Below are 144,179 nucleotides of genomic sequence, written 5' to 3'. Positions count from 1 at the left end.
TGGGCAAAGCTACGGTAGGAAAACTCATCCTAAACCCCTTAAATGATTTCAACCAAATTTGGTACGCAGTTACAATATGGAAAGAAATACGGTGGAGGTAAGAACCACCAGCCTCTTGAAGGGGTGAGCGTTATAGCGGGAAGAGAGAGATGGAGGAGGAAATGTACATTAAAAAAGAAGAGGAGGGGATGGACAGAGAGAGAGGGTGGAGGAGGTGGACAGGGAAGTGAGGTAGAGAACATGGACTAAGAGAAGATAGAAGCAAGTACCTGGGCAACGCCGCGTATTCAGTTAGTTATGTAATAAATGTGTGACACTTAATGTGAAACCCAGTTGTAATTTTACGATCAATATAACATACTTGTACTCCCTACCTTTGTTGTATTAACTTTTTACTGACGTGGTAGATAAACGTAAATAAATTAAAAGCATTAAGTAAAATAAAAACAACAGTCGCACTTCAAACACGGTGCTCAAAAACGTGAAGTTAGGACTCTAGCCACTCTGTCAGTGCTGCGGTAGAACTGATCTCCCGCTAAAGGTCATCTCAAATACGTCGAAAACTTTGATCGTAGTTAATGCAGAGTAATGTTTATAAAATATGCTTTGGGTTATTTTTGGCATACAGTACAACAGAGCGAAATGCACACAATTTCATTTTAGGAAACGAGTTCGAAATAAATAAGAGGTATTTTAATAACATCACATCACTTTAACGCGAGTTTATTGCAGTGAAAGATAAACAAATGAAATCATACTAATTCGTGTGAATGCTGTATTTTTACTTACTTAAATTATTGGCATCGTTTCAATGCATTTTTGCTTCTCCCTTTTCTTAGTACATGTCCAGCAGCAATTTCTCGCCCAGTATGACTTTGATGTTTTCAGAAATGGTAATATCACAGTATTTACATTTCTTTAGCCGCAGTTTTGACTATATTAAGAAGAATACATCATCAGATTGAATAGGTCGACATTTAGAACAGGACTGCCTCCCTCGCTCTCTTACGTTCGCAAACACACTATCATTTTGATTAGAAAAGGTGTGATTGAGTTAGCGATTAGTAGTACATTCCTCGAACCGTAGAGGTATTGTCTTATTCTAAACTCAAATTAATTATCTCCTTATTATACAGATAAAACCGCTGACTTATTTGATTTATTACTAGTTTAATTCATTGGCATGATGATAAACCTTTAAGCGTTGCCATCACGACTGTGAGTATTTGATCATATTCTCGTCTGAAAAGCAAAATTGTCAATTACTGAAGCAATTCGCTGCTCTCGGCGGTTTATCTATACATTAAGTAAGCTCTGCACACTTGTAGCCGATGCGTGTGTTCACAAAGTAATTATACATTATAGCAACACGGTTAATAGGTCTTTTCATCTATAATTTTGCGACAAATAAGTTCGCAATTTCGAAAGTGTGCACAGAATATTTGCTTAATTCAGCATTATTTGAATTACCTATTATTGGTGTTATCAACAGACATCAATAGTTTGAAATATCTCCGGAAGCTACCGTCATGCAATCAGTTATCCAAACCTGTTACATTTTAAGACATCTTTTATCACAGCTGAAATTGTAGTCGTTTTATCGTGTTTAAATGACAAATCGGTCTTCCTAAAAGTACGACATGGAGCGCGATATGTCCATATGAACACAGGAAATCCTTTTCTCTCGTAAAAAATTATTGTCGCTGTTGTGACGTAGTCGCCAACTGGTACGTGTCACTGTAACAGCTGTTCGGCGTTATTTAAACAGATTTACTGGCTGTCGGCGTCCACAATGCACGCGACTGCAAACATAAATCATTGACACTCCGCTGAAGTTGAAGTCAATTTGAAGAGCAGTATTTATTAAAGTTACACTTTCCGAGATGAATGATTTTCTCTTTCAAAAGGTGGGAAACCGAAAGAGGTCGTGCAGTGTAAGACAGTGGACCTGTATTCTGGAAGGCGGCAGTTCAAACTACAGTTTCTCTATCTACATATAACATTTCCGAGATTTCCCTGAATCTCTTAACGAAAATTCACAATATCTTTGCAGTGGACACGGGCGTTTTCCTTTCACAATCTTTCTTCAGTCAGAGTTCGCACCCCATTTCTATTAAACTCGTCGTCGATAGGACGTTAAACTCTAGTTTTCCCTCCCCGTAAATCGGGCATGGTGGTATATTGCTAAAGGGTATAAGTGCAAAGCGAAACGTCGCAGGATCGAATCCCAGTTGGGCTACGAGATAGTAAGTTTACGCTGAACCTAGCCTTCGCCTTCGCCTAATAATGTGGAGATTTGCCAGGTTCTGATTCATGTTAGACTGTATGCCCCCTATCCCTGAAAGGGCTACAGTGTTAAGTTAGGGGCAAGCAATTTGGCGAACTGGCGTCCAATTGATAAACTGGCACCAGAACACTCTGCCTTACGGATTCACTCTCAGTTTTTCAATAAAGAAGCCACGGCTCCTCAGTTTTATATAAATCACCTTGCCAGATCCTTTGTGAGTCGCAGTGTTGTTCCGGACCCACAAAGCACAAGAGACTTGATCTGAAATAAAAAGTGGCGCAATGGTTAGGGGAAAGATTACACAGAAGCTACGGAGTGATATTCTGAGTATCTTGAGAATAGGAACCAAATGTGTTACGCTCACGCCTAGCGGGGTAGTGTAGTTCTTCTTTCCGCCAGTACTCTTTGAGCTGCTGCGCAGCTAGTGTGCGTCGGGAAGTGGTCGCGGCTGTGAATGACGATGAGAATTTGGAGATGGTGTCGATGGGTTATATTCGAGGTCTGTGAAGTCGGTTCGTACGGTAAGTTCAGCATACCGGACAGACGAGCAATAAAATCGTGAGTGCTTCTGTAAACTTTTTACTTTTGACCATAAGCATGCCCAAGGTGGAGGAAGAGGACGCACTTGCACCTTCGTGTAATCTGGTGTAGAGCTCTTATTTATTACTGGATTTTTATTCATCACAGAATTTTCTTGCATTGCTAGAGATGATTGCCTGTCACTGTAAAGAACCGCAGACGTAGCATTGTCGAGTAACATGAAACCGTCTATCTTAGTAAACAGTGCTTTTGCCGTCTGGGTTTTCATGGAAAATTATGCCGTTTTCTTGTCATGGCGGCGGTCTCGGAGTTGTTTCAAATCTTGGCGGATATGAATCTTCGCAGGACATTATCGAAATGTAGTACCCGATCTTTTCTCTCTCGTTTCCTCGAATGGAGCAAAAACCTCGGTCATGGATGTGTGTGATGTCCTTAGGTTAATTAGGTTTAAGTAGTTCCAAGTCTAAGGGACTGATGACCTCAGATGTTAAGTTCCACAGTGGTTAGAGCCATTTGAACCATCTTACAATCCTCTGTCGCAGGTTCGAATCCTGCCTCGGGCATGGATGTTTGTGATGTCCTTAGGTTAGTTAGGTTTAAGTAGTTCTAAGTTCTAGGGGACTAATGACCTCAGCAGTTGAGTCCCATAGTGCTCAGAGCCATTTGAACCATTTTTTACAATCCTCTCGCCTACTCCTCGACTTAACAAGGGAAAGACACGAGGTATGGATCATGGATTTACAACAAACTTTTCTACGCTTGCAGTAATTAATTAGGACAACATAATGTGCAAGTAGAAAGGCGTACTACTTAGGCGGTTTCGAGGACATTGCAAGAGAAGTTTTACGCTCCAATTATGTATTTTTTTCTCTACTTTATATTTATTTCAACACTAATCGTATTATTTCATACGTATTACATCTGAAAGGTAATGTGACGAAAATAAACGCATAAAGTTTTGCTAGAAATGTAAGCCTATCTTGTTTTCGGATATCCTCTATACCTGAAACCGGGTAAGGTACCGAGGACTACTTTGCATCTGGACGCTTCGATCAGCAGCCACAGGTTTCAAAGACGGGGACCACGCTTGGAAATCCTAAGTCAAACATCGATAAATGAAAATGTAAGTAACAGTAGGGAACTCTCGACTCTTTATTTTTGTAATCGTTAACCATATCTAGGTCAAACGACTGAGGAATAATGACACTTAATGGGTATGCTTCGTTACCGTTACGTAAGAAGCTCCTTTCGTTAGCAGTGATCGGTACACTGTCACTAGCAGACCATCTTTTGAGATTTGCCTTCTCGGGCGGTTACTGTATCACCGTTATACCACGTAATTTCTTAAATTTGTCGCTAAAATTTGATTAATTACGGATGGCTTGCCTGAAGTGCCCATAATCACACACTTCTGGCGAGGCCTATACCGACGTATTCATATTAAAGGTGAGAAGACTGATGTAAATGCCTTTCCGATCGTCGAGTCCCCTTATATAACTTTCACCTCGCTGATTTCGTAACCTCCGTTGAGATATAAATAGTGTGTCAATTAATGCGGCACTGTCAGGCGCGCCATTTGTAATCAAAGTGTTGCAGTGAATGTGACGGTGGGCTAAATTTGAATGTCCCGTCTCCATCGAGGTCATAAGAGACGAATCGCCAATTAGACACTTCCACTCCCTCTTCCCCCCCCCCCCCCCTCTACTCCTCCCCTCACAACCAGCAGCATCCATGTATGAGATAGCTTCAAATGACTGATTACTTCACAAATGAGATAAATTGTTAAATATTTGCGTTAAGCATGTAAAAGCTATTATGATTGAAGACGTAAACTCTAATTATGTTGGCTTTTTGGTTTCGGATTAGTTAATCGTAGACTTAAACCAAAATTAGTAAACCAAAGAGTCAGGGTAATTTACGCTCCGTTTTCAAGAAATCTAGCTTTTCACACATACGAATGTTTATGACATCATATTTTCTGAACTTTGTACCATACTGTGATATAATTTTGCGGGTACATTCGGTAACATACATGTAGATACTATCTGCAAAATGTGTTGTTTAGACTTAGATAAAAATAAGTAATAAATTAAAAGGTCATTCCTGACGCTGAAATTTACTTTGCGTTAACAGGGAAAATGTAGTAACCAACAAACTTCCATCATTTTACAGGGGTGCTAGCGTTACAAAGCATCGAAGTTTTCAAATTACGTTTTAAGTCTGTTGCAAGTCCGTAAGTCCAATGATTCCCAAACATTGGATGAAAGTAATCTGGGTAATTCGCACGCCACTAGTTACGTTAACTCAAATCGCATACTCCACTCAGTCAAAAGAGTTCTCGGACTCAATTAGTAAAGAATAGAGAGAAGATAAGATAACGATTTTAGTCCTTCAGGTGTTGTACACTGCTGGCCACCGTAAATGCAACACCAAGAAAGACAAGAGGTAGCACAACAAAATTTATTTTGTAGATAACATGTTGACCAAGTATCAAATGATTACGTTTACAGACGTCTGTGACATGTGGTTCCTGCCAGAATCAGTAGCCAGAGTAGCAGCCATTGTTGGAGATCACCGCTGCCACATGTCTCGGCATTGACTCAAAGAGACGTTGGATGTGTTCCTGGGGTACAGCAGCCCAAGCAGCTTCCACACGTTGCCAAAGATCATCTGGTGTGGCAGCTGGGGATGCAATCTGGGTCACTCGTTGAGCAACCATGGACCACATGTTTTCTATCGGCGAAAGATCCGGAGAGCGAGCCGGCCAGGGAAGCACTTCAATCTGGTTATTGACGAAGAACCTTTGGACAATGCGTGCCACGTGTGGTCGCACATTATCCTGTTGAAATATGTCTGTGGCCGAGCCCTGAAGGTAAGGAAGGACAACTGGCTCCAGCACCTCGGATATGTAGCGCCGGCTATTTAAAGTACCGGCAATGCGTACTAGAGACGTGCGAGAGTAATATCCAATACCGCCCCATACCATAATACGCGGTGCAAGACCAGTGTGGCGGTGCATAATGCAGCTGTCCAGCATCCTCTCTCCACGGTGTCTCCACACTCGAATCCGACCATCGTGGTGCTGCAGACAGAAGCGTGCCTCGTCAGTAAAGACAACGTCATTCCATTCTGCCGTCCACATCCGTCTGTCATCACACCATTGGCGACGGAGACGTCTGTGGTTCTGCGTCAATGGTAGACGAAGCAATGGACGTCTTGCGGACAGACCACTCTGCTGTAAACGGCGTCGAATGGCACGCGCAGACACTGGATGATGCGTTACAGACGCAATGTGCTGTGCTATGGTTCGGGATGTCACTGAGCGATCCGTCACTGCCATGCGCACAATTTGCCTATCAGCACGTGCAGTGGTGCACCGACGTGAATGCGATCGACCACGACGGTCCGTTGTACCCTCCTGCATCCAACGGTCACATATCCGCATTACAGCTGTTTGGTTTCGTCCAACACGACTAGCGATGTCTCTGTATGATAATCCACAATCTCGGTAAGCCACTATCCTTCCTCTGTCGAACTCGGATACTTGATCAAACGATGTTCGCTGTTGTCTACGAGTCATAACTGATCGTCTTGTGAAACAACCACAAGGTAAACACACGTGCCGAACGTACACTCGTCGAAATCGCCAAGCCTTAAATGGCGCTATGAGGTGGCGCCACAGGCGCGCGTGATGTGCGTCTGCGCTGAAATTCTAATCAGTTGCATATCTGATCGCTGCAAACCCATGGTGTAAATTTCACTTGATTCGGATGCTTCCTTCAGGGTGTTGCATTTACGGTGGCCAGCAGTGTACGTCGTCCCCCGCCCTCCACTTAAGCACAACGTAAAGAACGTTCATGCTACCATGTGAATCTCTCACGAGAATCTTTCTTCGAGATGTTGTTCAGGTCGTGGGTCACATTGGGTGAATGATATATCGTCAAAGGCGTTGACCCTTCATTCGAATTTCTTCACTGTTTCATTTTGTGGTAGGTTCGTACTGATAACACTAAGTCTCGACACCTGTGATGATGTCTTCCAGAAAAAAAAATTGTCCAGATACTGCATTTCAATTAAGTCGCGGCAGGTGTCCGTACGATGCTGTTTGTGTTCGGGAGTCATTGCGTGCAGGAAACATTTTGCACTCAATTTTCTCTCGTTCAGACTTAGTACGTCTTGCACACTTGGTTTGCAGATGTTGCTCCATTGAAATGTGTGACATAACGCTACAGCCACGGTAGCCAACGCTCAGAAATAAAAATCAGTCCGGGAAATTTTTGGACTGAGAGTGTACACCGTTACAAATTTTACTGCTTGTCTTATTGTGTTAAACTAACACCTTTCGATGAGTAGATTATGTCAGTATTTTAAATTTTTCAGTTCCTTCAATAATTATACAAAATGCTCCTGAAAATCAATTTTTTTTTTTTTGCCCCTGGAAACCATTTGATAGCAAGCTGCAAGAGGGATTTTATCACCGTTTTAGACGTTAAATAATATAGATCATAAAGAACGCAACCAATCAATAGGCCCAGATGAATTCGATTATAGAGTTCAGACCTGTCAGAGGATTATCAAGTGCAGTTCTGCAACACCAAACTTCTTTTAATTTATTCATTATTTTTCGTCACTTGTTAAATGATTTCACGTAGACTGTGAAGTACGCTAATACCAGCGAAATAAGTCTGATTAGAGATGAGCTATGTTGACAGTCCTTCGATGCTGCTTTCGTTGAATTATCAATACCTAAACATCGATCGCGATAAATGATCCCATAAAACCGACTTTTTTAAACATGGTTGTTAAATGATAAATTCGTAGACTGGCGTAAAAATTAACACAAATAACTCCCCTAAAGAGGACCGCAGCTAGTCGGTCAACACGTCGGAAGTTTTATAGTTTGGTAATGACACAGCCCAATACGAAAAATTATTTTATTCAAAATGACACTGGCCGTGGTAGCGCACGAACTTGTAATATATAATTATATCTGATACATTTATTAATAAATACTTTACGTATCCCACAATTTTTTGTCTTCAGACCGTTAAAAGAACAGTTTCACAAATTTTCCCTTTCTGTCTATTGCATTGTTGACAGAGAGCATACTCTGCTTTTGAGAACTTAGCTGATATCATAGGTCTTATTTGTGCAAGTTTCCAATTTATTATTTCTTGTGCTATTTTCTTATCTTTACTCCATACATTAAATCTGGTTTTGCTGTTTTCTCGTACTACATCAACGTGTTGCCCACACTATTTGACACCACGTGAACATGAAATGAAATAACAGTGAACGGGATTGAAATTCTAATGAAATCAAGACCATTAGCTGCTTACAGGCCTTGATAAATATCAACGGGGACTCGAACCTCGGATTTCCTGCTTACGTGGCAGATGCTCTATCCCACTTTTTAAAATGTTTTTTATTATACAATTTGTTCGGAATTCTTCGTTGCGTTTGGTCTGGGCGGACGTCACATTACACCATGACACCCGTTCAAGTTGATCGTTGATTCCATTACTCAGTTTTATTTTTTTAAATAACAGGAGGCAGCGCTTGTCTGACCGAACAAGCTGAGCTACCGTGCCACCTCGCACTAAAGCCACCGAGGGCACAGATGATATTGCGACTGCAGGGACTTCCCTCTGGCACGTTCTCCGTGAGACCCACATTTCCAACTTACTGTCCACACTACATTTGTAGTGCCCCTGCCCACTATACTCACTGCTCGCGGCAGTCAATCTACCGATTCCGGTAAAAGTTTGAGCAATTTGAGTGCATCCTCAATGAAGAAGATCATTGGCCGGTAAGCCTTATCTATTTGAAGATGGTATCTGTTCTTTCGGACATGTCCCTGCAGTCGCACTATCCCCTGTGTCATCGACGGGTCAGTGCTAGTTCCTCTTCGAGCGCCGAGCGGGAAGGTGGTTGTTTATCTTACTAGCCGCAGCGTCGCTTGTGTGAAATGTTCCTCGTTAGTGTTGTCCTGTCTGCCGAGTGAATTGTAGCGCCTCCGCTACTCCTTACTGTCTGTCTGTGTTCGTCTCCTTGCAGAGGCGTCGGCTGCTCCGCTATGGCTGCCATGGTTTCCATATGCATTCCAAGAAAAGGTACTGTGAGCTTCACTGACGATGAAACAATGTAACATATGCAGCCAAGGTCTATAGAAATCCACGATTGGTTTGTCGATACAATTCATGTGACCTCTGATCAGGTGCACACCGCTTTTTTGACGCAGACGAGTACTTGTTTTACGCGAAATTTATGGATCCCCTTCACGCTTTAAGATTATTATCGCGACATGGTTCTCAAGGCTCGTTCAAGCATAGCGATAATTCCGTTAGTATGGTGTCACTCGCAGATGCTGCAACTGACTATACCAATGTTCGAGGCCCGCCGGAGTGGCCGTGCGGTTAAAGGCGCTGCAGTCTGGAAACGCAAGACCGCTACGGTCGCAGGTTCGAATCCTGCCTCGGGCATGGTTGTTTGTGATGTCCTTAGGTTAGTTAGGTTTAACTCGTTCTAAGTTCTAGGGGACTAATGACCTCAGCAGTTAAGTCGCATAGTGCTCAGAGCCATTTGAACCAATGTTCGAGTGTTCAACCTCCGGCGGGACGTTGATGACAACTTTTTATAGGACATATTGACTCCTTATAATAACGTGCAAAACATCCGTCGTGAACGTCGGTCTACTCAACACAGATTACAGTGTTACAGTGGAATTTGTTCCGTGGAAACGCATGTCAATCGCGATATTCCATCACATTTACTAGTGTGTGGTTATCACGTTCGTGTCATGTATACTTGTCAAGAGGGAGCCTGCTTCGTATGTAACGAAAGTGGACACATTCGGTGTAATTGCCCACGGAGGGTTTCTGTATTAAAACCACCGTTAATACAGCGTATCAAATTGACGGTCGCTGATCTTATTCCTTCTACTCCCGATGTCTTTCCTACTTCTGCTTTAGATCACAATGAACAAAAAGTCAAATCTGATAATCGTGGCCGGCCGCTGTGGCCGAGCGTTTCTAGGCGCTTCAATCCGGAACCGCGCTGCTGCTACGTTCGCAGGTTCGAATCCTTCCTAGGGCGTGGATGTTTGTGATGTCTAGGGGACTGATGACTTCAGATGTTTAGTCCCATAGTGCTTAGAGCCATTTGAACCATTTTTGATAATCGTGTAACTGAATTTCCGCCTTTACCTCCGCGACGGGTTCAGAATCCTATTGCCCCCCCAGGATAGAACCCGTAACAGTGACAAACAAGCGACGTCACATTCAAGGTGGTGAGGGTGTGCATTTGGCTGTACCTTCTGCCCCAACCTCCTCCGCATCGTATCCTCTGCTCCTCTCGATTCTACTATACCTCCAATCCGTGGTACTGTGAGTGGCGAAGAAGTTATCTCCAGCATCCCTCCTGCTCACGAAGTGGCTCCACCGGAGCTGCCTGTGTGTGGAGGGGGAGCGGAGTCCCCCTCTTCGTCTTTGTGTCCTCCGTTACAGTCTGAGACAACGCAATGTTCTCCTGCTCCTTCGTCTTCAGACGCCGACGGTTTCCCGAATTTGCCGCCTACACCTACTTCTGAGGAGAATAAAATTAGCGACCAAGTATCACCTGTTGTATTGGTAGTTCCACAGAATGCTTCTGCCGTATCGACTGGACCTGCAGTACATGACCCTTGTTCTGAGGGACTGGAGGCTTTACCTTAGCTATGACCCCTCCCACACCTCCGTCTACAGTGACCGCCATGCCACGTAGCCGACAGAAGCAGAGTATTCAACCTGAAAGTGCGGTGACACGTAAGAAATGTAACAAAAAAGATTGTGATAATGGGGATTCTGGTTCCCCGATGTGTGATTCATCTATGGACTCCGCAATGGACCTTGACGCTAATCTCTCTACCAAATTCTGCTCAATACGTTCCGTACATCCCTGTATAGCTGTGATCAATGACCGAAGCCTACCATTCCTTTCCTTAAATGTTAATCGTGTGGAATCAGAATTGCGGTTGGCTTCGCTGCGTCAGTTCATTTATGATTCATGTGCGGACATAGACTTGTTGTAGGAGGATTTATTTAGTAATTTCTCCTTATTTGGTTTTCGTATGATCTTTAATGTAGCACCCGAATGTTCTACGGGGACAGCCTTATTTATTCGAGAAGGTATTCCTAATGCTGAGGTGGAAATGTAGGATTCTGGGAGGGGTATAGGTTGTCAACTTCTTAATCTTACCTTGGTTCTTTTATATGCCCCTTCTGGCACTGGTCGCGCAGTGGATCGTTCGCGTTTTTATAGAGAGGATATTGTTTATCTGTTGCGTAACGGTCCTCCGGGTATTCTGCTGGGTGGTGATTTTAACTGTGTATTGCGTTCTGTGGGTCAATCTCCAAATTTTAATTTCTGTCGCGAATTAAATGAATTGGTCTGTTCCTTAGTACTAAAAGACGTCTGGATATGTAAATACCTGACGTTAGTTAAATTTACCCACTTTACTGCGACTTCTAGTAGCAGGTTAGATATATTTTACTTATCAGACTGCCTGAGCGACAGTATTCGTAACGTTAAAGTCATCCCAGCTTCCTTTACGGATCACTGTGCTGTGGCCACAACTGTCAATCTTGAACGGCAAGTTGTTTCGCCCACCGTGGATGATAAACGTCGCTCACCTAGCTGACCCATCTCTCGTATGAATATTACTATTCCATCCTGCGTGAACTTTATGCTGTTTCGGATCACGCCCCTCTGCGAATTGCGGATGTTAGGCGTGTAAAGGCAAAATTGTTAACCTTGAAGAGAATACAAAAGGAAGGTTTGAAAATCCGATAGAAGCAGCGTTCATTTGCTTCGGCATCAGAACCGTCGCCGACGCGCTTGTATTCATTCTCTCACAACAAATGATGGCCGTATCATAATGGCGCAGTCTGACATAGTGCGTATCTTACACCAGTACTATGTAGAGATCTACGATATCGATGAGTACAATGAAACGTTTTACGACCCCCTTGTCATCATCTCATACGACAATTACACCTGAAAATAATGCAGTGCACTTACCTGACTTTCAGCCTGAGGAAATTTCTAAAATCATTTTGGGATCGCATTCTCAGAAGTTCCCGTGTCAAAATGGAATTCCGAAGAAAATTTACTTGCGCTTTTGGCCGTTGTTGGGTGTTACCTTTACCTCCCTTTTGAATGAAGTGCGCCGGCCGAAGTGGCCGTGCGGTTAAAGGCGCTGCAGTCTGGAACCGCAAGACCGCTACGGTCGCAGGTTCGAATCCTGCCTCGGGCATGGATGTTTGTGATGTCCTTAGGTTAGTTAGGTTTAACTAGTTCTAAGTTCTAGGGGACTAATGACCTCAGCAGTTGAGTCCCATAGTGCTCAGAGCCATTTGAATGAAGTGTTATAGGATACAGTAGTGCCGACTTCTTTCAAAGTAGGAAAAATTGTTTTAATTCTGAAACGTACTAGACTGGCTGCCACTGATAACTTTCATCCACTTACATTGTTAAACTTTGATTATAAAACTGTGACGATATCAGTTAACAGTAGGATGCCGGCCTGATGGAGATGATTGTTGCAAAACATCAAAGCTGCGTAACTGATCGTACCATTCTTACACATATACTCGAGTGTCGTGACGTCGTTTCGGTTGCTGCTGTAACATCCGCCCTTTGTGCCTTTGCTTTTCTAGACTTCGATAAAGCGTTTGATTGTGTTAATCACTAGCTTCTGCTTCGGATTCTAGAGGCAGCTGGTTTCACTGCTGACACACGGCGAGTGGGTATTTCGGCTTCGGTGGTTGTTAATGGCCAAGTGGCGCCTCCACTAAATATCGGTATGGAAGTGCCGCAGGGAAGACCGCTGTCAATGACTTTGTCTCTGGAGCCCCTGCTTATGATGCTAGCATCCCAGCTGACAGGTTGGACGCTTTCCGGCGAGACTGTAGCTGTCGTGCGTACGCGGATGACGTGACGGTTCTATTTCGCAATCCTACTGAGATACCTCGACTGAATGCTGCAATCGATGATTTTTGTCGGAGTTCAGGTGCAAAACTTAATGAAGGTAAACGCAAGCTTCTTTCCTTGCGAGGTTTTGATGACGCGCTTGTTCTATGGGCTACTGCGATGGATCGGCAGACCTCTCTCGGTATCATCATTGGTCGTTGTTCATTGAAAATGACGGCGCTCAACTGGGTCTGTTATGGAAAAAAAATGAGGGAGCGATACTAGAGCATGAATAGCGTTCTCTTACTCTGCTCCAGAAAGTCCGAATACTAGATTTCCTTGCGAGGTTTTGATGACGCGCTTGTTCTATGGGCTACTGCGATGGATCGGCAGACCTCTCTCGGTATCATCATTGGTCGTTGTTCATTGAAAATGACGGCGCTCAACTGGGTCTGTTACGGAAAAAAAATGAGGGAGCGATACTAGAGCATGAATAGCGTTCTCTTACTCTGCTCCAGAAAGTCCGAATACTAGATACATATGTCTTATGCAAAGCTTATTACGTGGCCCAAGTTTATCCGCTTCCCTCGATGATGGTGAAGAAACTACAACAATTGTCTGGTCCTTTCTGATGAAAAAGACATATTTTGCTTACGGTAGGAGGTGATCACGAAGTCTCACTCCATTGGGGGGCTGGGCCTGACTGATATACGAAGGAAGTTGCAGATGCTACATGTCCGTCGTACTGTTTGACGATGACTCAAGAAACTCACACATTCACGTCTCATTTATTACGCTACGTCCGTCCCGCTAGTCTTGAACCCTTATTGATGTTGGTCGCATAAATTGTAAGTAAAACACATTCTTGACTTGTGTCTTGCGGTGAGCTGTTTAGGGGCTGACATCTTATGGAGGCCTGTCCTCACCATGAAATTCCTAGAGACTTATGTGGTAGCAGTCCCTTGCCCGAACCTCATGAAAGAGAATCACTGCAAACAACCTGGATGACAGTTTGGTTCAATATCAGTCTTCAGATTTCGTCGATGCGCGTAGCGTCCTCGTGGTATAAGGTAGTAAATAACTTGAGTCAAATGAACGAGCCGCTTTTCCGTATTGGGCATAGTGACACAGATTTATGTGGTCGTTCTACGTCTGCCGATACGATACGACATCACTTTACTTGTGGAGGTCATGAGGCAAACTGGTCTTGGATCAGGACACAACTGGCCTTCCTTACTCCATCTTCTGAGACTGCATGCACTATGGACATCATACTGCGCCCAGATTCATCTTTCTTTCCACGGTCGGAAACCCCATACAGTTATGTGGTTGCTTGGATACTTCGTTCATAATGTTGTAGAAGGCGAGGGGGAAGGTCACATCAACTTAATGCAGTACATGATCAAGGCGTATTAGACATGTCTGCGAATACCTCGATATCGATACCTCTTCTCCAACATGTTGAATCTTGTTTCCCGTCAACAAGGCGATGGTTAACATAATTTTTCTGACGATAAGTGTTTTTCTTTGTCATGTATGTTCACATCTGGTTTCCTTCGGCTTGTCCTCTCCTGTTAGTTTTATTTTGTGTTTTGACTCATCATCGCTCCAGTTCTATTGTAAAATGTGTATAGATGAAGTATATATACACATGAGCGTATACAATCCTCGCAATCAACTTGGGATCTTTCTTAGTTTGCCGTTTCGAATGTAAGCTCATTTCGTTTTCCTTCTGCTTTTAGATTCTATTACAAGCTACAAAAAATGGTTCAAATGGCTCTGAGCACTATGGGACTTAACACCTGTGGTCATCAGTCCCCTAGAACTTAGAACTACTTAAACCGAACTAACCTAAGGACATCACACACATCCATGCCCGAGGCAGGATTCGAACCTGCGACCGTAGCAGTCGCGCGGTTCCGGACTGCGCGCCTAGAACCGCAAGACCACCGCGGCCGGCTACAAGCTACGGAAATATATAAAAATCACATAATAAAAAAATTTAATAACTTAAAAAGTTACTAAAAACCATATAAAAATAATTGTTGATACATATCAGGTGGGCTTGGTGGTGGTTTGCCAGCTGCTTTCTCTTTTTTTTTCTCCTTTCTCCTATTACTTATTATTCTGTTATCATAATTAATTTTTCTACCATTTGCAGCTTATATTACATGATGACTTGACTGTGTTCTACTGAAGAGTCACGAGAGTACCAAGTCATTCTGATAACAAAGAAAAGTGTGATAGAGCGTCTGCCTTGTAAGCAGGAGGTCCTGTGTTCGAGTCCCGGTCGGGGCACACATTTTAAACTGTCCCCGTTTATATTTATCAACGCCTGTAAGCTGGTAATGGTCTGTATTTCATTGTAATCTCATTTTTAGAGAGCTGCAATATCACCAGTAGTATCTATTCTTTCAGACATGTCCGAAAAACAGATACCATATTCATATAGGTAAGGCATACCGGCCAATGATGTTCTTCAGTGCGGATGCACTCACATTGCTCAAACTCTCAGGGTAATCGGTAGATTGATGGTTGGGAGTAATGACTATAGTGGGCAGGGGACACTTTGAAGCTATAGTCCGGTACTTAAAAAAATCTAGTGGACATGTTCATCACATAAAGCTAGTACACTTTGAAGCAATAGTCCGGTACTTAAAAAATGTAGTGGACATGTTCATTATATAAAGCTAGTACACTTTGAAGCAACAGTCCGGTACTTAAAGTCTAGTGGACATGTTCAACACATAACCGGAATTAAACAACTGAACTCTCAAACCTATCGGAACTTATGGCGGTCATAAGTATCACTATGAGATGTGATCCCCACGGATACAAACACACTTTCGTATTCTGTGTAGCATAGAAGCAACGGCTCCGGAAGTCATCTTCTGAAATTTCGTTCCATTCCCGAAACGTGGCCAGCGTCTGATAACAAATATTGTTGGATGAAGACTGTTACTGGAATATGCAACTTTCCATCGCATCTCGGATATGCTCTATGGGTGACAAAACAGGGAGCTCGACGGAGCAATCCTGCACCCGCACATTCTCCAAGGCGTTTGTTGTAAGACTCTTAGTTCTAGTTAGTACTGCAAGGGTATATGGCGGTGCGGTGTAGCTGCGCGGTCAGGGTGCCTTGTCACGGTTCGCACGGCTCCCAACATCAGAGGTTCGAGTCCTCCGTCGGGCATGTGTGTGTGTGTGTGTGTGTGTGTGTGTGTGTGTGTGTGTGTGTTGTCCTTAGCGTAAGTTAGTTTAAGTCAGATTAAATAGCGTGTAAGCCCAGGGACCGATGACCTCAGCAGTTTTGTCCCATACTAACTTACCACAGCAGCAACAACAACAACAACAAGAAATATGTATCTTTCAACATGCCAGCGATGAAATACTCTCCCCCCGGGCATGGATGTGTGTGATGTCCTTAAGTTAGTTAGGTTTAAGTAGTTCTAAGTCTAGGGGACTGATGATCTCAGATGTTAAGTCCCATAGTGCTTAGAGCCATTTAAACCATTTTTTGAACCTCGCTCGCAGACATACGTTCAATCAGTTGCTGCAACGTTTCTTGGGAATGGCAACCCATTCTTCACGGAGTGCTGCGCTGAGGAGAGATATAGATGTGAGGCCTTGTACGAAGTCGGCGTTCCAAAACATCCTAAAGATGTTCTATAGGATTTAGGTCAAGGCTCTGTGCTGGCCAGTCCATTACAAGGATGTTACTGTCGTGTAACCACTCCGCCACAGTCCATGCATTATGAACAGGAGCTCGATCGTGTTGAAAGACACAATCGCCATTTCCGAATTGCTCTTCAACAGCGGGAAGCATGAAGGTGCTTCAAACATCAATGTTGGCCTGTGCTGTGATAATGCCACGCAAAACAACATGGGGTGCAAGCCCTCTCCGTGAAAAATACGAGACCAAGCACCACCGTCTCCGAATTTTACTGTTGGCACTACACAAGCTCGTAGATGACGTTCACCGAGCATTCGCCATACCCACACCCTGCCATTGGATCGCCACGTTGTGTACTGTGATTCATCACTCCACACAACGGTTTTCCACTGTTCCAATGTTTACGCTCCTTACATCAAGCGAGGCGTCGTCTGGCAATTACCTGCGTGATGTGTGGCTTATGAGCAACCTCTCCACCATGAAATCCAAGTTTTCTCCCCTCCCGCCTGTCATAGTGCTTGCAGTGGATCCTGATGCAGTTTGAACTTCCTGTGTGATGGTCCGGATAGAAGTCTGCCTATTACACATTACGACCCTCTTCAACTGTGGGCGGTCTCTGTCAGTCAACAGACGAGGTCGGCCTGTACGCTTTTGTGCTGTATGTGTCCCTTCACGTTTCCACTTCACTATCTCATGGAAAACACTGGACCTTGGGATTTTTATGAGTGTGAAAATCTGGCGTACAGACGTATGGCGCAAGTGACACCACATTACCTGACTACGATGGAAGTCCGTGAGTTCCGTGGAGCGCCCCATTCTGCTCTCTCATGATGTTTAATGAATACTGATGTCGCTGATATGGAGTACCTGGCAGTAGGTGGCAGCACAATGCACCTAATATGAAAACACGCATGTTTTTGGAGGTGTCCGGTTACTCTTCATCACATAGTGTATGTAGGGCCTTCCAACCACCTTGGGATTATGACGACCTAACGCACCAACTGGACAGCATTTGGCACTATATCCCTCAGCAGGACATCCAATAACTCTGTCAATTAAACTTCCTGTCACATTAAAACTGTGCCGGACCGAGACTCGAACTCGGGACAAAAGTTCGAGTCTCGGTCCGGCACACAGTTGTAATCTGCCAGGAAGTTTCATATCAGCGCACACTCCGCTGCAGAGTGAAAATCTCATTCTGGGAACTCTATCAACCACTGCCAAGCTGAGTAACTGCTTGCATAATTTCAGGAGTTGGATCAACGCGTTATTGAGTTGCTCAGTTTGTCAAGCTCTTGCTCCTGAATAAATCATCCGGTTATTCCGAAATTGTAATCAATTCTTTTCTGTACATGTACATAACATATACCGATTTCCGTCCCATTCGGATAATTTCTCTGTTACGTGTCTGTTTTCTTTTTTTTTCTCTTAGAGTGTTTTGCACATTAGATTGGTAAGTTCGGTGAAGCGTTTACTGTGTAATCCATCCCGTTTTCGTCATTGTACATCAGAAAAACTGCCTGTTCGTATTGTTGTTGTTTTTACTGCCTGCGTTGTGTGTGAATGAGAACATGGCGAAAACAGAGACTGGATATGTGTGACGGGATGTTGTTCTTTCAGATGTTTAATTCTACTCGATATAGAGCCACACTAACGTCATGTTTCCTTCTGTTTGTTTCAGGTGAGTATGCGTGCTCGCGGGGGGAAGCGACGCTGCCTCACAGGCGGTGAGTAAGCCCCTCCTACGATCTGCGAGCCTGCTGCCAGTAGCAGGCGGAGGATTTTGTCAGGAGCGGCGGCGCCATAAGGCGGTCGGAATGGCGCTATTTAGATGAATCTCGCCCATATTTCTCCGCGCAGCATTCTTTTCCCCGAGCGTTCTTACAGATTTCTCTGCCGATTCGAAGTACGAATGGGGGACAATTTATAGAGTTGCGCAGATGGCGTTTGATCGTTTGGCGTAACGCGCGGAGGTCCATAGGGATCGGTCGGCGTTGATCGTAAATGTGTGCAACTCAGTCAGCGTCGAGATACATAAGGAAAGGGTCTGCTTGTCACCTACAGACTCATTTCAGCCCACGTCTGTATAGCGTTATGGCACCCTGCTTTTCACGTACTGCAAATATATTTCGTCAGCACAAAGAGAGTGAGCGTCTTTGTATTACAATCAGATTGTCTCCTGTTTCAGGGATTATTGCAACCAGTAAGAAATGTGAAATGTTTTCTTTTATTTAATGTAGTATACGAGCACATCAGATTAAAACTCCGAGGCAAAAAGAGAGTCCATAAAGAAATCAGAATGGTTTGTGAGGGCTATGGACAGATAATTACCTTCACCGAGTTTCGAGGAGATGAGAACAATCTGACAGAGTTGTAAGGAAGAATCGGAATAGACAATTTCTGCGTTTCTTGCTTCACTAGTAATTTATTTATGTGCCATAAATTTCTGGTGATTAGTCCATTGTCGATGACTGTGAATGTATTATTTTGTACAGTTTGCAATACCAGTTAGCTCTTATTACTCTAAATTGTTTGTTTTTATGTTTGTATCATTATGCACAAAACGTCTTTGTCAGTAATGATAAGCAGTCGATTTACAGCAGAAACCCTGGATACATAAACGTAAGAATTTGTGAAATACACCACAAAAGTGCGGTTTTCTATGTAGTCATTCTCTGTTAAGCGTGAACTGTGAAACCTATACAGCATAAGGTTATTTGTGTTAATCACCTCAGGGTGATGCACATTTGAGGTCTTTATATCTTTAACTATTTCCTGAATGAATGTTTGTAGGCGTTGACGGAACGTGACTGCACTTGATATTCTTTGTACACTACCAAACCAACTTTTGTAGAGAGTTCAAAGTAGTCTTTATTATTTATAATCTGGAGTCCCTCCTAAGAGTCTTGAGGCGCAGTTTTACTGGTGTTTTTGCAGGTCTTTGCAATTTAATTTTTGCGATCCGTAGCTGCTGTCGGCGCAAACAAATTATTGCTCCTGAAGTCTTTCATGAGATTCTCAATGACGTCTGAAAGCGTCGGTCTGTTTCCCAACAAAAACAAAATTATTTTTTGCGGAACTCTACGTGCTCTTTCAATAGAGCGGTTTCAGATTAATCTAATGCGATATTTTTATGGGCGCATATTAACAGGATCAGTAAAATACGAAGAGTAATAAAGACTCTGAAACATCCCCTTAGAAAAATTAGGAATGACAATGCTGGTAAACCTCTTACGTTATTTGATTTTCAAACAGCTGAACAAAACTGAACGTACTAAGACATTTCTCTCTTTACTTATTCTGATCAACACTAAACTGACAAACAATATTTTTAGCGCAACGCTATCTGACTCTCAATAATCCCTACAGAAGAATGGCTCTGACTAACAATAACCTATCATGAATCATTTACCTCACAAAAATCTTCGTTACTCGAACTACTGCAATGCAGCGAGCGCCAATACTGCCAGCTAAATAAAAGATTCTAACTGCTGAAGGCACTAACTACTGATAGGCATGATTAGCAAATGAAAGATTTTGATGCAAAACAATCAATGTATTTACCTTAATAGTGTTCAAAAGTCATATATATATATATATATCAGTTCACGACATTAAGTCTTACAAATTTCCTTTTTCTGACGGAAACACGTCCAGATCGTCCTCTCTCAAAGCTCTGCCATCTCTCTTCCCGCATCCACCACTGCTGGCTCACCTACAACTGCGCAACGCTACACGCTGTTCACATCCAATTGCCCAACACTACAATAGCAAATATTCCAACAACGCAAACCAGCCATAGACTGCACAAAGCACAGCCAGTGATTTTCATACAGAGCGCTACGTGGCGTCACCAACATAAAAACCTAAACAGCCTACTTACAACTCCAATAGCGACTGAGTAGCGCTGTTGCATGACTGCAGCAGTCAGCACTGATAGTGGCGCTGTCGCCACTGGAGTATTCGTCATTCGTCGTTTGTTGCTGGCCATGTTAACACATGTAAATATGCATACATCGCACTGGACTAATTTGGGCCGCTGTATCGAATGGGCAAGTAAAATACCGCTTTAAAAATAATTTTGTTTGTAAAGGGAAACAAACGGGCGCTTTTCGTCGACACTGGACACCGCATGAAAGATGTGGTGAGCAGTATTTGTGTGAGCTGAATCAGGCTACAGACTTCGAAAACAAAATTTCAAATACCTGATAAAACACAAGAGAAAATGATTCTCATGAATGTGTGGAGGGGTTACCTGTATGTATACGGGGTGTCCCATTTATCTTGACCACCCTAAATTGTTTGTTCAGATGCAAATTACAAAATGTTTCAAGCAAATGTACTTTAGCCGTCAGAGGGACATCAATCAGCATGATTGTCTTCGTTGTAGCTTTGTTTTTTTTTTACAAAGATATGAACAGCGGTATGACTCTTTTAAATGGCACCTCGTATTTTTTATTCGGTAATTCATTTCCTCTCCTAAAGATCTATTAAAAATGTATCATAGAGTATCGTTCACAAAAACACAACGTTATTAATTGCGTAACACAACATTGACGTTGACGCTCCCAGCGCTTAGTGCAGGTATTCAGGGTAATGGAACACATCCACGTGCTGACGTTGACAGAGGACAAATGTAAACATAAATAGAATGCACACCGTCATTCCGCCAATCATCGTCAGTTGAAGAGTTGTGTGAGCAGAATGTACACCAACGAAGAGAAGGTAGAAATACTACTAATCCATGGGGAATGTAAGTTAGCAGAACAGTAACTGCAATACTGTTTTCTTATGCACGGGTACATTTAGTACAGTAGTTCAGTCCTTTTAAATATTGTTGTGTAGTTTAGGCATACAGTAAAGGCTGTCCTTCCTACAAACTGCATCGACATAACGTTTCTGTTATTGTGGTTGTTGAAGGTAGGCGAAATGCTACCCAGGCAGTGGAACTGTACAGAGCTATATCCTGACAAGAGCCCACCTTTCCGACGGATGTTTTCTAATCTTGTTGCGACGCTTCAGGAAATGGGAAGTTTCAACCCACGATAACGCAATCGTCGTAGCATTAGCACAGACGAAGCTGCCTAAGTTACTGTTCTCGCTTCCGTTGCTATGAATCCACATGTGAGCACACGACAACTTGAACACAAGATTGGCATTCCTCAAACCAGTGTACATCGTATTCTTAGACGTCACCGGTTCGATCCTTACCATGTACACCTACATCAAGAATTGCATGGGAATGATTTCCACAGTTCTGTCAGTGGGCACAGCAGCAAATCTTCGCCAACCCGAACTTCTTCTCCAATGCTCTATCTGCCGATGAATGTTTCTTCTCAAACAAAGAACAGGTAAATACAAGGAACATGCATTATTGGTCCAGTGACAACCCACGACGGCTTAGACAGGTGGACCATCAGAGCCAATGGAGAGCTAATGTCTGGTGTGGGATGCTTGGTACTATAATTGACCCTTATTTCATCAATGGCAGTCTAAGCAGCACAGCGCATGTCAACTTTCTCAGACGAATTCTTCCTCCTCTTCTGGATGAAGCGCAGCTAAGAACCAGAATGCTTATGTGGTACCAACACGATGGATGTCCAGCACATAATGCCTTGCGTGCACGTCGTGTTCTGTACCAGTTGTATCCTGACAGATGGATTAGTCGAGGAGGAACAGATACTTGACCTGCTAGGTCTCCTGTTTAAATCTTCTGGACTTTTTCCTTGGGGATGCATTAAAGACGTTGCTTATTGCGATATTCCAACAATTCCAGATGACATGCAGAAACGTATCGTACTTGCTTGTAATTCTCTTCAGCGGGCAACACTGGAAGCAGTAAATAATTCTTTCACTCAACGATTGCAGCAGTGTATCTGTGTTCAGGGTCACCACTTTGAGCACCTTTGAATGTTCTACTCCTGGGCAATGGTACAGGAGAGTCAAAGTCAATTTTGTGTTACGTTTTTTTCCTTGGTTTTTTTCTTGGTCCTGACAACTCCTACAAGTGGACGAGTATGTGATCCCGGGCTCAGAGTCAGTGTTGTCTTATGTAATAAATAACGTTGTGTTTCAGTGAATGGTACAGTGTGACACATTTTTGAATAGATCTTTAGGAGAGAAAATGAATTACCGAATAAAAACTGCAGGATGCCTTTTAAAAACGTCATACCACTGTTTATATCTTTGTAAAAAATCAAAGCTACAACGAAGGCAATCATGCTGATTGATGTCCCCCTGACGGCTAAAGAACATTTGCTTGAAACATTTTGTAATTTTCATCTGGAAAAAGAGTTACTTAGGGTGGTCAAGGTAAATGGGACACCCTGTACATATGGTGAATCATAACAGCAGCGTCGAGCTTTCAGAGGTTGTTCAGGGACACCTTCTGATCATTTTGGTATTAGGGACCCACAGACTCCGCCAGCTGGTTACAGCATTACTGCATTTCGTTTGGTTTCTTGCCACAGTTAGCTTTGTACTCGTCTTACAGAGAAAGCGGTGCACAACAGTGCAAATGTCAAAGATCTGTGCTCTGTCTTCTTTGGCAACAAACTTGTCCCATTCACTCACGGCTGTTCAAAACAGTAATGCCCATTACCTCGGTCTATGCGCTCAAGTTTGCTTGCATTCAGCGCTGCTCGGTTATGTATGGGTTTTGTTTTTGCGGCAGTTTTAGGTACACATTAACAGTGAAACAGTAGAGGGGATAGATTTATTGATGAAGACTAGGTCTTCTGTATTGGTTACTGAATGCTATGGAAGAGCGGGGCGACGACTCTATACGGAACTGTCCTTGCAGAGACAGCAACTACATCACAATGATTTGCAGAAACGAAGGCGATTTGTGTAATAAAACTATTAAATCGTAATTACGTTGTTACTCTGTAACAAGTCGCCGCAGACCTTGAACCACTTGTAACAAAATGCACAGAATGTATCTCTGAACGACCTCTGAAAGTTTGTCGGCATATATATATATATATATATATATATATATATATATATATATATATATATATATATATATATATATATTTCTAGTATGTGCATACGTGTCTGTCTGTGTTTTAAAATGAACAGAGAACATTATGAATGAGCTGGTAGAGTGCAAAGAAGTTGCTGAGAACAAATATTACATTTCTCTTATACAAAGGGTCAGTAGTTTGTGCTGGTCCAAAATCGTTCCAACGTAGTGTTACTAAGATAAGAAAAGCATCAGTGTATAACAGCAACAGTTCCCTTCAGGTATTCATACCACATTCTCGTATTTTTCAGTTAGTGAAGTATTGCCTTCGCCATGAATTAACACAGGGCCGATGGAAATCATTCAGGAAGTTTCAGTTCCTAGGGTAGTACATGCCTGGTCTGGAATCCCCCTCCAACGTATTTTGTCTTGGGTGTCCACTTGGTCCAAGTTCATTATGGTCTGCCCTACAACATCCCATCCTGCTCTAATCAGTCAGAGAATCTAACTGAAAGAAGAAACAAAAGTGAATATCATGAGGTCAGGCGATGAGCATCTGACAAAGAAAATGGCTAAAACTCATTTATGTTTCCGTCGCTGACCAGAATTAGATGTGACAATAAGATGGATCAATTCCAGACTCTAGAACGGACCAATTTGCTCAGCTATGGCTCAGAGTAGGGCCGATAAACAAATAAGCGAAATAACAAACTAGAGTAGATAGCATCTGTGCTGTTATTGCACTACAACAAAAGTTTGTTTATCGTTGGTGCAGCTGTCGATCTGAATTTATCTATATTTAGCGACTTCCTTAATACAGGCAGATTATCCTTTATCAAACTCGAATCAACGTCTTTGATAATAGTAGCACGTAAAAAATTCGATATAAGAGATTAGATATAGGCAGTTCAGAAAGTGTGTCCATAATTACATGCTTTAGATTCTACCGAAAACAATACAATTTATTCTCAAATGGATAAAACGCGCAAACTTCTCGTCTTTCACCGTCACATCCCCAGAGACTGTTAGCTTCCCAGTATAATACCAGGTGGAGAGGGCGGGGTGGGGGGGGGGGTGGGGGGTGGTGGGGGGGGGAGGGGACACCAATGGAAAACAACCATTTGGGTTGATCACCGTACATTCGAATTTGAAAGTCGCAACTCCCGATAAGCTGACTATAAAATCGCTCACAATTACGCTTCCAACAGATACGCCTAACGCATCTCGGAATTGTCGACAGTACTACGCGGCCATATGGTTGGGTGGCTCATAGCTTAGGTGTCAGATTGTGAGCCCAATGGTGTGGGATGTACCTGGTCAAACGTCGCAAACAGTGTGTCAGTCTTGCCTAGCATACCTGCTGCAATCTGTTCGCGCAGAAATTCGTCCATTGGGTTTAGTGGCTGAGGCGGCTGCAGTTTGTAATAATGGAAGCTTTTATTAAAATCTTTGTGCATCGTTGATCATGGCGCATCCAGATTTCTGGCCGCGGTACTCACTGATTTTGTCAGACTCCTTGCTAACGTCTAACGAGTTGGCGCCTGACACAGACGGGCGACCGCCTCCTGTTTCTGGAGAACACTGTCCGTTTCTACGATTGACATGCCAAGCCCAAATATGAAGCTGGAACGATGGTTGTCTTGCATATTGTGCTCCGTTGTACATGGACATTGGACTTTCACTTGTGACGTCTTCATTGTTCGTCAGGTATGCGGCATCTGAAAAATAAACAAACCTTTGTGACATACCTTGTCGCATGATGAAAACCACTCGTTATTATCAAGTATACAGGGTTTTTCAAAAACAGATGACATAATTTCAGGTAGGTATTCCCCGTATTTAGACAGTAAAAACATAACAACGCGTGTCCGTAAATGCTTGCTTTCCGGGTTACGGCCTTCAAAACAGTAACAACCAGAGAAACATTTTTCTTCCCAGAACTGTCCAAAATCTCCATTTTCTGCTTGAACATCGATGTCTCATGGCCCTGTGAACACTACCCTGTGTTCCAAAAGTATTGCGTTACTCTTCAAATTTGCCACAATTAAGTTCCTTAAGGATCCCATCTCAGGCATTGGAGACGAATACACCAATGATTTTAAAAGACCTTACAAGTGCAGACAGGTAGCGTCCAAATCAGGTGAGCGTGGAGGTCACGTTATTGGACCACATCCACCTATCCATCGATCGGGAACATTCGATCCATCTACCCACGAGGCGTACACAGTACGCAGGAGTGCTATCATCCAGTAAGTGAGCTTCTTGACGAATGACCAGCGGAGCGGTTTCAAAAACATAAGTTTCGGTGTGAACAACTGGCACGAAAATCTGCTTACAAGTACAAGAGGTCCAACCAGCCGATCATCAATGATAGTCCCTCATATGTTGAAGGAGAACGGCACTTGTTGATGAGACGGAAGACTGCATGTGGTTTTTTTTTTTTTTTTTTTTTTTTTTTTTTTTTTTTTTTTTTTTTTTTTTAGCCTCACTACGGATGTTTGCAATGTCATCTCGTGTGAAATGGTCTTCAGCTGATCAACAAGTAATGCAACACATTTTTTCTGAAAGCAGGTTGATTTTATTCAGGATTCCAGTACACCACATTATTCCCGCTCCCCTCTTTCGGCTACAAAATCCTCCTTTTTCAACATAATCTCCATTCAGTGCGACGGCGTTACGCCGCCTTAGTGGAAGAGCTGTTATACCCGCATGGTACCACTTTACTGGTCGACATCGGAGCCGAGTCTAGATGCATCGATAGCCTCCCCATCACCCGGTACTGCTTTCCGCGGAGTGCATCCTTCATTGAGCCAAACACATGGAAGTCTGAAGGTGCCAGATCAGGCCTCTAGGATGAATGAGGAAGGCAGTCCAGTGAAGTTTTGTGAGCTGCTCTCGGGTGCAGACTGGCGTGAGGCCAAGCTTTGTACTGTAGAAGGAGATGTTCGTTTCATTTTTGTGCCGACGAACATGCTGAAGTCATTTCTTCAATTTCCCGAGAGTAGCACAGCTGTGTGCCGGCAGACATGCAGGAGATCGAACAGGTATCCGCGAACTTGTTGCGAAGATGATAAACGTCTCGCCCAACGACTCATCGTGCTTTTGCTCACTGCCAGGTATCAGTAGATATTCTGCAAGATCCTATGAATATCGGCGATGCTCTCGTTTTTCGCCAAGATAAATTTAATGAAAGCACTTTGTTTGGAATGCACCTCCATTGGTACGTCATTTCGAAGGTTACGTAAAACATAGCCACCTACCGGAACTTCATTGAACTATGAGGACTGAAGCGGGAATATTTCACAAGTTACAGATTTTTTCAACTAAAATTGTCTGAGAGATGTGTGGCGTTACTTACTGAATGCCCCTCATACTGAGGCAGGAAAGTAAGGATTGTAGCACACTGTTGAAAGAACTACACGTTGCGGATACAACTGTTGCTCTCGCAACAGTCTCTAGACAGTCGTATAAGGAACACTGAATAGCAATGCCAACCTTCGTGTACTGACCGAAGGAATCGTGTGCTCTGATTGCACAATCTCCTTCTCTGCACTGGAGTTGCAGTTAGACGTTGTCTCCTCTGGAAACTAGGAATTGTGTACTTCCCATTAGCGCACAGGCAGTGATGTGCTACAATCTGGACATTCACGCTGTGTGTACTCCTCTCGGTACAAACTATGAGCGATAGCAGCTTTGTCGTCCGCCTTACCGCACATGAGATGCACTGCAAGCAGCACAGTTTTCTGTACCATAGGTCTGTATTAACAGTCTGTGCAAATTGATAGCCTGTACGCTTACACTTAGCTCAAAGCTTTGTCTGTATTATCCGTCCATTTTCTCTGACGTGCTCATCAACCCGTGTGCTATGAGTCTCGTCGATTGCCGTACGCTGTCATCCACCGCCGTTTCCTTCATTACGAGCACGAACAACTCAACGTCGCACATTACTGATGTCGATGCAATCACCACCGCACACAGTTTTCATGCATGTGAATTGGAGGCACGTTTTCTGCGGTTAGAAACTCGATTACAGTACGCTCTTCCTCCTGCACTGTCGCCACTTTACACCCTACGCTTCGGAGCCGTTTAGCAGCAGAGAGTTACAACTTGCATAAATGAAGCGAGAAAGTTTTCCGAGTAATGTGCTTGGCATGTAGCACTTCCGCCTAAATTGAGAACAGAATGAAAAAATCGGACGCATTACTTCTCAGCACGCCCTAATATTTCTGTCACTGCAACTACCTGTAGGAATAAGAACTTTCTAGTGAATAAAATTATTTTGCAGGTGATACCTTGGAACCGAAGCATTTCCGGATACATGCTATAATCAATTCTTTATATTGAAACTTCCCGGCAGATTAAACTCGAGACCTTCGCCTTTCGAGAACAAATACTCTGCCACTCAGCTACCCTAGCACGATTCACGACCTTGCCACGTAAGTTTACTCACCAGTGCCGTATTTCCTACCTTAAAATCTTCACTGAAACTCTCCTCCGAAACGTGCAAGACTAACACTCGTGGAGAAAGGAATATTGCTGAGAAATGGCTTACAAGGAGACGGCACGACCGTGGGGTCGGGGATTTGTCCGTAATTTTGTGTGGTGAAAGAGGACCCCTAACACCTCACGCGGTTAAAGTATTAGGACGCACTACTTGGAATTGGAAAATCCCAAGAAAAATCGATCCAAAGTTTCCTAAGTGCCTTATAAGTGTAAAATGTTAGTCCACTGCTGAGCCGCCGTCTGGCCCACATGGTTAGCGCTCGGACCGTTGCGCCAAAGGTCTCGGGTTCGATTCCTCCTCCAGCACTTTTTTTTTCTTCTTCTGTTGCTTGCAAAATTGCAGCGCATTGTGACAGGAGAATCGTGAAATTAATTCCCGAGAAGATTGTACAAAAATTCATTCTATAATTCACCATCAATTTTCGTCACCAGTATTCCGAGACATTATTCAAAATGGTTCAAATGGCTCTGAGCACTATGGGACTCAACTGCTGAGGTCATTAGTCCCCTACAACTTAGAACTAGTTAAACCTAACTAACCTAAGGACATCACAAACATCCATGCCCGAGGCAGGATTCGAACCTGCGACCGTAGCGGTCTTGCGGTTCCAGACTGCAGCGCCTTTAACCGCACGGCCACTTCGGCCGGCGAGACATCATTCAATATGCCTCGTTCGCCTCAAAATTGTCAGAAACTCGAAATATTTTCGTAAATGTTAATGGGCCATGTTTTTGTACAGATTTATTGCAAACGCCCTGTGATTGTAAGAAATCCGCTTTTATATGTTGCGCAAGATGTCGCAAAAATGATTGCTTTGTTTGTTTTTACGATAATTACCACTGCGGTTTTTGTTTATAATTATTATATGTATAAAAATTGAATGTTTTCCAATCGAATTTGTTATTCTGATTAAAAAGGTAATGTTTCTCCTCGTATACTTTACGATGAAAAATGGAAAACCCTCCGTCATGAATTGTGTTGTTGGACAAAAAGAAAATAATTTTTATTCAATAATGAAATTAATTTGTTAAAGATAATGTAGGTTTGGGAAACTTTCTAAATAATTGGTGGAATCACCAAAGAAAATGACGAGGTGGCGCAGTGGCTAGCACACTGGACTCGCATTCGGGAGGACGACAGTTCAATCCCGCGTCCGGCCATCCTGATTTAGGTTTTCCGTGATTTCCCTAAATCGCTCCAGGCAAATGCCGTGATGGTTCCTTTGAAAGGGCACGGCCAATTTCCTTGCCCGTCCTTCCTTAATCCGATGAGACCGATGGCCTCACTGGTCTCCTTCCCCAAACAACCCAACCCAACCCAACCAAAGAAAATGAAAGAGAAGAAAAAAAGTGCCAGAGGAGGAATCGAACACGAGACCTCTGGCGTAAGAATCCGAGCCCTAAACATCTAGGCCAGACGGCGGCTCGGCAGTGTACTAACGTTTTCTACTCATAATGCACCTAAAAAACTTTGGATCCATTTTCCCCGGATTTTTCCGGGTAGTGCGTCCCAATATTTTAACCACATGATGTGTTAGGGGTCCTCTTTCACGACACAAAATTGCGGACAAATCCCCAACCCCACGGTCGTGCCGTCTCCTTGTTATCCACAGCCTCGGGGAATGTGTCCAGAATGAAAATTTCACTCTGTAGCTGAATGTGCACTGATACGGTGTTAGTGTTAAGAGTCTCTATCCAGCACACAGCTTTAATCTGTCAGGAAGTTTCATATCATCACACACTCTGTTTCAGAGTGAAAATATCATTCTAAATTATTTTATTGTCTACACATGAGGAATACCTGTCTGAAATCATGTTCTCAGTTTTAGGAACATGTAGTCTTTAAGTTGTTAAGGACTAAAGATGTGACGATATTTCGTGGACACCACGCGTGTATGTTTTTAGATGTGTCTGCGAGTCAGCTGTGACAACCGTCCGGCCCCCGCGCACCTTCCGGCTGACGGATTCCTCCCCGTGGCTGTCAGGAAAGCCGACGCGCCAGACACGGTGCTGCCAGGGGCGTCCGACTCGGAATACAGAAGAGAGTCGGGCGAATAAGAAAAAGAGGGCCCGCCGACGGGGATTTGCATCGCGATGCGGCGGTTCCGATTCCCCGCCGGCGCAGAATTTCTGCCCCCGGGGGCGAAAGCAGGCGGCGAAGGCGGAGGCTGCGGCGAAGGAACTGGAGACACAGAAACACGTCGCGGGGGGCGCGGCGGGGGCGGGGGCGGGGGAACGGGGTCAAATTGTGTCTTTGTTGCGGTGTCACCTCGGTGTTCAGTATAAATTTCCCTCTAAATCGAGAATTTCTGCGTATTTTAATATGCGGCGTCCCCGGCGGAGCGGCGAGACGGGAAATGAGGGGTGCGTTGCCGCTGCCGTTGCCGCCGCTGCTCCGCCGCTGTCGTCTTATTAAATTCTGCCCCGGCCCAGCGCCGCCCGCGGCCGGTGTCTCGTTACTAAGCCCGCCACCCAGCCGTGTATAATCCCCCCCTGGCACTGGAGCACGCGTGGCTCGTATGTGGAGGCGCCAGGCAGCAAAGTAGATACGGTGCCGCTTCTGAGGGTCCAACACACTCACCCGTACAAGTCTAACACTGCTATAAAAATTAAATACTCGAATACAGTGCCATCAATAAGTCGGCGCTATCTCCAGCAGTGGAGTGGCAAATACTTTAGACTGGTGTGGCTGCCGCAGTGGTCGAGCCAGTAACTCGGGATAAGCGAGGTTGTAGCCCCTTACGATCTTCCACACTGCGATTTTCCTGGTTTTCAGTAGACCACTAAAACACACACACACATATATATATATATACAGAATGTTTGAAAAATGACCGGTATATTTGAAACGGCAATAAAAACTAAACGAGCAGCGATAGACTTACACCGTTTGTTGCAATATGCTTGGGACAACAGTACATTTTCAGGCAGACAAACTTTCGAAATTACACTAGTTACAATTTTCAAGAACAGATGGCGCTGCAAGTGATGTGAAAGATATAGAAGACAACGCAGTCTGTGGGTGCGCCATTCTGTACGTCGTCTTTCTGCTGTAAGCGTGTGCTGTTCACAACGTGCAAGTGTGCTGTAGACAACATGGTTTATTCCTTAGAACAGAGGATTTTTCTGGTGTTGGAATTCCACCGCCTAGAACACAGTGTTGTTGCAACAAGACGAAGTTTTCAACGGAGGTTTAATGTAACCAAAGGACCGAAAAGCGATACAATAAAGGATCTGTTTGAAAAATTTCAACGGACAAGGAACGTGACGGATGAACGTGCTGGAAAGGTAGGGCGACCGCGTATGGCAACCACAGAGGGCAACGCGCAGCTAGTGCAGCAGGTGATCCAACAGCGGCCTCGGGTTTCCGTTTGCCGTGTTGCAGCTGCGGTCCAAATAACGCCAACGTCCACGTATCGTCTCATGCGCCAGAGTTTACACCTCTATCCATACAAAATTCAAACGCGGCAACCCCTCAGCGCCGCTACCATTGCTGCACGAGAGACATTCGCTAACGATATAGTGCACAGGATTGATGACGGCGATATGCATGTGGGCAGCATTTGGTTTACTGACGAAGCTTATTTTTACCTGGACAGCTTTGTCAATAAACAGAACTGGCGTATATGGGGAACCGAAAAGCCCCATGTTGCAGTCCCATCGTCCCTGCATCCTCAAAAAGTACTGGTCTGGGCCGCCATTTCTTCCAAAGGAATCATTGGCCCATTTTTCAGATCCGAAACGATTACTGCATCACGCTATCTGGACATTCTTCGTGAATTTGTGGCGGTACAAACTGCCTTAGACGACACTGCGAACACCTCGTGGTTTATTCAAGATGGTGCCCGGCCACATCGCATGGCCGACGTCTTTAATTTCCTGAATGAATATTTCGATGATCGTGTGATTGCTTTGGGCTATCCGAAACATACAGGAGGCGGCGTGGATTGGCCTCCCTATTCGCCAGACATGAACCCCTGTGACTTCTTTCTGTGGGGACACTTGAAAGACCAGGTGTACCGCCAGAATCCAGAAACAATTGAACAGCTGAAGCAGTACATCTCATCTGCATGTGAAGCCATTCCGCCAGACACGTTGTCAAAGGTTTCGGGTAATTTCATTCAGAGACTACGCCATATTATTGCTACGCATGGTGGATATGTGGAAAATATCGTACTATAGAGTTTCCCAGACCGCAGCGCCATCTGTTGTTGAAAATTGTAACTACTGTAATTTCGAAAGTTTGTCTGCCTGAAAATGTACTGTTGTCCCAAGCATATTGCAACTAACGCTGTATTTCTATCGCTGCTCGTTTAGTTTTTATTGCCGTTTCAAACATACCGGTCATTTTTGAAACACCCTATATATATATATATATATATATATATATATATATATATATATATATATATATAGAGAGAGAGAGAGAGAGAGAGAGAGAGAGAGAGAGAGAGAGAGAGAGAGAGAGAGCCGTGGCGCTCGTTACTGGCGCGCCTGTCTCTTGGATGTCCAATATCGATCCTTCGATGTTTCTTATCTTTCCTTGCCTTGTCGTTGTCCGCATTCGCGGGGCGAGTGGCAGTTGACGTTTTCTCGGGCTACCTGCTGAGACGTCGCGAGGTACGAGGTGGAAGCAACCACGTGTGTGTGGAGAGTTGGTTGTACGAACTCTGCCGGTTCAGCATGGAGGATATGTGTTGGCTGCCTGCCTGTCTGTTCTCCTGAGTTTGCTCGCCGTGCCTTGCGACCTCCTGGCTTGGGTTGCTGCCTGGTGTATCCTACACGAGCCATACCGGATGTCCAGCAGAAGCCAGCAGCCTTGTGTTTCTTTAAAGAAAAGGAGCAAATGTGTAAGACCTTTTGTAACCAATTTTGGTGGCCTCTTAAGTGTGGCCTTCGCGTTTACACTGCCTTTGGGGAGTGCTAATTCTTTTAAATTTGAATAGTTGAGGTTCCCTGTCCTTTATAATCTTTTGGGGGTTTTATTTGAATTTTCTCTTTGCGGTTCTTTCCTTGTGCTTGGTTAAATGTTTACTTGTATAGCGGGAAGTGTCTCTTGGTTAAAACTCGGAAAAAGTGTTTGATGTTACTGCCGCTTCTGGTATTTGTCTTTTCAATTAAGTGTTGTCATCCCTTCGAGCGACCTGGTGTCACTCCTCGTTAATTAATGCTGGTTTATGTGTACTTAATTTTGAATTGGCCATTTGAATTAATATTTTGGAGCGCAGTATAGCACTAAGGCAACCACCTTGTGCCCTGGTCTAGTACCTTAATTTTCAGTGACACGAGTTAGCTCCACTACCGGTTTTACTGATGTGCTCCCTTCAAAATTTTGTCTTGTGTAAGTTTGCCCCATGTGTGTCTGGGAACACAGAGATGAGCTTTAGTGTGACTTTAGTGCTAGTCAGTTAATGGAATCTTCATTTTGGCTTGGCTTCCACTGAAGAGTTTGAGTGGAACGTAGTGTGTTTGATTTGTTATTCATTTAATTACTGTAAGTTTGTTTATTTAATGGGGAGCAAGACATTTAAAGACTGTTGGTATTAACTCCCCGAGTTGCGGGATGTTGCTAATCCGTTCCAAATGGCCTACTACTTATTCAATGGCAAGGCTGTAAATTAATTGGTTACTGTGAGTACAAATTCACGCTATTTATATGTTACCGAAATTGTTGAAGTGTCTGTGTCGTGATTCAATCACTAGCTACGTGTTTGAGCTAAGTTGATATAAACCTTACATTGCCTCCTTCAAATTTGTTGCCAGCAGAAACCCTTAAGACAACTAAGTTTTGTCACTGCTTAGGTTAACCTTTACTGGGAGCAATATTTCATGTAGTTAAATTTTGTCTTAAAATGTGTATTTCTCTGATGTAATAAACGAATGATAAAAGAAAAAAGCATAGGGGCCTGGTCCTTCCCATTGTGTCCGGTTTATATATATAGGGCGTGTCAAAGTCCTTGTATTACAAGTCTAGGGACATAATGTGGAACATCCTTTGTTGGCGCCAACATGTTTCATACACTTCCCAGCGATTCTGCAACATGTGTATGACTTGTGTGCTATAATCTAGACATCTGCTCCACGTGAGCTGGCTGAGCAACATTAAATTTCCTGATTCGCTTCTAAAATATCTTTCTCCACCTAGAGACACTCATTCTTAAGATTTTCTTGTTGGAAATCACTCACCAGTTTACTCTTGAAGGTACCAGTGTGCAGCACATCTGGTTAAGACATCCTGCTAGTTCGCTGAAACCTCATCATACTTCAGCCAGCGAATGCTATAAATAGACGCCTATCACTGCTGGGAAGTCTCAGCAAACATTTTAAGCAGTGTGTCTGAGTTTATGTGTGTATAGCTGGGAACTGCTCCAAAATACCCCAATCAGTTACAAGCAAATTTGCCACAGAACAGTTGGCTTCACAAGTATCAGCACTGTGAGGCTTCTAACTTCCAGCTCCAGTAGGAGTGGAGAAATGGGCAAAAAAGGTGTGGCTTCCAACTCCTAGTATATAGGCTGCCCTCCTCAACTGGCATGTTGTGTGAGAACAGTATCAGCCTGCCAAATCAACCTTCTTTGCAGCGCAGACTACATGTGAGGGGTAAGAAATGATTTCTGGGCCCTGACATATAGGCTGCCCCACATGACAGTCGAGTGGTGTTGGAGTTTTATTGGTCTGCTTCATTGACTAGCTTTGCATTGCAGCCTGTATTTCAGGGGCAAATTGATTTTCAACTCTATTTCAGGTGCTAAAGATCCTGATGGATATGATTGAGGACAGTTTGAGATGGATGGAGGAGGGAATGGACAAAGTGAGAGGAGAAGGAAATAGGTAGAGGGGAAGAGAGGCTATAGGTGAAGGTGTAGAGGAGTAATGGACAGATGGAGAAGGGAGAGGGGCGACATAGATGGAATGAGAGACAAGGATATGGGTGTGGTCAGAGGGGGAGAGATGTTCAAAGAGAGGGGGGTAGGACAAAATAAACAGATAGAGATGTTGGGTGGGTTGGACAGACGGAGGGCAGAATACTGTTGTAAGAGTATATATCATCAGCCATTATTTTCGAATATTTAGGCTAGTAGTTTCAAGACCTCAGTAGCATCTTCTTCAGGTCCCAATACACTCAGCATCCAGAGTATTCCAGTCGTATATGTGCATAATACAGGAACCATTGTAGTAACTGTATTCTATAGGTGTCTTTCGAATAGTGTGTGCTCTCCACACATACAACACAACTGGACAACATGATATGAAATGAAAGTAGTAGCTACAGTTTTGAGGAAAATGGTCTCATTTAGAGCTTATAGTTTTAAAATAGTACTAGCTCATTAATAATTCATCCATCATGTGTTAAGTTACACATACAAATGAAACATTCATTGTCATGTAAAAATCACTAAATGTATTTCAGACTTCTTTATGGAATATATTAATCAGGTTGAAAACTAAAATCTCCATTAGGAAACTATTAACTTGAGGAACAGAATATTTTAAAGCAACATAAGCATTCACACATGATATATGAAGTCCTAGTACATGGTACATACATACAATATCCAAATTCATATATCTCATATGTGGTACTATGATGCTGTAAGATAAGCAGTGCATAAATTTTCCTGTGCACAAAGCCTTAGTGCACTATCAATAATTTAGACACTTAGCTCTCTCTCTCTCTCTCTCTCTCTCTCTCTCTCTCTCTCTCTCTCTCTCATAAAGATAATTTTGGTAAATGGGACATTTGTGTTGAGCTACACTCAGCCCTGGCAGGGTCAGCTTCGTATTTTCGAAAAGGAACCCAACTGCATGTTTGTAAATTGCTTATATTATGAAACAGTAATTTGATATACATGTAGCAATAACTTTATAGATATGTAATAGACACAAATATGGAAGTCTGTAAATCGAAATTTATCCAAACATTAGGTTTTCAACATAAAGTGTTTTTAGATTATTATATCTGAGAGAGGACTTCTCATGCCTCTTGTGACACTATTTTATATTATTGCAGATTTTTCGGGTTTTATTCACAATTTGTGTTTTTACATTTTGACACACATTAATAATATGTGTTGTATCAAACTTCTGTAAATGGATTTTTAATCCATTAGTCTCATTACATACTTTGACTTGATTTTGTCGCTATGTAGCCCCATAGGTGTCGCCTCCTGTCTTTTATGACTTTAATTGCTTTTAAATTCGGTTCTTCACATTTTATGCATTTACATATAATCACTATGTAATTTGCATATTCCAGATATATGTATTTTAATATTAATTTAATGTTTACCGTTCGCAATAAAATTGAGCTACTCGTGTAACTTCTTGAAAGTATACTCCAATAGAGGGTACTAAAAGCCCTCGGTGACGCATATTGCCGCTGTCTGCATTGATTGTAAGCAAGTGCTTCAGTTTTATTTCTGACGTGTAAATGCTAACGCCAATCGCCACATGTTTATTCTCTGACATGGTTTTGCCTGTATGACTCTCGTGGTAATGGTATGTTATCACTATGTTCCCATTCACATGGATTCGTATAGCTACCTGATATACATTTTTTTACATGGCCTTCGGTCTTTCTCTTTTGGTATTTTAGTACAAATGATGACTATATTATAGTTGACATATAGATCTACAATAAATTAACGATTCAGCAGCTGATTGCTGTCCTTTACATTTGAAACCTGCTCCATGTTCACGATTGCCTGCGAGAGGTGACCCAAGTTACTGTAGCAGAAACACCCCCAAAAACATGACAGAACCACCAGAGTCCTGAACTAAAGTCCCCACGCAATGCAGAATAAAAGCGTCACTCGACCGTCACTGGCTTCCATTCCCCGAGCCATTTGAAAACGAGCCAAATAGCATGGAAACTAGTTGAAATCGTTCTGTGTTCACTGACAGCAGCTGTATCTGTCAGTTTGAAACATAGTGTCATTGTCAAGGCCTGCTACACTTCTGTGGTGTCTGTCGGTTAGGAACTTTTTCGGAGAGGTACACTGTTCCTTCCAGACATGTCGGGTTGTCCCCACTGATATCCTGACCTGTCTAGCGTTTTCGTTCAACGTATAGTCAAGGGTACGTTCGAACGAGGTAACTCCTCTCTACCATTGTGTTGCGTCCCCAGAGAGACCTATCTTACTGCAATGATTCGATACGACCAATTGGCATATTCCAATCACTGAACTGCCCCACTTAGCTCAGAGGTGGAGAGTCACATGCCTACCTGGTTGTATTCCTGGTCCTCCACCATTTTCAACGCTCCAAAGTGACTTGCGTTCTGCTTTAGAATGGTGGCTGATATTTCGTCTGGCGAGATTCTCTTAATGGACTCTGTTGTTAGCTGCTCGCACTCAGGTTCGTTTACTCCTACCAGAAATTCACTGACTACCGCTACATCTTAGATGTAGTCAAGTGTAGGATGTCATTAGCCATTTATTAATCTCTGCACTGACCATCTGTAATCGATGTTCATAATCCTCCCTCTTTAACAGCCACCAGTAAAAATCAATTAATATATTAATCACCGTGTGTAACAAAAACGTATGAGTATACTTCCAGGAAAGATTCCTCATACTTAGAGGAATTAAATGTGTTTCATGGACATGCGGTCTGAAATGCTAGACGGCCGCTGTGTCCGAGCAGTTCTAGGCGCTTCAGTCCGGAACGGCGCGACTGCTACGGTCGCAGGTTCGAATCCTGTCTCGGGCGTGGATGTGTGTGATATCTTTGGGTTAGGTAGGTTTAAGTAGTTCTATGTTCTAGGGGCTGATGACCTCAGATGTTTAGTCCCATAGTGCTCAGAGCCCTTTGAACCATTTGTGAAAGCAGTTCACATTTTTCAACTTGGGCAATGGTCATATGAAGTACTGAAAAATGAATTCTTGTTTCCCCTGGAAGCCGTTAGATAGCAGCCTGCAAGTGATACGGGTGATTTTGGTAGTTAGGTAACATAGATTCTCCGTGTAATACCACGCTGGTAGTGCTACTGATGTATGTGCACATGCGTTTTCGGTGTTGGAGCCACTTAGTTCAGGTCTACGTACAAAGGCGCCACCAGCCAAGCCATTATTTTGCACATTGGAGATCAGGCCGAACTGGGAAATCAGACATAAACGGGTTCAAATTAAATTAACCAAGTTACGCAAAATCAGATCACGTAATCACACAATGGAATGTATAGTAAATTAATAAAACGTGGGCTATGCGCTCCAGGGGTGAGGGCTCCCTCTCAGATTGTGTTTCATTGCTATTACTGTCCCCTGTGTGCAGGTGGTAAAAGCAACACTGAAATATTCTGAGAAAAGACACCCATTAAGCCCACAATATTTTGCAACGTGGTAAGTAAGAAGGAATACGACGGGGCATACGGTGTTTGTTCCAATGAGAATATTTATTCTTCGATTTCCATACGAAAAATATGGTGGAACATCCTAACTGATTGCCTGGCTGGTGACCATGAAACAACGCACCAGATTACTTAAAAATAACACCACTTCTTACTTCGTAACTGATCGTATGGGAGGTGCAAGGAGACGGAATGATCGTAAAGGTCTACTGTTTTATGCACTCAGACTTTATTTACAGAATATGATAAAGGTCAGAGAAAAATGAACCATCACCATAAGCACGCTCTTACGACAAAAAGATTTATACAGAATGGAAGAGTTTTACTGATATAAGATACGAGAATTCGCGCCCGCAATACAGACGTGAGACAGGGAATAAACATGAGGTGAACAAATCACTCATCGAACGCCACCTTTGCGAGTGACATAAAAATTACGAGACTACTGAATAAAACTATTCCACTGCAAAGGTCAGATTAAATTACGAACAACCATAAATAGAACTAACGAGACCAAGGTAGCTTAAGGTCGCAGAGGCTCGTGCAATACGTGGTCCCCACAAACAAGGGGGGTCACTAAAATCTCTCAAAAATACGAAAATACAGGTGCTCAAATAACATGCTAGACGGTTATCATTCAATCTAACTAGAATCACGCACTGAATTACAGAAACTAGAGCTGAGGGCACATTGAACGAGGAAGACGTGGTAATAGGTGTAACTAAACAGATGTGGAAATAGGTGTTTCTAGGCACACATTAGTAGGTATATACCTGTAAATAAGAATTGGAAGAAACACGCTCACCCGAAGGCACATTTATTCTCACATTCGCACAAGGAAAAGATGGTTCTATCATGGCCTAATCATTACGCAGTGCAGAATATCCCATACCATACCTTTTCGAAGGAACACAGTAAACCGAGAATACGGATTAAATTGAAGTCCTGAACATTTCCTAGCATTAATGAAGGATTATGCTTTTAAATGACCACATCCTAAAAATGAAGATAAAACGCTTCAGTTAGGCTGAATAACTTACATATTCACAACCACTTTAAAGCAGCAAGACCGCAAGACTTCGCAACTAGAAGCACAGTGCCTGCCGAGTGGTATCACATAGAGAACCACCCACGTAAAGCGGAAAAGACCAGAGGACTCGTTTCCGCCACAACATAGCAAACAGACGAGACACGGACAGTGATGATCGATCTCTCTACCAGGTTAGAGGTACACTAAGGTGGTTACCATGTATTTCCAGGAGACGAAAAGCAGCTAGTCTTCCACATGAATTGTAAATCCGAAAAGAAATACCGCATTTAACGGAACTATAAGACGCACTTTTTTCTTCGGAAAATTACCTAAAAAATTCATGGGCGTTTTATACCGAAATTAACATAAAAATATCCAGTGTTTGATATAAAATTCCCGCCACTCATAAAAATGCCCACATTTTTGATGCCACAGGATACCTATCTCTATCTGACAACAGTGGATTCAACTGGCAGCAGGGGCGCAACAACGCGACGAACATGAGTCGCGGGGATTCACAAGCTTGCCAACATGCCTCCCTCCCGCCCCTCCATCACAAACCCAAAACACAGTGTAGCATGATACGTCATTGCAGTCTGCGGTGCCAGTGAACTTGAAGTGAAAGTAATTTGTGTTATCGGTAACAGTACAATATTTTTGCTATCGCTAGTTTCGTAATGGAAAAAAGGTATTCTTACGATGCGGACTGTAAATTGAAAGTAATAACATATGCAGTAGAATATGGAAACAGAGCACCTGAATGGAATTTCGGTCCTCTGCCAAAAGAAAAAAAAAACATTCGCGATTGACTGCCTAGTTAAGAAGTACGGAAAAGATGAGGAAGATTAAATATGCAAATAGAGAGCTGAATACAAATGGGCAAAACTAGAAGATGAAGTATTGAAATGGATTCAAGGACACCGTCAAAATTACATTGGAAATCGTGCATAAATGATTGAAATACACGCTCGTAAGCTAGCGCTGCAATAGTACTTAACGGATTTTAAGGGTGGAGTTCGTTGGTGCTACAAGTTCATGAAGCGTCATGGAGTTGGCACGCAAACCAAAACCAAAATATCTCAGAAAATGCCACAAGAGTATGAAGAGAAAACATTATCATTCCGTCACTTTATTATTCAACATCGAAAGAAAACCAGTGTCGAACAAAACCAAAGAGCTAATACGAAAGAAGCTCTGAGAGTTGATGTGCCGAGTATCAGAACTGTTGCCATGAAAGCTGCTAAAACTGTAGTTGTCCTTTGCTGTTGTCCTGGTGGTACTTAACTTAATTCATGATCATTTTCAAGTGCAAAACAATCCCAAAAGTTCTTGAAATATCGCCAGATGTTGCTCACGTCGATAAGAAGCGTTAGTGTAAGAGACTGGTATGAAATTACGGATTAGCAAAGAGTGGGAGAGAAGTAGAGGGGATTTATTGAGGAAGAGTTCTCTTCTTGCGCAAGATCAGTTTGTAAGACTACACTGGACTCGCGGTATGTTTTGTAAGGCGACACCCGACTCTTAGCTACCGCCCTCGCAGCAATCACTTTAACTAGTAATCTTTCCACTTGACTACCTGCTCTATGCGCCCGCTAAACTGATTTTGCCCTTTAACTGTGTGTGTTGCTGACAGCCTGCTTTAGAGGATATCACAGTTATCAGACTCTAAATAAACTCGAATGCTGAAACAGTATTAATGAAATGATGGTCTTGTCATTATTTTTGTCAAAGGTTGATGGGGGATTAATATACCAACACGGGATAGCTCATTTATAAATGTTATGTCAGAAGTTTATTGATAAAAAGTTTGGAAAAAACACATCTTAAGCGTGATGACAAAAATATAATTTGATCTGATGGCAGCACAAATATACAACGAACAGTTAACAACCCTGTTTGGCGGGTAGTTGGCAAAAACTAAGGTTTGTGTGACTGAACAATTTACTCTGGCTTAAAATACGGATATGCAACCTGAAATTACCTAACACTGCATAGACCTTGATGGATTTATTGTACACAGAAGTTATACTACGTTGCTGCCGCTGAGAACAAGTGCTGGGATTGTGATCTTGTTTGCCCAAACAAACCGGAGAAGCAGTAAAATGCCCCTTTTGTCGACGTGCGGCGCTGTCTCAGGTGACTGTCGTGGTTCAAGCGTCTGCAGAGCAAAGTTGTGCAGCGTCTGTAATTCCCTATCGTGGGCATGAAATATACGAAGTAGCACAGATTGCAATTACTCTCTAACGGAGGCCTGAAATCTCGACAGATTCCACCAGTCATATCATGGACCAATTTGAATCACTTATACGCTAGTGCGCGCAAGGAGATCAAATTTCAGCCGGCCCTTGGCACAGCGAGTTGTTCGAGATGACTAAGGTCCAAACTATCAGTACAGATAAGTCCTCACCACAGGCTCCCCAGTAAAGACTTGTGCTAGTGCGAAGTCACTCCCAGGATAAGTGGCTTACTGCCACCCCCTCATAACAAAAGTTACGACTGGAATCCTCTCCAGACTGAAGTCTGATTCGGAAGACCCATTCCAGCCATGAGTCTGAATCAAAAGACCCACTGCAACGTGAAGTCTGAATCGGAAGCCCCATTCCTAGCAAAAGTCAAGACCGGAATCCTCTCCAGACCAGAGTGTAAATCGGAAGACCAGTTCCTGCCTGGAGCTTTAATCGGGAGATTCAGTTTCTCCTCGCCTCGCTTCCCATCGAACCTCAGTAAACTCCACAAAAACACTGCCACAACTGCCCCTCCAAGTGTTTCGTGCCAATCACAAGACTCCACGAACTGCATTTCTCCCGTTTAACTAATCTGTTCCATTCATTGGCAAATCCTAATCAAAGTTAACAATAGTCATCTCTTTTCAGGAGAAGCAGCCAATCCCTGACTCACAAATTCCAGAGCAGAGAGGAGGAGACATTTTGCTCCCAACTTTTCTTTTCAGTGTACACATAAGGCACAATAGGCCAGCTTAGGATGGCTCAAACTCTGAGAAAGCAGTAACGGGGCACGGCCTCCAGCTGCCTTAAATGAGTGACAGTGAGGGGGCTTGGTTGACCCCACGCTGGTGTACCGGGAAGCAGACAGAGAACTTGTATGCCTGTTGATAAATGTCCCTCGTCCCATTTTCAGTGAAACATGCCAGAAAGCCGCGCAAAGCTACGGTGGAGCGGTCAACAGAGGCCAAAATATGCGTGTTCATGACTGTAGCAACTTCACGCTGAATTCACGGTCCACACAGTCTAAAGTAAACCAGGTGGAGAACAACAGAATGAAATACGCTGGCCTCCAATGGGAATGTAGAACCAAGGAATTTGAAGTACACTCCTGGGAGTCAGAATTCCAGAAAAATTGGTGTTTTGTGCAGATGCTAACCTTGATGGGTGACCTGGGAGGAGCTAAATAGCAGAAGTTGAGAGGAAGGGAAATTTTGTGGGAATTTGTTCACTTCTCAGAGCAGTCATTGGTCGGCGCTGGGAAGAAACACATAATTAACGCGACTTTCGCTGCAATTGGCATAAGTGATTTTGCTGGAGGGGAAACTGAGGTGAAGAGCGGACTGTCAGAAATCTCCATAGAAGTCTTCCGTTCCCAGATTGCCTAGAGTGCGGACGTGGCGTTTTTTACTCAGCTTGCTTGAGAGACAGTGAGCATCTCTGCAGTTTAGGACTTAGCAAACGGAACGATTGAGCTTGGAGATACAAAGTTTTCGTTCAGCTATGTACTGCGCAAAATAGCTAGGAGTGAATAGATGAACACAACCTTGCAGCACCACGGGGTCGGCCGATGTCTGCACAATGACGCCGCCCCTACATGTTGAATTCGGTGATTTGCATATAATGTGACGATTGAAGGTCGTGAGTGCTAATCGACCACATCTGTTTTCAATCAAGTAGTTGAAATCCCAAGTCACTTTCTTAATTAATTTTATATTCAACATTTGCATCCAGTTTTCAGTAGCTGAATATAACATCAATGTGCACCCCTTTTTAATTAAAAGGGATCAATTCTGAATCAATTAATGTCAACACTGCCACCGCAGTTCGATCAGGAGTCACAGGGCCTTATAACTCTTTTTGCGTTATCTGACATTACAGCAGTTTTACTCTCTCTGTTGATCTGTAAGTCAATTACCTGGGGTGAACATACGCTAAAAACCAGATAAGTGACGGGTGGGGTGTTACACATTGTCTGGACGGCCTGAGTGTTACCGCGTGTGCAACCAGGGTCCTGGCTAAACTAAGAAAAGTGCTTTGTGCCCCAACATAGATTATTTCAGGGCCGCCATGAATCTTGCATTCCTTCTAAAATTGTTATGACGGACCAAGGCTTCCCAAAAACGCTGTAGGCCAAAGGACACCACCACCTCACAGCTCCCGCGATAGCGTCCGGTCCACGGTAAACATGGAAACTCTCGAATTTTTATAGCTGCCATCCCTGTTGACAGAGGGCGTTTATGTTGGCTGGGTGACCTACATTTTGCTTGTGCCCCCACCTCTGCTGTGGCAAGAGGCTCCTAACACTTAGGAGCAGGTATGCCGTTTTTCTGCCTCTTTGACCAGATGCATTGTCTGCACACTGTGGGAGAAATTCCTGAGCCCAGCATTCTCTCCCCAGTAAGAGGTTCGAGATGTTCCTTTCCCTAATAGCTGCACGTAGCTTCCAACCCGCAAATGTACACTGCAAGATCTACTGTTAAATGACCACACTGCCTGTTTGTTCTCAGCTCCAGAAAAATACTATTCCAAAGAGATCCACCGTAAAGATCCTGCATCCATTAACAATGTACACACTTCCATCAGTGCCTCCTCATGCTGATAATTTCCTATCGTCTCACAAACACGATGTCTTGGGTGAAAAAAATCAGCATTAAATTTTATCCTTGAATATGGAGAATAGTGAGAGAGCGACTCGTCCTTTGTCAAGTTTATTAGTCACCTGAAAAATTCTGTGAAAGAGAAATTGAGATAGGGAAATACAGGGCTTGCTGTTATTCCATGAGACTTGTTTCACAATTGCAGTCTTTTGATGTCTCGATATATAAACTATTTAAAGTGTATATGAGAGGAATGGAACAAATGTATGATGGCTGAAAACCAACATGAATTCACGCCGAAGGTAGGTTTAAACGATCTACAATAAAACTAGTCTGTCAGTGGAAAAAATCCTGTTCTAGACTGAGAGAAGGCATTTTTGTTAAATCTTTCAAAAAGTGTGGAGTAAGTAACGCTCCCAATGGCTGTTAAGACCGTCTTACGATGGTCAGTTAAATATAAGCCGGAATTTTTGTTTTACTCGCCTGCTTGTAAACGAAGAGCAGCGCGATCTCTGCTCATTGTTGTTTTCATATCCAGTGATTGTTCTCCACAGATATAACGTTGTCGTACCATTTCTTCAGTCAGAATTGCAATGTCAGAGCAAGAGTTAGCCCCATGTTTTGTGCAACGCATTCTATTCAAGATTCTCACAATAGAGGGAATAAACAAAACTAACTCCTCTCGAACAGGCCATGAAGGCCCAAAGGTACCGACCGGCCGCCGAGTCATCCTCAGCCCACAGGCCTCACTGGATGCAGATATGGAGGAGCATGTGGTCAGCACACCGCTCTCCTGACCGTATGTCAGTTTCCGAGACCGGAGCCGCTACATCTCAGTCAATTAGTTCCTCAGTTTGCCTCACAAGGGCTGAGTGCACCCCGCTAACCAACAGCGCTCGGCAGACCGGATGGCCACCAATCCAAGTGCTAGCCCAGCCCGACAGCGCTTAACTTCGGTGATCCGACGGGAACTGGTGTTACCACTGCGGCAAGGCCGTTGGCTACAATGGAGGGCACAAAGCCATCCAAATTTTTGAGAAGACTTGCGGCACAGTTTGGGGAAGACATCCTGAGAAAGACTCGGTGTACGCTTGTCACAAACAGTTTTCACGAAGACGACAAACGCTCGTCGACGTCACCCGAGGACCAGCAAGAGGAGAATATTTGAATTTTTCCCCAGCTTATTGAAGACGATCGCCTAATAACAGTACTAAAATTGCTACTAAAGTTGGCATAAGTTACGACAATCTTGAATTTTTCTCCACAGGGCACAAATTTCATTGCCTTGAGGTGTGTAAACAGCTACTGACATGCTACCAAACTGAAGGGGAACATTTTTTGCACCGGACTGTGACCTGCGGAGAGACAATGGTGCACCATTACGCCCCAGAATCGACTGAGAGCTACATGGAGGGCGCACCCGCCAAAGCTAAAAACCGTCTCCCCGCGGGAGACGTTCTTGCGGTCGTCTCTTTTGATTTTAAAGAAGTTTCCATCAATTTTTTCCACGAACGTCGTACTGTGAACGCTGCGTCTGCTGCAATCTTTTGGTCCGAACAAAACGTGCATATCGTCCGGGGTGTGTCGTGAGTCACAACACTCGACCTCACACAGCTGCCTCAACTTAAAAAAAAAAAAAAAAAACTCCAGTTGTTTTGGAGTACACATTGAACATCTTCCCTACAGTCCGAACTTAACACCCTGCGATTATCGTTTGTTTGGACCACTAAAGCGAGCAGTGGGAGGGGACAGATAAGACAACGATGGCTCTGTCCACGTATTCGTCCGCAACTGGCTTCTGTCACAGCCGCGTTCATTTTAACAAAGGGGCTCAAGAAACTGCCCATCCAGTGGGAAAAACATTTCTCCCGTGCCGGAGGCTATATAGAAAAACGAGGTCATGTGCACGAATTTTTCTGAAGCTTGAATAAAGTTATAAAAATAAAATTCCGTTTTATATTTGATTCACCCTCGTACATATGAAGAGGACAATGATGACGACTAAGAGGAAGAAGATGAAGAAGATAGATCAGATGACGATTTTCACGGATTTTAAACTTAAGTTCGGTTTTATAAAGTAAGAAATTCTTTTTTGTTCTGGGTTTTGCAAATATAATAATGAAATTGGTAAAAATGTTATTTTTTAAAAGGACTGTTTAAAAGGTAAAGTGTGCCTTAGAGTCCGTAGCGTCTTATAACCGGAAAGTATGGTGTATAGCCTCATTATTTCACACAGAAGCCAAGGTAAAGGAGGAAACATGATATGTAGAATGTCATTAGATTAATACGGATGTGAGTAATACAGGGTACACAGGATAAGTAATTGAATTACACAGTATATAACAATTCCGACGCAGAGCAAAACCGATTTCATCTAAACGTCAGATAATTATTGAATTTATATCAGTTCCACTGCGTAGTTCTTCTGGACGAGTTTGAAGACGTACACCGCGGACAAGCGGTGCAGAAAATGAGACCAGAACAAGATAAAATTCGTCAAATGTATTACGAAATGATCATATAGAGAAGTTTCACGTTATACGGGACCTGTATCCATTTTCAGTTGGTTGACACCATCCAGCTTCCAGCGGAGCTTCGCTAGCCCAGGGAGAGTCCGTGGCGCCTAAGTTCGGCGTGCAAACGACACCCCCATCCACCCCCACCCCACTCCATTTCCCGGGAATACTGTGGAACGTAGCCTCGACCGCAGGCTTCCCCGGACACAAGTCTCTCGCGAATTTCCTCGGTTTAAATCCCCACGGCCTCTTCCGACCGGCCACAATCGATAATCAGATTAGGGGCTCCGTGAATTGTTTTTAAAGCGTCCGAAAGCGCCTTTTCTCTAAAATACCCACGAGACTCTCTCTTCGGCGTCGTAAATTATGAATGGGTGCCCGCAGTGCTTAAAGTCAAAATCTTTATGTGCCGCCTTGCTAGGCGAGAGGTTCGCGCAGCCCTACCATTTCGCCGGGGGTAGCGGTTGTTATTTCACGAAGATTATTTCCGGACGCGGGTTTTTAGCTCAGTTTCTGTGAAAGGCCGCGTTTCATTAATAATCCCCTCCTCGTTTTGCAGCTGCCGGTAAGATGATTAGCCAGCCATCGTTTTCTGAAGTCGGAAAACGGGAAATCAGGGCGGAGGTGATGCTAATTTACTAGCATTTTATTATTACACAGCAATTGTCACCTGTACTTCCAGATCCGCGATGCAGCATTCCTTGATTAGGGAGCTTTCATTTCATTCACTTCGGGGCAGCTTATAGTCTTTTGTTTAAGTAAAGTGCATTCTGAACCATCCACAACTGAATAGCACGTAAATTCGTAAACGCTGCTCTTACTGTCTTTGGTTACAGCTACACTTTTAGTAACCATAACGTTACCTCACCGTCTTTTAAATTTGACGTGTAATTAAATTTGAGGCAAGTCATTCCTTCACGAAGAAATTGGCACTGAGGGTTCCCTATGAACTTAATAAAGTGTATAGATCATCTACCCTTTAAGTCGAGAATTTCGACGACTTTTACCTGTTACTGACATTGATAAAATGGTTCAAATGGCTCTGAGAAACTATGGGACTTAACTGCTGAGGTCATCAGTACCCTACAACTTAGAACTACTTAAACCTAACTAACCTAAGGATATCACACACATCCATGCCAGAGGCAGGATTCGAACCTGCGACCGCAGTGCTCGCGCGGTTCCAGACTGAAGCGCCTAGAAGAGCTCGTCTACATCGGCCGGCTGACATTGATACTGACAATATATGGGTCCCAGGGATTCCAAGATTTTCGAGAGTGTTTTAATTTCAAGTCTGAAGTCGGAAATCAGATTTTAAAAAAAACTTTTTTCATGATATATAATTAAAGATCAACAATTTTCGTATTTTTTGTACCTTACGTGTACTGTGAAACCTTGTTTCTTTCCAAATACCCTACAAGTTTTAATGAGTGAGTTTGCGAATGTCAGAATATAATTGTGATATGAATGTCCTTATTTTTTGACTGTATTAGTTTAGAAGCTTAATATTTTTACACCAACAAAGGACCATATACTTCAGGACGTGACATACATTTCAATTTTATACATCAACCCGTTCCTGAGAACGGACAGAAGGAGAGTCGGATAACAAATGACAAAGAAATATTTTTCGTGAGATTTATTTGCAAATTAATAGCTCCGATATTTTCCCTGTACTTATATTGTGAATCGTTCTCCTTGCCAAATTCCATGAATCTATACCAAGGAGAAGTGCCCTACATGTTCCGATGAGTGAGTTTGTGAGTATAAAAATATGTGATGTAACTGGCCATATATTACGACCGCAATGACCTAGAATTTCAACTCAACAAGTCTACCCGTTCATGAAAAAAAAAAAAAAAAAGAAAGAAAGGTTTTATCAGTCGGACGGACAGACAGACAACAAAGAGATCTTATAACGTCCAGCACCCTAAAAATCACCTATGGCTGTCGTAGCTACCTCAGTTTCATGTGACAGCTGCAGATACTTTAAAATACCGGGTGATCAAAAAGTCAGTATAAATTTGAAAACTTAACAACCACGGAATAATGTAGATAGAGAGTTAAAAATTGACACACATGCTTGGAATGACATGGGGTTTTATTAGAACCAAAAAAAAGCAGCAAATTATTTCTAGACGTGTGAAAGATCTCTTGCGCGCGTCGTTTGGTGTTGATCGTGTGCTCAGCCGCCACTTTCGTCATGCTTGGCCTCCCAGGTCCCCAGACCTCAGACCGTGCGATTATTGGCTTTGAGGTTACCTGAAGTCGCAAGTGTATCGTGATCGACCGACATCTCTAGGGATGCTGAAAGACAACATCAGACGCCAATGCCTCACCATAACTCCGGGCATGCTTTACAGTGCTGTTCACAATATTATTCCTCGACTACAGCTATTGTTGAGGAATAATGGTGGACATATTGAGTATTTCCTGTAAAGAACATCATCTTTCCTTTGTCTTACTTTGTCATGCTAATTATAGCTACTCTGATCACATAAAGTGCCATCTGTCGGATATTTTTTGAACATTTCTATTTTTTTGGTTCTAACAAAACCACATGTCATTCCAAGCATGTGTATCAATTTGTACCTCTCTATCTACATTATCCCGTGATTTATTCAGTTTTCAAATTTATACTGACTTTTTGATCACCCGGTACTTACTAGTAAATTAACATTTAACAAAGTAATTAACACAGCTGTAATGTACATAAGACATTTAATAATTTTTTCGTAATGCGGGGCCACAGTCATGATACATTTCTTTAAAGTCAGTACCGCGCATTGGAAGGTTGTTTATTTACAGTGTTACATTTACACTTACACAATCATGATTTTGACTTCAAAGTGCCACTACCGAGTGTTTTGCTTAAGATGGCATACTGTAAATAAACAACAGTCTAATGGCGGTACTGACTAAAAAAGTACACAAGAGAATTTTATAACATCTACAACGAGTTTCAGTCGACTATCCGTAGTATCCAGTTGGTAACTGCTTACTCTGCATTTACACTGACTGACAAAAAAAAAACATTGAAGCACTCAGAAGACATTGTCGGGAATGAATCTAACTTCACACACGCACATACCACTGTCGCGGATGTGAATGTGGCAGCTACATCTTACTGTGTTTTAAAACCAACTGCAAGCTGATCAACGAACTTGCAGATGACATGCAACACAGAAAATGTGTTGGAGGAAACGGTGACTTAAAAGTAAATAAGAATAAAGGAAAACTCACTGATGGTGACGAAATCGTTTTACGATCTGGTTTGGGAAGTAAAATAAAACAGAAGGGTTTTTCACCAAGAAGGACTCACAATCACGTATTGTTCTCCTCGTTGTGTACTTGTTTCAGTTCTGTGCTACACTGTAGCAGCTCTTGGTATCTTCCAGGTTTCAACGAGCTACGTTACTTGGCAGTGGCAGTGATACGTATGTTACGTTAGGCGTACAAAACGTAACATTCGTTCTCTTGTTAAACCTGCTAACTACAGGGTGGTCCATTGATAGTGACCGGGCCAAATATCTCACGAAATTAGCAATAGGTCAAACGGATATCAGCTACGTTTTATTTCTTTTTTTTTTAAAAAAAATAGGAACCTACATTATTTATTACACATTCGTGTAGTATGTAAAGAAATATGAACGTTTTAGTTGGACCACTTGTCTAGCTTTGTGATAGATGGCGCTGTAGTAGTCATAAACGTATAAGTACGTGGTGTCACGTAATATTCCGCCAGTGCGGACGGTATTTGCTTCGTGATACATTACCCGTATTAAAATGGACCGTTGACCAATTGAGGAAAAGGTCGATATCGTGTTAATGTATGGCTATTGTGACCAAAATGCCTAACTGGCGTGTGCTATCTATGCTACTCTGTATCCTGGACGACATCATCCAAGTGTCCGGACCGTTCGTCGGATGCTTACGTTATTTAAGCAAACAGGAAGTGTTCAGCCACATGTGAAACGTCAACCACGACATGCAACAAATGATGATGTCCAAGTAGGTGTTTTAGCTGCTGTCGCGGCTAATCCGCACATCAGCAGCAGTAGCATATCCGTTTGTCCTATGGCAGCACCATCTAGCGGTCCAACCACAGCGCCATCTGGTTTCCCCATCCAAGCTAGACGAGTTTCTTTCTTTGTAGTTTTTTCGCTTGATGCTAAAACTGACATGTGATTACATTTCCACGCAATTTGGGTGGATAGATCCAGAGAAATCAGTACCCATAACAACCATTCTGGCAGTAATAACGGCCTTGATATGCCTGGGCATTGAGTCAAACAGAGCTTGGATGGCGTGTACAAGTACAGCTTCCCATGCAGCTTCAACACGATACTACAGTTCATCAAGGGTAGTGACTGGCGTATTGTGACGAGCCAGTTGCTCGGCCACCATTGACCAGACGTTTTCAATTGCTGATACATCTGGAGAATATGCTGGCCAGGGCAGCAGTGGAACATTTTCTGTATCCAGAAAGGCCCGTACGGGACCTGCAAGATGGGGTCGTGCATTATCCTGCTGAAATGTAGTGTTTCGCAGGGATCGAATGAAGGGTAGAGCCACGTGTCGTAACACATCTGAAATGTAACGTCCACTGTTCAAAGTGCCGTCAATGCGAACAAGAGGTGACCGAGACGTGTAACCAATGGCACCCCATACTATCACGCCGGGTGATACGACAGTGTGGCGATGACGAATACATGCTTCCAATGTGCGTCCACCGCGATGTCGCCAAACACGGATGCGAGCATCATTATGCTGTAGCCAGAACCTGGATTCATCCGAAAAAATGACGTTTCGCCTTTCGTGCAACCAGGTTCGTCGTTGAGAACACCATCGCAGGCTCTCCTGTCTGAGATGCAGCGTCAAGGGTAACCGCAGCCATGGTCTCCGAGCTGATAGTCCATGCTGCTGCAAACGTCGTCGAACTGTTCGTGCAGATGGTTGTTGTCTTGCAAACGTCCCCATCTGTTTACTCAGAGATCGAGACGTGGCTGCACGATCCATTACAGTCATGCGGATAAGGTGCCTGTCATCTCGACATCCAGTGATACGAGGCCATTGGGATCCAGCACGGCATTCCGTATTACCCTCCTGAACCCACCGATTCCATATTCTGCAAACAGTCATTGGATCTCGACTAACACGAGCAGCAATGTCGCGATACGATAAACCGCAATCGCGATTGTCTACAATCCGACCTTTATCAAAGTCGGAAACGTGATGGTACGCATTTCTCCTCCTTACACGTGGCATCACAGCAACGTTTCACCAGGCAACGCCGGTCAACTGCTGTTTGTGTATGAGAAATCCGTTGGAAACTTTCCTCATGTCAGCACGTTGTAGGTGTCGGCACCGGCGCCAACGTTGTGCGAATGCTCTGAAAAGCTAATTTTTTGCATATCACAGCATCTTCTTCCTGTCGGTTAAATTTTAATGGCCAGTACTATATATATATATATATATATATATATATATATATATATATATTTTTTTTTTTTTTTTTTTTTTTCTCCTGTCTATAAAGTCTCCCCTGAAGCGGCGTTCCCTCCCCATTTCTTAAGCCTCGCCACTCCTTTTTTCCCCTCTTTTGTCCCCTTCAGCCCTTCTGCTAAAAGAAAGAGCATCAAATAGTTTCCAAATTTCAGTTCCTTTATATGTTTCCTCCTGCCGCTGCCTGTGTGTGTGGAAGCATGGGATTTTAGAATCACGCTGTATTACTCCATCCGTTCGTGAAATTCCTTTAAGTGGTAAGACTGTTCTAGTGGATCTTTTTTCCATTATTGTCCTACTGAGTTACTCCACCTTTGAGAGGTTCTTTTATTATTATGATATGTCATTAGGTTGTTAGACTCTATCCATGCTTCTCCGTGGCGTCTATAAACGTCTCTGACTACGAGAACTGAGCAACAAAGACAAATACTGGTTTATTCTTGTAGCTTCCGTGGGAGTTTCCCATCTGTACCGTGAATATTTGAAAAGAAAGAGTTTTTATTTATAATGCCGTAGGCAACACTCTCGTAGCCGGCCGCGGTAGCTGAGCGGATCTAGACGCTTCAGTCTGTAACCACGCGGCTGCTGCGGTCGCAGTTTCGAGTCCTGCCTCGGGCATGGATGTGTGTGATGTCCATAGGTTTAAGTAGTTCTAAGTCTAGGGGACTGATGACCTTCGATGTTAAGTCCCATAGTGCCTAGAGCCATTTTCGAACACTCTCGTATCGGTACGTTGGTAGTAATGGTCTATTTTGTAGACTCTCTTTGCATTTCGCGTGTCAAATACTGGAGGTGACGTGAGAGCCGCCATAATATTATGTGCTCATTTACACCACGAAGCCACTGATATTTACAAAAGGCTGCAGCAAGCGTACGGTGAAAATGGTCTACCTCGTACAACAGTGTTTATGATTCCAGAACTTCAAAAGAGGACATCATCTGCAGGGAAAGTGATGATGTTCACACTTTTTTACTGTCATGGAATGATTTCCCAGCATGCAGTTCGCTCTCATACTACTATTACAGCAGCATACTACACGTCAGTACTGGCTAAACTGAGGAAGAAGGTTGCAAGAAAACGACCAGCGGCGACTTTATTATGACAGTGCGCAGCCTCACGTCCCTAATCAAGTCACGCAGTTTCTGTCTCGGTTTAAGATTACTTGTGTATCGCATGCTCCTTACAGTTCCGGACATGCACCTTGTGAGTTTTTTTAAATTCCCATCACTAAAAGTAAAGCTTCGGAGCATTTGATTCCAGAACTCTGAAGCAGTGTTCAAGAAATATGAGACGATTCTCAAGCATATAATAAACAATGGGCTGCACCATGTGTTCGAGGACTGGCATAGAAGTTATAAAAAGCGCATTTAAGTAGAAGAGGAGTTACGAAACTTCCTGGCATATTAAAACTGTATGCCGGACCGAGTCTCGAGCTCGGGACCTTTGCCTTTCGCCGGCAAGTACTCTACCGATTGATCTACCCAAGCACGACGCACGTCCTCTGCTCACAGTTGTATTTCCGCCAATACTTCGCCTCATCCCTCCATTCTGGAAACATACCCCTTGTAGTGGCTAAGCCATGTCTCCGCAATATCATTGCTTCCAGGAATGCTAGTTTTGGAAGTTTCGCAGGAAAGCTTCTGTGGATTTAGGAAGGCGGGAATTGAGGTACCGCCGTAAGTAAAGCTGGGAGGACTCGTACAGAGCGGTGATTTGGTAACTAAGTCGATAGAGAACTTGCCCGCGAGAGAGAAAGGTACAGAATTCGAGTCTCTGTCCGTCACACAACTTTAATCTGCCACGAAGTTTCATATCAGTGCACACTCCGCACTAAAGTGAAAATTTCGTTCTAGAAGAGGAGTAATGTTAAAAATATCATTTAAACATTGAAACATGTTAATGAACATCTGTGAAAAAACATCATTCTCAGTCTTCGTTGATCAGCTCTAATGTAACAAAGTAACCCTATCTGAAAAAAATCGGTATGTGTGGATGGAATTCTAAGTGAAGAAAACTCTTTCCCGACACTGTTCGTATATTCACCGTTATCCCTCACTCATCGAAATCCACATCGGGCTATGCTACATTCCAACTATGTCTGGTAATTTCTCACTAAGAAAATGCAGTTCTTTGTTCCATTGCAGGAGAATTTTTAAACGTTAACCTCATTTTTAGCGTATGCGTCCTTTCTAACGCGCGATTTTACGCGGCCCGATGTTTACTGTTCCACGTGTCTGTTGCAATCGGGCTGACGAGCAAGTGTGTTCTGCTGATCGGTCATTAGCGGCCATTAATATTTCAGCTGTAATTTGTGATATTAATGGATGGAAACTTGTTTAGCGTTCGTTACAGGAGTAATATGTCATCACAATGTCAGCATTATACCCCGAGTATTCGCGTGCCGCTGTGTTTTGTACCACTTCCATTACAAGCAATAATTATAAGAGCAAATTCCAGTTTTTTAATATATGCGTGCTGCGTACTGAATGGTGAAAACAGTATTAGAAATGTACAGCTTAGCCAAGTTACTTGCAGTTTTTGTCAAGAAATGGGACTACTAATTAAACAGTAGAATTTCAAGAGCTATCTTCGTCAAGCAGTCATCCATAAGTAATTATACTATTACTATCATTACGGAAAGCCCAGTTTTCCAATAACTTCCTCCTGCTAGTTCAACAGTACGCTCCATCCTGAATCATCCTCTTTTCAGTATCCTGGAGATACGGAAATCATTGGGACGCTATTCAAGTAACGTAGTTACCATTAATACGGAAGGCAGTCGTTGCTAGGATTTAACTCTCGTAATACTAGGCCATTTTCAGTAATGTGTATTACGAAGGGGGAAGGTACTTTGTGGCCACCATAAAAAATTTTAAAAATAAATAGGATTCAATAAGTGTTCTTGAATTACATTAATAACATACGTTTGAAAGATCTACTAATGCATAATGAGGATCCAGAACCTGAATATTTGTTTTGAAACTGTTTTCAAAAAAGCATTTTATATATTTCATTTACTTCATTATTTATGTTTACCAAGTCTAATTATCTTGAAAAAAATTAGTAATAAGAGTCGTTATAGTACTGTTGAAGTACACTTTACTATAATTAAAAGTATTATAAAAACTTGAGGTAATATACAAATAGCTTAGGTACATAATATAGTTTTGTTTTAAGAATTATTGGTTCAAATGGCTCTAAGCACCATCTGAGGTCATCAGTCCCCTAGAACTTAGAATTAATTAAACCTAACCGACCTAAGGACATCACACACATCCATGCCAGAGGCAGGATTCGAACCTGCGACTGTAGAAGCAATGAGGTTCCGGACTGAAGCGCCTAGAACCACTCGGCCAAAACGTCCGGCCGAAGAATTATTCACCACTTTCATCGGAATCTACACCACACTTGCAACGTACAACAGTCTCTTTGCTGTGTTTACCACATGTATATCTCCCCCATTCGGATCTCCGGGAGGGGACTGCCAAGGGGGAGGTTACCATGAGAAAAAGATTGAATAATCAACGAAAGGATAACGTTCTACGAGTCGTGGCGTGGAATGTCAGAAGCTTGAACTTGGTAGGGAAACTAGAAAATCTGAAAAGGGAAATGCAAAGGCTCAATCTAGATATAGTAGGGGTCAGTGAAGTGAAGTGAAGTGAAGTGAAGTGGAAAGAAGACAAGGATTTCTGGTCATATGAGTATCGGGTAATATCAACAGCAACAGAAAATGGTATAACAGGTGTAGGATTCGTTATGAATAGGAAGGTAGGGCAGAGGGTGTGTTACTGTGAACAGTTCAGTAAAAATGAAATGTCGTGTGGCTAGGGCCTCCCGTCGGGTAGACCGTTCGCCTGGTGCAGGTCTTTCGATTTGACGCCACTTCGGCGACCTGCACGTCGATGGGGATGAAATGATGATGATTAGGACAACACAACACCCAGTCCCTGAGCAGAGAAAATCTCCGACCCAGCCGGGAATCGAACCCGGGCCCTTAGGATTGACAGTCTGTCACGCTGACCACTCAGCTACCGAGGGCGGACAACAGTTCAGTGACCGGGTTGTTCTGATCAGAATCGACAGCAGACTAACACCGACAACGATAGTTCAGGTATACATGCCGACGTCGCAAGCTGAAGATGAACATATAGAGAAAGTGTATGAGGATATAGAAAGGGTAATGCAGTATGTAAAGGGGGACGAAAATCTAATAGTCATGGGCGACTGGAATGCAGTTGTAGGGGAAGGAGTAGAAGAAAAGGTTACAGGAGAATATGGGCTTGGGACAAGCAATGAAAGAGGAGAAAGTCTAATTGAGTTCTGTAACAAGTTTCAGCTAGTAATTGCGAATACCCTGTTCAAGAATCACAAGAGGAGGAGGTATACTTGGAAAAGGCCGGGAGATACGGGAAGATTTCAATTAGATTACATCATGGTCAGACAGAGATTCCGAAATCAGATACTGGATTGCATGGTGTACCCAGGAGCAGATATAGACTCAGATCACAATATAGTAGTGATGAAGAGTAGGCTGAAGTTCAAGACATTAGTCAGGAAGAATCAATACGCAAAGAAGTGGGATACGGAAGTACTAAGGAATGACGAGATACGTTTGAAGTTCTCTAACGCTTTAGATACAGCAATAAGGAATAGCGCAGTAAGCAGTACAGTTGAAGAGGAATGGACATCTCTAAAAAGGCCCATCACAGAAGTTGGGAAGGAAAACATAGGTACAAAGAAGGTACCTGCGAAGAAACCATGGGTAACAGAAGAAATACTTCAGTTGATTTATGAAAGGAGGAAGTACAAACATGTTCCGGGAAAATCAGGAATACAGAAATACAAGTCGCTGAGGAATGAAATAAATACGAAGTGCAGGGAAGCTAAGACGAACTGGCTGCAGGAAAAATGTGAAGACATCGAAAAAGATATGATTGTCGGAAGGACAGACTCAGCATACAGGAAAGTCAAAACAACCTTTGGTGACATTAAAAGCAACGGTGGTAACATTAAGACTGCAACGGAAATTCCATTGTTAAATGCAGAGGAGAGAGCAGATAGGTGGAAAGAATACATTGAAAGCCTCTATGAGGGTGAAGATTTGTCTGATGTGATAGAAGAAGAAGAAACAGGAGTCGATTTAGAAGAGATAGGGGATCCAGTATTAGAATCGGAATTTAAAAGAGCTTTGGAGGACTTACGGTCAAATAAGGCAGAAAGAATAGATAACATTCCATCAGAATTTCTAAAATACACTCCTGGAAATTGAAATAAGAACACCGTGAATTCATTGTCCCAGGAAGGGGAAACTTTATTGACACATTCCTGGGGTCAGATACATCACATGATCACACTGACAGAACCACAGGCACATAGACACAGGCAACAGAGCATGCACAATGTCGGCACTTGTACAGTGTATATCCACCTTTCGCAGCAATGCAGGCTGCTGTTCTCCCATGGAGACGATCGTAGAGATGCTGGATTTAGTCCTGTGGAACGGCTTGCCATGCCATTTCCACCTGGCGCCTCAGTTGGACCAGCGTTCGTGCTGGACGTGCAGACCGCGTGAGACGACGCTTCATCCAGTCCCAAACATGCTCAATGGGGGACAGATCCGGACAGCTTGCTGGCCAGGGTAGTTGACTTACACCTTCTAGAGCACGTTGGGTGGCACGGGATACATGCGGACGTGCATTGTCCTGTTGGAACAGCAAGTTCCCTTGCCGGTCTAGGAATGGTAGAACGATGGGTTCGATGACGGTTTGGATGTACCGTGCACTATTCAGTGTCCCCTCGACGATCACCAGTGGTGTACGGCCAGTGTAGGAGATCGCTCCCCACACCATGATGCCGGGTGTTGGCCCTGTGTGCCTCGGTTGTATGCAGTCCTGATTGTGGCGCTCACCTGCACGGCGCCAAACACGCTTACGACCATCATTGGCACCAAGGCAGAAGCGACTCTCATCGCTGAAGACGACACGTCTCCATTCGTTCCTCCATTCACGCCTGTCGCGACACCACTGGAGGCGGGCTGCACGATGTTGGGGCGTGAGCGGAAGACGGCCTAACGGTGTGCGGGGCCGTAGCCCAGCTTCATGGAGACGGTTGCGAATGGTCCTCGCCGATACCCCAGGAGCAACAGTGTCCCTAATTTGCTGGGAAGTGGCGGTGCGGTTCCCTACGGCACTGCGTAGGATCCTACGGTCTTGGCGTGCATCCGTGCGTCGCTGCGGTCCGGTGCCAGGTCGACGGGCACGTGCACCTTCCGCCGACCACTGGCGACAACATCGATGTACTGTGGAGACCTCACGCCCCACGTGTTGAGCAATTCGGCGGTACGTCCACCCGGCCTCCCGCATGCCCACTATACGCCCTCGCTCAAAGTCCGTCAACTGCACATACGGTTCACGTCCACACTGTCGCGGCATGCTACCAGTGTTAAAGACTGCGATGGAGCTCTGTATGCCACGGCAAACTGGCTGACACTGACGGCGGCGGTGCACAAATGCTGCGCAGCTAGCGCCATTCGACGGCCAACACCGCGGTTCCTGGTGTGTCCGCTGTGCCGTGCGTGTGATCATTGCTTGTACAGCCCTCTCGCAGTGTCCGGAGCAAGTATGGTGGGTCTGGCACACCGGTGTCAATGTGTTCTTTTTTCCATTTCCAGGAGTGTAATTGGGGGAAGTGGCAACAAAACGACTATTCACGTTGGTGTGTAGAATATATGAGTCTGGCGATATACCATCTGACTTTCGGAAATGCATCATCCACACAATTCCGAAGACGGCAAGAGCTGACAAGTGCGAGAATTATCGCACAATCAGCTTAACAGCTCATGCATCGAAGCTGCTTACAAGAATAATATACAGAAGAATGGAAAAGAAAATTGAGAATGCGCTAGGCGACGATCAGTTTGGCTTTAGGAAAAGTAAAGGGACGAGAGAGGCAATTCTGACGTTACGGCTAATAATGGAAGCAAGGCTAAAGAAAAATCAAGACACTTTCATAGGATTTGTCGACCTGGAAAAAGCGTTCGACAATATAAAATGGTGCAAGCTGTTCGAGATTCTGAAAAAAGTAGGGGTAAGCTATAGGGAGAGACGGGTCATATACAATATGTACAACAACCAAGAGGGAATAATAAGAGTGGACCATCAACAACGAAGTGCTCGTATTAAGAAGGGTGTAAGACAAGGCTGTAGCCTTTTGCCCCTACTCTTCAATCTGTACATCGAGGAAGCAATGATGGAAATAAAAGAAATGTTCAGGAGTGGGATTAAAATACAAGGTGAAAGGATATCAATGATACGATTCGCTGATGACATTGCTATCCTGAGTGAAAGTGAAGAAGAATTAAATGATCTGCTCAACGGAATGAACAGTCTAATGAGTACACAGTATGGTTTGAGAGTAAATCGGAGAAAGACGAAGGTAATGAGAAGTAGTAGAAATGAGAACAGCGAGAAACTTAACATCAAGATTCATGGTCACGAAGTCAATGAAGTTAAGGAATTCTGCTACCTAGGCAGTAAAATAACCAATGACGGACGGAGCAAGGAGGACATCAAAAGCAGACTCGCGATGGCAAAAAAGGCATTTCTGGCCAAGAGAAGTCTACTAATATCAAATACCGGCCTTAATTTGAGGAAGAAATTTCTGAGGATGTACGTCTGGAGTACAGCATTGTATGGTAGTGATACATGGACTGTGGGAAAACCGGAACAGAACAGAATCGAAGCATTTGAGATGTGGTGCTATAGACGAATGTTGAAAATTAGGTGGACTGATAAGGTAAGGAATGAGGAGGTTCTACGCAGAATCGGAGAGGAAAGGAATAAGTGGAAAACACTGATAAGGAGAAGGGGCAGGATGATAGGACATCTGCTAAGACATGAGGGAATGACTTCCATGGTACTAGAGGGAGCTGTAGAGGGCAAAAACTGTAGAGGAAGACAGAGATTGGAATACGTCAAGCAAATAATTGAGGACGTAGGTTGCAAGTGCTACTCTGAGATGAAGAGGTTAGCACAGGAAAGGAATTTGTGGCGGGACGCATCAAACCAGTCAGTAGACTGATGACCAAAAAAAATAAATATATCTTACAATTGTTGCAGATTATTGTTGTTTTGTTCACTTTGTTATACTTTTCTGCTTTTGAACGGCTTTCACTAACACACAAATGACATCTACCTTTACCTCCATGAGCGTCCTTTGTCTGGAAGATCCGTTTCATTTTCCGTGCGAGAATACGCTCCATACTTGAAATCAGAGGCTTTGGCAGTCCTGCACTAGTTTTAGCCATTTCTTCAATGTATGGTTTCGTGAGCTGTAGTCCAAGTTCTTGAAGAAAAATTCGTCACTTATTAGGTTTTTTCTTATTCCAGTTCGGGAAGTTCAACAAAAATGGCATATAACTATTGACCGCTGTTATGTTCACAAGGGAATAGAAAACAGATATCGGCCACCTCCTTGTAGCCCTCTTAGCTGAATATTTCCTCATCATTAGATCTATCAGTCAACGCCAACCTTAGTCTCATTATAATATAAAGTGAATTATAATATAAAATTGAACCAATTACAGCGTCATCATGTTGAGATGATAGAAACAGCAGATTTCTTTTGGGTTTTTCACGGGGGAGATAAGAAACGATTGTGTTTGGAATATTTGCAGTACCAGTGTCACTGAAAGCAAATTTACTAGAATATCATTCTCATGTTGAGATATCTTTCAGTTTTTTTAGGTATATGTTTCCCATTAGCTTGTAACGTTCCCTCGCGAGTTAGATTGTGATTCCTCCATTAGATCTTTGGCCAAATCAACTGAAGTGTAATATCTGTTGGTGGCAAGATTTCGCCCTGAATTGTGTATAGGAACCACAAGACATTTGACCATAGCTGCATCGAAATTTGATTGTTGTGTACCATTATTTCTTTTCCCAGCTTAATGCCCCATGCTTGATAACATCCCTGGTTTTAGCGTCTGTGAGCATGCGTATAAGTATACCGAATTTTCCTTCATGAATACCTTGGAGGAACACCTGCCACGGAACAATGACAACATTTCGTCAATACAGTGTGTATCCAAACAGAATAATATTTTGACAGTAATTCATTCATTTTATCAAAAACTTCAAGTTTGGTGGGGTTGCTTTGGGGAAGGAGACCAGACAGCGAGGTCATCGGTCTCATCGGATTAGGGAAGGACGGGGAAGGAAGTCGGCCTTGCCCTTTGAAAGGAACCATCCCGGCATTTGCCTGGAGAGATTTAGGGAAATCACGGAAAACCGAAGTCAGGATGGCCGGACGCGGGATTGAACCGTCGTCCTCCCGAATGCGAGTCCAGTGTCTAACCACTGCGCCACCTCGCTCGGTAAACTTCTAGTATTGCAGGAAACGTATCAAGTTACCTGCGATAGCTTCGCGACTATCTGTCATCAAATCATAATATTTTAGTATGCTGCTGTAATCTGGTTCGGCTAATGGTAGCAGTATAAGCGAACCTTCCTGAAGTGTAGGACAATAAACTGTAACTGATGACTTCTATCGTTTTCCTTCACCATACTAATACATAGCCCTATATATGCCATGATTTCAACTCTTTCTGTCTTGGGCATTTTCTGCCTCAATATCTCTTTATTGGTATGTTTTATTATGATGTTCAAAATTTCTGGAGACAAAAACTTTTCAAATGATTCCGTTATTGTTCCTACTTTAGGTTCGTCTCTTATGCCTTCTCTTTCTGTCATTATGTTTTGTGCTACTCGTTTTTTAACGTAAGAAGATTTGGGGCCATAAATTTTTCCATTGCTTGTAATAATCTTGTCACCAACCTCGCAAGCTGCATCGTAATCAGTTTCAGGTGTCCAGAATTCATCTTCAGCGTGAGTAGGTACTCTCACTGTCCACATCCTCGCGCACAATACATTCTTCAAGTTCATTCACTACATCGTCAATTTAATCAAATTCAATTTGAGAATTTGTAGATTCTTCCAAAATCAGTGATATTTCTCTATCAGTAAGTGACTGTCGATATATTTTCAATCACAGTTGTATCTAACACTAAGTGCCACTGAACAGGACGCAATAAAGAAATGAATCATAGCTGAGACGATTGTTGCTGTCAACCCAGAGAAATGTAATATCCATGTATTGTATTCTAAGGTCAGGTCATGATATTATTTGTGGAGTAAGACGACCGTTCTGGGAAGTCGCGTCTACTTCCAAGGATTGGGGAGAGGGGGGGGGGGGGGGGGAGACTTTATGACCACCTCCCTCAAAATTAAATTTTCCGAAAAAGTAAAACAAACATAGAATCTGGAAGAAGACTTCATTAAAGACAACATATATTTTTTTACAAAATTTTAAAAAGCAAGGTATCTGATTAGATTTCAATATTTTCAAAAGGTGGGCATAAAGTACCCCCCGCCCCCTTTGGTATTACGAGAGTTAATTCACCACGGGTCTACGTATGGATAGATTCCATGACAGTGCAGTGATTCGCTGTATATGTAGAAACAATTTTACTTTCATAAAATAAAAATGGATATGGTTAGTTACAAACGACATGCACTATAAGAGTACAAGTTTTTCGAAGTGATTTTTTGTATTCTTACAATGAATAAAATCTCTAAAATTATTTAATGGCATGACAGCAGAACTCTTGGCGAAGAAAATAAGCCTAAAATATTAACTGTAGGGAGACAATTTAAGTCTCTGTGTCCATTGAAATGATGTGAGGGCAGTTGGAAACCGTCACGCTGTTAAAAACATCCCAGACAGTGATATTGGCGATACTGAAATTGACGTCATCGAATACATATTGACAACCTGTTACACTTGGCACAGACTCTTTAAAGTACGGTAGACAGATGGCAGCTCCAACTGTTGAGGTTTTTTTACATAATAGCGCACTTAACACTTGCAAAAATGTACCAACTTAATAAATTGAAAATAACTACACTGCATTTGAGATGTGGTGCTATAGACGAATGTTGAAAATTAGGTGGACTGATAAGGTAAGGAATGAGGAGGTTCTACGCAGAATCGGAGAGGAAATGAATATGTGGAAAACACTGATAAGGAGAAGGGACAGGATGATAGGACATCTGCTAAGACATGAGGGAATGACTGCCATGGTACTAGAGGGAGCTGTAGAGGGCAAAAACTGTAGAGGAAGACAGAGATTGGAATACGTCAAGCAAATAATTGAGGACGTAGGTTGCAAGTGCTACTCTGAGATGAAGAGGTTAGCACAGGAAAGGAATTCGTGGCGGGCCGCATCAAACCAGTCAGTAGACTGATGACCAAAAAGAAAAAGAAAAAAAGTGTGTAACCTTAGGGACTGATGACCTTAGCAGTTAAGTCCCATAAGATTTCACACGCATTTGAACATTTTTGACAAGAGACATTCGGAGTCTGTTACGTATGAAAACCAGTACCAGAGTGTGTTCGTGGCTGTGGGGGCCACACCTCGTAGTAATGTTGATAATAGACGTCAATCGAATACAATGAAAGTTTAGTATTTGAATACCGGCGATATTATAACTTTCTTTATATCTGATAAATATGGAACTCATGCTTCATGGCACGATCTCCACTTCATGCAATAGCAATATCCAATGTGACACAATAAATAAATAATGAAGTCATAAAGTTTCAACTGACATCTACCTATGTAGATTTTCAAATCAATAATTCTTGTTTTTGAATTTTTAATGGACCAAACTGCTGAGGTCATCGGTCCCTAGACTTACACGCTACTTAAATTAACTCAGGCTAAGAACAACACACACACCCATGCCCGGGGAAGGACTCGAACCTCCGACGGGAGTGCCCCCACAGTCAGTGACATGACGCCTCTAACCGCGCGGCCAATCCGCAATTCTTGTTGATACAGTTTTGCTGTAGTACGTTGTTTGTCCAGGGTGGCTGGTGCACGGTCCAACTATAGACATGAAGTGACCTTAACTTTATAAACAATAAACAGAAACTTCAAATAATGTTTGGTTATTATTATTCAGTACAAAACAATAATACGAGATCGGTGGACCGAAATATATGTCTGCCTCAATGCTGCCACATTCAACCTAGGCAAAGGCCGTACAGCGGTATCTTGAAAGGATACGCGGACCTGCGGCTGCCAAAGCGTCTACTTGTTACACCAGCCGATATCCTCCAAAGACCGCAAACACAGCTGCCCAAGCACTCTCTTTAGTCCAGACAGCTGCTTTTACTCTAGTGGCTAATGACGTCAGAACTAAGACGTGTCACGAATCAAATTAAATTTCATGTAATTCCAAGCTACACTGATGGCTAACTATACAAATGCTTCTGTGCAGGCTGATGACATTGGGAGTTCCTCACAGATTGGTGGTAATGAATACAAGCAAATCTTATTTTGACTAAACCGCTTTCAAAGTTGTTGGAGGGGCTGGAACTGAAAATGGAATGATCGTACAGCGTTTATTAGCCGGTATATCCCCTTCAGCGTCCGGCGCCAGTATTGCATGTGTTTTTCGTTGACCCCACTACGGCTACTTGCATGTCAGTGGTGATGAAAATGATGATGAACACACAGCACCCAGTCCCCTGCCGGGAATCGAATCCAGGCCCCTTGCGTGGTAGGCGGTAACGCTACCGCTGTGCTGCGGAGGCGGACGAGGAGTTGGAAACAAACAAAAACGAAAGATCAGTAGGAAAATGTAAAAAAAATGAACTTATCGTGATGTGTATCAATCGATTCCGTTTCATCAGTGGACTACGAAACTGAAACGGTATATTGTCTAGACAGAGTATTACGAAAGTTGCCTAAGCGTGTCTTTATCTGTGATTTCATTCATTAACAGTAACTGAAACATCATCTTTAAAAGCGAAAATACTCACCACAATCGAGGTATTTTGACGTCTTATTTCGACATTAATACATTAGTTGCTTCAGAAGGCTTTTTTTAATAATAACTGTCAAAATTAAGATGAGCAGTGTTTTCTTATTAGGGTTCGCGGGATTGCATGGTGGAACTTATCCTGCAGAATATCTAGAACGTTACTGTGAGTAAGAGGTTATTGTGGCTTCAAATATACGATATTAAAACGGGGGATAATTTCTAAAAGAGAAACGTAAAATTGAGCCACATGAAGTAAGATGATAAAGTAAATGTGGGTGAAAGGATCGACATGGAAACGTACGGGTAATTTCAAACAATTTTGTGTAGTGGCCGAAAGTGTCTTTTATTTTTATTTAGTTCATTTAAGTTACTACGAGTAAAGCGGTTTTTCTCCGAAGCAGTCGAATAAGCGGCTAGTTGAAAAGATTTATATCATAAAACGTATTTTGTGAGCACATACCAGGTTCGTACGGGAAACACAGCGTTCCAGAGTTATTTTTCTGTGTGCTTCGTAGCTTTAGGTTCCAGCTAGCGGACGCACAAAGATTTTCCACGAGTAAATTCTTACTTGTTGGTAGGACACGGTTTCGTTGCCCGCGGCGACTCGCCTGCTTCTACAAACTTTTCCGGGAACGGGCGCGCCTGCAGCGGACGGGAAACACAGAGGCAGCTCACAGTGGCCGCGTGGCAGGGAGCACATCAAATGGCCGAGAATGCAGGCGGTGGCTGTTTGAAAGGTGCCTCCACGGAGTTTGGCTGGCTCTGGGCTGAGCACTAAATATTTACCGGCCGTGGCAGGACAGTGCTCAGCAGAGGCGGCTGCGCCTCGCCCACGTCTTCTGCGGTCGCGCGTCCCTGAGCGGCGATCACACTGCAGTGGCTACGAGAAATAGCGGGTTCCTTTGGACCTGCGTCCTCTGACAGTACTTGATAGTTTACAGAGACGGTGCGACAGTGAAAAGGCTGGAACCTGTTTGACATCTGCGTGTGCACGGATACTCTGCAAATCACATATGAGTGCCTGGCAGAGGGTTCATCGAACCACCTTCACAACTCTCTGTTATTACAATCCTGTATAGGAATAAACGAACAACTGTATAGTTCCGTGCGAGCTCTGATTTCCCTTATATTATTACGGTGATCGTTTCTCCCCGTGCAAGTCGGCGGTAACAAAATATTTTGGCATTCGGAGGAAAAAGATCGTGATTGAAATTTCCTATATGTTCTTTCCAATTTAAGTTTTTCGTAATTGTAATTCCTAAGTATTTAGTTGAATTTACGACTACTAGATTTTAGCACTCACACTTATCGTTATTTAGGGCCAACTGCCAATATTCGCATCGTACATATATCTTTTCTAAATTGTTTTGCAATTTGTTTTGATCTTCTCTTGACTTTACTAGTCGATGAACGACAGCGTCATCTGCAAACAACCTAAGACGTCTGCTTAGATTGTCTCCTAAATCGTTTGTGTAGATAGGGAACAGCAAAGGGCCTATAACACTACCTGTGGGAATACCAGAAATCACTTGTGTATTACTCGACGACTTTCCCTCAGTTACTACGAACTGCGCCGGCCAGGGAAGCCGAGCGGTTTTAAGCGCTACAGTCCGGAACAGCGCGACTGCTACGGTCGCGGGTTCGAATCCCGCCTCGGGCATGGATGTGTGTGATGTCCTTAGGTTAGTTTTAAGTAGTTCTAAGTTCCAGGGGACTGATGACCTCAGATGTTAACTCCCATAGTTCTCAGAGCCATTTGAACTACGAACGGCGACCTCTGACAGGAAATCACGAATCCAGTTACATAACTGAGACGATATTCCATAAACAAGCAGTTTCTCTACAAGCCGCTTGTGTGGCATAATGTCAAAAGCCTCCTGGAGTTCTAGAAATACATAATCAGTTTGAAATCCCTTGTCCACAGCATTCAACACTTTGCACGACTAAAGAGCTAGTTGTGTTTCACAAGAATGATGTTTTCTGAATCCGTGTTCACTTTGTGTCAATAGTCCGTTTTCTTCGAAGTAATTCATAATGTTCGATCACTATGTTCCAAAATCCCGCTGGAATCTTGTCGCTAGTTGCCTATTCGTAGCACTAAATGTCAACACGGTCTTCCTTAACACATTTTATTGGATCCCCCCAAACCCCGATATTTAACAGTAAGCTTGGGGGCGGAGAACGTAATATTACGTCACGCCAATTACGCTGGGTCCGCAGTGGCGTACGTATATTTAAAACTCCCGCAAACGTCTGTCAGGTGTACAAGCTTCGAAGTTTCTATTGTGACTGCCGGACGGTAGTGCAGTAAACACAGGCGTTTTTGAAACATTTTATGTGTATCTTGTCTCGTAGGTGCTAACTGACGTTCGTGTTCTCCCTGTTTCATCCGTTTACTGTGTTTTTGTGTTGATTTTGTATTGAAAATGTTCAGTGGAGAGGAAACACGCTTGGAGAATATGTTTTACACAGTCATTGATGGGTCTTCTGACAATCAATACGAAATACTTGATGACAATTCAGACTACACGCCATCTGAAAATAATAGTTATACCAGGTGTTTTTGGAGACGAGTTTCTACAAACGTTTACCATATTATTTTCACAGATTATGTTGTTGCGAAGGGTTCTTTTGCAGGTAGATCAGGACATGATTTTGAGTATATGAATCCAGTGACTGCAATGTTAGACAACCTATCTCTCCATGTTTCAATTTGTATCACACAGCATTCCACTATCAATGCTAAATTTGGCTTCGATATTGTGTTTTATGTATTTTTTTAGATTAAAACTGGCTGTGAAAGAAATTTAAAGAAAAATAGCAGGTATTTCCTTGTGTATTTGAATACCAGAACTCCATTTCAATTCTTTCCTGTGATAATTGCTATTCAGTTGAATTTTCATTTGTGTATTCAGATTTAATATTCGCAAAACCAGAATACGGGGTGTTTCAGAAGTGTGGTCAATATTCCGAGATATAACAGGAATGATCATTCGAAACAAATAAGTCAAGTAAACATCGGGTCTAAAAGGCATACCTTAAGAGTTATTAGCAATTTTTGACCTTCGATACTGTGAAAGAAATCTCTTCTGCTTCAAGCTCTTTGCTTTACATATTTTGGTGAGTGGTAGTATGGACCAAAACAAGAAAAAAATGTCCAGTGAACATGTGCTTGAAAGTGCATACCTTAAAAGTTATGAGCACTTGTTCATTAGAAGAGTTGTGTTTCAAAATAGCAAAGGTGAACATGTGCTCGTAGCTCGTAAGTTAAGCATTTTAGGGCACATGTTTACTGGACTTCCTTTCTTGTTCTAGTCCATATCACCACTTCCCAAGCAAAGAGCTTGCAGTGGAAGATATTTTTTTTTCGCAATTTCGAAGTTAAAGAATTGATCATAACACTTAAGTATGCGTTTTAGACCTCATGTTTAATTGACTTTTTTGTTTCGAATGATTATTCCTGTCATATCCATGAATATTGACCATCACTCCTGAAACACCCTGTATATACGAGGGTTGGAACTTCAATAGTGGCAACTACTTATTCACAACCGCTACAAAAGAGTTACCTGTTAGCATCTGTTACTGTCCTTCAAAGCAGTCACCAGCGTTGTGTAGAATCCGTTGCCAGCGATGTGGAAGGCGTTGTACACCGATAGAAGAGCCTCTTCTGTTGATGGTGTGAATGGAGCGGTCGAAAGTTATGACGATTCTCGTGTACGACTGTGATGGTGTTATCCCGACGCATTACGTTTCTCCATAGCAGATCGTCAATGCACAGTATTACTGTTCGTTCTTGGAGCATCACCTGCCACCAGCTTTGCGAAAGAAGCGGCGACACTTTCTTTGCAACCCACCCATCATTTTGATCGACAATGCGCGGGCGCAAACAGTGCAACCAGTGGCTGCTCTGTTCGGTCGATGGAGCTGGAAAGTACTGTACCATCCACCATACTCACCGGACTTAAGTCCTTCATTCCGAAGAAGAAGGAACCACTTCGTGACATTTACTTCAGAACTTTTCCAGAGATTAGACAGGCAGTAGACCGCTCCATTCGCACCATCAACAGAACAGGCTCTGCTAACAGTATACTATGCCTTCCACATAGCTGGCAACGGGTTCTACACAACGCTGGTGACTACTTTGAAGGACAGTAACAGGTGCAAACATGTGACTCTTTTGTATCGGTTGTGAATAAATAGTTGCCACTATTTGAGTTCCAACCCTCGTGTATTAAAGTAGAATTCATGGAGGTGTATTCTGTCTATGCAACTAAATGAAAGGTAGTTTGCTTTTTGCCATAGCGTTTTGCTTCTTTTATTTGTGAAACATATTCAGTGGCGATTTCCATGGTTGTTAATCCATATGTGTGATTCGGGAGGTGTGTCATTCGATCCTCATGCTCCATCTGGTCGATTTTCGGCGTGTTTTCACCCACATTTATTATAACACATCACTTTACTTTTCATTTTGTGCTCTATGGGAGTGTGTTTACAGAGCGTAGTGTTTCCAACAATACACACTGCACTCTGTAAACACACATATAAATGCTGGTGAAGAAACGCCGGAACTCGACCAGCTGCAGCATGAAAACCGAATGAACACATCTCCAGGACCAAAAACATTTCGTAACATGGACAAACAACACTGGAAATCGTAGCTGTGTGTGTGTGTGTGTGAAATCTTATGGGACTTAACTGCTAAGGTCTTCAGTCCCTGAGCTTACACACTAATTAACCTAAATTATCCTAATGACAAACACACAAATCCGAGGGAGGACTCAAACCCCCACCGGGACCAGCCGCACAGTCCATGACTGCATCGCGCCAGACCGCTCGGTTAATCCCGCGCGGAAAATCGGAACTGAAGATGCTTCATAGATAAAAGAAGCGAAACGCATATGGTAAAAAGGAAACTGCCATCCATTTAAATGCATAGACAGATCACACCTCCATGAACTTGGCAGCAACTAAGGAAAGACGGAAAACGAGAAAATGACGATAAAATAGAAAGTCCAGAAACATATGCCGGCTCCTGTGGCCGAGCGGCTCTAGGCGCTTCAGTCCGGAACCACGCTGCTGCTACGGTCGTACGTTCGAGTCCTGCCTCGGGCATGGATGTGTGTGATGTCCTTAGGTTAGTTAGGTTTAAGTAGCTCTAAGTCTAGGGGACTGATGACCTCAGATGTTAAGTCCCATAGTGCTTAGAGCCATTTGAACCAACCAGAAACCTAAATATGTTTTGTAATTCCAACAACACGTTTGTACAACGATTAATGATCGCCTAAAAACAACATATTTTCGCCAGTCCACAGGTAATGGCCGCTACCTACGAGACCAGCACCGTAAATTTTAAAGAATCGAAATCACATATACGTGTGAAACAGCGTCAGACGTCTCGTCTCTAAATGTATTGCAAATACAGTTGGCAACAAAAAAACCCCATGCCTGAGGCTGAAATTCTGCTGCACCCTATGACGTTACCTCGTGTTATTGGGATTTATTCAGTGTGTTAACATGTGGCCTGTGAGGTCGCGTAAACCTTTTTTTAATTGCAGTTTAGTGCCCCGTATGGAGGAACCTCACACAAAAGGAGGGTACCTATGCTTAGTTGTCCTTTTTGTTGATGTATCACTCGCTTCCTCATAAAAGATCCCCATTATTTAATTGCCACCCACCCACAGTTAAGCAAATTAAAGTTCAAGAACAACATTTTAATCTGCCGACAGTCAAATCAAAGAGCGTATATAGTCTTATTGTCCCGGCTGAGAGAATAGAAGTCTCTGATCGAATAACTTCACGTTAACTATTTTTCTGAACTCTAGTGAAAAGGTTTCCACAGTGTTACTGGTATTTAGAGTTTGAAATTCTACTATTTGTTACCGTGTTAACTCATTAATTAACTTTGAAGTTCACTTTTCTTTTTCTTATGCAACAATAAGGGTAGGCATAGTCGGCGTTAAGCGCATAAAAATTAGCAGCTTAGGGTCATACTAGGTGATTAATTATGATGAAAGAATAACACAAAGCCCTTTTTATACATATATTTTACACTGTAAATGGAATCTACACTTGCAAGACGAGTCATCGAACGAACCTGTGCGAAAAAGAACAAGAACATGAGTCTTAAGTTATGGCTTATATGTTACTAGTAAAGGGCTTGCATTAAAATATACAATATTCTTTGTTTTTAAATAACATTAGTCTTATTACTTTTAATATTATTTTTCTGCCTAACTAATAAAGTTAATACTGGTAGTATTTGTACTCGCACTGCTGCTGCCACTAATAGTAATAATATTAATAATAATAATAGTGACAATAATAACAATGGCAGACATAAATACTTCATAGATATTTCCTGATGTAGCTAGTTCTGGGGAACGGAATATTATGGAGATTGCACCAGCTAAGCATACTGGGAAATGAGGAAGATCTGGTTGGAACGAAGGATGTACAAGGTTAACGATTGTATGCAGAGACAGTGGTAACCATTATTGTTGCTATATTAGATATGTCATTAAGTATCTTCTGAAGCTGCAGATGTTATTCAGTTCTCTATTACAGTGAGGGAGGTTATTCCAGAGTCGGGTTCCTGCTACGGAGAAGGACTTCGAAAAAGTGGCTGAACGATGGAGTGGGACAGAAAGAACTCTGACAGGAACAGGTGTTTCTGCCATTTTGTTCAGACAGCAGCGTTAAGGTCAAGGAGAGATATGAAGGACAATGTACATTGATAAGACAACAGAAAAGTCAGAAGGGTATGGAAATCTCTGTGCTCGTCTGTACGCAGCCAGGATGGCTGTACAGATGGTGGTGAAATACGATCCAAGAATCGAGAATCATAGACGTAACAAACACAGCCATTCATTATCAGTTCCAGGCGCTGTGAAGTTTCCAGAGAAAGACCTTGCGGTATAATATCGCCGTACTCAGTAATTCGAAGTATAAGTGTTCGCGCAAGTTTCTTTTCCAGGTCAAGAGGGAAGAGCTTTTTTATATTTTTACAAGTCTTCTTGCACATTGCCCTTATGTCCGATTTAGATTTTCATGTATTTTTACTCCTAACCTCTTTGCTGCAAGAGAGAAGTTGATATTGTTGCCATTTAGGGTCCAAAATGGCAGAGTTACCCGATATTTCGGACTAATGATCCTATAACGACCAAGCTTTCGTTTTGAATGGACTGGAGATTAACACTATGTCCTATGCCTATATTGATATTGTACACAGGTCTGCCTGTAACGATCCCCCCATAAGCTTAAATTAAATCGTATCTTTCTTCCTACTTTCCTAGTATTTTTCAGAAAGCGACTTAATAGCGAACTCACATCAGAGAACGACAAAAACAAGAGCAAGATCCCATATTAACAAGAAGAGAGTTGTTTCGTACAACTTCATACTCAGTGGTAAGAAGAATTGGACTGAAGAGTAGATCTCTATTCCAATTTTCTGTACAAGTTCCGGAACTCTCGGAACCGAGATGACGCAAAACTTTTTTTGATGTGTGTGTTTTTCTACATGATTCATCCCGACACCGCTAATTGTGAAAAGTTCGGTTTCGAATTACACTGTTTCCCTAACGGTAATAAACGTGATGTTCCCACAATCCCATCGATAAACTAATAATAATAATCATTATTATTATTATTATTATTATTATTATTATTATTATTATTAATCGAGGTACGTACTAAAAAGCAGGCGGTTACCAGACTCATTGTTGAAAGGTATAGTTAGTGGGACCATGGTGACAACACATACAAATAGTAACTGAGTTTGGACATTATTAGCAAAGCACGTTGCTAGTCCTACTGGTAAGGTAAGGCCCTAACGAAGTGTAATGGACCTGAACGAGGCAAGAATAATAGTTGGCAGTAATCTGTGGGATCACTTGAGGAGGGTACAATGAAAGCAGGTTTCGCATCTCCTAGATGAAGTCGTGCAAATAAATTCACGGCCACGAAGTGGCTTCTTTCAAAGTTGACCAAGCTTCCGTTTGTAGGATTGCAGTATGTAAGTGTAAATGTTTTCTAGAGGACCCGCTGCAAACGCTGTTGACGATTAAGATGCCAGATACCGTACCACCTGGACTACATTAACCAAATAAAAATCGTATGCCTCAACCAAGAATCGAGCCATCGACCTTCTGCACGCTACCCCAAAACTCTATCCACTGCACCAACTGTACAGCACGGCTAACATTTGCTGACAGAGTTTGTTACCAAACATGTGGTTACAGTGTTGCCGGACTATCACTCTTTAACACCCTTTTTCTGCCGGATGTACTCGCCGAAGGAAATTTTTTCATCTCTGGCATGCGAGGAGTCACGCTGCGAAGCCCGAGTGCGCGAATTTCACTCTGTATATACTAAAAATAAGCATATATTAAGGAATTAGGTACCTAAGAACACACCCGTCTTACAATACAATGTCGTGTCAAAATTTCAAAGCAATTGATCAAGAAATTTCAAAGATTATCGATTTTGAGAGAAACCTACATTTACATTTTTAGTTTATATTGATGTTCCACTGTCACTCAGTGCTTTGCTCCATACCTATACCTACAGGACATTTTTTATTTCTTTGTGTGCATTTAGCATCACTAGACAATTTATCAAAGCAAGCTTCCTGCACCGGTGCCAACAGGATTCTATCGTTTTCCTGGCCTCTGTGATCTAGTGTAACGGTGCTCTGCAGAGCAAGATTGTCCTACTTCTTTGTGCTTCTTTTATTTTATACACATGCTGACGTGCAGAATTTAAAGTAATGCTAAAATACTACTGTTGTATAATAAATATGATTGTGTCTGAAATAAGAGTTTATAACATGTTAATCACTATCTGACAATGCCATTTTTCTTTTTACTACTTCCTCTCTTTTTTACAAGCTTCAATGTTTAGAGAGTCTTTACTTCTCCTTACAGATATATCCCTCTTTTTTTTTTTTTTTACTGTGTGTGATGTCCTTAGTTTAGTTAGGTTTAAGTAGTTCTAAGTTCTAGGGGACTGATGACCACAGATGTTAAGTCCCATAGTGCTCAGAGCCGAAATGATACAGGGTACGTTCACAGTGCGTCCCTTATCTGTAATACGTAAGCCCCTTTTGAACTGAAATTCTCAACGTCACACGTATCGCAGGTGGGAACACAAAGCAATCACAAAAATGCACACTTTCTGTTAATACGAGAATACACGGTATATACTGACATTGCGGATATTTCGGTGTAACAAAGAGAAACAGTATCTGTGAAAGAGATGTCATCGTTAAGACAGCGTCTGTGATACAGTATCTTACCACTCACGAAATTCGCGATATTTGAGGCTTCGTGGTAACCCTAACTAACCCCTGTCTTTCAGCTGTGAAACGCGTTTTTTTTGCCAATTCCATAGCATTTTGCAGATAAAATGAATGTTCATTTGTGAATAGGTCCACACCAGTGAACTTTTAAAACAGCGACCTCCGGGGTATTTTGTGTTAAACCAATTGCAACCGTTAATGGAGAAACATTCAAAGCCAATATTACTCTATTAATATTTTTTACGACCATATGTTGACAATTCATTAACTGAAACAGAACAAAACACGGGAAACGTTTTCTGGATTAAACACGTAGGAATAAAATGAAAAACGTATAAACATATTCTGAGTGTCTCCTAAATCAATCTGTAAAACAATTACACAGAAGTAAGGTATAATCTTTATTTATTTTTAATATTCTTCCGCCAGATGGGAAGATGTCTGTAGACTGTAAATGTGTGTGTGTTTGTGTGTGTGTGTGTGTGTGTTTTGCGTCACCGGTAGATTCGATCTATATGCGGGTATTATGGATATGCTCCGTGAACTGAAATTGATGATCTGGATAGGAGGAAACGATCTTTTTGCAAAATGCTGTTGAGAGAGTTCAGAGAACTGGCATTGGTGATACACCGCAGAACGATCATACAGCCACCAACATACATTTCGCGCAAGTACCGCGACGACAAAGTAAGAGATGTCAGAGCACATACAGACACACATAGATAGTCATTTTTCACTCATTCAGTTCGCAAATGGAACAGGACAGGCGACAATTGCTAGCGGTACTAGGTACCCTCCGCCATGTGCCGTTTGGTGGGTTGCGGAGTATGTATGTAGATGTAGATGTAGATGAGGATTTAAACCAGAATGAAGACCCAAGGCCGGGCAGGGTGCCCGACTGGTTCTAGGTGCTACAGTCTGAAACCGCGCGACGGCTACGGTCGCAGGTTCGAATCTTGCCTCGGGCATGGATGTGTGTGATGTCCTTAGGTTAATTAGGTTTAAGTAGTTCTAAGTCTAGGAGACTGATGACCTCAGAAGTTAAGCCCGATAGTGTTCAGAGCCATTTGAATCTCTTTTCTTCTTTTTTCTTTTTTTTTAAAAACCGACCCAAGGCGAATGGAACGAGTTCACGTGTAAACGAGGCACTGAACATAATCAAATGTTTCACCATCCATACAAGGGCATGCTGAAAAGTAATGGTTCCAAATTTTTTATATGAAAACTCCATATTTATTTCTGAACTAATTTACACTGGTGTCCACACATTTCTCCCAACGAGAGACCGGTTTGTTGATACAGTCACTGTAGAACGTTTGACTTCGTTGATGGAGTCTCAAACTCGCCTCTGCCTGCTCCGCTACATGTCCTCGAATGTGTTAGTTAAGTTTTGGAAACCAAAGAAAATCGAATGGGGCCAAGTCGGGAAGGTATGAAGGATGATCGGTGGCACGAACCCAACCGTCGTGCTTCAGACGTCGCGACGCTGGTGTGTGGTCGATTATTGCATTGCTGAAGGACGCTGTACTTCACATGTTACGGACTCTTCAAATTCGTGGTTTAAGTTTGCTAAGTGTTCCACAGTTCCATGCGGAGTTTATGGTTCTGCCTTTAGGCATCATTTCCAAATGCCCCACGCCATGAACATCCTAGAACAGTTTGAGCATGTGTTTGCTTGCTGGTGACATGGTCTTGAACTGTTTTAGCGTCAGTGATCCTTTCTGGCGGATCTCCTTTAATGGTCTCTTACTCTCGGGGCCAAAATCGCGAACCCAGCTTTCATCACCTCTCACAATGCTGTTAAGGAACCGATCAAGCTCGCGTTCAAAACTCAAAGGAAATTGTCGACAGATGTCCAATCTGCACTGTTTCATGTAGGAAGTGAGCAATCGAGGCGCCCATAGCACACACAGTTTTCTGTACCGCAGTTCTGCAACGATGGCCTGTACACGCTCTCGTGAGTTTCCGAACTTACCTGAGAGCTGCGTCTTCTATAACTGGCGGTTTTCTGTGATGAATTCATCAACTCCACTGCGATGATTCTCTTCGGCTGCCGTACGCAGACGTCCACTCCGAGCTCTGCGTCACACGTTGAGGTTAGCACCATGGTTTCCATCATTACGAACATGAACAGCCTAACGTCGCACATAATTTATGTCGATAAGAGCACCACCATACACATATTTCATTCTTTCAAGGATTTCATTTAGAGGCCCTTGTTCTGCGGTTAGAAACACGATTACAGCTCGCTGTCTCTGCCACGACAAAGTTACAGTACGCACCGCCATGTTACACGATCTGGCGACAGAGGGTTGCAACTTTTCATCACAGAAACGGGGAAGTCGACATAGTAATGCGAATGACATGTAGCACCTCAACCGATTTCGAGAACAGAATATAATATTCGGAGGCACTACTTTTCAGTATGCCCTCTACAGCTGTTTCCAGTCGACTCTTTTACATCTCCAGAACAGTCACACGGGTGAAAGTAGGCCTTAGAGATCGGACCCTCGAATTTATTTTTAATTCTGACCAGTCGTTCCGGCAGCGGCGCACACAGACATCCACATATTCCGACCTCTCTCTCTCTCTCTTCGCCTGCCAACTTCTTTGAGGGACCCACTTATAAGAATACCCTTCGGACCGCGGCGCTCTCTTCATAAGTTGAGACATTCCACTTTGAGCCCACTGGCGTTAATAATCAAAGAAGTTTGTGACAAGTTATTTCCCGCGAGTGGGCGAAGCAATTATGACTGGAGTCGCGTCAGCGGCTAATGAAGACCGAGTGCGACCATTAATCTGCCCTCATAGCGTCAGACTGTAACCCCCGCACCGCCATTCTGCCGTTCGCGTCGCGTTTGCCGCTCTTCGTCGAGTAATTACTTCATAGGCAACTAGGCGCAACTTCTGCTTTCTCCCTGGAGGCCGGGGCTTCCTCTCTTGACAAATAGCGTAAGCTTTGCAAGTAAACGTCCTATTGTTTGAGGTTAAGCATTTTGCCACGGGAGGTCTGTTTCTCCATCCTGACGCCTGAAGTGTCACCGTGGTATTCCATCATATAAGTCTACTGTTGTGTAGCGTAAGGATCTGTACTGTTTATGTACAAATAGTTGAAATCGAAATGTTACTGAAAAACTTTCTCTGTGCTACATAACGTGACGATACCAATCGCCAATCCACTTAGGAACTTTCTTAACGACATTTGTCTATGGTTGTGGCAGTCGTAACTGGGACTGTTGATATTTTTAAAAATATCTTGTATCCGATATATCGATGTTTTGAAAGGTATCAGAGTCGGCCAACAATTTTAGACGAAAGTTATCGATATGTAGACGAAAAATATATCGACAAATCTTCCCATAAAAATATCGGCTGCACATTGCAAATATGCTGCCGATTTTAAAGCTGTGTATTTGAGTATTGATTTATTATTATCTATTTGCACATCAAGAAACTAGCAGCATGGCATTCCCCCTTGCAGCAAAAACTGAAAGGAAAACGATGAACGTTCATCTATGGCGACAACCACTTTGTTAACAATGTTAACTGCATGTAAATGGCACACTAAAGGGTGTCCCACGGATCCGTCGTTCGGTTTCGTCACATATCCCAGAATACTTCATGTCGGCTTACCTGTTTCTTCATTTCTGCCAACGCCAGTGACCTAACAGTTACAGTGTCAAAAATTGCTTGGGGAAGCTAAACGCTGCAGTTTGTGTTGGTAGCACCGAGCTCCGATTGCGTCGTCATTTCCGCTCACACGTCTCTGCCTACCGTAAAGATCTATCTTGTAATTTAGATCTTTGTTTTCTAACGTAACTGATGTGCTATTTCTTCGCTTCGTAAATCTTGTTATTCCATTCACACCGCCACTCCCTATGCAATCGAACTTCTTTCCGGCCACATATGCTGCTATTTTATTTTGAAAGAAAAAGACGCTATTCCATTATTTATTACTTCACTAATTTTGTCTTCTTTCAGAGGTTATATTCCGTAAATCGACAAAATAAAAAAAGTAACTCGTGATGGTATCCCTAATGAGAGTTTAGCACAACCATAATAAATGCGGACAGGACATGTGACGACCACACGTGAAGTTTGAAGACGTTGACCACACCATGTGAATTCTATATGTATTTTAAGGAGTCCAGTACACTAAATGTAAAAGCCGCCTAAATGTTGCAGTTTCTCAGCTTTACATTTGGATTGTGCAACTGTGTTAGTTGCGGCCGTATCTTGTTTGGTTGTGTGAAACACTTACTAGGGACGCTGTCACATATTGCTGATGTGCGGATTATAATACCCTTTTAGCATAACAGTTTTTGGTGTGATATTGCTCTATAATGACCAATAGGGTGAAAACAGCTAACTGCTAAATAATGCAAAAAGTGTTTTATTTCAAAATACACTCCTGGAAATTGAAATAAGAACACCGTGAATTCATTGTCCCAGGAAGGGGAAACTTTATTGACACATTCCTGGGGTCAGATACATCACATGATCACACTGACAGAACCACAGGCACATAGACACAGGCAACAGAGCATGCACAATGTCGGCACTAGTACAGTGTATATCCACATTTCGCAGCAATGCAGGCTGCTATTCTCCCATGGAGACGATCGTAGAGATGCTGGATGTAGTCCTGTGGAACGGCTTGCCATGCCATTTCCACCTGGCGCCTCAGTTGGACCAGCGTTCGTGCTGGACGTGCAGACCGCGTGAGACGACGCTTCATCCAGTCCCAAACATGCTCAATGGGGGACAGATCCGGAGATCTTGCTGGCCAGGGTAGTTGACTTACACCTTCTAGAGCACGTTGGGTGGCACGGGATACATGCGGACGTGCATTGTCCTGTTGGAACAGCAAGTTCCCTTGCCGGTCTAGGAATGGTAGAACGATGGGTTCGATGACGGTTTGGATGTACCGTGCACTATTCAGTGTCCCCTTGACGATCACCAGTGGTGTACGGCCAGTGTAGGAGATCGCTCCCCACACCATGATGCCGGGTGTTGGCCCTGTGTGCCTCGGTCGTATGCAGTCCTGATTGTGGCGCTCACCTGCACGGTGCCAAACACGCATACGACCATCATTGGCACCAAGGGAGAAGCGACTCTCATCGCTGAAGACGACACGTCTCCATTGGTCCCTCCATTCACGCCTGTCGCGACATCACTGGAGGCGGGCTGCACGATGTTGGGGCGTGAGTGGAAGACGGCCTAACGGTGTGCGGGACCGTAGCCCAGCTTCATGGAGACGGTTGCGAATGGTCCTCGCCGACACCCCAGGAGCAACAGTGTCCCTAATATGCTGGGAAGTGGCGGTGCGGTCCCCTACGGCAATGCGTAGGATCCTACGGTCTTGGCGTGCATCCGTGCGTCGCTGCGGTCCGGTCCTAGGTCGACGGGCATGTGCACCTTCCGCCGACCACTGGCGACAACATCGATGTACTGTGGAGACCTCACGCCCCACGTGTTGAGCAATTCGGCGGTACGTCCACCCGGCCTCCCGCATGCCCACTATACGCCCTCGCTCAAAGTCCGTCAACTGCACATACGGTTCACGTCCACGCTGTCGCGGCATGCTACCAGTGTTAAAGACTGCGATGGAGCTCCGTATGCCACGGCAAACTGGCTGACACTGACGGCGGCGGTGCACAAATGCTGCGCAGCTAGCGCCATTCGACGGCCAACACCGCGGTTCCTGGTGTGTCCGCTGTGCCGTGCGTGTGATCATTGCTTGTACAGCCCTCTCACGTTTTCCGGTGCAAGTATGGTGGGTCTGACACACCGGTGTCAATGTGTTCTTTTTTCCATTTCCAGGAGTGTAAATTAACTTACTTGATGTTCTTACGAAGGTGTGGGCGAGGGGCTCCCTTCCAGAAGTTTTCGGAAGTACAGCCGTCGTAAACAGCCAACTTGATAGTGAAACGGTTTATCGGCAGTGACAAATACACTGAGGTAACAAAAATGATGGGTTACCTCCTAATATCGTGCCGGACCCCGAAATAGTGCAACAACTCTACGCGGAGTGGACTCAATATGGCGTTCGAAGGCTCCTGCGGAAATATTGAACCTTGCTGCCTCTATAACTGAAAAAATGCTGGCGGTGCAGAATTTTTTGCACGATCTGACCTGATTTTGCTCCATAAACGTTCTATGAGTGGCTAAATCATTCGCTTGAATTTTCCAGAATGTTCTGAAATGGAACATTATCATCCATAAAAATTCCATCGCTGTTTGGGAACATGAATTCCATGAATGGCTGCAAGTGGTCTCCAAGTAACCGAACATCGCCATTTACAGCCAATGACAAGACCAAATGGAGCAGAGGACCCATTCCATCCCCTGTCAAACACAGCCCATCCCATTACAGAACCACCACCAGCTTGCAGAATGCCTTGTTGACAGTTGGGGTCCATGTTTTTATGAGTTCTGCGCCACACTTGAACCGACCATCAGCTCTTAATGACTGAAATCACGCCACGTTTGACCTGGCCAGTCGTTTAGGGTGTAAACGACATGGTCACGAGCTCAGGAGAGGCGGTACAGATGATATCGTGCCGTTAGCGAAGGCACTCGTGTCGGTCGTCTGCTGCCATAGCCCATTACAACCAGGTTTCACCACGCTATCCTAACGGATACGTTCCTCGTATGTCCTACAATGATTTCTGCGGTTATTCTACTCGTTATTGCTTGTTCGTAAGCACTGATAACTTCACGCAAACGCAGCTGCCCTCGGTTGTAAAGTGAAAGCCGTTGGCCACTGCATTGTCCGTGGTGTGATGCAATGCCCGAAATTTGGTATTCTTGGCACACTCTTCACATTGTGGATCTCAGAATATTGAATTTCCTAACGATTTTCGAAATAGAATGTGCCATGGGTTTAGCCCCAACTACCATTCTGCGTTCAAAGTCTGTTAATTCTCATTGTGCTACGCTAATGAAGTCTGAAACCTTTCACATGAACCAGCTGAGTACAAATTACAACTGTCGTTTTGTACCTTGTGTACCGCGGTCTGTATATGTGCACATCGCTGTCCAGTGACTTGTCATTTCGTTGCAAACGTATAGCAGTCTATGCACCAGTTGGCGGAGATGACCATCGGACACGAGTTTACTCGCCCGAGCGTGTGCCCACACAGGCGTTCTTCGAGGGGGGGACAGCTCTTCGCTACATCTCCATTACAACACTCGATCCTCGCTGTGTCAGGACGATGTGGCAGCGCAACGATGACGGGTTTCCTGGAGAAAATAGGCTTGGCCCCCATGAGGGTAGCCCCAAGTGGTGAACACTGACCCCACGGGCTACCGAGCATTAGCACCGAACTGGCTGGATTTCACTGTCTGTCTCCGAACACTTGGCGGCTTCCAGGAGCCCAGGGAGTCAGTCAATGATCAATGGTTCAGTGCCCGAAGATGGGAGTGGCGGCTGCATCAGAAGTACGACTCTGTCCGGGACAGGCTGGACGTCATACTGCTGCCCAGCTATTTGCTGATGGCGGGCTGTGATCCTGGGATGGGAGGTGGTTAAATATCTCTGTCAGGCGCTGACAGTTGGGGAAGAAGCTACGTCTCGAACGGGATCAGTGCCGTGTTTTCAGTAGGGGAGGGATTCGATACGAATGTGCCCAAAAGCGAAGGGTTCCGGCATCGACAGGTCATTGTCAACGGCGCCGGTGGTCACAGCAACCTGGTTACACCACTGAACTGTAGCGAACTTTCATGCACAGAAAATTCTACGTGGCAAAATTACTTTCTTTAAAGTTCTAGTCACTTCTTAGAGGTCTGCAAAAAAAGTAGGGTTACTAGATAACGAGGACACAATGTCGTCTGCTTCTATCCTCCTCTCATTTTCCTTTCCAGTACACTGCTTCATCCATTCTTACTCTCTCTCTCTCTCTCTCTCTTCTCTCTCTTCCTTTGAATTTCTCTGTGTGTTTCTCCACTTCTTCTGTCTCTCTTCTTATGCAAGTGCTTCTTCGTAGCAGAGGCCAACAGACCGGCCGCTGTGGCCGAGCGGTTATAGGCGCTTCAGTCTGGAACCGCGCGACCGTTACGGTCGCAGGTTAGAATCCTGCCTCGAGCATGGATGTGTGTGATGCCCTTAGGTTAGTTAGGTTTAAGTAGTTCTAAGTTCTAGGGGACTGATGACCTCAGATGTCCCAGAGTGCTCAGAGCCATTTGAGCCAAGAGGCCGACAGACAGAGAGACAGACATGGAGAAAAGCGCTGCAAAAACTGAAATAATACACTACTGGTCATTAAAATTGCTACACCAAGAAGAAATGCAGATGATAAACGGGTATTTATTGGACAAATATATTATTCTAGAACTGACATGTGGTTACATTTTCACGCAGTTTGGGTGCATAGATCCTGAGAAATCAGTTCCCAGAACAACTACCTCTGACAGTAATAACGGCCTTGATGCGCCTAGACACTGAGTCAAACAGAGCTTGGATGGCGTGTACAGGTATAGCCCATGCAGTTTCAACACGATACCACAGTTCATCAAGAGTAGTGACTGGCTTATTGTGACAAACCAGTTGCTCGGCCACCATAGACCAGCCTTTTTCAATTGGTGAGAGATCTGGAGAATGTGCTGGCCAGGGCAGCAGTCGAACATTTTCTGTATCCAGAAAGGCCCGTACAGGACATGTAACATGCGGTCGTGCATTATCCTGCTGAAATGTAGGGTTTCGCAGGTATCGAATGAAGGGTAGAGCCACGGGTCGTAACACATCGGGAATGTTCAAAGTTCCGCCAGTGGGAACAAGAGGTAAACGAGACGAGTAACCCATGGCACCCCATACCATTACGCCGGGTGATACGCCAGTATGGCGATGACGAATACACGCTTCCAATGTTCACCGCGATGTCGCCAAACAGGGATGCGACCATCATGATGATGTAAACAGAACCTGGATTCGTCCGAAAAAATGACGTTCTGCCATTCGTGCACTCAGGTTCGTCGTTGAGTACACCATCGCAGGCGTAGCAGGTGTAGCAATTTTAGTGGCCAGCAGTGTAACATACTGACACAGGAAACTGAACTCTCTATTTGTTCGGTTCAGACTTAAAGATCACACTTTTAGACACACATTATTACATTCCGTTCAGGACTATAATGGAAGTCTGAATCTGGCAAGCCCAGTTCTCACCCTGGAGCTATACATTTTTGTCCATTCAATAGTTCGTCTCATTCCAGTTCCCGGATGCGCTGTTACTGCCGTTAGTGAGTGGAGTGAATCTGATATTCTGATAAGCGTTGTGAATGACGCTGTGGTCAATTTCTGAAGGCTCAAGGCCTTTCCTAACTAGTTAGCTGCTTTCCCTCCAAGGACAATGTTGAAGATTCTTTATGTCAGACTGCAGCTGTCCATCCTGATTAACATGCGTGTAGGAAAATAGATCCCCCTTCCTCGTTGTTGGTTTAAGGTGCTGTAGATGTTGGTAGAGTTCGTTGTTGCGTCTGGATTTGTGCAAATAACCTACTTTGACAGAACCAGTTATTTTTTTCACATTCATTCTGGTTATTGAACTGCCCTTCCTGATCATCTTAGGCGTTCTGAGGCATGCATTACTGAAGATGTCACTACGGTACTATAGTGTCGGAGTTCAAGATTGAGAGAAAGGGACTTAGATCTGTAAATTTTCTTAAAGAGGTAAGAGAGTTCCTTCAGTTTGGTTCAATTACTGTTCATGGCTAGATCCTTGTTGATTTTTGCGATTATCCTGTTCCGACGTACTTGAATGAGATAGTCTGTTGTTAAGGCACTGCGCAATTCTGTTATGTCTAGTGCAACGTTTATATATTCTCTATCTATTTCATTTGCTATGAGCATATAGCATATCCTCAACTTTTTTTCTGATCGCTTCACTGTCTTAGTCTCTCTATTTTTCTTCACGAAACGCCGCTGAAACATCCGAAGGAACGCTTCTCAGATTCGGGATATACGGTAGTGATAGACGTCATTCTATAGCAGTTCCTCATGCTTCACTAATAACGTTTGTCGCTAGTCAATCATAGTTCTGTGCATCATACAGGCAGCAATAAAGCTACTTTTTAGGAAGGAGTTCTGTTAACTCCGGAGAGGAAAGAGGAAATGCAGTCAGCAATTCCTCGTAATTCGGGCAACAAATCGTGTGTCAAGTAAATGTTTGTTTTTCCTGTACCACCCATTCGAATATTTTGTTCGTTTTGTGTCTATACATGTTGCAACTACGAGGCTTTGCTTTTCACGTTCCCGGCAGCGCTCTATGTGTGAAATATATTTTTTTTAAATAAACTTTGACTGAGGCATTTCGCTAGAACTATTACGGTTGAAATACCCTATAAAATCTCTTCGGTATTCCAATATACGTCACATCCTCTCATCCCGTATTAACTCGTTCGAATCCTAATGGTACAAATACTTTTTTTTTTGCAAGCCATTGAAGGGAAAAATACCCTATAAAATCACTTCGGTATTCAAATCTATATCACATCCTCTCATCCTGTATTAACTCGTTCGTATCATAATGGTAAAAATACTTTTTATTGCAAGCGTTTGAAGGGAAAAATACCCTATAAAATCTCTTCGGTATTCAAATGTATATCACATCCTTTCATCCCGTATTAACTCGTTCGTATCCTAATTGTACAAATACTTTTTATTGCAAGCGTTTGAAAGGAAAAATACCCTATAAAATCTCTTCGGTATTCAAATGTATATCACATCCTTTCATCCCATATTAACTCGTTCGTATCCTAATTGTACAAATACTTTTTATTGCAAGCGTTTGAAAGGAAAAATACCCTATAAAATCTCTTCGGTATTCAAATATATGTCACATCCTCTGATCCCGTATTAACTCGTTCGTATGCTAATGGTACAAATACTTTTTATTGCAAGCGTTTGAAAGGAAAATAGAGGAGAAATTAGAACGGGTCTCTGATCGACAAATAGGGAGTGATAGTCTTCCGATTTAAAATTCATCCACTTAGTTTTGCCCAGTGATGGCGTTTAACTCTATTGATGGTGATGAGTTTGTTGAACGATAGAATCGGCATTTCCCTTCTTTCCATACGAGTGGTGTAGACTATATTTTACGTGTTTCAACCCGCCTCCTGCATTTATTACATACTGACCTAGATAAATACACATACAACACCACAAAGTGCAAGCTCACATCAGAGACCTCCAGCAGATACAAATTCTAACGTGAGAGTCGACAACGTGTCGAATGAAGATAGCGAAGAACCGCCTGCGGTCCGCCAACAAAGCGGTTCCTGTTTTGTACGCAACTACTACTGAAAAGTGGGTTGACTCCGACGTGAACTAAAATCCTCAAAGCAGAAGTAACTTCTTATCTGAAAATTTTTGGTGCAGTAATCACGTGATAAGGAAAAATTAAAATTGTCTCTGAGTTGAGAGGAAGAATTCATCATAACGTCATGTGTAACTGACATCGGAACAAATGTATCAGTTGAATGCACGGGCAAGGAGAAGATTTTTCTGCTTGTCAGGGAGACAGTGTTGAAAACAAAAAAGTTAGCTCTGTAATGATGTTACGTGTTCTCCAGTGTGTGTCTAATCGATGGGGAAGCTTTTTTACGATTTTTTAAATAATCTGGTTCAGATGTAGAAAATGGAATACCGTTGCAGTACAGTACTCGTTTTGACTGGTGTACGTCCGACTAAATTTCGTCCAAAGTTGATAAAGTTGGTAAGCATTTTAATATTGAGTTTATAGCTTACGTTTTTGTTTTCAAATAAATACATATTTCGAGAGAATGCTACCTTGAGCGAAATAGTTTTCTTCTATACTCAGCCATGTTTATATATCGCAGATTTCAACGTAACCAGTGGATTCCTTTCGTTTCAGTATCGAATATTGTGGTAACCGTAAGATAAATGCCACGAAGCGCGAATTAACACAGACACCAATAGTTTCATTTCAGACTTAATTTATTATTCAATCTATATTCGTAAAAGACCAAAACAGTCACCCAAGACCAGTTACAGGTCACCAATCTAACACCATCCAAGGCTCCTGACAAATCGATTCTGTCAGGAGATATCGATCTCTCAGCACTAATGCCATACTCTTTAAATACAGTCGAGTAGAAATTTATAACCTATACACACAAGCGTTCCAAGTTTCCTAAACGAAATTATCCCAAACAATCATAGATCCTTTCCATATGATTACATGTTCAACATTTTCACGTTTTTATTTGTAGCAAATACCACATAATTAACATTATCTGAGGACAGTTCTGGACATAACTGCCTTTCAGCAAGCGTATGTAAATTTCAATGGAGAAAAAACACAACGTACCGGTTGCAAATAATTGTTTCACACATTTGCGTAGGTTTCGACACCTCTAAGGATGTCTTCTTCAGAATAAAAATTTAAAAGCTCTATAAAATAATACATAGAAAAATAAATTCGACAGAAACATTATCGAATTTGAAAAATGTCATAACAAGGATAGGTATCTTAAGTAAAGTTACACTGCGAGAAGGCAATAGTGAAAGTTCATATCAGAAATTAAAATTAAAAGGGTTTCAGCCTTTCGTACATGCACCTTGCAAGGAACAACATCACAGTGAAAAGTCCAGTGGGTTACATTGCTGCTACGAAAACGAGACACACATCTATTCTGTATTAGTGGCTTTTCGAAAAATCGTATTGTGCCCGTTGGTTCAGTGCATCCTCATTCCTCTAAAAAATCGTTTTTTTTTCACTCAGTCATTCATCCTGCAGTTTCTGTACCTTTGTCACTACACAAGCTTAATGATGAGATGAATTTAATAAAAACTATTTCAGTTTATGACGGTCATGATCCCTCGTCAGTTGAAAATACCTCCAAAATTAAAACTGACGCCAAAGTCATTACCTAAAGCATCAGTGCTCTTTCTGACAGTAACGCGTGTAGAGAAGTTCTCTCGATATCATTTTTAGTCTCTATTTCTCATAAATTTTGTCGTCTCCTAGTTAAAAAAATATGGTTGCAAAGTTACCTTTTCTACTAACAATAACTTGGAAAAAAAATCTTATTCACAATCTCAGTTCCACGATTGTTCGTATACACAGTTCAGGAGTTTATAAAATCACTTGTGAAATGTGTCCTGTGTACAGGACAAACTGGAAGGTCTTTTGATGTCAGGCATAAGGAACGTTTGTTGGGGAAAAGTGGCACGATCGTACAGGATACGACTTTTGCTGGTCATCTGTTAATTTCCGATCACAAACCGAAAAACGTTGAGAGAATTTCCATTTTACATAGGGAGAAAAAGGGTTGCAGGCTCGACGTACTCTAAGAGCTGAAGATTTTCAAACTATTTCTAAGAACGATGGCCTCATCCTCAACGAACAGTTGCAACTATGTAGCGAAAATTTTTTCGATGACTTTAACCGACTACTTGCGAATTTTTAATTTTATTTTTTACTATGTTTTCCTGCCTCTAGTTCTGAAACATCTGTTTCTTCAAATCTCATAATTTCCCTTCGTGTAGATGTTTTTTGAATGTGCAGTTGATTGGTGTAAATATTCTACAATACTCTTTATTTTACGTAATCGGCATTTCAGTAAAGCCTAACAGATGACTCTTTTTGTACTTCATTTACTTGACTACTTTGTATTTTCAAAAGCTCTGATCCTTTGAATTTTCATTCTGACAGTTAAATGACGTTTCATTCAATTGTTTCTGTTATCATGACTCAAATGAGTACATGTCACTGTCCGCGCCCGAAAGGCGTCGCAACTTGCGTCTTGCTTTCGTTGCAGCAATGTAAGCCACTGGGCCTCTCAGTCTGATGTTCCTTGCAAGACGTACGCACCAAAGGCTGGAACATTCTTAATTTTTAATTTTGATTTGAGCATGTCTGCTCTAAAGTTTGACTATTGCCTTGTCACACTGTAACTTCAGGTAAGTAATCATTCTATGTTATGACATTTTTCATCTTAGTTAATGTTTCTGTCAAATTTATTTTTCTATGTATTATTTACAGTGCTTTTAAATTTCATTCTGATGAAAAAATCCTTAGAGGTGTCGAAACCTGAGTAAATGTATGAGAGTTGTTTTCAGTCGGTTGGCTGTGTTATTTCTCCATTGAAAGTTATATGTGGTTACTGCTCCAATTACGGTGTGATTTGGGATAAGAGTGCGCAGCGTACATGAATGATATCTGGCACGTACTTTTAAGCCTGTTTAAGCCTCTGGTTTGAACAAAACACCGCAAGAAAACTTGACTACACCGAAAGTGAATTGCACAATCAAACAATTCACAGTTCCTATTCATTTCATTTATATATATATATATATATATATATATATATATATATATATATATATATATATATATATATATATATAAATTCTTAAATTCATACCAGTTTTGTTTTTTATCTGACTGAGCAGAAAATGTTTTTACTATTCTTATTTACTGAAGCATCATATCCACATTTAGGTTTTTAAAGGAAGTGACGAAAAATATTTTTTAATAACATTAAAATTAATTTTTGTAAACCATTTGTTTTCAAAATTCACTCACTGAAAGAAATTGAAAAGGATCTAGAAGTAAGATGAGTTTCTTGCCTTTTCTTTTAAACGGTTAAGAAGTGTATTGCAACTCATTGTTCACGTTAAAGATATTCAATATTTTCTCGGTTAACTATTTTCTACCATAGACGATGCTCAGAATAAACTCCGTATTGTCGTTCTTGCAAACGGACTTTTTAGTTCTATTCAATAACTCTTACGTGATATACGAATTGTTAAAGGGAAATATCTTTAATCGTCATTTCTTCTGTCTGTTGGACATTTTACTGCCGTAGGTAAATTGTCAAGGACGTTTAAAATTCCGTTTTCTTACTCCTTCTGCGGTAAAACTAATCATTAGCGATAGTGTACATTATTCGTTTTATTACATTTTTGAATATTTATGTTACTTTCAGGTTCATATTGATTGTTAACAAGTTTCATCAGCGAATAGGTTGATTCTAACGGTGTTGTTAATATTTATGGTTAGATAGAGAGGTACCTGTAAGACATAAGTGTGTAAAATTCATAATTCTCTTCTCATAATTATCGTAAATTTTATCGTCGATTTCACAAACGAATGTCATAATCACGTAAGCCATAGTTTACTACTTGGTATCTCTTACTATACCACGGTATGTAACAGCATTAGAGTATCTCTAGACATGTTGATAACTACAGTATTTTGTACAACCGTGTGACATAGCAGTGTACATCACTAGAGCCTGTTACGTGGCAAGCACACTTACGAGGCTTTGCCCAAATATTTTTAGTTATTTACTTACTTATCGGTCGCTTTGACCTAATTGATCATAATGAGATTTTCACTCTGCAGCGGAGTGTGCGCTGATATTAAACTTCCTGGCACATTAAAACTGTGCGCCGGACCAAGACTCGAACTCGGGACCTTTGCCTTTCGCGGGCAAGTGCGTTACCGACTGAGCTAACCAAGCACGACTCACTACCCGCCCTCACAGCTTCAGTTCTGAAGAAGAGTTCCTGTGAAGTTTGGAAGGTAGAAGACCAGGTACTGGCAGAATTGAAACTGTGGCTACGGATCGTGAGTAGTACTTGGGTAGCTCAGTGGGTAGAGCACTTGCTCTCGAAAGGCAGAGGTCCTGAGCTCGAGTCTCGGTCCGGCACACAGTTTTAATCTGCCAGGAAGTTTCATATCAGCGCACACTCCGCTGCAGAGTGAAAATCTCATTCTGCAAATATTCCCCAGGCTGTGGCTAAGCCATGTCTTCGCAATATACTTTCTTCCAGAAGCGCTAGTTGTGCTTGGTTTGCACAATAGCTTATGTGAAGTTTGGAAGGTAGGGGACGAGGTACTGGCAGAATTGAAGCTAATTGTTCATGCACTTGCTCTACACTTCTCCAGGTTTTCCGATCAATGATGGTTCATGTCCACCCACTTGTGGCTAGTAGCATCTCTTCAGCATCAACATCGATGTTGTCTCTCCATCTAGGTTGATTCCTCCATCACATCGCCTGCTGCTGTCGCCTTCTCTTAATACCTCAATAGACATTCCGTCTTCTGGCAAACTCTCTACTTACAGTTTTCGTCTTCAAGTAAGGATCTGGAAATACTGTACATTACGCTTGTTTTGCCGATGTTCATCTTACGTCCTCCTCTCAACATGATGTTCATTCTAGTCAACTGCACTTCCATGTCCTTTCTTGTCTTTGGCAGAATCACAATGTCGTCGCCAAACCTCGAAGTCCTTAGCGAGGGCAGGCATTTGCTTGGTTTCCTTTAACGCGTGCTCATTGTACCGACGAATAACGTCAGGGATAGGCTACAACTCTTTCTCACTCCTATCTCAATCACTGCGCTCCTTTCGAGGCCCCTGACTCTTGTAATGCCACCTGGTTTCTCTACAGGTTCTAAACAGCCTTCCGATATCTGTATTTTGCCCATGCTACCTTCGGAATTACAAAGAGATTATACCAGTCAGCTTTGACAAAAGCTTTCTCTAAGTCCACAAAGGCTTTAAATACGACATTACAGTGCCAGTGTTGTTCGTAGGTACGATGCAATATTCCTACGGTCAAGCATGCATGTCCGAAGGAACATACAGTCCGGAAATCACAGCCGCCATGAAAGACATGAAATGTATTCTCAGAAATGTATTCTCAGCTGCGAATACGGACAACCATCAGCTGCATAATGACATGACGGGTCATTAGCTCGGATTTCCCGCTCAAGATAAGCGGGAAATCCAGGTTCGACGCCCGTTCCGTCACAAATTTTCACTATCGTCATTCCATTGTACAGCTGATGGTTGTGCACAACTGCGAATACGGTTCATACATATGATGTAAACATAGATTTGCCTTTCCTAAACCTATCTTTTAAGAGATGTTGTGTGGTCAGTATTGCCTGGCGCGTTCCTGCATTTCTTCAGAAAACAAACTGATATTCCCCCAGGTCGGCCTCTACGAGTTTTTCCATTCTTCTGTAAATAACTCGAGTCAGTATTTTGAAACCGTGACTTATTAAAATGATAGTTCGCTAATATTCACACGTCCCAGTACCTGCTTTCTTTGGAAATCTTCACTTTCTTCTTAAAATATTAAAGCATTTTGCACACCAGATCGAGTATTTTTATCATGTCTGGTTCTCACAAAGCTACCAGTAGTTCTGACGGAATGTCGCCTACTCCAAGGGCCTGGTTTCGACATAGACCTTTCAGAACTCTAAAATCTCCTCGCAGTATCGTATCTCCCATATCACTTCGTGCACGTCCTCTTCCCTTTCTATAATATTGCCTTCACGTTCATTTGTCTTGCATAGTAACTACAACCGTGCAAAACAGTTCCTTTCGAAAAATAAAAAGCCAAAACAAATGCAACGCAGATCAAACTCGTAAGCGACGCATATGTCTACATCTACATACATATTCCGCAATCCACCATACGGTGCGTGGCGAGGGTAGCTCGTACCACAACTAGCATCTTCTCTCCCTGTTCCAATCCCAAACAGAACGAGGGAAAAATGACTGCCTATATGCCTCTGTACGAGCCCTAATATCTCTGTGGTCTTTCCACGAAATATAAGTTGGCGGCAGTAAAATTGTACTGCAGTCAGCCTCAAATGCTGGTTCTCTAAATTTCCTAAGTAGCGATTCACGAAAAGAAAACCTCCTTTCCTCCAGAGACCCCAACCCGAGCTCCTGAAGCATTTCCGTAACACTCGCGTGATGATCAAACCTACCAGTAACAAATCTAGCAGCCCGCCTCTGAATTGCTTCTATGTCCTCCCTCAATCCGACCTGATAGGGATCCCAAACGCTCGAGCAGTGTAACGTAGCTTCCAAAGTCAACTGTGAGTGACTAATGACCTGCCCTCTGGTGTGGTCGACACTTATTTATTTAGCACTGCGTCACTGTTTAGCAAAATGGCGGCAATACTACTACATTGATGTATTTCTTCGTAACTCCGCACCCTCGTCCCCTCTCTAGCCGTTAATTCCCCGAACGAGAGCAGAAATGAGTTGCCTATCCAGTTCACCGCCAGAAATTATTCCCGGCCGCATTTTCCAATCAGAACTGCTACTACAATATTTTCCGATTTGGCGACTGCCTGATTAACACTTCAACTAAAATTTGAATAAGTTCGCGAGGAAGCAATCTCGCCTGTAAAAATACGCTCGGCGGCGGGCCTCTCTGGCTCCCAGGAGCCGCTGCTGCGGCTGAGATATATTAAGAAAAATTAATAACGCTTTTCCATCGGCGTTCCGTTTTCGCAGGAAGGACTCGCTCTTTCCTTTTTTTTTTCCCCTGGCTCTTTTTTTTCCCCTCCATTCCGGCCTGCACGCCGTGGCGGTCTCTGGCATTGACTTTTTAATTCCGGCTTTCAGTTATTCAAACACGGCTTGTCGATATCTGCAGGCTACGGCTGCCGGGGTCCCAGATGGCGCGGCGCCGGCGAACAAGCCGGCGGGCTGCGCAACATGCCGTAATTGGCGACGCGCTGGCGTCTCGCAGCGTCGCGGCGCCGCCGCCGTCACTGTGGCCCACCCACGCCTGCAGGACGCCGCCGGCGGATTGTCTATTCTGTTTATGCAAATATCTGATTACCTGCTTGTGCCGGCGCGCCGCCAACGAAAAGCCCGAGTACGCAATAAACAGTAATCAACGTCACCGGCGCGTCGTCCCTACGCAGTTGTTTGCCTCGTCACTCCTTTGCGATCCTCTGCCCGCGGCGCCTGCAGCGGCGACAGGTGTACTCGACGTCGAATTAATTCTCGTACGGCAACTAGAGCGCGCTCTGTGAGGAAACCGAGCAGCGGAAATGGATTTTCTTCGCAGTCTCGCTTGTCAGATCGGTGAGAGCTCGGCAGAACGTTACATTCGCTTCGCGTACGGTGGGTGAGGATAGTGGTACTCTTTCGAAGTCTCCTCCTACGGTAAAGGGCTGTTCGTGAGAACAACCGCAGTTTCGGAACACGACTGCGTCGTAACTACAAGATATACAAGAAACACACACATATCGACAGATCTCCCCAGATCTTAATTCACATTACAGATGCTGGATATGAGCATCGCATGTGATGCAACAAAGAATACATGGGTACAATTCATTGCCACGAACTGTCCATGATAGGCCGGTCGGTGTGGCCGAGCGGTTCTAGGCGCTTCAGTCTGCAACCGCGCGACCGCTACGGTCGCAGGTTCGAATCGTGCCTCGGGCATGGATGTGTGTGATGCCCTTAGGTTGGTTAGGTTTAAGTAGTTCTAAGTCTAGGGGACTGATGACCTCAGATGTCATAGTGCTCAGAGCCATTTGAACCATTTGAAACATGGAGAGATGTGCTATTCACTGGTATGTGCAATCTATGGTATGACAGGAAATGACGTGCTGATGCACTGATTCATCATCGCCCAAGCCAAGCCGCTAAGCATAGAAAACTGAAATTTGCCGACTGTGTTGGTCTTATATTGTAGGCATCGTTTAAGCAGAGATTTCTTAAAATTCCACCACTGGGGGAGGAGTGTGAAATATGGGTGAAAGGCTTTTTAATAATACGTCGCTATTAGGGCAATTTGGATGATAGGTCTACGAAAATTGATATACGGTTTCTTAGTCAGATATCAAAAAAATAGGATTTTCATCAGTTTTGAAAATCCAACAGCTAAGGAGATGCAATAGGGGATGAAATGTTTTACGAAATATATCATTTTGAAAGCATTTTTAAAGCTAAGTTTACGAAAATTTGTGTGTGGCTTCTCGGTAGGGAAATAAAAAAATACGTGTTTCAGTGTTTTTAGAAATTCAGTTCCTGAAGGAGTGTGCCGGCCACTGTGACCGAGCGGTTCTAGGCGCTTCAGTCCGGAACTGCGCTGCTGCTACGGTCGCAGGTTCTAATCCTGCCTCGGGCAGGGATGTGTGTGATGTCCTTAGGTTAGTTAGGTTTAAGTAGTTCTAAGTTCTAGGTGACTGATGACCTCAGCTGTTAAGTCCCATAGTGCTCAGAGCCAACTGTCCATTATAGACACAACACTCCTCATTGGAGGTCTATTCGTTGGGCTGCCCTCCTGCTGGCGCTAACTTTGATGTCATAATACGGATGGGGTGATTTATTTACACGGTCCCTCACGTCCACTTCTAGCGAAACTACGCCACAGCGTGTATTTGAGATCGAAAAATGGAGAGACGTGCTATTCACTGATACGTGCAATCTGTGGTATGACAGAAAAATGTTTTAGGAATTATATCATTTTGAAAGCATTTATGAAGCTAAGTTTACGAAAATTTGCGTGTGGCACAAGAGAAATTACGGGACGATGACACATTTTTTACACGCGTTCTATTTAGCGACGAAGCGTCACTCACCAACAGCGGTAACGTAAACCGGCATAATATGCACAACTGGGCAACGGGAAACCCACGATGGCTGCGACAAGTGGAACATCAGCGACCTTGACGTGTTAATGTATGGTGCAGCATTATGGGAGGAAGGATAATTGGCCCCGATTTTATCGATGGCAATCTAAATGGTGCAATGTATACAGATTTCCTACGTAATGTTCTACCGGTTAGTACAAGATGTTTCACTGCATGACAGAATGGCGAAGTAATTCCAACATGATGGATGTCCGATACATAGCTCGCATGCGGTTGAAGCGGTATTGAATAGCATATTTCATGAAAGGTGGATTGGTTATCGAAGCACCATACCATGGCCCGCACGTTCACCGGGTCTGACGTCCCCGGATATCTTTCTGTGGGGAAAGATGAAGGATATTTGATATTGTGAGCCACCGACAACGCCCGACAACATGCGTCAACGAATTCTCAATGCATGTGCGAACATTAGGGAAGACGAACTACTCCTTGTTGAGAGGAATGTCGTTACACGTATTGCTAAATGCATTGATGTTGACGGACATCATTTTGAGCATTTATTGCATTAATGTGGTATTTACAGGTATTCACGCTGTAACAGCATGCGTTCTCACAAATGATAAGTTCACAAAGGTACATGTATCACACTGTGAAACGTCCCCTTTGGAAAATTATACAAGACTGTGCTTAAACTGACACACAATATTTTGTTAGCGCAACGCAATCTGACTTTCAATAATCCGTACAAAAGAATGGGCCCTGACTAACATTAAACTATACCTTTCACAAATCACTTACCCCACAAAAATCTTCGCTACTCAAGTTACTGCAATACAGCGAGCGCCACTACTGCCAGCTAAATAAAAGATTCAAACTACTGAAGGCACTAACTACTGATAGGGATAGTTAGCAAATGAAAGATATTAATAGAGAACAAACAATGTATTTACCTTGATATCATCATATATAAATATAGCAGTTCATGACAAATTTCAAAACTCCGCCATCTCTCTCCCCACATCCACCACTGCTGGCGGCTCACCTGCAACTGCGCAATGCTACGCGCTGTTCACAGCCAGCTGCCTAACACTACAATGGCGAGTATTACAACAATGCAAAGCAGCCACAGACTGCACACAGCACAGCCAGTGATTTTCATACAGAGGTGGCGTTACCAATAAAAAAACCTAAACAGCCTACTTACAACTGGAACAACCGAAATAAAATGTTTAAACGTACCTACGTTCTGTATTTAAATTTAGAAAACCTACCTGTTACCAACTGTTCGTCTAAAATTGTGAGCCATATGTTTGTGACTATTACATTGCCATCTATCACAAAGTGAAAAAAGTGGTCCAACTAAAACATTAATGTTTCTTTACATACTACACGAATATGTAATAAAAATGGGGGTTCCTATTTTTAAAAACGCAGTTGATATCCGTTTGACCAATGGCAGCGCCATCTAGCAGGCCATCCATAGCGCCATCCGGTTTTCCCCTTCAAGCTATACAAGTTTTGTTCTTTGTAGTTTTTCCGTTTGACGCTTATTTCGTAAGATATTTGGCCCGGTCACGTTCAATGGACCACCCTGTACACCTGTGATTACTGAAGTCAGAAGGGCACATTTTTTAGGTTAGAATCAGGTTACAGACAGTGAGTAATGAAAGAGATTAAAACAGAACAGTGCCATAATGTCTGTAGCAGTATCCAAAGAAATAGAATTTGTGTGTTTCATCAGAGCATTAGAGGACTGAAAAATAAGTTAGATGAGCTTCTTGGGACGGGCGCGGTGGCCGTGCGGTTCTAGGCGCTGCAGTCCGGAACCGCGGGACTGCTACGGTCGCAGGTTCGAATCCTGCCTCGGGCATGGATGTGTGTGATGTCCTTGGGTTGGTTAGGTTTAAGTAGTTCTAAGTTCTAGGGGACTGATGACCTCAGATGGTAAGTCCCATAGTGCTCAGAGCCATTTGAACCATTTTTTGGAGCTTCTTGTATGCCTAGAAAATGGATTAAATTCTAAGGTATAGATGTTTTGTGTCTCTCTGAACATCATGTAACCGCAGGGATGGAGAAGTTAAATTTAAGGGATTACAGATAAGCGTCTTATTCATGTAGAGTGAACATGGAAAAAGGAGGACTTGCTACTTATATAAAAACTGGAAAGAAAGTCAAAAACATTGAAATAAATAGTCTTTGTGTAAATCAGATCCTTGAAGCATGTGCTTGTGAGTTGCTGCTGCAATATACTTCTATAGTAATTGTAACAATCTACAAATCCCCTCAAGGTAACTTTCAGCTATTCATGAAAAATCTTGAGGCATTATTGAACTACCTGTCAGACAAAAAGAAGCAGTTAGTTGTTTGTGGTGATTGTAATGCAGATTTCTTAAAAGATACGGATTAAAAAAATGAGCTAGAATCCTTGTTTGGTTGTTTCAATCTAGTATCTGTTGTAAATTTTCCAACTCGTGTGCAGCAAGATAGTAGGTCACTTATCGGTAACTAGACAGTGCTCAGGTAGAAAAAATTAATGTGTACCCAGTTTTAATGGGCTATCTGATCATGATGCACAGTTAATGGAAATAACACATATAGCACCTTACAGGCTTCAGACATGTTCATACAAGGCAGCGAGGCTTATTGATGCGAACAGGATACTGAGCTATAAGTGCAGCGTAGAAGAGGTAGAATGGGATGAAGTATACACAGAAAATGATGCTGATGCCAAATTGAATTTATTCCACGCTAAATTTATCTCAGTATTTGAGAGTTGCTTACCTGAAACGTTATCTCAGAAAGCCATTGCAAAGTCAAGTAAGCCATGAATTACTAAGGGAATTAAGATATCGTGTAAGAGGAAGAGGAAAATACACTCCTGGAAATGGAAAAAAGAACACATTGACACCGGTGTGTCAGACCCACCATACTTGCTCCGGACACTGCGAGAGGGCTGTACAAGCAATGATCACACGCACGGCACAGCGGACACACCAGGAACCGCGGTGTTGGCCGTCGAATGGCGCTAGCTGCGCAGCATTTGTGCACAGCCGCCGTCAGTGTCAGCCAGTTTGCCGTGGTACACGGAGCTCCATCGCAGTCTTTAACACTGGTAGCATGCCGCGACAGCGTGGACGTGAACCGTACGTGCAGTTGACGGACTTTGAGCGAGGGCGTATAGTGGGCATGCGGGAGTCCGGGTGGACGTACCGCCGAATTGCTCAACACGTGGGGCGTGAGGTCTCCACAGTACATCGATGTTGTCGCCAGTGGTCGGCGGAAGGTGCACGTGCCCGTCGACCTGGGACCGGACCGCAGCGACGCACGGATGCACGCCAAGACCGTATGATCCTACGCAGTGCCGTAGGGGACCGCACCGCCACTTCCCAGCAAATTAGGGACACTGATGCTCCTGGGGTATCGGCGAGGACCATTCGCAACCGTCTCCATGAAGCTGGGCTACGGTCCCGCACACCGTTAGGCCGTCTTCCGCTCACGCCCCAACATCGTGCAGCCCGCCTCCAGTGGTGTCGCGACAGGCGTGAATGGAGGGACGAATGGAGACGTGTCGTCTTCAGCGATGAGAGTCGCTTCTGCCTTGGTGCCAATGATGGTCGTATGCGTGTTTGGCGCCGTGCAGGTGAGCGCCACAATCAGGACTGCATACGACCGAGGCACACAGGGCCAACACCCGGCATCATGGTGTGGGGAGCGATCTCCTACACTGGCCGTACACCACTGGTGATCGTCGAGGGGACACTGAATAGTGCACGGTACATCCAAACCGTCATCGAACCCATCGTTCTACCATTCCTAGACCGGCAAGGGAACTTGCTGTTCCAACAGGACAATGCACGTCCGCATGTATCCCGTGCCACCCAACGTGCTCTAGAAGGTGTAAGTCAACTACCCTGGCCAGCAAGATCTCCGGATCTGTCCCCCATTGAGCATGTTTGGGACTGGATGAAGCGTCGTCTCACGCGGTCTGCACGTCCAGCACGAACGCTGGTCCAACTGAGGCGCCAGGTGGAAATGGCATGGCAAGCCGTTCCACAGGACTACATCCAGCGTCTCTACGATCGTCTCCATGGGAGAATAGCAGCCTGCATTGCTGCGAAAGGTGGATATACACTGTACTAGTGCCGACATTGTGCATGCTCTGTTGCCTGTGTCTATGTGCCTGTGGTTCTGTCAGTGTGATCATGTGATGTATCTGACTCCAGGAATGTGTCAATAAAGTTTCCACTTCCTGGGACAATGAATTCACGGTGTTCTTATTTCAATTTCCAGGAGTGTATCTGGACAGGCAAGAATAGGTCAGGATCTGACGTTGCTTGCTTACTACAAAAGATACTGTGATATTTTAAGGAAAGTCACTAAGAAGTCGAGAAGCTTACGTGTTCTGACAGAAATTAATAATGCGGATAGTAAGATTAAAACTATATGGACGGAATGCTGTCAAACGGGAGACGGGGCAGCCTGACAGTGCACAGCGTACCATAGCAATAAAGCGAAATGATGATGTTGTGAGTGATAATTCACAAGTTGCAAGTATTTTTAACAATCACTTTCTGAAAGTAGCCGCAAAAATACGGTTAAAGGGTTCAGTGGAAAGAGCAAAAAAATATGTTGAAAATGTCATTCCCCAGGACTTTAGGCCTTTAGAAATAGCACCATTATCCCCCACTGAAATTAAGGGAATTAGAAATATACTGAAAACCAAGAGCTCATGTGAAGTTGATGGAGTCTCTAACAGAATTTTGAAGTGTTGTTCTAATGTAATAAGTGGAGTCCTTAGCGATATATGAAATGCTTCACTGGCAAAGAGAATTTTTCCAGACACATTGAAATGCGCAATTGTCAAACCTCTTCATAAGAAAGTTGACAAGAGCAACTAAAATAATTATAGACCAATCTCATTGCTGACTTCATTTTCTAAAATATTCGAAAAAGTTATGTATTCAAGAGTAATCTCACATTAAAGTGAAACTAATTTTCTCAGCATGTCACAGTTCGGATTTCGGAAGGGTTACTCGACTCAGAATGCTATCTACACATTACCCATCAAATAGTACAAGCCCTAAATAACAAATTATCGTCAGTTGGTATTTTTTGTGATCTTTCCAAGGTATTTGACTGTGTCGATCATGTCACACTCTTAGAAAAATTCATGTTTTATGGAATTGAAGGCTATACACACAGCTGCTTTGAATCGTACTTAATGAACAAAAAGCACAAAGTTGTGCTGAATAGCACAAATGATGTTGGGAGGGTGGTAAATTCAAGTAAATGGGGTGTTATCACAAAGGGAGTCCCACAGGGTTAAATTTTAGGTCCTCTGCTGTTCCTTATTCATGTGAATGACCTCCCACTTAACGTTCAGCAAGCGGAACTAGTACTTTTCGCAGATGACACGAGTGTTTTAGAAAATGGACTCTCCCTTAATTTTGAAAAAACTCACTGTATCCAGTTCTGTACACCGAAGAGAGTCATACCGATAATTGATGTAGCATATGAACAGGGCTCAGTTAACAGGATAGATTTCTCCAAATTTTTTGCTGTTCACATTGATGACAAATTGAACTGGAAGAAGCATATTACTGAGCTTCTTAAACAACTAAGTTCAGCTTCTTTCGCTCTTCGTATAGTCGCTAGTCTTGGTAATAAACAGATCAGCCTCCTAGCGTACTTTGCATATTTCCACTCAGTAATGTCTTACGGAATACCTTTCTGGGGTAACCCACCACTTAGATATAAAGTATTGATTGCACAAAACAGAGCAGTGAGAATAAGTAGTGGTGTTCACCCAAGGACGTCCTTTTAAGGACTTAGGTGTTTTAACTGCACCATCAGAGTACATATATTAGCTAATGAAATTCGTTACAAATAATCCACCTCAATTCGTGAAGAACAGTGATGTTCATACGTACAACACTAGAGGGAAAAATGACCTTTCCTATCCATTATTGAAGCTGTCAGTTGCTCTAAAAGGAGCACATTATTCAGCAACTAAAAGCTTTGATCATTTGCCCAACAACATAAAGTGTCTGGCAGGTAGCAGATCAAGTTTTAAATCTAGCTTCAAATAATTTATTTTGGACAACTCCTTCTACTCTATGGACGAGTTTCTGTTTCAGAAATGGTAAAAAAAAAATTGTACCTATAAATGTAGTTTCATGTGTAGAACTAAAAACTTCAGTAATATTAATGTTAGCACTACTCATAATCTGACTTGTTCCACATCAAATCCATAAAATAATCGGAAAAATGATCTACGGAGCATGACATAACTAAAATTAAACTAAACTAAACTCATCGAGTAAAACAGAAGCGATTTCTAGCGTTCTCCAAGGCAGTGTTATAGGCCCTGTGATATTCCTTCATCTACATCTACATGTATGCAAATCACATTTAAGTGCCTGGAAGAGGGTTCATCGAACCACCTTGACAATTATCTAATCTCGTAGAGCTCGCGGAATGAACGAACGCATATATCTTTCTATAAGATCTATGATCTCCCTTGTTTTATCCTGGTGATCGTTTCTCGCTATGTTGGTCGGCGTTTAACAAAATATTTTCGAATTCGGAGGAGAAAGCTGGTGACTGGAATTTCATGAGAAGATACCGCCGCACCGAAAAACGCCTTTGTTTTAGTGACGTTCATCAGAAAACCTCTCTCATTTCATTGGCACTCTATCCCATATTTCGCGATATTACAAAACGTGCTGCCCTTATTTGAACTTTTTCGATGTGCTCCGTCAGTCCTATCTCGTAAGGATCCCACACCGCGCAAAAGTATTCTAAAAGAGGACGGACAAGCATAGTGTAGCCAGTCTCCTTAGTAGGTCTGTTACATTTCCTAAGTGTTCTGCCAATAAAACGCAGTCTTTGGTTATCCTTCCCCACAACATTTTCTACGTGTTCCTTCCAGTTTAAGTTGTTTGTAATTGTAGTTCCTAGGTATTTAGTTCAATTTACGGCCTTTATATTTGACTGATTTATCATGTACCCGAAGCTTAGAAGATTTCTTTTAGCACTCATGTGGATGACCTCACACTTTTCGTTATTTAGTGTCAACTGCCAGTTTTTGCACCATACATACATCTTTTCTAAATCGTTTTGCAATTTATTTTGATCTTCTGATGACTTTACTGATCGATAAACGACAGTGTCATGTGCAAACAACCCAAGACGGCTGCTCAGATTGTCTCAGATATCGTTTACACAGATAAGGAACAGCGAAGGGCCAGCGACACTACCCCGGGGAACACCAGAAATCACTTCTGTTTTACTCTGTGACTTTCCGTCAGTTACTATGAACTGTGACCTGTCTGACAGAAAATCACGAATACAGTCACATAATTGAAACGATATTCCACAAGTACGCAATTTCACTACTAGCAGCTTTTCTGGTACATAGACAAAAGGCTTCTGGAAATCTAGAACTATAGAATCAATTTGACTTCCCTTGTCAATAGCACTCAACACTTTGCATGAGTAAAGAGCTAGTTGTGTTTCACAAGAACGATGTTTTCTAAATCCGTGTTGACTGAGTGTCAGTAGACCGTTTTCTTCGAGGTAATTCATAATGATAGAACACGGTATATTTTCCAATATCCTGCTGCATGTCGACGTTAATGATACGGGCCTGTAATCTAGTGGATTACACGTACTACCTTCTTTGAATATTCATGTGACCTGTGCAACTTTTAAAGTCCTTGAGTATGGATCTTTCGTCGAGCGGACGGTTGTATATGATTGTTAAGTATGGAGCTATTGCATCAGCAAGCTCCGAAAGGAACCCAATTGGTATGCAGTCTAGATCAGAAGACTTGCTTTTATTGAGTGATTTAAATTGCTTCACTTCTCTGAGATTATCTGCTTCTGCGTTACTCATGTTGGTAGCTATCTTGGTTCGAAGTCTGGAATATTTACTTCGTCTTCTTTTGTGAAGCCATTTCGGGATGCTGCGTTTATTAACTCTGCGTTGGCAGCACTGTCTTCGATAATATCTCCATTGACATCGCTCAGAGAAGACATTGACTGTCTTGCCGCTAGCATACGACTATAATCTCTTTGGATTTTTTGCCAGATTTCAAGAGAATGTTTCGTTGTGGAAACTATTATAAGTATCTCGCATTGAAGTCCGCGCTAAGTTTCGAGCTTCTGTAAATATCGCCAATATTTTAGATTTTGCATCTGTTTAAATTTGGCGTTTTTTTCGCTGTTTCTAAACAGTGTTCTGACCCGTTTTGTGTACCAAGGAGGATCAGCTCCGTCGTTTGTTAATGTACTTGGTATTAATCTCTCAATTGCTGCCGATACTATTTCTTTGAATTCAAGTCACATCTGGTCTACACTTACATTGTTTATTTGAAAGAAGCGGAGATTGTCTCTGTCATGCGTCAAATGAATTTTTATCTGCTTTTTTTAATAGGTATACATTTAGTTTATTTTGGAGGATTTGGGGGTTACAATATTCAATCTCGCTACGACAAACCTGTGTTCATTAATTCCTGTATCCCTTTATAAACTATTGCGGAGACAATCTGAGCAGCCGTTTTGGGTTGTTTGCAGATGATGCTGTGGTTTATCGTCAAGTAAAGTCAAACTCAATCTGCCGCGCCGCGTAGCCGAGCGGTCCGAGGCGTCTTGTCACGGACCTCGCGCTCGCGTCCCGCCCCCCCCCCCCCCCCCCGTCGGAGGTTTGAGTCCTCCCTCGGGCATGGGTGTGTGTGTTGTCCTTAGCATAAGTTAGTTTAAATAAGATTAAGTAGTGTGTAAGGTTAGGGACCGATGACCTAAGATCTATGCAGTTTGGTCCCATAAGATCTTACCACACATTTATTATTTATATCAAACCCAATTTCAAAACGTTGGTGTGAGAATTGGCAATTGACCCCAAGTAATGAAAACTGTGAGCTCATCCAAAATGAGTGCTAAAAGAAATCCGTTAAACATCGGTTGCACCATAAATCAATCAAATCTAACGGCCGTAAATTCAACTAAATACCTAGGAATTGCACTTACGAGCAACTTATGTTGGAAAGAAGACATAGAAAACGTTGTGGGGAAGGTGAACCAAAGACTATGTTTTATTGGCAGAACACTTAGAAGATGAAACAGATCTGTTAAAAAGATTGCTTACACTTTTCTTCTCCGTCCTCTTTTGGTGTACTGTAACGCGATGTGTTCCCTTACAAGATAGGATTAACGGAGTACATCGAGGAACTGCAAAGAAGAGCAGCACGTTTTGTATTTACGAGAAATATGGGAGATAGTGTCACTGACATGATACAGGATTTGCGGTAGACATAATTAAAGCAAAGGCGTTTTTCGTTACGGTGGAATGTTCTCACGAAATTTCAGTCATTAACTTCATCCTCCGAATGCGAAAATATTTTGTTGACGCTGACCCATATAGGGAGAAACGATCATCATAATAAAATAAGGAAAATCATAGCTCGCATGGAAATTTATAGGTGTTCGTTTTTTTCAGCGGCTGTTCGAGATTGGGATAATAATGAATTACTGCGAAGGTGATTCGATGAACCATCTGCCAGGCACTTAAGTGTGATTTGCAGAGTATCAATGTATATGTCGATGCATATACACAGGTCACACAGTTTCCGTAAATTACAGGCCGGTGATTTGTGGCCGCGGAGCCGGTGTTCGACAGCGCCCCAGATGATTGCATCGGGTTGAGATCAGGGGGATTTGGCGGACAAGACATCAACTTGAGTTCACTGTCAAGTTCCTCAAGCCAGTGCAATAGGTCTCTAGCCTTGTTACGTCGACAGTTATCCTCCTGGAAAATGCCGCACACTTGAAAGAAGACATCAAGTTTGAAGTGATGCGCCAGCAGTAATGCAGACATACTCCACAGCAGTCACAGTGGCTTCAGTTACTGTCCAGGCCCAATGGAAGCCCATGTGAGTGTCCTGCCACGCGGGATTAGCCGAGCGGTCTAGGCGCTGCAGTCATGGACTGTGCGGCTGGTCCCGGCGGAGGTACGAGTCCACCCTATGGCATGGGTGTGTATGTTTGCCCTTAGGATAATTTAGGTTAAGTAGTGTGTAAGCTTAGGGACCGATGACCTTAGCAGTTAAGTCCCATAAGATTTCACACACATTTGAACATTTGTGAAAGACCCTCATAGAATAATAACGCCCCACGGACCTGTATCCCTGTTGTAGTGCACGTTTCCAGCAGCCATTAACCTGGATAACGACTATCCGGACACGACGATCGAACTACTATAACAAGAAACGTGATAATTCCGAGCAGGCTACACGGTTTCATTGCTCCACAGTTCAAATTCGACGATCCCATTGCCCACTGCAACCGTAATCGTAATGTTTCCATAAGGTGATGTTCAACAGCCTTAAATTATTTTATGAAATACATTTTAAGCATCAGTTGTTTATTTTTCACATTATTCATCTACCGTTTCCGATTATTAACCATCATCCAAGATGTACGGCACAACAGACTAGAGAAAAGCATCATCCAGGATGAGGTATTCAAAGGAATATGCCTGCATCAGAATGGTACTCTGTCGGCATATGCACCACAGATCGTCACCTACCCTGCTCTATAGACAAGCAAAAAACCTCCAAACTCCAAGTTATGTGCCGCTGCGTGGACTTCCAACACACTTCCACTTAATCGTGGCTTCATCGTCCTTCAGCTGCTTTCCATAGATGCTGACGTCAGTAGCAAGTGAACAGCCGTTGAAATTCGCCGTTACCGGAATGCTCATTACCAGGCGCCAGGCCATAATAATCTTCCCATGTCGAAGTCGCTTGCGTCAGTTGATTACCCATTTTGCGACTCAAATCGTCGCTAGAATGATTCCCCATTCACCTACGGTTCGCTTATGCACACTCACGAGCCTAAACATTAAAGCCGGCCGCTGTGCCGGGCTGTTCTAGGGGCTTCAGTCCGGAACCGCGCTGCTGTTACGGTCGCAGGTTCGAATCCTGCCTCGGTCATGGATGTGTATGATGTCCTTAGGTTGGTTAGGTTTAAGTAGTTGTAAGTTCTAGGGACTGATGACCTCAGATGTTAAGTCCCATAGTGCTTAGAGCCATTTGAACCAAAACAGTAATACCACCTGTTTAATAGCTTGTTTGTCTGTCTATGGAACAAAATACAGCTCTGATTTTGCTTATCAGTGATCTGACAGTTCTTTGGTAGGTTTGTGGAGGTATGTGGCATTACATGTCTACGCACGGGCCACGTAATATGCGTAAATAAAGGGCATCTAATCTGCGCATGCCGTAATAGTGTCCGGCAGCGATGTAGATAGGTTCCAAACGATTTAGAGGAAGCGAATTTGGTAGCCGAGACGTCAATGTTAGTTCACTATAATGCTCATCAAAAAACTGTAACACGGATCTGGCTCCGATATACGGACAATTTTGCTACTGAAAGATGATATCGTCGCCGGGAAGACATCAACCGTGAAAGGGCGCACGTGGTTCGCAGCTGTCAGTGTGCCTTCGATTGCTGCCACAGGTGCCATGCAAGGGCAGGAAAGTGTCTGCCTGTGTCTGTTCCCACCAGCATGCGTCCATGAGTGCCGCACGTTTCGAGCCACCGTTCACGTCGATGACGGCGTTTGTGGAGACGACCATCGACCTAGTACAGAAAAAATTGTGATTCATCCGGTTTCATTGCTCAACGATCGAATCCCGATCGTCCCGTTCTCACTACAACCGTAATCGACAATGTTGTTGGGCCAACATGTGAACACGTAAGAGTGGTCTGCTGGGGAACTCCATGTTCAACCGCCGGCCGCGGTGGTCTAGCGGCTCTAGGCGCTCAGTCCGGAACCGCGGGACTGCTACGGTCGCAGGTTCGAATCCTGCCTCGGGCATGGATGTGTGTGATGTCTTTAGGTTAGTTAGGTTTAAGTAGTTCTAAGTTCTAGGGGACTGATGACCACAGATGTTAAGTCCCATAGTGCTCAGAACCATTTTTTTCCATGTCCAACCATGTACGACCGATAGCCTAGAGCGTGCACCAGCATCTTTCGGCAGAGATGACACAGATCACCATCTATCTGACTTTACAGAGCAGACAAGTCACCGAACCCCACGTTCTGTGAAGAGCCGTGGACGTCCAACCATTTAACGCCTGGTGGTAGTTTCACTGTCATTCTACGTCCCTCCATAGATGCCCACGACAGTAGCACGTAAACATTAGACAAACTTCTCCGTTTTCGAGGTACTCGTTCACAGGCTCTGCGTAATAATAATCTGCAATTACCCCATTTGCAGCCCATAACTCCTCTAGGGTGACATCTCGTTCTAGTCCGCTCCGTTTACATACTTCCGCCGGCCGAAGTCGCCGTGCGGTTAAAGGCGCTGCAGTCTGGAACCGCAAGACCGCTATGGTCGCAGGTTCGAATCCTGCCTCGGGCGTGGATGTTTGTGTTGTCCTTAGGTTAGTTAGGTTTAACTAGTTCTAAGTTCTAGGGGACTAATGACCTCAGCAGTTGAGTCCTATAGTGCTCAGAGCTATTTGAACCATTTTTTTACATACTTCCGCGTCACGTGCCTGCATCGGCATCAGGCCGCATCCAACGTCGCAGTGGGCAGTGATCACATTGTTCTGGCTCATCAGTGTATAGGCAACAGATCGAAACCGATTTGAAAATATTATTGTTGCGCGTATTTTTCTTATCATCAAAAGTGAGAGAAGTTGGTAGGAAAGTAGAAGTGGCAGTGATTCAGTTATTCAAGTTGTATAGCAATCAAATAATTTAAATATCGGCCTTACATAGGTGACGTATATACTGGCTCTCGACCCAGAGCTTCGCTTGCGCAATCGTATGTGACATGTGTATTACACATATACGCTTACACGTGTGTTTCTGTAGTTTTACAGCATACGACTCCGTAGAGGAAGTAAATGTATACTGCCGTATTCTTCCGTGTGGCGTGATCTTTGTTTGCGAGACACGTTGACAAAAGTATTGGCTAGCTGCAGTGCTGGTTCACGCGATCTGGCTGCGACACTGAACGGCAGAAGTGAGAGACAAACTGCACTTCATATTTCCAAAGTATTCCAAATCGAACAAGCAAGGAAAGGAAAGAAATATCATAAGATTTTAAACATAGCTGCACAACATCAACGGTTCCACGTAATAAAATTATAAACAGCCAACCAGTTGCAATGGATAAAGACTTCTTTACCTTGGTTTCAACAAATTTAAATTTGTCTTCTTCAGAAGGTGGCAATTTTACATTAGTACGGACTAATGTCCACCGCCGTTTTTACAAATGTCGGCATACATCCATTTGTCAAAATTAAAATATAGCCCTAGGAATAGGGTTTGTCACGTAAACATAAATTAGTACATGGATGTTGCAGAGCTCACAACCGACAACAGATTGCTTTAGATCATTCTTTTAGATCCCTATCCATAAGGATAATAGTGATACCTTATTTTATGGTAAGAAATAAGTTATCAATAGATCAGATTTGTTGAAGTTGCTTCATTGAGTTAAGCTGTTATGCCACCTCTTTTCACCCGCATCCACCGCTGTGCTGAGGTTTTACTGTCACAGTAATTAATTGCCTGCTGGCATGTGTGTGAAGTTGGTAGAAAATCTTTCAGGAGTTAGAATGATGAGCTGATATGCCACTGCCTGCGAGCCCTGCCTCCCTCCCCCCTCACCCGCCCCCTATTCATCCCCTCCCACACACAAAGCGGAGTCACACCGGTGGTACGGGAACACGCGAGCGGAGTGACATTTCTATGGAATGACACTTCTACGGAGAGACACTTCTCTGGAGCCTGGGGCTCTTGCTGGAATAAACTGCTTTTCAGGCGTGCTGGCACACAAAGAAGTCAACAAGTCTTATTGTATCGATATCATTTGATTATTTTAATTTACATATTTATCACAAGTTGTAGCTATCAATAAAGCTCACCATGTTGTTGTCCACTAAACCCCTTCAAACGCAAGGGGACTGAGTCGTTTAACTTTGCCTACGTTTCCACTACAGAGATTTTGTATTCTGTGTCCAACCACACACATTCTGCTTCTAAGAACCTCCCGAGGAAAATCCCCGCTTATTCCCGAGACGAAGTAAATCGATTGAGATAGTCTTGCCAGCTTCCTTTCGCGAATATTTTACAAATGGCAAGATATATTTAGACACTTTGTGTCGTTCGTAAGGAAAACTATGAGGAGACAGTCTCATTTCGTCCCGGATTAAACTTATTTGCAATTTTACAACACTGCCAGTGAGTAAGATGTGTACCAGACCGCTTTTCATTATTTACGTACTTTCCAGTGGTTGTGACGTTTTCTTCTATGTAATTTCTCTGCATAGGCCAGACAGGTTAGAAATGTCTTGAAGTTGCCGTCAATTTAGAGTCTTTTAAAAGCCTTTGCACAAGTCTCTTCAGTCTTAATAACTGACTTCATCGAAATTTAAAATTAATCGGTCAAACTGGTGGCAGTGGTACTTTAAGTCATCCCGAAAACTTTTTAGTAAGGAGCAAAAATTTGGATGAACTTTTGATATTGATTTATGTCCTCCTTCAGACACGTTGTTACTGCGACGAGTCCTTTCACTGCCGTATTCCACATATTTCTTGGCATATGCTCGTTATGAAGTCACACGTCCAGAAATAGTCGTAGAACTCCTGAAGCTTCTGGTTTTCAGACATGCTACCGTCAACAGACAGCCAACCTCATTAACATTCAAAAATGGTTCATATGGCTCTGAGCGCTATGGGACTTAACATCTCATCAGTCCCCTATAACTTAGAAATACTTAAACCTAACTAACCTAAGGACATCAACACATCCATACCCGATGCAGGATTTGAACCTGCGACCGCAGCAATCTCGTGGTTCTGGACTGGAGCGCCTAGAACCGCTTGGTCACCGCGGCCGGCGCTCATTAACATTCTACATCTCTATTCTTCGTATGTACATATTTCTTTCTCAACATAGTCAACCTGGCGACGAACACATTATTTTCTCCCAGCGAGAGACCAGTGTTTTGATACCGTAATTGTAGAATGCTTGACTTTCTTACCGGAGCAACGATCTCACCTCTGCTTGCACCGTCTCATCACTAGCAAACTGCACTCCTCGAAGATGTGCTTGGAATTTGAGAAACAGCTGAAAATCGGATAGGGCCAAGTGGGGACTGTATGGAGGATGCCAGGTGACAGCAAACTCAAGGTGTCGGATTGTTTCGAATGTCGCAGCGCTCGTGTGTGGTCTGGGACCGTCAGGCTGAAGGAGAGGGTACACATGTGTGGAGGAACTCTTCGAATTTGAAACTCGATAACGATACAGTGTTTCTCACCCACCACCGAGCGAGGTGGCGCAGTGGTTAGCACACTGGACTAGTATTCGGAAGGACGACGGTTCAATCCCGTCTCCGGCCATCCTGATTTAGGTTTTCCGTGATTTCCCTAAATCGCTTAAGGCAAATGCCGTAATGGTTCCTCTGAAAGGGCACGGCCGATTTCCTTCCCCATCCTTCCCTCACCCGAGCTTGTGCTCTGTCTCTAATGACCTCGTTGTCGATGGGACGTTAAACACTAATCTCCTCCTCCTCCTTTCTCACCCACCGACTTTGTCATTACACACGCTACAATTTGGAGCCCTCTTGCGGCAGAGGGATGCAGATATGTAGACATGAAGAATTAAATGTAGAACTTCAATACTGGTTGTTTTGTTTTAAAAAAACTTTAAGAGTTTTCGGGAAAAGAATTCGGACGCTTTGCTTTTCACAACTCCCTCGTAAAACACAGTGCATTTTATACAATTTGCTGAGGCTGCAAATCAGCATGCACAAGTACTATTCAAGTCTAAGATGGCACACCTGAGGACGACCGACAGATGCTCAGGGGAAAAATAGTGGGCTATGGTAAACAACGAATAGCTGCAAATGTGTGAACACCAAAGAGTAGTAAAGAGGAGTGGGGTTGATTTGGGGGGATACCAAACTGCGAGATCATCGGTCTCATCGGATTAGGGAAGGATGGGGAAGGAAGTCGGCCGCGGCGTTTCAAACGAACTATCCCGGCATTCGCCTGAAGCAATGTAGGGAAATCAAGGAAAGCCTAAATCAGGATGGCCGGACGCGGTATTGAAGTAATTAAGACACAAAAGAATTAAAGACATTAGCTGGCAGTGGCCATTGGTTTATATCAAGGGGCAAGTCGAAAATTTCTCCAAGATCGGAATTCGAACCCGAATTTCCTTCTTGCCAGGCAGATGGGCTAACCACCACGCCACTCGGACACAGTGCTCATCACAACCGCAAAGACTATCCTAGCATGACTCCCGTCACATCGAATTCATCAGCTTATACCACACAATACTGATACAATGCCCCTGCTCATTGGCCTCACTGCTCACGGCATCTCGCCGATTCCCGTAAGAGTTCGAGCTTATTGTGCATTTGCACTGAAGAGACATTGGCTGTCATCGCCTTAATTATACATACACTACTGAACATTAAAATTGCTACGCCAAGAAGAAATGCAGATGATGAACGGGTATTCATTGGACAAATATATTATACTGGAACTGACATGTGATTACATCTTCACGCAATTTGGGTGCATAGATCCTGAGAAATCAGTTCCCAGAACAACCACCTCTGGTCGTAATAACGGCCTTGATAGGCCTGGGCATTGAGTCAAACAGAGCTTGGATGGCGTGTACAGGTACAGCTGTCCAGGCAGCTTCAACATGGTACCACAGTCCATCAAGAGTAGTGACTGGCGTATTGTGACGAGCCAGTTGCTCGGCCACCATTGACCAGACGTTTTCAATTCCTGAGAGATCTTTATAATGTGCTGGCCAGGGCAGCAGTTGAACATTTTCTGTATCCAGAAAAGCCCGTGCAGGACCTGCAACATGCGGTCGTGCATTATCCTGCTGAAATGTAGGGTTTGGCAGCGATCGAATGAAGGTTAGAGCCACGGGTCGTAGCACATCTGAAATGTAACGTCCACTGTTCAAAGTGCCGTCAATGCGAACAAGAGGTGACCGGGACGTGCACCCAGGTTCGTCGTTGATTACACCATCGCAGGCGCTCCTGTCTGTGATGCAGCGTCAAGGGTAACCGCAGCCATGGTCTCCGAGCTGATAGTCCATGCTGCTGCAAACGTCGTCGAACTGTTCGTGCAGATGTTTGTTGTCTTGCAAACGTCCCCATCTGTTGACTTAGCGATCGAGACGTGGCTGCACGATCCGTTACAGCCATGCGGATAAGATGCCTGTCATCTCGACTGTTAGTGATACGAGGTCGTTGGGATCCAGCACGGCGTTCCGTATTACCCTCCTGAACCTCCCGATTCCATATTTTGCTAACAGTCATTGGATCTCGACCTTTATCAAAGTCGGAAATGTGATGGTACGCATTTCTCCTCCTCCTTACACGAGGCATCACAACAACGTTTCACCAGGCAACGCCGGTCAACTGCTGTTTGTGTATGAGAAATCGGTTGGAAACTTTCCTGATGTCAGCACGTTGTAGGTGTCGTTACCGGCGCCGACCTTGTGTGAATGCTCTGAAAAGCTAATTATTTGGATAACACAGCATCTTCTTCCTGTCGGTGAAATTTGGCGTCTGTAGCACGTCACCTTCGTGGTGTAGCAATTTTAATAGCCAGTAGTGTATAATGTGTGTGTGTGTGTGTGTGTGTGTGTGTGTGTGTGTGTGTGTGTGAGTGAGTGTGGGTGTGGGTGTGGTGACTGTTCTTTCGCACATGTCTGAGAGAGCAAACACCACATATATGAAAGAGTAATTTAATTTTTCGATGTGGTAATTGAAACTTTATGACCAGCTCTCCTAAATGTTGTGAAATGGGGCAGAGCCAGCAATGAGTGAGCAGCGAGGAGTGACCGAGCGGTTCGAGCCGCCATGTCACGGACTACGCGGCCCCTCCCGCCAGAGGCTTGAGTCCTCCCTCGGACATGGATGTGTGTGTTGTTCTTAGCATATGTTAGTTTAAGTAAGCATAAATAGTTTGTAAGTCTAAGGACCGATGACCTCAGCATGCTGTTCCCTTAGGAATTCACATATATTTGAACACATTTGAGCAATGAGTGAATGGCGGCTGATGTGGACACACGTAGAGAGCGGTGTGGGCTTGTTCGTCAAAACCCCGGCTCCCAACACGTTGTAGCTGCCGCGCGCGCCATGCGGCTGGGGCGGGACCACACCCAGCCCGGACAAGCAGATGCTCGCAGCAGTTAACATTCATCTTGTGATAAATGGGCGCGTGCGATTTCTTTGTGAGCTGGCCGCCCCTGTCCTCTGCGCTGCTCTGCTCTCGCTTTTATTTCACGTCCAGCGGGCTATTCAACTCCACCGGCAGGGGGTTACCTCTTCTGCACAGCGCGCCGCGTGGGTGGAGAGTCGGTTGGGGGATGGCAGAGTGGCGGCTGGGGAGGGGCGCGGGAGAGAGGAGGGGTGATACACACATACATACATGCGCGTCCGAGACGCGAGCGCGCTCATTTCAAAGTGCCGCCCTCCACCGGGCGGTGCTGAATATATACATACACGCCAGAGAGATGGACGAGGATAACGCGAAAGGCGCGCTACAGAATTGGATACGTCCGATTCCGGCAAACTCGACAGAACGCACGGGCGCGTGCGCACGTATGCGTCCGCAGGATGCGCCACCCGATACGGCTTAACGACATTCGGCAAACATCGAAACTGTTAATACAATAACTTGGTTTATCTTTTCCTGTCAATCAGCGCGCCGGCCCCGGTTATAAATCGCCGCTGCCCCGAACACGGCGGAGCCGCTTATTTATCGAAGTTCCGCCCACGCGCACCGTCAGCTACGCGACTCGGTTTGGGAATTCGGCCCGGACCGTGGCGATAACTTCGGCTGTCCGGTAAAAAGTAGTGCTCGGGCGCACGCGCTTGCATTACTGCCGCCATCTACTAGATCGGGCGCCTGACGTTAATGCCTACTTTCGAAGAGTCAACTTACTGGCTACCGTTTTTGCAGTCTTAATTCTGCAGTGATGCATGTTGCAGATTTCGATGTCCTAGTGAAGCGTCCCTATCGTCTCGTGGTGGAAAGATGAAACAGCTTTCCCGGATGTGTGCCTTGGAAAGTATCGCCAACACTGCTAGCCTCTGCCTTGGCCGACTCTAAAGCATGGTACTCATCTCCTGTGATAGGTCTGATTGCATCTTGTCTTCACCATCACTGTGGAATACACCAGGCGTGAAGACCCTACTTAAATATATGCCCCAATATACAGAGTGGTCCAAAAGTCCGGAAACACCCTGATAAAATCCAAATGGAGTAGCAAACAAGGAAACATAGTCCCTACTCACGAGGAACGGGAAGGGAGAAACTTTATAGGCTATGCCACCAACATGGCGGCCACCTTGAAAGCCGCCGTCTTGGATTCAACTCCAAAATTTCAAATGGGGATGTGGTCATGTGATATATCAAACAGGTAGAGAATTTCACCAGAAAAACAACTCCGTTGTTATTTTAAACATAGCTTTATTCATTCATGGATTATAGCCAATTCTTTGCGGTAGCAGTGGGACGCTCGGCAGCGTGAGTATTACGCACTGAGAAGTCATAAAATGGAGTCTGGAACGGTGCAAAGTGACTATACCATGCCTGATATGTTACATGTGTTTAACTGTTAGGTATCTTTTACTCATGCTAACGTTTTAGTCATTGTTTCCTTATTTACAGGTTACAAAATGTCCTTAACTTATGAAGAATGCATTGAAATCATCTTGATATCAGACGAAAGATGCACACGGGTCATTGCTGAGGATTTCAACAGTCGTCACCCAACCAGACAGCCCATCATTCACAGCGCAGTTGCCAAGCTTTTGACCAAATTCCGAGCAACAGGTTCTCTTGAAGACAAACATAAGGCTGGAAGACCAAAATCCGCCACCAATGAAGCAACAACAGTGAGCGTGTTGGCATTATTTAGCAGGAGTCCGCAACGGAGTACTCGTCGCCTGTCACAAGAATGTGGGGTTAGCCTTACCTCCATACTGCGAATTTTATCGCAGTACAAATGGCACCCGTACAAAATTCAGCTGCTCCAGCACCTGAACGAGGTTGAACCAGACCGTCGGGTACAGTTCGCAGAATGGGTGACACAGCAGCTGCAGATAAACCCACGTTTCCCCTATCAGGTGCTGATCAGTGATGAAGCCATTTGGTTTATCAATGGTGAAGTGAACAATCAGAATCACAGATACTGGTCCGACACAAATTGGCACTGGATTGATTCTTCCAAAACGGTCGACTCACAAAAAGTGATGGTCTGGTGTGGTGTGTGGGGTACCAGAGCCGTTGGACCATTTTTTTAATGATGGTACGTTAACAGCCAACGGTTATCTGAGGTTATTGTATGAAGAAGTGTTTCCCTCATTGTTAACGAAGGACGTGACATTTTCGGAATGCTTCCACCATGAAGGAGCCCCACCACATTATGGGCACAATTTGCGAGCATACCTGGATGTGCAGTTCCCTCGAAAGTGGATTGGTCGTAGGGGTGCTGTGGAGTGGCCACCACGTTGGTGGTCTGGTTGGTTCAAATGGCTCTGAGCACTATGGGACGTAACATCTGACGTCATCAGTCCCCTAGAATTTAGAACTACTTAAACCTAACTAACCTAAGGACATCACACACATCCATGCCCGAGGCAGGATTCGAACCTGCGACCGTAGCAGTCGCACGGTTCCGGGCTGCGCGCCAAGAACCGCGAGACCACCGCGGCCGGCGTTGGTGGTCTCTCGGGACTGTGTAACATCAGCGTAATGTCTCTTCGGCACATAACACACATGCTGCCGAGCGCCCCACCGCTGCCACACGTAACTGGCTATAACCCGAGAATGAATAAAGCTATGTTTAAAATAACAACGGCAGTGTCTTTCTGGTGAAATTCTCTATCTGTTTGATATGTCACATGACCACATTCCCATTTGAAATTTTGAAGTTGAATCCAAGATGGTGGCTTTCAAGATGGCCGCCATGTTGGTGGATTAGCCTATAAAGTTTCCCCCTTCCCGTTCCTCGTGTGTAGGGACTCTGTTTCCTTGTTTGCTACTCCATTTGGCTTTTATGATGGTGATTCCGGACTTTTGGACCACCCTGTATTCCAGGGTCGAAACTTTAACAGTGGTAACTATTTATTTACAGTTCGTACAAAACAGATATGTGTTTTAAAAATTTACCGACCTTCGAAGTAGTCACCAGGATTGTGTATAACCTGTTGCCAGCGATGTGGAAGTCGTAGGATACTCTTAGCAGTGCCAGTTGTGTTGACAGCTCGAGCGGCGCGGTATATTGCCCGACGCATTTGTAGCACCTCTGAAGCGAATGCCGTGAAGTGCTTCCTTCAGTTTAGAAATCGAGTTGAACTTACGAGGGCTTATGTCAGGGGGGTGCAGTAGGTGGTATAGCACTTAGCAGCCCCATCAATCAAACAAATCAGTAACAGCTTACACTGTAGCTGGCCGGTGTGGCCGAGCGGTTCAAGGCTCTATAGTACGGAACCGCGCTGCTGCTGTGGTCGAAGGTTAGAATTATGCCTCGAGCATGGATGCGTGTGATGTCCTTAGGTCAGTTAGGTTTAAGTATTTCTAAGTTCTAGGGGCTGATGACCTCAGATGTTAAGTTCCATAGTGCTCAGAGCCATTTGAACCATTTCTTACACTGTACGATCTTGAGCATTATCCTTCAAAATGATGGTCAGGTCCTGCAGAAAGTGTCATCACTTCTGTCTCTAAGCTGGTCGTAGGTTGTGTTCCAAAAATGAACAGCATAGAGACAGAAGTGATGACACTTACTGCAGGACCTGACCATAATTTTGCAGGACAATGGTCAAGCACGTACAGTGCAAGCTGTTACTGATTGTTTGACTGCTGGGGTTACTGAGTGCTATACCACCTACTGCACTCCCCTGACTTAAGCCCTCGTGAGTTCAGCTCGATTTCTAAACTGAAGGAAATACTTCACGGCATTCGCTTCAGAACTGCTACAAATTAGTCGGGCAATAGACCGCGCCGCTTGAACTGTCAACACAACTGGCACTGCGAAGAGTATCCTATGACTTCAATATCACTGGCAACGGGTTATACACTATGCTGGTGATTACTTTGAAGGTCAGTAAAACTTTGAAACACGTATCTATTTTGTACGAGCTGTAAATAAATAGTTGCCACTATTATAGTTCCAGCCCTTGTATTGATGAAAGATCCACAAACACATTAACTATGAAGCTCACAGTATTGAACAGCGTAAAAAAGCACAGACATGGGTGGCAAAAGTGCCAGGATACGTTGAAGTAATTACTGGACTGGGAGTTAGCTTTTTTAAGAAAGGACACACATGCAGGTGATAGAAGACACGTGGAAAACGACAAAATTAAACACACAATTGAGGGTGAGCAAGATGTCTAATAATGTCACATGACACTAGTGTTGCCATTTCGTAGCATTGGATAGAGGAAAAAGGGGGTTATAGGTCAATCTACAGTTCCTGAGCGGTTATAATCAAACGCAAAACGAACACTTCCAGTGATTGCAAATTGGTAGTTTGTATCAACGACATACACTGTCGCGGTACACCTGCGCGAGGTGCTAATTTTGGGACTCGACAAGGATATCTGTAGCAGGGGACTCAAGGGTCTGAATAGAGTAATTTATTTCCTTCAGACTAATTACTACACTGTAGGCTATTTCTAAGAACTAGAAAAGCATACCACATGGAGTGGCCGCGTGGTTAGAGACGCCACGTCACGGATTGCGCAGTCCCTTCCACCGGAACTTCGAGTCCTCCCTCGTGCATGGGTGTGTATTGTTCTTAGCATAAGTTAGTTTAAGCAGTGTGTAAGTCTAGGGGCCAATGACCTCAGCAGTTTGGTCCCTTGCGAATTCACACACACTTGAAGATTTGTGGAAAAGCAAAGGATGCGACTGGTTGCATAATAGAAGTGTGCCTGACACCCTGAACTCCAGATGTTATACACTCAGATCGGTACCAAACGTTTTATGTCGACAGAGTATCAACCAAAACTCCGATTTAGTTCGTACTATGTGCTGTCGTCCAGCAAAATGGCATAAACGTTTATCAAAAGTAGCTCCAGAACTACGCAGAGCAAGAAACGTGTACCTGTGAGTTACTAATATGTACTGCTTTGGGAAACTTAGTAGAGCGTTAGACCGTCGTACCTAGGATCTTGGGTTCATATCCCAATCACGACAATTTTTTTACTGTATTATGCATTTAAGTGTTGTATGGGACTATTAATACTTCGGCATGTCTGATTCAGTTGTTTATTTTACTATTCAGACTGTTTAAGTTAATTCTGTGAAACTACAAATGCACTGGCTGCGTCCGATAGAACACCACACCTATCTATACAAATATACTCTATGGGTTTGCGACCGGCACGGTAGCTCAGCGTGTTCAGTCTGTGGGTTAGCTGCCCTCTGTAATAAAAAAAAAGAGTGAATATGTCAACGATGACCTTGAAGGGTGTCAAGAGATGCCCGCCCCGAACAAATGCAATGAACAATATCGAACAAAAAACAAAACAAAACAAGACAAACGTTGCTGTCTCTCGACCATGGGGTCACTGGTTCGATTCCCGGCTGGGTTGGGGATTTTATCTGCCAGGAGACTTGGTGTTTGTGTTGTCCTCATCATTTCATCATCATTCGTGGACGTGGCGAGATTGGACTGTGTTACGATTGGGACTTTGTATGGGTGCTGAAAACCGCGCAGTTGAGCGCCCCATAAACCAAATATCATGTAACTAAGCGAAAGCAGACTGCCGAAAGAAAGTAACTACAAACTCCAAAGAATCCTTTTACATGTCAAGAAAATGTTCTCCAATAAAACAGTTACACTCGTAAACAGTTGAAAGAAATTGCGATCAGGGGATTCGAATGCGGGACTCTTCTTACGACGACCACACGCCCTACCAACTCACCCACGAGAGATCTTCGAAGTCACTACTCACAGATCTGCCTTTCCTGTGGTCCGTAGTTCTGATGTCACTTTTAATAACCTTTTACACATGTTCTGTAAGTAGGCTGTTTAGGTCTTTATGTTGATAACGCCATGTGGCGCTCTATGTGAAAATCACTGACTGTGCTAAGTGCAGCCTGTGGCTAGTTTGCTTTGTTGGAATTTGCTATTGTAGTGTTGGGCAGTTGGCTGTTAACAGCGCGTAGCGTTGCGCAGTTGTAGGTGAGCCGCCAGCACTGGTAGATGTGGGGGGAGAGGTGGCACAATTTTAAGAGCGGACGATCTGGACGTGTGTGCGCCAGAAAGAGTAAATTTGTAATACTGTGTATCATATATATATATATATATATATATATATATATATATATATATATATATATATAATGACTTTTAAACACTATTAAGGTCAATACATTGTTTCCATATGAAATGTCCCCTTAGAAAAATTACAAATGACTGTGCTTAAACTGACACACAATATTTTTAGCGCAACGCAATCTGACTTTCAACAGTCCCTACAAAATAACGGCCCTGACTAACAATAACCTATACCTTTCACGAATGACTTACCTCACAAGAATCTTCGTTACTCAAACTACTGCAATACAGCGAGCGCCAATACTGCCAGCTGAATAAAATATTCTAACTACTGAAGGCACTAACTACTGATAGGCATACTTAGCAAATGAAAGATTTTGATAGAGAACAAACAATGTATTTATCTTAATAGTGTTCAAAAGTCATAATATATATATCAGTTCATGACATCCAGTCGTACAAATTTACTGTCTCTGATGGACACACGTCCACATCATCCGCTCTCAAAACTCCGCCATCTCTCCTCCCACATCCACCACTGCTGGCGGCTCACCTCCAACTGCGCAACGCTACGCGCTGTTAACAGCCAACTACCCAACACTACAATAGCAAATTCCAACAATGCAAACCAGCCACAGGCTGCACACAGCACAGTCAGTGATTTTCATATAGAGCACTACATGGCATTACCAACATAAAAACCTAAACAGCCTACTTACAGTTCAACTGGACGACAGCACATGGTACTAAATAACTCGGTGTCTTGATTGATACTCTACCTACACACAACGTTTGGTACCGATCTGAGTGTCTGACATCTGGAGGTTCGGGTGTGAGTCCCTCGGACGAGACTTAACAGAAGTAGCAGTCGCTAGCAGCACTGTAAAGTACAAACATTGAGAGCAGCACTCGAAGGGTGAAAACAGTTGTCGGAGCTAAAGGCTGTCGCAGAGCGACACAGAATTGGCGCTCAGTTTTGACTGAGAACTCCCTTGAATAAGAAAATCCAGGGTTTCTAAAGCATCGTGCTGCGCACTATTTCTCCATATCTACTGCAGCAGTCCATTGGTAATTAAGAGGTAACGACCAATCTCACGTGGGGCTCTGCACCTATAGGATGCCTCCAGCGACCCACACTCAGATCCCTCCCGTTCTCCTACGTTGTGTCTAGGGATGTCCCTGGCTATTACACTAACAAGCTCGAAGTAACTTAGCAACAGCATTCAGATGAAAGCTGTACGTCACTGTCCTTCCTATTATGGCTAACAACAACAGTGTTTCACGTCACTTTGCCCCACCCTGACGGCTCTCGTGAGTGGAGACCGCTGTTCCAATAGTTTTACTCATTTCCCATATCACACTGACCTGACGTTTCAATTCTCAGAACCTTGTATCACGCTTGCTGTATATGCTAAAATGCGCCTGTTTACGACTACACTGACTCTATACCAGAGCGCCTAGGCGGTGTATGAAGTTACAAGTTAATTCTCTGAAGTGAAACCCCTACCTCTTGGGACATTCGCCTGGAGCGCCTGCAAATTTGCATGCACCTCCCGTTACTGTTTACCTCTGGTAATCTGCACGCCACCACCTTTGCCCACTAGCTGTATTTTGTCTCTGGTTTCGTATCTTGGAATTCCCTTGCTGCCTTCCAACAGCATTAAGCTTAACAATGTAGAAGTCAGTAAGTGACCAGCACATGATATTGAAACAGATTACGGTAATACAGCTTGGAGGTGACGGTGATCCGAGTGTGATCGTTGTCGCAGTAATTTCGGGTGATATGATTGTCGCAACTAGTGAATAACGATATCATTAATTGTTTCTCCGAGTAACCGGTAATCTTGTATCGATTTCCTGGTGCCTGTAGCATTCAGTTACTCTGTATGAGCGTGGCGCTTAAATGTTGGGACCATGTGGTCTGTAGTTTTTCCGTACGGTAACGCATCTTGACGACAGAAGAACTCGCGTCCCACTGACAACACCTCTTGCTGTGGGCTTACTTAAAACCTCGGGTTTCGAAGAAAACAGACGTCTGCGGGTACTCCCTCCTCTCCGTAGCCAACCTTACTGTGCTCATCTGCACAGTTCTGAGACGGCTGTTTAGTTACGTATGTTGTCAGTCACTGACTCTGTGAAGTATTCGTGCGCGAAGAGCCGTCCAGACTTAACACAAAGGGCTACATTATAACGGAAAACGCCTCTTGGCGACAGTTAGTAACTTCTGAGTGAGCTATAATTACAGGCACTAAAAATTATAGGTAATACTTTCATATCTGGGTGACATTCCTCTTTATTTGGTATCTGTTGTCCACTCTCGCAGTGCAGGCTAAAAAAGTCAGAATTAATTACTTTATGCAGGGCTATCATCGGTAGCCTACGATTCTCGCTAGGCTGTATTTAACCCAAGTCCGGCGTCGCGAAAATAGTTAGCCACCAGTGTAGAGTGTGTCTTCACATGATCCTTGGTACTTCCTATCCTAGACGCCGCCGGAATTGACATTCTGTAACAAGGAGACCATACGACATTCAGATTTTTGAATTTGCGTTTTATATTTACGGTACATGAACTTCAGAACTTTGATATCATATGTACAAAGCCGTTAAATGCAGTCTTCAACAATTCTTGAGAAATTCGAGTTCCACGTTTTCCGAGCGCCTGTCATATCATAAAGTTAGATGAATTTTTCGACAGATAGTGTGATTGTGTGGTCCGAGCGTGATTGTGTTGTACGTGCATTAAATTTGATTCAGTATTGCGTTGTCAACGAAATAAACAGCAAGAAAATAATAATACATCAGTGTCAAACCGTTCCCAGCATCCAAGACAAAGACACACACACGGCCCATATGCAGGCTGACTCAGAAGGGAAGGAACATGCTTCGAGGGAGGTTACTATTAGCCATCCTGAACAAAAGAAAGTTCTTCATAGGTGCATATGCCCTATTTCGAATGGTTTCAGAGATATAACACATTTAATATACATTGTTATTTATTTTCTGTATTATTCAAACATTGTCATTGTTTACAAAGTACCGCAGTAGTTACAGGAAGCTGAGACGAACAATTTGATACGGCAGACTTGTGGTCTATCAAGTCGAAAAACTATCTCAGATTGGTCTGTAAAAACCAACTAAGTTACAGCGGATGAGTGTCGAGCGAAATTTTCAATATGCTCCCGCACTCATCGCGCAAAATATTAGGCCTAAAGCAAAAAATGAATCGGTTTTTTTGTAGGACATTTCAAGTAGTTTAATTTTGGGCTGCGACAGGTTTCCTCTGAAAGTATGCGGTTTTAGAATTATTCAAGAAAAACGTACAAAATTTCATTAAATGTCTTCTGTCTTCGAAACCGTTTGGAACAGTGCATACGTCCATATGAAACGTTTTGTTCAGAATAGCTAGTAATATGGCCCCTCAAAGCATGCATCTTTCTTCATGGCTCATCCTGTATTGTTTCATAAACATCATCTTCAACGAAAGAAGAGAGCTTATATATGACATTAACCACAACACATTATGAACGAAGAATAAGAAATCTTCAACAATAAATGGAAAATAGAAAAGAGAAAAGACGTTGTTTAAATGTTGTTTTTTTGAGTTCAATGTAAAACTTCTGTAGTTCCTGTTGCTGAATGAACTCATGTTAAAATATGTAGGATGCTTGTCCACAACGTGGGCGGCATGATTTCGATCCCCGACTGAGGTATATTTCTAAATAAAAATGCATGTTCTACGAGCATTTCCAGAAGAGTAAAATACTTGAAGGTGAAAGCAATATTTTTAATTTTTTTTCAATTTAAATCATCTTTGTTAATTTTCTTTTATAGAAATCGGTAATTAAAACATATTTGTAATGAAAAAAGAATTTTTGTGTGCGGTTCTTGTTGTGGTCTTCAATCCAGAGACTGCTTTGATGCACCTTTCCATGTTACCCTCTCTGTGCAAGCTTCTTCATATCCAAGTACCTGCTGCAGCCTACGTTCTTCTGAATCTGCTTAGTGTATTCATCTCTTGGTCTCCCTCTACGATTCTTACCGTCCACGCTGCCCTCCAATACAAAATTGGTGATCCCTTGTTGCCTCAGAACGTGTCCTACCTACCGATCCCTTCTTCAAGTTGTGCCACAAATTGTGTGCGGTATGTAATTATAATTAATAAAACGAGCATTTTCATAAATATGGAAATTACGTGCTTGTTAATTAGGGTATATCTGCAAAATTTTGTAATTTAATGACTTACGTGTTCGAACTGAACGGAAAAAATGACGAAAATGAGACTCGAACCAGCGATCCAATATTAATAGTTTCTACCATTGACGACGCACAACACAATTCACGAAAACGTCTCTGGAATATCCGCCTTTGTTTCAAAATTCACCTCAGCCAAGAATGTAAACTAGCCCGCGCACGTGGCGGACAGGAATCTTGGTAGAGGTTGGACCTTACTTTAGATACTAAAGACATTAGGAAAACTTGAAAGTTGATTTCCTCGAGGATTTTTTTGAGTTGCATCTAACTCCTTGATGGACCTGATATCTCTCCTCGAATCACAAACATAAAAAATTACAATAATCCGACTGCAGTGTGTCCGATCTGTAACTGAGGTGCGGCGCGGTAGGCAAGTTACAGGACGTATTTCTCCGTAAATTTAGTCGGAAACGTTTTTTGGTGGACTCAGATCAATACTCTTCGCTGCTACTATTTGCACTGAATAGCGGAAGAAACTGATACAGCTGCCTAATATCATGTAGGGCTCCCGTGAGCACGCAGAAGTGCCGCAGCACGTGGTGGCATGAACTCTATTAATGAAGGAAATTGACACCATGAATACTGCAGGGCTATCCATTAATACCTAAGAGAACGAGGGTGTGGAGATCTCTTTTGAACATCACGTTGCAAGAAATCCCCGATTTGCTCAATAATGTTCATGTCTGGGGAGTTTGGTTGACAGCGGAAGTGTTTAAACTCAGAAGAGTGTTCCTGGAGCCACTATGTAGCAATTTTGGACGTACGTGGTGTCGCATTGACCTGCTGGAATTGCCCAAGTCCGTTGGAATGCACAGTGGACACGAGCGGATGCAGGTGATCAGACAGGATGCTTACGTACGTTTCACTTATCAGAGTCGTATCTAGAAGTATCAGGGTCGCATACCAATCCAAATGCACACGCCCCACACCATTACAGAGCCTCCACCAGCTAGAACAGTTCTCTGCTGACATGGAGTGTCCATGGATTCATAAGGTTGTAACCATATCCGTAAACGTCCACCGACTCGATACAATTTGAAACGAGACTCGGTCGACCAGGCAACATGTTTCCAGTGATAAACAATCCAATGTTGATGTTGAAGGGCACAGGCGGGGAGTAAAGTCATCAAGGGTACATGAGTGGGCCTTGGGCTCCGAAAGCCCATATCCATAATGATTCGTTGAATGGTTCGCATGTTGACACTCGTTGATGGCCGAGCATTGAAATCTGCAGAAATTTGCGGAATTCTCTTGTCATCGTGGTCGTTTACCGGTCACTTCGCTATCGGAGATTTAATGTTTTACCGGATTATTGATATTGACGGTACTCTCCTGAAATGGTCGTAAGGGAAAATCCCCACTTCATCGTTACCTCGGAGATGTTGTGTTTCATCGTTCGTGCGCCGACTATAGCACCACGTTCAGACTCGCTTAAATCTTGATAACCTACTATTTCAGCAGCAGTAATCGATCTAACAGACACTTAGTGTCTCATACAGGCGTTGCCAACACCAGCATCGTATTCCGTCTGTTTACATATCTCTTCATTTGAATACGCATTTGTATACCAGTTTCTTTGGTGCTTCAGTGTAAATGTCAATGAAAGTGGCACCAGCGTGACTGCCAACAGCGAGACAGGGTTAAACTTTCCACTACGCCACCGTTCATAGTTAAAATCCCTGTAGCCACCTGTCTACTTTCAGCCATATTCCGACATTCGAGCACTGGATTGAAAAGTGCACACTGCAAGCAGTTCGCACATCGCCTTCGGCTGATTCCTTGGAAGACAATTGGGAAAATATCAGTCAAAAAGTCCAAATTGAAATAAAGTTTGTGGGTAAGCTGTTGGAAGTCTTTCAGCAAACCAAGGCCTGTCATTAAGCGTTCAGTGTGTCCGTTTTCAGCACATGGGTTTTGGTACGTCAGTAGCATGCCTCTTTCAGTTGTTAACTTCACTACCACATTCACTTTCACTTGAGGAATTAATATTGTGTAGAATGCTTAGTTAATTCTATGGATTCCACTATTTTTTGAAGTAAGGAGCACGATAAAAATAAACTATCCATGAACTACGAGGTGTATTCAAGTTCTAAGGCCTCCGATTTTTTTCTCCGGTCTGGAAAGAGATAGAAACATGCGCATTGTTTTAAAATGAGGCCGTGTTCATTGTCAATACGTCCCAGAGATGGCAGCACCGTACGGCAGATGGAATTTTACCGCCAGCGGCTAGAATGAGAACTGTTTTAAATACTTAAAATGAAGATGTTTTCCTTACTTGAACAGAGTGCAATCATTCGTTTTCTGAATTTGCGTGGTGTGAAACCAATTGAAATTCATCGACAGTTGGTGGAGTTATGGATGTGTCAAAAGTGCGTTCGTGGGTGCGACAGTTTAATGAAGGCAGAACATCGTGTGACAACAAACCGAAACAACCTCGGGCTCACACAAGCCGGTCTGACGACATGATCGAGAAAGTGGAGAGAGTTGTTTTGGGGGATCGCCGAATGACTGTTGAACAGATCGCCTCCAGAGTTGGCATTTCTGTGGGTTCTGTGCACACAATCCTGCATGACGACCTGAAAATGCGAAAAGTGTCATCCAGGTGGGTGCCACGAATGCTGACGGACGACCACATGGCTGCCCGTGTGGCATGTTGCCAAGCAATGTTGACGCGCAACGACAGCATGGAATCATGGCGTCAGCGTTGTGAAAAATGTGTACGTCTGCAGGGCGATTACATCGAGAAGTGACGCCAGTTTCATCGATTTCGGGTGAGTAGTTAATTAGAAAAAAAATAGGAGGCCTTAGAAGTTGAATGCACCTCGTATTATTCACATACTTCGACAGTGATTCCTAAAATATTCAAAGGATTTATAACTGAGTTAGGCTACATAGCCGATAACCTACTGTTAGCGACCTCGCATTCGGAGGATGCCGAGTCGAATGCCCGATCGGTCATCCTTATTAACCTTTTCTGCAGTTTCCATAAATCGTTTAAGACAAATAAGGAAATGGTTCTGTTGAAAAGAACACGGCCATTTCCTTCACCGTCGTTCCTGAAATCCGTAATTGTGTTCCGCCGCTAACGACGCTGTCGTTGACAGGTTGCAAGAACCTGATCCTCCTCCCATTATTCAAGGAACCTTATCTTTCAGCAACAAATTAAGTTTCAACACAACGCCTTTATAATAGTTTATTGCTTTCTGCGAAACGTGAAACTTAAAATATCAGTTCTTCATAAACGTATTTAGTTGTACCTGTACAAAACCGATAAGCAAAAATTCGATTGGCAAAAAGAATTAATAAATAAAAAGTAAAAGAGCATACCTCCGTGAAAGGGCAATCGGACTGTCTGGGTTAGTTCGACTTAAAACTAACTCTAATACCTGTATCGAGGTCAGGGGAGCAGTCAGTTTTCCGCTTCGTTTGATACATCATGATACCGCAGAGCGGTGTTTCTTATTCATACAGCAACGAATCATTAGAGTTTAGGTCCACAGGATACGAAATGTATTCGCTTAATAAAATAAAATAAAAGAGGTGTGTATGAAATGACATAAACTAGTTTTTTGCTTTTCTGTTGACATATAACTCACAGTCAATTGACAGATTACTGATGTCGAGCTAGGCGAACAAGTTAAAAAAAATGGTTCAAATGGCTCTGAGCACTATGGGACTTAACATCTATGGTCATCAGTCCCCTAGAACTTAGAACTACTTAAACCTAACTAACCTAAGGACATCACACAGCACCCAGCCGTCACGAGGCAGAGAAAATCCCTGATCCCGCCGGGAATCGAACCCGGGAACGCTACCGCACGACCACGAGATGCGGGCACGAACAATTTAACTTCTAGATTACACATACGGGATGTAGAAAAATTCATGCTCTCGAGCTTCGCTGTGCGATTCCGCACATACTAGCAATACAAAAATGTCTGTCACATAATTTCGTCCTGCTCATATTTCCGGCAATAAATGGACGTTAAAGATTGACAATCTGGCAACACTGTGATCACATGTACGGTGAATACCTCTGTCAGGACACGGGACTAGTCCTATGCAGGTGGGGTAGGAGGTATCGTATTGGGTTAACACGTGAGCGGTCGAGGATTTTGCTCTGGGTCGGGGCGCATTTATTTGTATTTTCCAATTTAATTCTGCCTTATAATATTGAAGTATACACTTTTTCTTAAGGCATACGTATCCAACATTTACATAGTGCTTTACTACCAACGAAATGTAATGGCCCCCAACATGGCAATAGTGGGTAGCAAGCTATAGGACAAGTGGGGGAGGGTACACAGAAAACAGATTTGGACCATAGTAGATGCAGTGTCGCGTCCACGACGTGCAAAACGCACCTTTAAAACTGACGAATAGAAACGATTGTATTTCCATTTCTGTGTTCATAGTACGTAAGTGCAAATGTTTTGTGGAAGACCCACTGTAATTGTTGTGTGACGATTAAGACGCCAGATACCCAACCATGCAGACTACATTTAGCAAATAAAAACAAATTCGCCTCAATTCAGGATCAAACCCTCGAATCCCCGCAAACTAATCAAAATAGTATCCACTGCAGCAACTGCACAACACTAGTGTTACATGCTGACGGAGGTAGTTAGCGTACAAGTGATTACAGTGTTACCAGATTGCCAATCTTTGACGTCCTTTTACTGCCGGAAATAAGCGCAGGACGAAATTTTGCGAAAGACATTTTTGTATTGTTAGTGCGTGAGGAATCACCTTCCGAAGTTCGAGTGTGCGTATTTTTCTTCCCCCAGTAGAAATGTTAGCAACAGTCAACTTTCCCAATATTTCTGTCGAAGTACTGGGAATGTTCGGCAGGGCAATTAAAAAAAGAAATGATTAATGACGGCACAAAAGCATTTCTATGAGTATACAGGCGAAAAGAAGACAGTAAGCTGTTGGAAGTCTTTCTACTGGACGCCACTTCGGAGATGTGAGTCTCCCTAGTCTACCCCACCTTCCCAATCGGGGAAAGCGGACCTGCAGTTTAATGTGGATTCCAAACAACGCGTCGTTTCCTGTGAATGATCAAATTACTGAAAGGTGAATGTTAGGTTAACAGTAAGACTGAATCATCCGTGATCCCAGCAAGGCAGAGCCTCATAAGAGAGAAGTTGGTTTACGAATCTCCCAGTGCTGGAGGCTACTATCACGTCTTCTTCTGTTTAATTTGATTAGTCCTTTGCGGTTCAGTTTCTTTCACGCTCGACAAAAGAAACAAGAAAAGCAACGTACTTCATTAGCAACGCAATGTATGTTAATCTACTCCTCTGAAATGGCATTTTCATCCGTATTACCACTTCTCGTTTCCATACAATCACGCTTGCTAAAATTCCCAGCTTGATTTGCAAACATTTCTTTTGACACATCACCGCTGGCATTTTTTTAGCATTATTAAATGCTTTAACGTTATAATTATTCAGTTTGCAATTACTTTTGTGTTCGCTGTGTACGTCTCGTAATTAAGGATCGCCCCTTACGGCAATAACGTTTGCTCCACTGGGCAAATTTTCTTTCATCCGTTTCTTCTGCTTGGAGTGAAAAGAAATTAATTAAACAGAATCTTCTGGAGTGCGAACTACTGAATATTTACCTTGGCTGTAGCTTGTACAGGTTGTAAATGGGCAAATAAAACTCCCCATCACAACGCCAGCTTATGGCGAATAGACTGGACATATAACGCTGCTGTGTGTTATAACTGTGCACTGGTTAGTCATCGTCAGTGTTACACGACACGAGATGTTTGTATATCCTGACAAATTCTCGCCATATTTTTAACACTTTCGGAACAGTCAGAAAGCTGTAAAATATGAACATTAATGCTATCTGGAATTCACGTTCAATTATTTTCATACTTCAAAGGACTAGCTAAGAAGTTACTCTTACGTTTTATTCATGAATACCTATCGATATCGTATTTATTAATTGGTGTCCGTTAGCAGCCTGTTTAAAATTTTAACTCCATAATACAAAATTGCATTCCGATTACTAGACAGAAACGAAGAGTTTATACGGGAAGTACTTTGCATTGTGGTTGTGAATTTCGAAGTTCATCCAAGTTTCTGTAACATAGTAACAGCATAAAGTAGTGAATTCCAGAATCCCTGAAGAGTCTTCAACAATACGTTCATAACTGAGTTTCCATGACATACTTAGTGCACGCTTCTGTGAAATAAATACCTTTACGATCATCCTGTAGGTGATGATACCACACGGCAATAGTATGCAGAAGTAAGCGAAGTGTTTTGGTAATGTGAATCGAGAAAGACCTGTAAGTACAGACCGAGCTGAGGATTTTCGTTAACTCATCTATTTGTTGGAGCCACTTAATTTTGTTTTCCACTTGGATGTCTAGGAATTACGCTCACGTGTTCTACTTTATTGTGTACCCTCTGGTCTGTTTTTCTGGTACATGCAAATAATTTGCAAAAATTTGGAGTGGAATAGTATGATTTCTGCAAGATTGAGAGATAAGTTCATACACGTGAACCAGATGCAATCTGGTTCCCCTATATTCAAACTATGTCAGTTCCGGCTGCGTTTAGACCCTTTATCAGAATACTTGTATCATCATCAAATTTCAAACTGTTTGAAGAGTCCTGCAGTTTTTATGTAAATTCATTCATATGGTTCAAGAACAGGAGTGGGCCAGGTATCTTCTTCTCTATCTGTGGAAATCGAATCCATATTACGTATCACACACGTCCGTATTTTGAACAGTCTTCACATATCATCTGTGACGTAAAAACTGGCGTTCTAAGGTGTGATTCGTGCGTAAATCCTCTGTACCAAACGCTGTCGGCACTTGTCGTTTTAAAGGAGTCCCGGAGTCATCACCTACTGTCATAAATCCTGCTTTTCATATGTAAATCATACCAGAGAAACGATACGCCTCGGCTTCATCGTAAAATTTACGGTGTCCCATTCTAAAAAGAAGAGATTCGGAAATAGGTTCATAAACACCTTCCATCAGATTTTAATAAGAAATACGTAGCAGGCTGCCGTCGGGATGACGGCAAGACATTACAGAGAAGAGGGAATGAAATTTTAAAGTGACGCCCGTCAAATAGCGTCCAACAGTTTTCAGAATTCGGTAGTAACCGTATGTTGTTGTTCTGTTGTGGTTATTGTCTTCGGTCCAGAGACTGGTTTGTTGCAACTCTCCGTGCTACTCTAACCTGTGCAACCTTCTTCAGCTCTAAGAATCTATTGCAACCTACATCCTTCTGGTTCTCCTTATTCATCGCTTGGTCTCCCTCCACGCTACCCTCCAATTCTAAATTCGTGATCCCTTGTGGCCTCAGAATACATCCTACCAACCGATCCCTTCTTCTAGTAAAGTTGTGTCACAAATTACTCTTCTCCCCGCTTCTATTCGATACCTCCTCATTAGTTACGCGATCTACCCATCTACTCTTCAGCATTCTTTTGTAGCGCCACATTTCGAAAGCTTCTGTTCTCTTCCTGTCTAAACTATTTATCGCCCATATTTCACATCCATACAAGGCCACACTCCATACAAATACTTTCAGAAAAGTCTTCCTGACACTTAAATCTATACTCGATGTTAACGAATTTCTCTTCTCCAGAAACGTTTTCCTTGCCGTTGCCAGTCTGCATTTGATATCCTCTCTATTTCGGCCATCATCAGTTATTTTGCTCCCAAAATAGCAAAACTCATCTACTACTTTAAGTGTCTCATTTCCTAATCTAATTCTCACAGCATCACCTGATTAAATTTTCGTCTCCCTGCACTATCTGAATATTTTTTTTTTTTTTATCTCACCATACATTCCTTCAGTCTCTTCGTCGTTTGCGGGGCTAGCTGGCATATAAACTTGTACTGTTGTAGTTGGCGTGGGCTTCGTGTCTATCTTGGCTACAATAAAGCGTTCCCTATGCCGTTTGCAGTAGCTTACCCGCATTTCTATTTTTTTATTCATTTCTAAACTTGCACCTGCATTACCCCCATTCAATTTTGTATTTATAACCCTGTATTCACATGACCAGAAGTCTTCTTCCTCTGGCCCCTGAAATTCACAAATTCCCGCTATACCCAACTTTAACCTATCCATTATCCTTTTTAAATCTTCTAACCTACCTGCCCGATTAAGGGATCTGACATTCCACGGTCCTATCCGTAGGGCGCCAATTTCTTTCTCCTCATAACGTATAGCTCAATAGAAACAAGAAAATGACAAACAGACCAATTCCTCTGACTAATGATCAGACAAAGATTTTACGGAAGACTATTGCGACATTTCGAGCTAGTCTACACTACTGGTCATTAAAATTTCGAAGCCTAAGAACGATAGTGCATAACGAAATTTTCCTCACTGTGCGTGTACAGCCGGCCGCGGTGGCCGTGCGGTTCTGGCGCTGCAGTCCGGAACCGCGGGACTGCTACGGTCGCAGGTTCGAATCCTGCCTCGGGCATGAATGTGTGTGATTTCCTTAGGTTAGTTAGGTTTAAGTAGTTCTAAGTTCTAGGGGACTTATGAGCTAAGATGTTGAGTCCCATAGTGCTCAGAGCCATTTTTTGTGCGTGTACAGAGTGGTACACGATTAACTTTGAAGGTGACTTCGGGTATACGAAGTTCATAGTACACTGAGCTAGCACTTCTACCATCAAGAAACTCTAAATCTACATGTACATTTCTCTGCAATTCACACATAAGCCTTTGGCATTCATCCAACCACATTCACACAGTTTATCCACCTTTCCCCCCTCCGAAAGCGCGCTGGGAAAACAAACACTTAAATTTTTCCGTGCGATCTCTGATTTCTCTTTCGCATTGAGTTGCGAACATTGGTGATAATTTCGTGGAAAGAACTCGCTGCAATCTTTGTTTCAAATCATTACCATACCAACTCGCATATCATATTCGTGACACTCTCTCCTCTTCTTCGTGACAACCGGCCGCGGTGGTCTAGCGGTTCTAGGCGTGCAGTCCGGAACCGCGCGGCTGCTACGGTCGCAGGTTCGAATCCTGCCTCGGGCATGGATGTGTGTGATGTCCTTAGGTTAGTTAGGTTTAAGTAGTTCTAAGTTCTAGGGGACTGATGACCATGGATGTTAAGTCCCATAGTGCTCAGAGCCATTTGAACCATTTTTTTCTTCGTGACAGTACAAAATGAGCTGTCCTTCCTTGCACTTTTTCAGTGTGGTAAGAATGACATACTGCACATTAGAGGACGGACAAGAGTACTGTAAGCATTCTGTACGGTAGAACTGTTGCATATTCTAAGTGTTCTGCCAATAAAACTCAGTCTTGGTTTTGCCTTCTCCACAACATAATCCGTGTGATCGTTCCAACTTAAGTGACTCGTAGTTGTAATTCCTACATATTTATCTGAATTACCAGCTTCTGTATTTGTGTGATTTGTTGTGTAACCGAAAATTAATGGATTCTTTTTAGTACTCATCTGGATGACCCTGCTCTTTTCATTATTTAGGATAAATTACCATTTTTCGCACTATATGAAAATTCAGTCTAAATCATTTTCCAATTGGATTTGATCTTCTGATGAGTTTACTACACGGTAAATGACAGCATCATCAGTAAACAGCATAAGAGGACAGTCAGACTGTTTCCTAAAGACGTAGATACTGTAGAGGGCCTATAACACCTCCTTAGGTAACACCGGATGTCACTTTTTTACTCGAAGACCATCCGTCAATTTCTGCGAACAGTGACAAATCAAGTCACACGACACTCCATCGACACGCAGTTTGATTAGAAGCCACTTGTGAGGAACGGTATCCAAAGCCTTTTCGAAATCTGGAAACAAGGAACCAGTTTGAGATCCCCTTCGTGAGAGTAAAGAGTTAATTGTGTTTTACATGAACGATATTTCTCAATATGTGCTGACTGTGTGTCAACCGATCGTCCTTTCTGAGTTTGTATATGTGCGTGTGGTGCCCGTTCTTTCGGACACACCATTCTGATCCTGCAGCCACTACGAATCAAAACACTAGGCAATTAAAGACACTGGCTACCAGTGGGCATTGATTTTTATCAATGGATCAAGTTGTAAATGTGTGTCAGACCGAGATTGGAACCCAGGTGTAGGTATATGCGCTGACCGCTACGCCAGCCGAACATGGTTCAAAATGTTCAAATGTGTGTGAAATCTTATGGGACTTAACTGCTAAGGTCATCAGTCCCTAAGCTTACACACTACTTAACCTAAATTATTTTAAGGACAAACACACACACACCCATGCCCGAGGGAGGACTCGAACCTCCGCCGGGACCAGCCGCACGAACATGGTGATAACAACTCCGCGGACTACTCTAGCAAGGCCCCCGTCCGACCCAAATCGTAACTTGTACCACACGCTACTGATGTAGATATGTAGTTTCCCCGCTCATTAGCCCCATAGCTCGCAGCATCTCACGGTTTCCCGTAATTGTTCTAGCTTGGTTTGCATCAGCACTGAAAGGATCATTGGTCGTCGCCCCCTTCATTATACCTGTGGTGTCTGTTCCTTCGGACACACGTTACTGTTACCTCTCCCCCGACCCCCAAATATAACTTGGGATCATGCTCCCTCTTAACATAAAACAGATGCCTACGATTTCAATACTAAAACAATAAAAGTCATCAAGGGTTTCAATACAATAACATACAGTAGATAAACAAAAATACTGAAAAACAACACATTAGCATGTCTAACGTGGTGTTGGCATTCAAAACAGATGCCATTCGTCTCAGAATGGATAAATACAGGTCCTGTGTGATTTTCAAGGGAATCTTATACCATTCTTCCTGCAAAATTGTGGCAAGTACAATCAGCGATGATGTGGATAGAGGTCACACATGTTTGTCTCCAAATTTGACTACAAAGTCTCAATAATATTGAGAAATAATGGCTGTGGGGACCAGGAAAGATGCGACAATTCATATTCTTGCTCACAAAACCAATTATGGATGATGGGACCTCTGTGAACTGGGGCCGTGTCTTCTTGGAACACAGCATGACCATTGGGGCACAAACATTATACCATGAGTTGGATCTGATCAGTCAGAACGGCCACATAATTGTTATCAGTAATGCGATCTTGCTTAGTAACCATGGGCCCATGGAATACTACGATATGGCTGCACAAATCACCCCGCAATGTTCCACTTTTGGGACATAAACTTGGCCAGAATTTCAAGCAGTGTAAAACAAGATTCATCCGACCAGATAGCTTTCTTCCATTACTCCATTTACCAGGTTCTGTAACTTCAGCACTGCGTTTTCCAGTTAGGGTAATTTGCATCACCGGTGAGTAGTTTTGGAATTCCAGACTGCCCTGCGATTCCCAGATTCTGGAAATGCGTTCGCGTTGTTTTGTTGCCGACAGGCGAGTGCGAGATTCAACTGCTGTCGTCTTCTAAATTTTCGCCAAAATCCTCTTCAATGACCGACCGGCACGATCACTCAACACATACTGCCGTCCACTTTGTGATTTGCCAGATGATGTGTTTCCACATTCCCTATATGCGGGATAAGCTTTCGATACTGTGCTTCTTGAAAACCCAAACGCTTCCGCTTCCTTGGTTACGGAATCATTCGCCATATAAGTACCAGCAATTCGTCTATGTTGGAATTCAGTTATTGTTATTCCTCGTCACCACTATAGAGGCTTGTATCATAGAAGTCAAGAGATAGGATGTTGTTTGGTGGCATATATCCTCTATCTACAACACAACTGCACACATCTATTAATGGGGTTCTTTACTTATTTAAACTGGTAGTGGCTACGTAACTTTAACTGCATCCATGTGTAGACTTACAAGCTCTTTAATATTAGCCCTCATTAGCGTCACTGCTGGTGAAGTACAAGTCCCGCTCTGTACACTAATCTGGTCGCAATGTATTGACAGAAGCCAACTTGGAGGCCGAGTTAGTGCGCCAGTGACTGGGCGGCTGAGCTAGTGACTGAGACACTGGACTGCTAAGACTGACGAGTGAGCCCTCCGGTCCACGGAGGCTATCTAAAAACTTGCAGTCGAGAATGCGTTGGAGGCGTATTGCTTACGATTCTGTCTTTGGCCTCTCTCCTGATAGTCGCACTTGATCCAGCACCCACTATCAATCTTCTTGCTGCATATTTGCCGAGTGGTATGCTGGCGACAGCCTACGCCAGCACACTTATCTCTGATACAGTGCAGTCACAACTACACAGAACACTGTTCGGACCACAGCTGACCCATACAACGTAATGAGGATACTGGGCAGGTTCGTTTCACATTCATATGCGACAACATAACTTGCAGGCATGGCTAGCATCTGCATTTACGACCAGGCATTCATTGCTGGCGGCGTTACCTTACTTTTTTCCAACCCCTGAAACATTAATAATGAAAATAATTATTTTTTAGAGTAGAGCATAATGTGTCACTTAAGCATAATATAAAAGAAATGGGAATTCCCAAAATGTAGTATTTGAAAGTCATTCTTCGGAAACTATGAGAAATTCATGTGCACTCGATGTTATCATCATTCCACTAAGCAATACGAATATGAATACACGTCTGCAGCCTATGGCTAAGCTGCTTTATTCTCCACTTCACTGTGAAATTTGGAAATTGATGTACATGAAAATATAGGACGCTTCCTATTTTCATACGTCCTACTAATTTCATTCTTTCCAATGGTGGAAGACACTTTGTAAAGCAGCGTTTCTGGACCACTTATGACAAATTAAATACTACAAGCTAAACAAGCTTACAGGGACGTCCAATCCCTGTATGACAACACTGATAATCACACAAAGATACATTGGAAACACTCGGATAACTATGGCAGAAGTAGAGTATATGTTGGTCCAAAAATACCCTGTAACACATGGTCAATCATCACTTGTATTTTTTACAGTATAATTCCGTTTGCTAACAGTCGCCCAAAGCTCTGAGAGGGAAGTTACATTGATTATGTGGTTGTCGCCTGTCTGTATACCGTTCCTGGTACAGATGTAGTGTGGGTTGCACCAAACGACATCGGTAGGGGCCGCTGACTCATCCTGTATATTAATCTTTTAACTTGATTATATACCAGAAAGGTGCTACTTCCATGTTTCCCATTTTCATGCCTATTGTTTATTTCGTTATTTCTGATGGTGAAACACGTTTTATTAGATAGCATTTCTGAAGTGTTTACGACGGTTTAAATACTGTAAACGGAATAACTTGCAGAAACATCCACAACCTGGACAGGTAGATAGCTAACTACACAAAGAGAGACTTGAAACATTTATGACAGAAGCAAGGCATATTTTGGTTCAGCACTGCCATGTAACGCATAGCCAATCCTCACTTGTATTTTTTTTTAGCATAATTCCGTTTGCTAACAGTCGGAAGAATCTTGGAGGCAATGTATGTCAATTATCGGACATATCCAAAGCAACAGATACCAAGCGGAATTGACAGCTATTATACAGACTATGTAATTGAAGGTGGGCGAAGGAAGCGACAGAAGAAGGGAAAGACAAGTGTTGATGTCAGCTGCATTGGGACTTTATGTGGAATCAGCGGCGACGAGTGAAAATGTGTACTGGACTGAGACTCGAACCCACGATATCCTGCCTACTAGGCCGTTGCGCCAACCACTGCACCACCCGGACACAGTGTTTATGGCAAATGCGTGGACTATATCGGCACGCCTCGAGGCCGGCCCACACTCCCACCGAATGGCACCTATCGGCATTCCCTGTCCATGTCTCCCACGCTCGCTAATTTGAGATTCCTGCAAAAAATGGTTCAAATGGCTCTGAGCACTATGGGACTTAACATCTATGGTCATCAGTCCCCTAGAACTTAGAACTACTTAAACCTAACTAACCTAAGGACATCACACAACACCCAGTCATCACGAGGCCGAGAAAATTCCTGACCTCGCCGGGAATCGAACCCGGGAACCCGGGCGCGGGAAGCGAGAACGCTACCGCACGACCACGAGCTGCGGACGGATTCCCGCAGGAGACGACCGTAATTGCGCACTGACACTGAAGGTGATGGATTCATGGCCATTTAGAGGCGAATCAATTACATGAATGTGTGGTGTCTATTCTTCTGGACATGCACATTTACATTTGACCTCCACTGGAAATCTAAAATTAGCAAGCATAGAGGACATGGACAGGCACTGGAGATATGTGGCGCTCGGTAGGCGTGTATGTTGGCCAATGTTAGGTCTGGCTTTTCATGGCGTGTGGTTCTTTAGTGGATACAGGGGCGATGCCGTTGAGGAACCGAGAATTGACATAAATGTATTCTATATTTAATGTCAAGTAGTAATAATATTACGTAACTTTGTTGCTATTGCCGGAGTGTTAGTTGCTGTCAGTAGCTTTGTATATAGAAATATATACAGATACATATCACATATAAATCTGTCACTCTTAAATACAATGTGCGTTCAGATGCCGAGCCCGCACCACTATGACAATCTGTGAATGTTATTTAACTGGAAAACACACAGAAAGGGCTCAGTCCATGAATGTTCGAACTTCGGTACCCCCGCCGCTGGCTCTCCAGAGACGGTATGCTTTTGGCAGCGGCGTAATTGTTCGTCGCAGCGCCCTTGTACCGCGGTGGTGGCCGTAGGAAAGGCGGCGGCGTAACTGGCGGCGTGCGTATTTAAATGCAGCCGACCAGATAGCGGCCGATACGTCAGCCAAGAGACGTGCCGAAGTAGTCCACGTAGTTGCGATAAACGCTGACAAGGGGAGGCCGCCAATTGTGAAATTCAGGTTCGATTCATACTGCGCATAATAAAAGCTCATGGCCAGAGGTGTAATGTGGCAAAGCACCAAGATGCACTTCTCAGCCGTTGTCGAGAAAATCGACAGTTAAAAGAAACCGTTGCGGTGAAATACTTTCTACGATTAATAATTTTCCACAGCGTCGTGGCGCAGCGGTAAGCGCTCGGGTTTGTAATCCGAAGGTCGCCGGATCGAATCTCGCACCATGCAATTACTTTTTTTTTAGTATTTGTTTTTTGTAATTCAAATGTATATATATATATATATATATATATATATATATATATATATATAATTCCCGGCAATCAGTTGCAACAATTATACATATATTAAGTTATTGAAAGTCGTTTGTCGTGGAAAAACTGGCGACTTCGAACATCATTATTTTTTCCGCAAACAAAGTTGTATTTCACAAATGTTATTAATTGTCTTCATAATGTTAACCACGTATAGTTAACGGAAGACGTAGAAACGATATTCCGAAACGAATACCTATAGCGTAAGTCAAACGTTCGAATTGGAATAGAGACCCCACGAACACAAATTCGCTGTGGCAGGTATGAAATATAAACTCCGTTACTCGCTCATTACACTTGAAGGACAGATGTTGAATGGGCCGAAACGAGCCGCCGCATAACAGCGAAGTTGCCTGCTAACTTCGAAAGAAGGTAGATGCGGTCCCTAGCGCAACTTATAACATCGTCGAAAATCAGTGGGGACGGGAGAGCTTTGGTACACCCTGTTAAAAAAACGGAAAAGTGGAGGCGGTACAATTGGAGAGCGATCCGCCTTCACCAGCATGCATAAGCAATTCATTAATAGTATATATATATATATATATATATATAATTTGAATTACAAAAAACTAATAATAAAAAAAAAGTTGCATGGCGCGAGGTTCGATCCGGCGACCTTCGGATTACGAACCCGAGCGCTTACCGCTGCGCCACGCCGCTGTAGAATATATTTAATCGTAGAGAGTATTTCGCCGCAACGGTTTCTTTTAACTGTCGATTTTCTCGACAACGGCTGAGAAGTGCATCTTGGTGCTTTGCCACATTACACCTCTGGCCATGAGCTTTTATTATGCGCAGTATGAATCCAATCTGAATTTCACAATTGGCGGCCTCCCCCTGTGAGCCTGGGTTGTGCAGTGGTTAACGCAACAGCCTCGTAAGCAGGAGATCCTGAGTTAGAGCCCCAGTCCGGCAAACATTTCCATACATCACCGCTGATTTTGCGTAAAATCTCGGTGTAGCTGATATCATGTGTTCCTTCCCTTTCCTATCGTTTCTGCCCCCTCCGCCTTCAATTTATGTCACTCCAAATAAAATGCACTCTATTTTTGTAAAAATACAGTTTTCATTCTGCATGCGTGAAAATTTCACAGTGAGGAGATACATCCTTCACGCTTGTTTTCAAACTTAGTTCAACCTGTTCCCGTGAGTGGCGCCGTCACAGCATGTCTTGAAGATAGCTGCTACACTTGACGTTCGTCAGAAGCAACGTGCTGTCACAGAATTCCTGTGCTGTGAAAACGAGACAGTGGGAAGCATCCACAAGAGATTGAAAAAGGTGAATGGAGATGCTGCTGTCGATCGCAGTACAGTTAGTCGGTGGACAAACAGGTTACGTGATAAAATCGGGCACGGCAATATTGAGGATTGTCCTCGCAGCGGCAGGCTTCGTACTGCACACACTCCAGACAATGTGTGGAGAGTTAAAGAATTGGTGACTGCTGACAGATGCATCTCAAAGAACAAATTGTCACGCTACGTTGGGACAGGGGAAGGAAGTGTTTGCAGAATACTGGAAGTGTTGGCATTAAAAAAGGTTTGTGCCAGGTGGGTTCCAAGAATGTTGACAGTGGCTCACAATGAAACAAGAAAAACAGTATGCAGCAAACTCTTGGAACAGTACGAGAATGGTGGAGATGAATTTCTTGGAAGAATTGTGACGGGTGATGAAACATGGCTCCATCATTTTTCACCAGAGACGAAGAGGCAATCAGTGGAGTGGCATCTTGCAAATTCACCTAAGGAAAAAAAAATCAAAACCACACCTTCTGCTGGAAAAGTTATGGCTACGGTGTTTTTCGATTCCGAAGGACTCTTGCTTGTGGACATCATGCCAAGTGGAACCATCATAAATTCTGATGCATATGTGACGCACTGAAGAAACTTCAAGCTCGACTGAGTCGTGTTCGACCACATCGGCAAAAGCAGGATGTTTTGCTGTTGCACGACTATGCACGGCCACATGTCAGTCAAAAAACCATGGAAGCGATCACAAAACTCGGATGGACAACACTGAAACACCCGCCTTACAGTCCTGACCTGGCTACATGTGACTATCATCTCTTTGGGGAACTGAAAGACTCTATTCGTGGAACAAGGTTTGAAGATGATGGCTCCCTTGTGCACGCTGCCAAGCAGTGGCTCCAACAGGTTGGTCCAGAATTTTACCGTGCGGGTATACAGGCGCTGGTTCCAAGATGGCGTAAGGTGGTTGAGAGGGATGGAAATTATGTGGAAAAATGAAAATATTGTTCCTAAAGGATGTATCTACACACTCTTAAACTTTAAAACGTGTAGAATAAAAGATGGATTTTTAAAAAAATAGAGTGCATTTCTTTTGGAGTGACCCTCGTATATAACGTTATACCGATTACGTTGCTGTAGCCTGTCTGGACACCGTTCCTGATACAGACGTCGAGCGGGTTGCACGTAATAATGTGATATCTCTTTATATTCGATGAATTATTCTGATACAATTCTACCCTTGAATGACGTTTACTAATTTTCTATCTTCATACTCGCAGAATCCATGCGCAAAGTAGTTTCATACAATAGCTATGCCATGAGCGCATAATTATTCTTTGTAGTACTCTCTCTGGTGGTTGTTAGAAAAATGCTTCCGAGATTGTCTTCGTGCCGATTAGCCTGAGCATTGTTTGAAGAATTGTAATCTGAATATTGAGATTTATGACAAAAGATAACTGATACGAAATTGTACGATTAATATATATATATTGCTCCTCCATACAAAAGGTGTGTAACAATTTACATTATTTGACATTTGAGAATTAATGATATTCATCGATATATTGCGTAGTTGTTAATCAGAAGGGAACTTCCGAAAGACTGCATACGAACCTGCATTTAATAATCCAAGAGCTCCATTACTTCTTCTGAAGGTTAAACTTCATCAAAACCAAATATCTGCTTGATCTGAGGTTTCCCGACTGATTATACAACGCTCCCAAAAATACGAGACATTTTATTTGTACAGATTAGCAGACTGCCGGAAAGCACGAGCCTGTAGAGAAGAAGAATCATCGCCTGATTTCATTCTAAGAAGTAAAATTTCTGAATCATTTTGAGTGACTGAGCTACGACTGTGTTTCCTATTATGAATGATTGATTGCTCGAACGAATTGAGAAGTACATAACTACATACTTATATAGATAGGAGAAAAATTACAATAACATCGGTAGGAGCAGCTGTATCGCCTTGTGTTCATTCATTCTGAATATACTTGTGGTAGCCAGTCTCAGCTGTCTCACCATGTAAAGACGATCCGTCAAAGAATGCACAACACCATCGCAGGGTTTTTCGCGAGCCTGTACGCGCAAAGCTGGCCCACACTTGTCTGGGGTGCAGCGCAGCTCCAACGTGGGCCCTCCCGCGCCTCGTCACGGTGGAGTTGGAGGAACTTGCAGGCACGGCGCGGCGGCGCGCGGCGCTCCGCTCGTCATTTGTCAAAGTCTGAGTCGCGGGGCGGCAGTAGTTTCCAGGCCGCCCGTGGCCCCTCGCCTGCCGCCTCCCTCGGCGCCGCTCAGTTCCGGCGAAAATAATACGGCCTGTCGTGCCGCGCCGCCGTCTCGCAGAAATGGATCCTTTCAGGCAGCCGCCGCGTCGAGGTGTCTGCGCATCAATCCCGGCATAGCGCGGCGCTGCCGCTGCCGCCGCCGCCGCCGCCCGTGGCGGTGCCTAACGATCGCCGCTGGCAGCTGATCTCTGAGTGCCCGCCCAACTATGTGCGCTCCAGTCACCAGCAGACTTCCCACTTCCACGCCCACAAGGCACTGCTGAGCAAAGCGACAACCGAATGCGGCGGTCCTCTCAGGGTCGCCACATACAAAGACTGTCTACGTCTGACAATGATGCAATCCTCCCATGCAGGTGAGTGTTTGATGTCCTGGAGGAGCACTTTGGGGACGGCGTTCTGGCTGTGAGGTGACGAGTGGCCATTGGTATGGGCCTCGATTGACCGCCATATTCTCCGGATATGAACACATGCGACTCCTTTTTGTGGGGTTATACACTCCTGGAAATTGAAATAAGAACACCGTGAATTCATTGTCCCAGGAAGGGGAAACTTTATTGACACATTCCTGGGGTCATATACATCACATGATCACACTGACAGAACCACAGGCACATAGACACAGGCAACAGAGCATGCATAATGTCGGCACTAGTACAGTGTATATCCACCTTTCGCAGCAATGCAGGCTGCTATTCTCCCATGGAGACGATCGTAGAGATACTGGATGTAGTCCTGTGGAACGGCTTGCCATGCCATTTCCACCTGGCGCCTCAGTTGGACCAGCGTTCGTGCTGGACGTGCAGACCGCGTGAGACGACGCTTCATCCAGTCCAAAACATGCTCAATGGGGGACAGATCCGGAGATCTTGCTGGCCAGGGTAGTTGACTTACACCTTCTAGAGCACGTTGGGTGGCACGGGATACCTGCGGACGTGCATTGTCCTGTCGGAACAGCAAGTTCCCTTGCCGGTCTAGGAATGGTAGAACGATGGGTTCGATGACGGTTTGGATGTACCGTGCACTATTCAGTGTCCCCTCGACGATCACCAGTGGTGTACGGCCAGTGTAGGAGATCGCTCCCCACACCATGATGCCGGGTGTTGGCCCTGTGTGCCTCGGTCGTATGCAGTCCTGATTGTGGCGCTCACCTGCACGGCGACCATCATTGGCACCAAGGCAGAAGCGACTCTCATCGCTGAAGACGACACGTCTCCATTCGTCCCTCCATTCACGCCTGTCGCGACACCACTGGAGGCGGGCTGCACGATGTTGGGGCGTGAGCGGAAGACGGCCTAACGGTGTGCGGGACCGTAGCCCAGCTTCATGGAGACGGTTGCGAATGGTCCTCGCCGATACCCCAGGAGCAACAGTGTCCCAAATTTGCTGGGAAGTGGCGGTGCTGTCCCCTACGGCATAGCGTAGGATCCTACGGTCTTGGCGTGCATCCGTGCGTCGCTGCGGTCCGGTCCCAGGTCGACGGGCACGTGCACCTTCCGCCGACCACTGGCGACAACATCGATGTACTGTGGAGACCTCCGTGTTGAGCAATTCGGCGGTACGTCCACCCGGCCTCCCGCATGCCCACTATACGCCCTCGCTCAAAGTCCGTCAACTGCACATACGGTTCACGTCCACGCTGTCGCGGCATGCTACCAGTGTTAAAGACTGCGATGGAGCTCCGTATGCCACGGCAAACTGGCTGACACTGACGGCGGCGGTGCACAAATGCTGCGCAGCTAGCGCCATTCGACGGCCAACACCGCGGTTCCTGGTGTGTCCGCTGTGCCGTGCGTGTGATCATTGCTTGTACAGCCCTCTCGCAGTGTCCGGAGCAAGTATGGTGGGTCTGACACACCGGTGTCAATGTGTTCTTTTTTCCATTTCCAGGAGTGTATTAAAGGCAAGGTGTACAGCAATAGCCCAAAACCCATTGCTGAGCTGAAAACAGCCATTCAGGAGGTCATCGACAGCATCGATGTTCCGACACTTCAGCGGGTCATAGAGTGACGTTTACATGTTACAAGTGTGTGCAAGTCGCAGTTTGTAACTGATTTCCGTTATCTTTCATATAGCTCAATAATTGTCACCCCGCAGGTGAGACAGCGAGGCCAATCAGCTGACGAATAGCAATTAATCGCCAATTGCAGAACACTGTGGTGGCTGCGGACAACCTATTGTGCTCCGAGAAGTCGATGTACTGGCGAAAGAGTCTTTGTCAAACCAACTCAAAATGCGAGAGGTGATTGAT

The 144,179-nt window shown here is 43.5% G+C and overlaps 1 protein-coding gene across 1 annotated transcript; it reads left to right on the top strand.

Moving 5' to 3' along the window:
- Window positions 1-30,012: 30,012 nt before the first annotated feature.
- Window positions 30,013-142,116, top strand: LOC124621781 (SKI family transcriptional corepressor 1-like). Its single transcript, XM_047147253.1, has 3 exons — window positions 30,013-30,158; window positions 92,722-92,977; window positions 141,763-142,116. The coding sequence occupies exons 1-3, from the start codon at window positions 30,013-30,015 to the stop codon at window positions 142,114-142,116; spliced, it is 756 nt and encodes a 251-aa protein (XP_047003209.1).
- Window positions 142,117-144,179: the final 2,063 nt, after the last annotated feature.

This window comes from Schistocerca americana, chromosome 1, assembly GCF_021461395.2.
Source record: "Schistocerca americana isolate TAMUIC-IGC-003095 chromosome 1, iqSchAmer2.1, whole genome shotgun sequence".
Classification (NCBI taxonomy): domain Eukaryota; kingdom Metazoa; phylum Arthropoda; class Insecta; order Orthoptera; family Acrididae; genus Schistocerca; species Schistocerca americana.
This window is presented reverse-complemented; position numbering and strand designations above follow the sequence as displayed.

Coding starts and splice junctions, on each gene's coding strand:
- LOC124621781 (XM_047147253.1), top strand. CDS start 30,013: ATGCGGCGGTTCCGATTCCCCGCCGGCGCAGAATTTCTGCCCCCGGGG. Junction 30,159..92,721: donor GGCGGGGGCGGGGGAACGGG/GTCAAATTGTGT, acceptor TCCGGCTTTCAG/TTATTCAAACACGGCTTGTC. Junction 92,978..141,762: donor GCCGCCAACGAAAAGCCCGA/GTACGCAATAAA, acceptor TCTGGGGTGCAG/CGCAGCTCCAACGTGGGCCC.